The sequence below is a fragment of the Vombatus ursinus genome, unplaced genomic scaffold, assembly GCF_900497805.2.
Source record: "Vombatus ursinus unplaced genomic scaffold, bare-nosed wombat genome assembly UNPS02014813.1, whole genome shotgun sequence".
NCBI classification, from domain to species: domain Eukaryota; kingdom Metazoa; phylum Chordata; class Mammalia; order Diprotodontia; family Vombatidae; genus Vombatus; species Vombatus ursinus.
The window spans coordinates 10,754,552-10,898,730 of NW_020954591.1; the positions used below are offsets into that span (position 1 = coordinate 10,754,552).

At 36.7% G+C, this 144,179-nt stretch overlaps 1 protein-coding gene across 1 annotated transcript; it reads left to right on the forward strand.

The window, feature by feature from the left end:
• Positions 1-4,333: 4,333 nt before the first annotated feature.
• Positions 4,334-104,577, forward strand: UBL3 (ubiquitin like 3). Its single transcript, XM_027835169.1, has 5 exons — positions 4,334-5,036; positions 91,731-91,839; positions 100,322-100,408; positions 102,196-102,273; positions 102,815-104,577. The coding sequence occupies exons 1-5, from the start codon at positions 5,010-5,012 to the stop codon at positions 102,865-102,867; spliced, it is 354 nt and encodes a 117-aa protein (XP_027690970.1). The 5' UTR covers positions 4,334-5,009; the 3' UTR covers positions 102,868-104,577.
• The last annotated feature ends 39,602 nt before the right edge of the window (positions 104,578-144,179 follow it).

Here is a 144,179-nt window from a genome sequence, read left to right on the forward strand (position 1 = left end):
GGCCTCAGTTTCCTTCTCAATAAAATGAGAAGGTTGGATGAGATCTCCCCTAAGGTCTCCTCCAGTTTTAAATTTGTGTTTTTAAAACTCTGTTGAAGATGCAAAGAAGTAAATCATAGGGTCTGTGACCTCAAGGAGCTTACAGTCTATTTAGGGAAGCAAACAATGCTTCATGCAGCAATGCAAAATGTATTAAACGGTAGAATAAGATTAATTGCGAAAGAGATACAAGGAAAGAATATTGAATTAGGAGTCAGGAGACCTAGTTTCTAGTCACCATTCTGCCTCTAACTTTGTTGTAGACAAAGATATTTAACTATCCTTGCTTTCAGATTCTGTGAAAACAAAGGGGCTAGTCTAGATGTTACACAGATAATAACTGCTGATACTACAGAAGGTCAGTAGGAGAGATCACTATAGGCTTGACTAGTTAGAGGTATATTAAGGAGAAGGGAATTGAGCTGGGTATTAGAAGGATGAAAAAAGTTGACTTGGAAGACTTGGGTATGTTTTTGTAATCTATAAAATAGGAAGCTAGACCAGATAGCCTCTAAGGCAGAGGTTCTTAACTTACTTTTTGGTGTCATGGACCCCTTTGGTAGTCTGATGAAGACTTTGGACCCCTTTTCAGAATCATGTTTTTAAATGCATAAAACAAATTACATAGGATTACAAAGGAAGTCAATTATATTGAAATAATGATCTACTGTAATTTTTTTCCTCATCCAAGTCAATGGACTCCCTTGTGTGTGAATCACAGGTTAAGAACCCCTGCTCCAAGACTTCATCAAGCACTAAATTTTATGGTCCTAATGATGAGGATGGGATCTAGACCCCAAAAAGGAAGAATCCTGGACTTTCCCACATGGCCAAATCTCTGGCGTTTGTCTGAGGCTACAATACGTCAACTGGCCTTTTGTTATTGCTTAGATTCAACCTCCCAATTCTGTTACCCTTAACCTAGCCTCTCCCTCCATTGTCTTACCTCCCTATGGCCCCAGGCCACTTCCCACCCTTAATCCTGTCTAGGCTTTATTTTCCCTAGGCCTCATTGTCCTGGTCCCAGGAGTTCTATTACCTCATTAGACTACTTGGCCACTCCTAGATCCCCCCCCCCCATAGTCTTTCTGTATATAAGATCCATCTTGTCTCTATTAAGATGCTTAGATTCTTACAATCTAGCCAATAGCTCACTAACATTCAGACTCCTTGAGAGTCTGCCCAATAAGATGGATATTCTAATAAACCTTGTCTTTGGCTGAAAGAAGGCTTGGGTCGAATTCTTTCGGGCAGGACCCACGTGTTGTGATTTTGGGGTCCCAGCACCCCTAAACCTCATCACTATGTCAGCAAAAATACTTATAATAATACTTCACAATCAATGAATCAACAGACATTTTTTAAGCATTTATGTGCCAGGCACTGTTGTAGGTGCTAAAACTACAAAGACAAAAAAGAAATACTCTCCATTCCCAGGGAGCTTACACTAAAGTCATATTAATGTGGAACATCTTTCACTGGTGTAGAATGTAGTCCCTTCACGCATTTAGCCCCCTTGGGTGTCATTTTCAGTGGTCTATGCTGCTTTACATTAAAGATAAAAGAAGAATAATTCTACACACATTCATTCAACCCTGATCTTCCTCTCAGGTACAAAATTAAAGAGAGGCCTTTCCTTCTTGTGTGACTTCCTTCACTATCTCCCAGCTCCTCGTACCATCTCCTGTCTTGTTTCCCCTGGGATTATGATGACAGAGGAGAACCTTCCAGGTGGAGATGTAGCAGGAAAAAAGAAAGTGAAGGCCTATTTAGGAAACAGATAGGAACCTAGTTTTCCTGGGTGTGGCTATGTGCTACTTTTCATTTCTTCCTTCCTTTTCCCCTCCTACCCAAAGTATTAAGAGCAAGGACGAGATGGTAGAGATGCTTGTAACTATGATATTAACTTTGTATCATGTTGTAACAGCAGTATTAGGAAACAGACATTCTGTTCCATTCTGAACTGACACCACGGGATTGACTCCTTTGGATGTCATGATCTTATGTCAGGAGGACAGGAGAATGTGGGCATCTAAGGATGGCACAAGGACAATGGCAGGGGTGAGGGGGCATTAGATCATATAGCAAGTTGGTTGTGATGGCACTGTTTCTCTGTATAGACTGGTGGAAACTCCTTTTAGGGGAAGAATAGAATCATACTTTCATGGGTCCTGATATCCTATACCCCTTTCCACTCAATTTCCCCTTGGTCAGTGTGGTGAGGGTGACCACAGCCTTGGACTAAGTGGAAGGGTGGAGGTGGTCCTGTCAGTGAGAGCTTCACAAAATATATCCAAGAATTTCTTATGAATATATTGACAAACTGAACACTTCTTTAAATGGTCCTCAATACCTGGAGGGGGAAGGGATGGAAAGTAATGGGATTGGAAAGCTCACTGTGAGGAGGCTGGGGAGCTTGAGATCATGGTCTGGCTACATGCTCAGGAATATGCATGAGGCCTAGTAAACATACTTCCCTCCCTTTCTCACTCCTTTTTTTCCTCTGCCACTGGTTTTCTGTAGGAACTTGATCCATCTGCTTCCATTTCTGCCTCCACCCCATGGGAAGGTTTCTTGTATTCCTAGCCAATCTGTTAAAGCAGAAAGACTACTTACTCTAAGTAGGCTGATATTGTCTGTTCTAATCAGAAATAAACTGGACTGCATGATAAATTACTGTGAAGGAACATTGAGGAGCTTATTAAAAATTAGTGATTGCTTCTGATATTTAAAATGCAATAGATATGGATGATTAGTGGGGAAATGATTCACTGACTACAGAATGCTTTGAGATAAGGAGGCAATCCATTTTTCTTTTTAGACTATTTAGTACCACATGATCATAGATTTTGAGCTGGAAGGGACCTCAGAGATCACCTAAGTCCAACTCCCTTATCTATAGATTAAAAAGAAAAAAACAAAAAACTTCAGCAAAAGAAGTTAAATGACTTGCCCAGGCTCTCAAGGGAAATAATTAGCAGTCAGGATTCAAACTGATCTTTGGGTTCCATTTCTCTTCTAACTGGAACCTGCTACATTTTAACTGAATGTGTGTGTGCATTGCACATGAATGCTTCTCAGGGAAAAGCAGATTCTAGGAAATGCCACTTTTTAATAATGAAAACTTGTAATAACAGCATGAATTCCCCTAGGCTCACAACACCATGCCTTTTATAATGTTAGGTAGCATAGTGGATCAGGCTTGGAGCTGAACACCTTAGATCAAATTTGATCTCAGACACTTACTAGGTGTATGACCTTGGGAACTTCAGGTAGCCTCTGTCTGCCTCAGTTGCCACATCTGTAAAATGGAGATGATAATAGCACCTAGCTCTCAGGGTTCCAATGAGGATCAAATGAGATAATGAGCTTAGCACAGTGGCTGGCACATAGTAAGCATTATATAAATGTTGTTATTATTAAAGTGCTTTGCCAACCTTAAATGCTAGCTATTATTAGTGTTGTTTTAGTAACTCAGAAGTCACCCCAAAGTCCTAAGCAAGCAAGCAGCTTCGCAGCATCAGAAGCAGGGAGCTTCTTCGTCCTAGCAACCATTGCTAAGGTCAGGTGTGGCTTGAGTCCAGAGGAAGGCTCGTCAAGTGCGCCCCCTCTGGAGCGAGAACTACAATTCCCATGATGCTAGACGGTGGTCTCCGTAGTGACGCAGCCAGTGTTGGTGGTTGGGAGGGAGTGGGGCAGCGGGAGCCTGGGAGGGTGAGGGGAGGCGGAGTGGGGCGGCAGAACTCTTCTCGGTGTTCTCTACTCCAGACTCAGGCAGCCGCCGCCGCCGCCGCCACCGCCCGCCGGAGCCGCCATGTTGGTTTGAGAGGCGATGACAGGAGGTGGCTGCTGCGTCTCAGGCTGAAAAGTGGAGGCGCAGCAGCAGCAGCAGCAGTTGGGGGAGGAGAGAGGGCTGAAAAGAAACCGGAACCGGGCTGTGGAGAGGGGGAGAACTGCTGCTCCCGGCGGCGTCCGGCCCTGATCCGCCTGACTGACGGCTAGAGGGACGGGGGAGGAGGGGAGAGGAGACGAGAACGAAGGAGAGAGACGGGGGGAGAAGGAGAAGGAGAAGGAGAAGAAAAGAGTCCTGAGAAGCTGGAGACGATGACTCCCAAGACTCGACTTGGCTGCTGCTGCTACTGCTGCCGGTGGGCGACCCCGACGGCCGCCTGATCCTCTGGGGAGTGCGGGGATTTCCTGTCCCGCCCGGCCCGGCCCGGCCCGGCCCGGCCCCCTCCTCGCTCTCACCTCTTCCCCCCCCCCCCCCCCCCCCTCCCCCCGGTCTTTCGGTTCTGCCACTCACAAGTTACAGATTCTTTCTGGCCTTGTTTCTGAATCTCCCCCCCCCCCCCCCCCCCAGCCTCTGGAGTGAAAGTTGAGCTTCTGTGTCCCTCCCTCTCCCCCCGCCCGAGATATCGCAACCTCCCCCCTCCCCCTAGGGTTTTTCCATCTCCGTGTCTCCCAGTCCGGGAGTTGTGCGTGTTTCTGGGTGCACGGGGACTGGTCCGGCTCTCCTGCTATTTCTTACCCTGCATGTGTATCTACATAGCTATCTATGTACACATCGGGACATTTTTTCTCCTGCTTAATGAGGACTTGACTCGGGAGCTGCTGTGAATCATTCTCTGGGCTGGGAAAGGAGGAAGGAAGATTTAACCCCCTCCCACCCCACTTCATGTCCATGCCTCATTCGGTTTGGTCTACCTGGCACGGTGGGTACTGTTGCTGCTGCTGACAGGGATCTGCTGCCATCTCTGGAGTTTTGCTCTTGACACAGCTAAAGACAGTTCCTGTGGATTTTTCTTCTTCTTTTTTTTCATCAGAACCTCAACCAATCCAACAATCTTTTTCTTAAAACAAGTTTCTTTTAAAAGCACATAACTTAAGTCAAAATTGGTAGAGGAGCTGTTTCTGTGGCTTGAAGATCTCGTATTTTTGTTTGATCAGCAGGGTATAAATCAAACAGCAAGATGTCCAGCAATGTTCCGGCTGATATGGTAAGTGAAGGATGTATTGTTATTATTTGTTTAAGATGATATTTCAGTTTTATTTACTTAGGAAGGGTGTTGGGTGCAAAGGGGATATTTTATGGAAATAGTTCGGAAACCACACCGTCTGGTGATTTAGAGCACTAAAGTTGCAGCCTCTGATTTTTTTCCCCTTTTCTACCAGTGTTTTTGTTTGGAGAATCATACAGAATTGCAGAAGTAGGGAGCTTTAGTAGAAAAGAAATGAACTTCCTATTTCCTCTAGAACCAGATGTAAGAAACACTTCTACCTTAATGCTTCTGAAATTGTCAGTGACACCAGGTAGAGCCGGAGAATTGGTATTTCATGTACTGGATAGAAATTGATCATTAGGAAAAATAAAATCCCGCCTTTATAACACTATAAGATCATTAACGCAGTAGCCGCAAACTTGACATTTTTCCAAGGACAGTGAAGTATTACTCCTTCTTACTTAAAATTATATTATGGTCTGTATTACATTTGGAATTAGTTATCTTCCCCCACCTCCCAGTTTACCGGCTAATATGTGTCTGGACGAGAGGAATGTTAAGCTGTTAAGGAAATCTCACAAAATAGGACAGTCATAATGTTAGAAATTTACATCAGTTTTCCACGACTTCCTGTAACTGTATCAAATGTTTGATATTATTAACATCCTTAGACCTAAAAAACAGAGAAACCATACATTATTGAATTTCGCCTTATGTTTAGTATTTGAAACAAAACTCCTCTTGTTTGTCGACGCTTTTGTTTTTTAAAGGTTAAGGTTGTGACTTTATTGACTAACTAGAATGGCTGTGTAAGCTTACAATGTGGATTTTTGGTGTGAAATTACATGGCGTTTGCAATAATAAAGCCAAGTATGGTAAAAAGCCTAAAGATGAATAATCTCATTTAAAATAGATTTGTAGTTAATATAGATGAGATAACCTTGTTGTTTGAAATGTGGTAGTTTTTAGTTGTTTATTGTATTCCTATAGAAAATTGAAACCATTAAGAGACAAGAGATAAATGATTGCATAGCAGGAAACTGCATTGACCATTTTTTTTAAATAGAAAGAAAAATAACTTAGTACATGTAGAGATTTATTTTGCTCTTATCTTGACATGTGATGTGATGTATAAATACAGAATAAATGTAAGTTCCTGCTTATTTGGCCTCAGATGGAAACCTTTCCTTCCCAAGCTTCCTTGCATTCTCCTTTAATTTCTTTACCGCCACCATGCACACATCCTAAACTCAACACATGACAAAAGCCTTTTTCTTTGATTAAGGATGCCAGGACATGTTATCTTTCACTCTCCTGAAGTTGACTAAAGGGGTCTCTAGGTAGTGCTGTTTAGTGCTTTTTCTCTTGTTTGGTGGTGAGTAGTCTGTTGGTCTGGGGAGCATTGGAACTCCAGCAAAAGGTTTTGTCTTTAAAATTACCATTAAAATTTTTTTTTGCATTGAAAAGCTCCAGGTTTTCTTTATTCTGTCACAAAAGCCATATTGAAATAAACATGCAGTTAAGATAATGTTACTATTATCTAGGCCTGGTGATTGCAGTTGGAGAAAAACTGGAATGTGCGTAGCATCATGTATAATATTGTCCCTGTTACAGATGACTTGGGAATATTGTTTTCTGGTCAGAGATAGGGAATGGAAGCTGCAGGTCAAATACAGGGATTTGGAAGGAAGGCTATAGGATTTAATTTACTTTTCTGCTGTTTTGCTACATCAGTTTTTACTTTTGTAAATTAAACTTAGTACAATTTATCTTTTTTAGATTGACATTGTCGTAAGGCCTTGGTGTTCTCTAGTGCTTTGAGATCCTTTGATTGAAGGGGATATGCAACAAGGGCAAATCAATGTTATGTAATATTCATATAACACCTTAATGTAGATGTTTCTGAATAGGCAGTATGGTCCAGCCCAAATTAACTTGTTCCAAAGTTTGTTTTTCTAATTGTTTTAGGGGGTCTTGAGATTTTTATCATGTCATTTAAAGCTGTTAAGATTCTATTGGTTGTTAGAAACATAGGAAATTACTTAAATGTATTCTTTAATTTCTTTTTCCTGTATTCTTTAATTTAACATTACTCCAAGATTCACAACCCAAGTTACTTTATGAAATCACGTAAAATATTGGTTAGAAGTTGTAGATTGATTACTTACAGATTTGCTAGACTTGTTGGATGTGAATAATTTACTCTGTTTATATTTACATTGATTATTCAAAACCAGTGGAAGCTAATTTCACACATTTATTTTAGACTGAAATTAAAAGCTAAAACTATACCTCTGAAACTAAGTTGTGTATTATTACAACAAAATTCCTAAATTGATTAGCATGTATATGTTACATTCCAATAAGCTTTTAAGCATGGATTACACTGGTCAATTAGCACACTTCAGTTTCATTGGACCAAATTTCAAGAATTCCAAATCTGCAAAATTTTAATATTAGAGTAAGAATACTATTTAGAAGTTAACTTTATTATTCTCTTAACATTGGTGTAGTGAATGCTTGGTATCTGAGAAAATACTCTTTTGGGGACAGAGTGGAGCTGTGGAGCTTTATATTTCATCAATTGATAATTCATTCTTAAAGTTCAGTAGTCATTAAATCTACTGATCTTTCAAAAGCATCTTTTTTAAGAAAAAGCTTACGGTTTTGACTGTGAGACTTAAAAATACATTTAGTCTTGGTTTTGTATTTTTGTAAATTTTGTGACTTAGCTATTTTTAAATAAAATCTAATTTTGCTTACCACATGGCATACTCGTTTTTCCAGCATGAACTGAAGTCTTGCCTAGCCCTAGATCTGTGATCCTATGGGTAAGGTGGTTTTTTTTTTTTTTTATCACTTTCTATTGTGGTTTTGGCACTTTTAAAATTATTAGTACTAATTGTTTTATCTTAGTACTGCATAAGATCTTTCAGGTCATTTATCTCATTTGACCCTTTGTAAAATGTGCTAATACTATTATTCCCGTTTTACATATCCAGATACTCATACTTGGAGTTTAAGATAGACTAATTTTATCAGTATTACTTTTACTTAGTTTTATCAGTATTTATTTACTTAAAATGTTTTTAGGTACTGAGTCCCTTGACTAAGGAAGTTCTAGCACTTTAATTTTAAATTAAATGCTGAAAACTCGGTTAAGCAACTTATTTTTTTTTTAAAGAAATTTGAATTAAACATAAAAATCAGTATGATAATTTAGAAGTGTATCATAAAAGTATTCCTCATTTTAACTTAATTCACAGCATACAGTTCTTAGTAGGGGAATTTAATACTTCGCTCTGGTTGTTCTTAATGATAGCTTGAATTACTTTGATGGCTGTAGGTCAAGTCAGCATAAGACTATTTACTGTCTGTCAGAAAGAACGTCAGTGGTGTAGACAGGAATGTAATTCATCTTTTTGGAGTGGTGGGAGGAGTTCTCTAGCAAAAAAATTATTTGTATTTTCAAACAGAAGTTTTTGTATGCTGGTTTTGGATTACTGGGTGAATCAGTGGACTACAATCCTATTTTTTTGCTTTTGGAATTAGATTTGATGCAAGTCCGTCCTTTTAAAGATACTTCTGTGAACTAACACCTGTCTGCCTATAAGAGGAGCTGGGTATTAATGAAAGAATTCCGATAAAGTATTTTTATATCTTTGAAGAAAAGTTCCATATAAAGTGTCATTTTTGTTACTAATAGGGGCTAGCCAGATGTAACAAAATTCTATTTTCCATGTTAGCTCTGGGGTGACATAATATGAACTTAATTTGAATTTGTAGTATTATTTGGGGGTTTGGACTTCATTTTTTAAAATTGTCATTTTGGTTATATTTCTGTTTCGTATATAGAAGAAATAATTGGAGCCCTCTGGTGGACAAAATGTTATAACTGTGTAAATGAGTAAACCTGAGAACCGTGTTATTTTTGGATAAAATACCTGCTTCGAAAAACTTTAGCTAAAACAGGATATTGCTAAGACATTAATCAAATTTCTTTTAATCTGGCCTTTTTAATCTCTTTTCTAAAGCTTAGTTAAACATAGCTGATTCAGAGTATACATGAAGAAAATGCCAGGTCATTCAAGGAAATTGATCTGTAGAAGAAATTTTTACATACCAAGTAGCCATGCTAATTAAGATACAGAACTAGAAGTTTTTACCTCTTTCTCTCCTCTCCCCATCTCAAGCTCTAAGGTTTTATAAAGGGTAGACTAAGTACTGCCTATAAATATAGGTGGTTTGATAAATAATACTAGCAAATAGTATTAGTTTAATATAATTGCTTATAGTTTTACATCTTTTTGTAATGTTTAGGGTTTTAAAAACATTTTACATGTATAACAATCTATATTTTGGATTGTTATTAATAAAAGAGATGGTAAATGTTCATTTCTCATTAACAGACTTAATTTAAGTGATTTGCTTATGGTGGCATGGCTGGTGAGTATTGCAGCTGGGAGTAGAACCTGTCTTCTAAGTTGAGTGCTCTGCCTATCACATCAGATTTACTACAGTTGTATGTAGTGGTTGCTGAAAAAATATCTGTTTTCCTTAAGATTAAAATATTTTCTTAGCTACTAATGAAAAAGATGAGCATTTTCCCCATTATAATCTTGCTTCACTATGGAGTGTAAAACTGTGTTCATGTGATCAGAATGTCATAAAGGAAACATTCTTTTTGGATCATAGGAACATAGACATGGACATGGAAAGAACCCCAGTGTTGCACAAATGAGGAAACAGAAGCACATACAGGTTAATGGTCTGATCAAGTTACGCAGGGAGAGAAAGTATCAGAGTCTGGATTTGAACTCAGGACTTTTGACTCCAAATTCCCATTCTTAACATTTAGAACTTGAAGCATAACTGAAAACTTTAAATGGATTTTAAGAGACTGGAGTATGCTCTTTTGATTCTTTAAAATAATTTTCTTCCTGAGCAAGAAAAAGACAGAAATTGTGTATGTATTAAAATCTCAACTATCTGAAACCCTTCGAATTCCAGTCATTCTAAATAACTGAGTTATTCGGAGAACTGAAGACTTATCTCTTTTAAATACCCAAACTTTAAAAAATCCCAACATTTTTCATGGAAATCTTTCTTTCTTTTTTTTTCTTTTTTTTTTGGTTAGGCAGTGGGGTTAAGTGACTTGCCCAGGGTCACACAGCTAGAAAGTGTTATGTGTCTGAGGCCGGATTTCAACTGCTCTAACCACTGCGCCACTTAGCTGCCCCTTATGGAAATCTTTCTAAAAGTTATACTGAACATCATTTCTTGATGATTCAGGGTTATTATAATTAGGAATATATATTATTGTAGTGAGCTGTTAGATATATTACATGATACACCTTTAGGGCTGTTGAGGTGGATAGGACTGTTTATCCCTATGCTAAATGGTTTCAGAACATGCTTTTTGAAATCACGAATCTTCTTTTTATAATTTTTCTTTCTCCCCCGCTTTGTATCCATTATGACTTCTACTGCTTGTTAGTATGTTTGTCTGTAGTAGCAGCTCTCATATCCAATTTGTTGCTTCATAAGTCTTCTGTGGACTTTGAATTATAACTGTTTGTATCAAATTGTATCAAAACTAAGAAGTGGGTTTTGAGCTCCTGTAAGTATATGAAGATTAATGTATAGATTTAAAAATACATGTATTTTAGATTCTGAGGATTTATCATCATCATCATCATCATCATCATCATCATTATTGGAGGGATTTTTTGTTGTGTGTTAGCGGAATTTTAGATAGTAAGGTGGTGCTATGTATAATTTGTGTTTTGGTGGAAAAAGAGGTTGATTTTTATTAAAAATTGGTTTCTTTTTTTTTTAATCAGAGATTTAAGTTATGGGAACATTGGATTCCTTTCATCTTGCATCTCTCAGTACTTCAATGACTTGGTATTTAATCAGTATGTGTATTCCTTCCACCTATGCAGATCATAGCCCTTCTATAATTGAATAAAAGATCTTTGAGAGTTGCTGAAGCTGACTTGGTTATGAGCCTTTCCAGGCTTAATTTGACTGGTATTCCAATGTCCAAATACTGGGTTTATTTTTTAATCTTTCTCTACATCTGTAGCTATATCTATAATGTAGAAGTAGTTCTGAATGACTGTTCTAGAGTAATTTTTGACATAGGAACTCCTTTTGCTGTAGGGAGTTGGGATTTCCCTCCCTCATAACTCTTCCATTGACTGGATTACTTTTTAAAATTCCTGCTTAGTGTCTGATTCTTACCTTGTTGGGATAGAGTTTATAGTGACATAACTGGTAGCAGGAATTGGAGGGAGGAGGTAAGGATAAACTCCACAGGAAATCTTTCTTCATCCCAAAATATGTTGGCTTACTTAAACTGAAAGATCATTGTTTTTAGTTTTTGGTCCAATATTTCATCATGTATCCATGTATCGTGTATCCAGTCCTATCTTAATCTTTAACTCAGAACCATTATTCCTATCTGTAATTACACCGAAGAAATGTACAGAATAGCCTGATTTTCCCCCTGAAATTTAGATAAATCTTAATTTAGTATTTTTTTGGATAGAGACCTATACGAATTAAATATCTTTGACTTTCTTTTTCCACACAGGGTCTAAGTAGAAAAAAAACAAAAATAGATGTCGTGAGTGGAAGAGTAGGGGAATAAGTAGTCCTTGGCAGGAGGGACCATGGGAGAGAATGTTTTAATTCTTGTTCCCTTTTTGTTACAAGATGCTAACCCCACCCCCCAAAAAACCCCCCAAAAACCCAAAACAAAAAACCTCAAAAAAGCTGTGTGGGAGATAGCATTTTGTTCTGTGGTAGTCTAGAAGAGAAACCTTGGTCAGAAGCAGCAGTTGGTCTCAGTAAAAAGAGAAGTTGGCAAGCTGGTCACAGAGGCTGGGGCAAGAAAAGAAAGGAAGTGACTGGGCAGTTTGCCCAAATTAAAAAGTATTCCTAGTTTGTGTAAATAGAAACCTGTAAACTTCTATGAGTTTTTATTATAACTCTGTACAGGCCTATTCCAGAACATGGGGTTCATAAAATCATAGAATGTGTTTTAGACATAGGGGAAGTTGAGAATTGGGGAAATCTCCAATTTACTCCGTAGCTGAATGATGATGAAGGAGATTAATCAATCAAGCATCAATCTCCAAGCCTTTTAGGCATTTCTGTACTAAGTGACTGCTATAAAGAAAGGCAGAAACATAGTCCTGACTCTTAAGGAGCTCACACTCTAATGGCAGAGACAATATGCAAAAAACTATGTACATAGGAGATATAATATGTATGTATGTGTATGTATATCTGTAAATGTATTTGTGTGTATATATATCTATATCTATATATCAGATTGGAGCATTTATTAAGCTCCTAATATGTACCAGGCAGGCTTTATATCTTGGGTCTTCCACTTTGTAATTATGTAGTCATTTTCCAGTAAAAGACATTGTTCACTTCCACAAACATTTACAAAGTGCCTAGTATGTGCAGAGGTAAAAGTTCTTTACTAAACTGGGTTGATCCTCTTGGAAGAATTTATGGAAAAACTTGCAAAAATGGTTTGAGATGGGAAAGTATGGGTAGGTTGTAATTTTGCAGTGAGTACATTGATGAGATTTGTGGGAGGGGGAAAATTTTCAAAGATTAAATAAGACAATCTTTATTCTCATATAATTCATCTTTTTCTTTTCAAAAAAAAGTTTTATTTTAGTTTTCAGCATTCATTTTTATAAGATTTTTAAATCTAAAATTTTCTCCCTTCTCTCCCTCCCTCCCTCCCTCCCTCCTCAAGATGGCATGCAATCTAATATAGGCTATACATGTACAATCATATTAAACTTATTTCCACATTAGTCATGTTGTGAAAGAAGAATCAGAGCAAAAGGGGAAAACCACAAGAAAGAAAAACAAAAAAACAAAAAAAGAAAATAGTGTGCTTTGATCTGCATTCAGACTCCATAATTCTTTCTCTGGATGTTGATAGCATTTTCCGTCATGGATCTTTTGGAATAGCCTTAGATAACTGTATTGCTGGGAAGAGCTAAGTCTATCAAAGTGGTCATCACACAACGTTGCTGTTACTGTGTAGAATGTTCTCTTGGCTCTGCTCACTTCACTTAGCATCAGTTCATGCAAGCCTTCCCAGGTTTTTCTGAAATCCACTTGCTTACCATTTCTTATGGAACAATAGTATTCCATTATATTCATAAAGCACAACTTGTTGAGCCATTTCCCACTTGATGGGCATTCTCTCAATTTCCAATTCTTTTCCATCACAAAAAGAGCTGCTGTAAATGTTTTTGCACATGTGGGTCCTTTCCCCTTTTTTATGATCTCTTTGGGGTACAGGCCTAGTAGTGGTATTGCTGGATCAAAGGGTAGGGCATGAGCTCTTAACCTTTTTTTTTTTTTTGGCTATCATGGATCCTTTCTTAGAATCTTTGTTTTTAAATGATTGACTGAAATGCTAAATTTCAATTAGAAGTTAGTAAAAATGAAGATGTAATTTTTTTTCCCCATCTAAGTTCAAAGATTCCTTGAAATCTATCCTAGGAACCCTTAGTAGTAGTGGAATGGGAATTATAACATGTTTAATTTCTGTATAAGGTTTTGGGAGGTAGGAAAGGAGAATGAGGGAAGATCCTTATTAACTGGATGGGAAAAGGAAAGACTTAATTGAAAACATAAATTATTGAGTTAGGTTGTAGAAGATGAATAGGATTTCCAGCGGCTAAGTGGTGCATTGGGTATAATGTCAGTCCTGGAGTCAGGAAGACTCATCTTCCTGAGATTAAATCCAGCCTCAGACATTTATTAGCTGTGTGACCCTGGGCAAGTCACTGAACCCTGTTTGCCTCAGTTTCTTCATCTGTAAAATAAGCTGGAGAAGGAAATGGCAAACCAGTATCTTTGCCAAGGAAACCCCAAATGACAGAGTTGGATGTGATTGAAAAATGACTGAACAATAACAAGGATTTTTAAGGAAATAATGTATTACAGGTATAGAAAATAGTATGAGCAAAGATGGCACAAAGTGGAATGTGTGTGGGAATAGTGGGTGGATAGCATAGTTTAACTAGAATGTAGCCCACATGGAGGGGGAGTAGTGTGAGATAAGACTTGGTAGTGTTAGGATGAGAGGGAGGGTGGTGTTAGTGAAGAGCCTTGAATGCCAGGCTTCATGATCAGGTTTGTGCATAGGGAAATTAATCTAATAGCAGTATAAAGGATGAATTGGAGGGCAAATAAAACAAGAGGGAGAGAAGGAGGAGAGCTGTTAGGAGAGTTCGTAACAGAGTTTACAATTTAGAGTAACACTTTACCTAAGTTACGTTCTGGGTTAAATAGACTTTTGGGGGTTGATTTCTAAAACCTAACTACTATATATAACATTGTTTCTGTGGGAAAATGTATTCAGAGTATCAACCACTGACTTAGGTCCAAACTTAATAGAATATAACCTATTTTTAAATTGGGAACTACTACTGATAGGATATCAACTCTACTATGTCTGACTTAATAAATGTAAAAACTGTTACTAAGTACAATACCAGTACTTGGTAATTTATATACATAATAATTAACTAATGAAAGATTAGCAATGGGTTTCCATGAAATTTTAGTTATCTCTAATCTTTACAATATAATGTTGTATGGTTTTTGTTTTGTTTTGTTTTGTTTTGGGTTTTTGGTGAGGCAACCGGAGTTGTGACTTGCTCAGGGTCACAGCTAGTAAGTGTCAAGTGTCTGAGGCTGAATTTGAATTCAGGTCCTCCTGACTCCAAGTCCAGTGCTCTATCCACTGTGCCACCTAGCTGCCCCCGGTTTTTTTTTTAACATAAATTTTTTTACATAAATTTATTTTAACTTTGTACCTTTTAAGGTAATTCAAGTAAAATTGACATATGGGCATTTTTCTAGGACTACACTGTAGGAAGAAAATGTTCCTTTTGTTAAAGAAAAGCTTCAAAGTTGGGTAGTGCAGTGTGTCTTTTCTCTGTATAGTTAAATTCACCTGGCAGTTCATTTTGGGCTGATAGAATCTTAACTCATGTTATATAAATTATTTTTTACTTTCCTGCCAAAATGTTATTTTTGGTATCAGTATAGCCATTTGGTTATTCTTACCTTAGAAAGAAGGATGAGCACTTGGCATCCTGAACAATATAAAATCAGACAAGAAACTAACTTCCTGCCTGAGACTGCTGTTCAAGGTTCTCTTCAGATTTCTCAGGGTTAGGCATTTCTTTTTAGTCCCTGCAAATTATGTTGGGGCAACTGCCATGACATTAAACTTTTTTTTTGTTTGTTTGGTTTTTGGTTTGTTTGTTTTTTTTTTTAAGTGAGGCAGTCGGGGTTAAGTGACTTGCCCAAGGTCACACAGCTAGTATGTGTCAAGTGTTTGGTCTGAGGTCGGATTTGAACTCAGGTCCTCCTGACTTCAGGGCTGGTGCTCTATCCACTGCGCCACCTAGCTGCCCCATTTGTTTGTTTTTTTTAGTACAATTGTGACTCCCCAATGTGATAGTCCTTTGGCAGGTAGGCTTTCATATTCATTTTAAGAAATTGGCTATCTAATTTTTGGATAAGTACAAATGATTTAAGCTTTTTGAAGGCTTTGATACTAAATTATATCATTCAGTGTCTAGAAGATAGCTATTTAATATATAATTATCCTTCTAAGATTTACCGGCTCAAACATTTAAACTGCGCTATGATCCTTTCTTGTACTTACATAATAATTTTTATCTTTATTTCACTTTCATGTTCTACATTTTGTCATAGGCATTTTTTTGTTATTTTTTTCTACTGTAACCTCCATGAGGAAAGAAGCTACGTTTTCTTTTTTTCTATACACTTCAACACCTAGCCCAATATCTTTCACAATATTATATGTTCCATAATTTTTAATCGATCTAATTTAAAAATCGATTAATTTCTTAACAAAGTACATATTCCAAAAAAATGCCATTCTATCTTGCACATTGCCATTGGATTAAGGTAAACAAAGTACTGTTTCCATTATGGTATTTCCCTACTTCTTGTTGTTTAGTTGTTTTTTAGTCAAGTCCAACTCTTTGTGACTCCCATTTGGAGTTTTCTTGGAAGAGATACTGGAGTGATTTGCCATTTTCTTTTTCAGCTCATTTTACAAATGAGGAAATTAATGCAGACAGGGTTATGTGACTTGCCCAGGGTCACTCAGCTACCAAGGATCAGAGAGACTGGATTTGAACTCATGAAGATGAGTCTTTCTGATCCCAAGCCCAATGTTCTATACATTGCTTATCTAGCTACCCTATTTCCCTACTTAAGATCACCCAATGGTTGTTTATTAATAATGGAATAAAATATAACTTAGCATTCAGGGCTCTCCTTCAAATACCTGTCCAGCTTAGCTTTTTCTTCTCCCTAATACAAATCCTCCATTTCATTCAAGCCAATAGCTATCATTCTGCCTGCCTCCTAACTCTGTTTTCCCATTAGGTTAAATTAAATTATTTTTCCTCCTCTTTTAGAATGATCTCTTGATTCTCACAGAAATGTTCAACTTCGTTTTTTTTTTTTTTGTTTGTTTGGCTTTTTGGTGAGGCAGTCAGGGTTAAGTGACTTGCCCGGGGTCACTCAGCTAGTAAGTATCAAGTGTCTGAGGTTGGACTTGAAATCAGGTCCTTATGACTCCAAGGCCGGAGCTCTATCCACTGTGCTACCTAGCTGCCCCTCATCTTCCTTCAAAAAGAAACTGAAGATTCACTTCCTCCAATAAACCTCTCCTAACTATCCTTTGAAGGTAGCTACATGGCTTAGTGGGTAGAGTGCTGGGTCTGTGGACAGGAAAGACCTGAGTTCAAATGCGATACTTATTAGCAGTGGGATCCTGGGCAAGTCACTTAATCTCTGTTTACCTTAATACACTGGAGAAGAAAATAGCAAACCATTCCAATATCTTTGCCAAGAAAACCCCATGGACAGTATGGTCCATGAGGTCAGGAAGAATTGGACGCAACTGAACAATAGCTGTCCCTGCCAGATAGTGATCCTTAAAAAAAAAAATCCTTCATTATAATTTGTATCACATAATCTAGCTCTTGATTTTGTTACCTTCTGTTCTTTAATTGTTTCACATCTGTAAATCTCAGTGTGTAAAATTCTGAAGATTAAGAGCTGTAATCTTGAGCTAGATTTTCTATTTCTTTTGTGTCTTCTATACTGTCTTGCAGAGTGGGCACAAAATAGGAGTTAATTTGTACTTATTGATATTCATATGTTACTGAACACTTTTTATTTCATAGCAACTTTGCTTGTAAACACTTGTGGCTTTTTTATATTGAAAATATTTGATCAAATGTATATTTACTCATGTTCTTTTTATCTCAACTCACCAATTCACCCAAAGTTAATCAGATTTTCTGTTAACGGTATAATATTTGAAATGAGTGATACAGCATTTTCTTTTTTTTTCTAGATGGGTTGAATACCAGAATTTCATTCATGCTTTTAATAGCGAAGTGATGTGTTCTTTGTCATGATTAGCATAATAAATCTAATGGCAATGAATTATCTAAGTAAATTTAAAGATGAGGTAACTAGTACAGTTATCCCTTCCACATCTTGACTTTACCCATCACAGTTTCGATATATTGCTGGTCAGCATCAAAAATTAAAATGAGAATCTGTGGAAGCTGTAGATGACACAGAAAAAGTTTAGAAACTCAGAAATGCATAAAATATATGTATAGTAATGTATAATATCAACCCAAATTTTATAATAAGGTTCTATAAACACTTCATAAAAGAAAAAAGAAAAAAATCAGACTTTTCTGGTATAAAGGGAGGGCTAAAAATTTTTACATGGATTTTTCCAAATCTTGGAGTGTTATGCCCATAACCCCTTCGATGTGGAAGGGATAACTATATCGGTATTATAGCCATCTAATTGACAAGCACATGTATGTGACTGTCATCCTGAGGTTTGGATGTGGAATTTAAATACATTTGTATAAAATTTATAGTGAGTTTTGTCCTCTTTAAAAATGTTACTTATGTAACAACTTAAAAAATTACTAGGCTGTAAGCTCTTATGGGGGGATTGTGGTTTATCTAAATTTTGTAACTCTCCCAGTATCTGGAATAGTACTCTACATGTTGTTGTTGTTATTGTTGTTGAGTTGTTTCAGTTGTGTCCAACTCTTTGTGACCCCAATTAGGATTTTCTTGGCAAAGATACTGGAGTAGTTTGCTATTTCCTTCTCATTTTACAGATGAGGAAACTGAGCCCAACAGCATTGCTTAGGGTCACATAGGTAGTAAGTGTCTGAGGCCAGATGTGAGCTCAGGAAGGTGATTGTTCCTGACACACTCTATCTACTGTACCACCTAGTTACCCTGTAGAGGCTAAATGATGTGTTTCAATTCACACAGTGAGTAATCAACAGATACGGGACTCAAATCGCATTCCAATGCAGGCGTGGAATACCAGACTCAAAAGAATTAAAATTGTAGGTTCCATGACTGCATCACCAGAAAAATATTGAAGTTAAAAACTGGACATCTATTTCAGAGAGAAACTGAAGTGTGATACCTTTAAAAAGAAAAAAAAATTATATATTGTATACTGAGGAATAATATTGGCAACAGACCACAGTGACAAGCCTGATTTAGGAAAAATCACATAACTTTTATTTGCACCTATGTGGTATGTGTATTTAATGTATAATTCTTTTCTCAGCTTTGGTTTCCTTACCTGTAAAATAAGGAAAATACTTGCATTACCCACCCTAGAGAATAGTAGGGAAACTATTCCATAAACCTTAAAGTGCTATGCAAATGTATGTAGTTGTTATTATTGGTTATGTACTATTCTTTTGTATAAATCATAGAAGAAATGCCTGATATACTTTATGTTAATGTTTTGTGGACACACAAAAATTGTGGTGCTAAAAAAGACAAGAAAATAATATTTTACATAGTTTTACATGCATGAAAATTCATGCATGTCTTAATGAAAATGGTGTTATTTTAAAGTCACACTGTAAAAAAAAGCCATATATTAATTTTTATGCATATAAAACAAAGTAAAAATTTTAAAAATAAGTATTTAATACCTGTAAATGTACAAAGATGAAAAAATCTCTGTTTTCAAGGAGCTTACAGTCTAGTAGGAACGAATCTAACATGTGCAAAGTAAGACTTTGATAGGAGAAAGGGAGTACTGTAGTACTATAGTGTGGCTCTTCTGAATCTTTTCATCCCTTCTCGAATCTCTCATGGCTCCGTTTCCCTCACTCTCTCAGCTGAGAACCTTGTTGCCTCATATTTTAGAAAAAAAATTGAGGCCATTCATCGTTTGCTCTCTTTTATTCCCTTTTCCACATCTCATATCACTAATATGCCTTCTGCCACTATCTCTTCTTTACATGAAGGGCTGGCCTTATTCCTTACTAAGGCTAACTCCTCTGCTTCTTCAAGTGATCCCATTCCATTGTCTCTCCTCCAACAGTTTGCCCCCTATTTCATCCCTAATCTTTCACTTATTTTCAATTTCTCCCTTTCTACTAGCCCAATCCCTATTGCCTGCAAACATGCCCATGTCTTCCCCTGTGCTGAAAAAAGCATTGCTTGAGTCTTTCATAGCTGCTATCATCCTATATCTTTTCTGTCCTTTGTAGCTAAACACCTTGAAAAGGCCTTCTGCAATAGCTGCCTCCATATTCTCTTCTCACTCTCTTCTCAACCTCTAACAAGCCAGACAAAAATGGCTAACTCCAAAGTTACTAATGAACTTTTAGTTGTCAAATCCAATGGACTTTTCTCAGTCCTTGACCTCTCCCATAGCTTTTGACCCTGTTGGTCACTTTCTCCTCCTTGACACTTTTTTCTGTAGGTTTTCAGAATACCACTCCCAGTTCTTCTCCTACCTATCTAATTACTGTCTCCTTTGCTAGATCCTCCTGATCCTCTAACCTTAAGTGTCCTTCAGGGTTTGATCCAGGGACATTAAATGAGTTGAAATAAGTTGTAAATGTGATTTCAAAACCAATGTCTCTAATCTTTGTAAAATTTTTTAAAAAGAAAAATGTTATTATTTTTATGTAGATTTCTTTAAATTTCCTGGATCTTATCCATCTGTAAATTCTGTACTTAAAAAATGTTAAGTAAACTTTAAATATTGGGCAGGGGAGAAAAATTTACTTTTTGTCCAAACGGTTTCAGATTTTGTGGTTCTGGTAAGTACTATACAGAGGATCACCATAGCTTCAGGTTAAATTTGGTTTAGAAAGTTCCCTAAAATTTTTATTGGTATTAGACTGTAAGTGCCAAGAAATCAAGAACTGTGTCTTATCTACATTTGTTTTCCCTTAGCACCTAAAAGAAGGTAATAAATGTTTGTTGACTTGCTGTTTATATTGAGTTTTGTGTACAGTTTGTTAAAACTTTGATAAAAACATTTAATTTTGCAAAGATAAACTTTGGATTCTTATTTTAAAAAAAGATAATTTAACTCTAAAATACTGGAATGTTAGGGCTTGAATAGATTTAAGATACTATCTATCTAGCTCAGTTTCTTTATTTTACTGACAAGTGAACCAAGATCCTGAGAGGTTATCTACAATGAGTAAGGGCAGAGCCAGGACTAGAACACAGGTGTCCAGATTACTAGTCATTTCTGTTGCTCTCTTCAAATCATTTCACTTAGCCATTGTTCCAGAAATGATCTGTTTCAACCTATATTTTACTGCTTCATCTCTCAATTTTTGCATATATATACATAAATCTATGGAAATTCAATGTTAATATTTTGTTTCTTTTGTATTCACTGTAGTTTTGATTAAGATGAAAACTCAATGCCTAAATTATTTGTGTTAGTTTTTAATGAATAAAAAACAGTTGGGTGATTTTTAAAATTAGAAATGTTGGTATTAAATTTGTTTTTCAGAATTAATTTGACATGCAATATCTTTTAAAATATCACTTAAGGGATACTATAATAAAACAAATTATTCATTATTTCTTTGCTTTATTTGATTTTACCGTGAAGGAAGCTGGCTTCTTTTTTCTTGTGAAGTTGGCTTTAATGAGAATAAATAATGATCTCTTGCTAAAGTGCTAACAGATTTTGTTCAGAGTTTAATTTCTTTTGTGAAGTTAAAATCTACCTCATATTTCTAATCTGCAGTAGACATAAAATTCCAGAGTTAGGTATGTTTTGATCTTTGAAAGTCAGTTGTACCATATATAATGATTTATGATAGAAAACACCAAACTAGTTTCTTTTATATTTTTCTAATTTTAAGATTGTAGTATTCTTACATTCAGTGCTAGATTATTGGTAAGATATAATCACCATTTAATACTATCTATTGGCTTGATCATCTATATATACACATGTGTTATGTGAAGATTAATATTATATACTGTAGACAATTGATGGATTTGAAATGTTAGTGATTTTCAGAAGGGATCTGTTTAGAGAGATTATAGAATTGTAGTTAGTTCCTAGGAAATGTAGCAATGACATTATAAGAATCAAGGTATTGAATACCTTGATTAGGAATAAAGAGAAGCTTGTTATCTTGTAATTAAAAAAAAGCATAAACAATATTTTAAAAATAACATTTCTTTGTTTACAGATTTAGAGCTTTTAGACAGTTTAGCTTTTGTGATAATTTTAAAGGAAGAAAAGAAAGACTATATCTACACATCTGTGTCTTGTTTAAATGAGTTTCTGAATGTTTTATATACTACCTTAAAGTGCTAATGAGACTGAGGTTGCTCAGTATACATTTAGCTTAGCACCACACAACCATAGCCACAGATTGTACTCCTAATTCTAGTCAGCTCTTTCTTAAATGGGTGCTGGTAGTTGGACCAGGTGGAAATTGGCAGATAGTGCCATCACCAAGTCAGCAAACATTTATTAAGCCCTTACTATGTGCCAGGCATTGTGCAAAGTGCTGAGACCATAAAAAAAGCCAAAAACAGCGTCAGCCCTCAAGGACTTCATGCTCTAATGGGTGAGACAACAGGTAAATAACTACTTACAAGATACACACAAGCTAAAGTAATCTCCTAGGGAAGACACAAACATTAAAGCCCACAGGGGAGGGCTTCTTGTGGATGGTGCTATTTTAGCCACAGAGGGAAACCAGGAGGCAGAAACAGGAGGGAGAGCATCCCAGGCATGGGGCATAGCCAGCCAGTGAAAATGTATGGAGCGTCAGAGGAAAAGAAGCCAGTGTCTCTGGATTTTGAGGTATGTACAAAGGATTAAAGTGTAAGAAGACTGGAAAGAGAGGAAGGGTAGGTTATACATGACTTTAAAAGCCAGAGGAGTTTATGTTTGATTTTAGAAGTAATAGGGAGCCACTGGAATTTATTGAGTAGGGAGATGAGGTGATCAGACCTGCACTTTAGGAAGATTACTCAGGCAGCTGAGTGAAGGATATACTGAGAAGGCTGTTGCAATTTTCCAGGTGTGATGAAGGCTTGCACCAGGTTGGTGTCAGTGTCAGAGTGTGTTGCAAAGGTAGAATCATCAGGACTTGGCAAAAGATTGGATATAAGGGGAGATAAAAGAGTGGAGGATTACTTGTTGCTTTTGACAGCAATAGAGTAGTTAGGAAGAGGTGAGCAAATTCTCACCTCAAATGCTTAGGGGGAATGATGATGAGTTCAGTTTTGGACATGTTGACTTTTAAGTTTATGAAGCATCCAGTTTAAGATATCTAATAGGCAAATGAAGATGTGAAACTGGCAGTCAGGAGAAAGGTTATCTGGATAAACAGATCTAAGAATCATTAGCATATAAATGATACTTGAATCCATGAAGGCTGATGAGATCATCAAGTGCTATAATCTCGAGGAAGAAAAGAAGAGGGCCCAAGACAGAGCTTTGAAGTACTCCCATCACAACCTTGATGACACTCCAGCAAGGAGACTATAAAGGAATAGTCAGATAGATAAAGAAGAGCCAAGAGAGAGCAGTGTCACAAAAACCTAGAGAGAAGAAAGTATCAAAGAAAAGAGAGTGATGATAGTGTCAGAGGCTGCAGAGAGATCAAGAAAGATTATGATTGAGAAAAGGCCAGTAGATTTGGTTATTAAGAAATCATTAATATCTTTGAAGAGAGCAGTTTCAGTTGAATGATGAGGTCAGAATCCAGACTGCAGAGATTAAAAAGAGAGTAAGAAGAAAGGAAGTAAAGACAGAAATCACAGGCCACTTTCTGAAGGATATTAGCCCTGAAAGAGAAGAGATAGAGGATGACAGGTAAGGGGCATGGATAGATCAAGATTTTTTTTTTTTTAATGAATGAGAGGGAGTCATGGGTATGTTTGTAGGCAAAAGCAGGCAGCTAGTAGGTTGGGAGAGGGTGAAGGTAAATCAGTCAATATTTATTAATTGCCTAGTATGTGCCAGGCACTATGCTAAATTCTGGGGATACAAATAGAAAAAAAAACAAAAAATAATCCCTGCTCACAACGCACTTAGAATCTAATTGGGGAAGTCAATACATAAAAGGAGCTGAAAAAGGTTAGGGGAGCCTGGGGAAGTAGGGACGTGGTGGAAAAACTCCGATGTTCCAAAGTACTGCAGCTAAGTGAAAAATGAGGAGAGGTTTCTGAACTGAGCTCTCTCCTTAAATGGAGGTTTTGGTAGCTAGCGATGAGGTGGCTGGTGGGCTCTGGCTGGATGAAGAGCTTTTCCTGGGGCTTGATGGAAAAGTCAGAGAAGTCCCAAAGTAGTGTAGCCAGATGAGAAATGAGGAAATGGGAAGTGAGGGAAAGCAGGGTGGAGGAGACCAGGGGAATGAAATGGAATCGCGTGCAGGCAGAGATTTGCCTTGGCATTAAGAAGGACTAGCTCTTCATGGGAAGCAGGAACAAAGGAGGTCAAAATGACAGGGACCTCAGAGATTCCAGAGTATGAGTGTCTTTCTTGACCTTGCTTCTTCACTATTGCAGAGTAAAAATGACCCTCATTTGGCCCATGCTGCACTTCCCAACCTCATACAACCAATTTCATTACTTTAGTGTCTTATAGGTCACTGCATTGGTAAGTACATACTTAACAGGCAAGAATTTATTAGATTGTACTGCTTGGAAAGCATAAAATAGAAATCTGTTGTGTTTAAAGGTCTGACAGTTTTACAGATTATTTTAATTCTGAATTATTTTAATTCAATTTTTAAAAATCAGCAAAGGAAAAGATTCTCCAAACTGCTTTACTTACATTTTTATTCTGTATTTTTATCTCAGGCCATTCTTTGAATTTCGTTGTGGTTAATCAATCACCCAGTGTCAGGTGGAGAATGAAGTAGAAGTTCCAAGTTAGTTTTTGAGATCCACTAGGCTGGTCCTGCATGTCAAGAAACTGAGACAAAGTTCTTGTGCTTAAGATCAAGCACAGTAGATAGAGCACTAGCCTTGGAGTCAGGAGGACCTGAGTTCAAATGCAGCGTCACACACATAACACTTACTAGCTGTGTGACTCTGGGCAAGTCACTTAACCCCATTGCCTACCCAAAATAAATAAATAAATAAATAGATAATATTACTGCAAACCCTTTTATGGAAAAATAATACAGAAGATATTTAGGCCATCTGTTTCCTTGTCTTTGGCTGCTTTGGATATCTGTTCAGTTTTGCACAACTATGTCAGTTAAATACAAGTAAGGAGAAACGTACATTTGTATTGGTATACCATATTTTTTGATGTCATTCCACAAAATGAATCCACCACTCATGTTTGATTTCTGCTGCTGACATATTCTTGATTTTCCTTCTATGTGTCATTGGGAAGGAGCAGTTATCAGTATTAGCAGATAATTGAAGTGTCTTCCTCTAAGTGATATTTTTTATCTTTTTAAAATGGATATTTTTTTTTTTTTTGGTGAGGCAGTTGGGGTTAAGTGACTTGCCCAGAGTCACACAGCTAGTAAATGTTATGTGTCTGAGGCTGGGTTTTGAACTCAGGTCCTCCTGACTCCAGGGCGGGTGCTCTTTTCATTGCACCACCTAGCTGCCCTGATGGATATGTTTTCTAAAAATGTTTTATGTTTGTCTGACTTGTTAATGACCATAAACTGAAAGTAGTTTAATCTTTTCTTGATGGCAGAGTGTCATAAATAGTTATTATACTGTTCTGTAATATAGCGATCTCACCAAATGGTCCCAGAACTCAAATTCTTGAGTTCTTGTGCCTATTTTTCTTCTCTTTCCCTATAGTTGTTACTTATCACTACTTGTTGCTGCCAGTATGTTTTTCTCTGTTTCCCCTCTAAGATCACTAGGTATATTTAGAACTGTGGCTGAGATAAGAGATGATGGACTCTAAGTGAAGGTCTAAAGGACTCTTGAGTAAATCGAGTAGACTTTAGTTCATGAGACTTGTGACATTTTTTAGGTTTACTAAACTAAAATAGTTTTACTGATAGTTTTGCTAGTTTTACCGACCAGATGTTTTTTTTTCTCCCTTGTTCTCTGCTATGCTCTAAATATCTGATTATGTTGGATAAACAATATGTACAAGAATATACATTTTACCCAAACATAATTTTCTTATCCTCTTAATATAAGGTTTAGATTTTAATCATCTGGTTGGTGCCTTGGGAATTCCTTCCTTCCTTCTTTCCTTGTGTATTGTGATAGTTGTTAAGGATAACCATTGGTGCAGTTGTAGGTAAAGTATTGATCATAGCAGTATACCTTGACACTGAAGAAGTGTGGCTTGTTTTAAGAGATGTGTTCTTCAAATATTTTACAGGGATAGATTAATGAGGGAGTATTTTTTTTTATAAAATTACTCCATGAAAGGATTCTCTAGCAGGAGATATCTTTTCTAATTTGAAAATTAATGTCTTGTTTTTATATCATTAATTTACAAATAAATTCCTTCCTCTACCCAACAAGCCATCTCTTATAACAAATATTAAAAAAAGAAAAAGAGGGAAATAGTTCAGAAAAACCAGCCTAATATAATAATCATGTTTGACATTGTATGCAATATTCCAAACCTCCCACTTCTTCATTGAAGCATTTTCTCAGTTCTTCTCTGGGGTCAAAGTTGGTCATTATAATTATATAGTATTCAGGGTCTCCACCTGTCTTCTTTATTTACATTGTTGTCATTGCTTGTATTTTTCTTATCTTACTCTATATGCATTTGTATAAGTCTTCTCAAGTTTCTCTGAATTCTTCATATTCATTGTTTCCTTAAGTATAGCAGTATTTCATTACACTCAGGTACCACATTTTTTTTATCAGTTTCCTGGTCAGTGGGCTTTCTTCCCAGTTCTTTGCTATGACAAAAGTGTTACCATGAATATTTTGGTGTGTGTGGGATTTTCCTTTATGTCTTTGATTTCCATGGCATACATACCTAGAAGTAGAATCTCTCAATCAAAAGATTTGAACGTATTAGTCACTTTTTAAACATTTAAATTGCTTTTCAGAGCATTTAGACCAATTCAGAGATCCAGCAACAGTGTATTAGTATGCCTGTCTTCCTGTAATCCAGGAGGGTTTTCTTTTAAAAGGCAGTTCCCTATAGTGTATTTTAGTGTTGATTTACAGAGCATTTAGTTGACAAATATGTATAAGGTAGGAGACGGGAAGTTAATTGTGAAGAAGTTTTGAATCTGAGCTAATTGAAGATCAAGGAATATAAAACATCGTTAAAATAATTGGAAAAATATGCTGTTTACAAAATTGTATGCACATACTTTTTTAACTTTCTAAACTTTTTGTTGGTCAGTACCAAAAGTGAACATTTTCATATACAAAGAACAGATAAAGAAACTACAAATCTTAACTGTGTATCGCTTGCCTTTTCAAAAACTGTATAACCATATCATTGGTTTATTTCAAAGCTTTCTCTCACTTTTCTTTGTTTTCCTCTAAACCTTGGAATCTCATCTGTACATATAAAAAAATTGTTTTATTGCATTTTCTTTCAACAATGAAATGCTTCATTGATACTTTTTTTTTTGCATCACTCTTCTAATTCACCAGCCCCCACAAAACTTCTCTTTATACACACTTTTCAAGAATAGATCAGCCTTTTGGGAGTACTTAGACATCACCCTTGTGATATCGTTGGTCTTCTTTGAGAATGAAGGACAAACAACAACATTCTGTAAAGGAGTGACTGGCCTTTAAAATTCTCTCAATAAGTTTTCATCAGGCAGAAACATTCACTGAGGCAAAATTTGCTCCTTGGGTTATGTGGGTAGTTTTGTGAAAGTTGAGCATCCAGCCCAACCTGTTTGTCATAAATGCTGAAGGGGAAGCAGATTGCCATTGCCAGAAGCCAGATTGCCACTCAAGGATAAAACAAAGGATCCCAAAAGTAGTGCTAAAACAGTTTAAGATCTTCTGGAAAAAAACTTTTATCTAACTAGGCTATCTATCAGAATTCTTTGAGCTGATATTTGTTGGTAAATGTGTTTTTGAGCCTAAACGCAATTTGATGTATTAGATTTTGACCACTTTGTAGGTTCAGTATTTTTTTAAGAACTAACAATAACTCTGAAGTCTTATATCTCTTAGATCAGGGAAATCAGTTGAAGATTTTCATTGGCATTACTAAATTGAAATTTATCGGTATGCTAAGGATGATGTTGTTCAATGATACATTTTTTTAAAAAATGCAGTTTTATTTTCAGTTCCAGATTTTCTCCCTCCTTCATTCATTGAGAATGCAAGGAATACAAAACTCATTGTATATATGAAGTAATAAAAACAAATTCCTTCATTCGCTACCTTTCAAAAGGAAAGGAAGGAAAAAGAAAGAGAAAAAAATATGCTTCAATCAGCATTCTGAGTCGATGAGTTTTCTGTTTGAAGGTGGCTAACATTTTTCATCATAAGCCCTTTGGTAATTGTGGCGGGTCATTGTGTTGTTACCAAATCTTTCAGAGTTGATTTATCTTTATAGTACTGATCTTATTGTGTAAATTGTTCTCCTGGTTCTGCTCACTTCACATTGTATCGGTTTGTATAAGTCTTCCCGGGTTTTTCTGAAACCATTCCCTTCTTCATTTCTTATAGTACAATAATATTCTATCACATTCATACACTATAACTTGTTCAGCCTTTCTTTAATTGATGGGCATCACTCAGTTTACAATTCTTTGCTGCCACAAAAAGAGCTACCATAAATATTTTTGTACATGTGAGTCCCTTTCCTTTTTCTGTGCTTTACCTTTTTTCCCTTTTCTATTATCTTAGCCAATTGGATGGGTTTGAGATGGTATCTCAGAGTTGCTTTAATTTGCATTTCTCTAATTATTAGTGATTTACAGCATATTTTCACATGACTATTAATAGTTTTCATTTCTTCCTCTGAAAATTGCTTGTTCATTACCCTAGACCATTTTTATGATTGCGAATTGACTCTTATTCTTAAACATTTGGCTCAGTTCCCTGTATATTTGAAAAATGAGATTTTATCAGAGAAACTTGCTATAAAGATTATTTTCCCCCAGTTTCCTGCTTTTTTCTGATTTTAGCTGCATTGGTTTTGTTTATGTTAAAACTTTTAAATTTTATATAATTATGTAATCAAAGTTACCTGTTTTAACAGATCCCCTTCACAATCTCAACTTGGTATCCCTTAGACTCTCAAACTCAAGATATCCAAAACGGAACTCATTATAATATTTCCCCTTAAATCTTCCCCAATTCCAAACTTCCTTATTAGTGTTGAAGGCGCCACCATCCACTCAAGCTTAAAACCTCAGTCATTGTCCCCATCACACATATAATCCTTGCCAAATAGTGTTGTTTCTACCTTCACAGTATCTTATATGTCCCCTTCACTCAGTTACTTACCTGGTGCAGTTAGTCAAATCAGCCCATCAAATGTTTATTAAGCACCTGGTATGTAGCTAAGCACTGGGGACACAAAGAAAAGCAAAAGACAGTCCCTGCTCTCCAGGAACTCAATTCTTATGGGGGAGACAACATGGAACCAAAGAGGGCAAATTGGAGATAATATCAAAGAGAAGATACTAAGATTAAGGGATATTAGTAAAAGTTTCCTGTTGAAGGTGAGATTTTAGCTGGTACTTCAGGGAGGCTAGGAGGCAGAGATGAGGAAAGAGGGAGAGAAATTAAGGTTTGAGGGACAACCAGTGTGAAAATACCTAGGGTCAGGAAATGGAGTATCATGTTTGATAAACAACAAGGAGGTCAGTGTCACTGAATTTCACAGTACATGAGGGTGGGATGTAAAGTGTCCAATTATGAAAAGTGATTATAGGACAGGTCATAAAGGCCTTGTGCCAAACACTTCACCCTTGTAATAACCTGGTTAGTCTCCCTGCCTCAAGTCTTTGCTCACTCCAGTCCATCTTCTAGTCAGCTGCCAGTGATGATCTTCCTAAAGTCACTCTCTCTCTCAGTAAACTCTAGTGGTTCCCTATTGCCCCCAGGATCAAATATTAAATTCTGAACCTTTTAAAGTCCTTCACAAATTAGTCCCTCCTACCTTTCCAGTCTTCTTAACACTTTATTCCCCTTCATGTACTCTACAATCAAGGACACTGGCTTCTTGCTATTCCTCCTACATAGTACTTTATCTCAGGATGTCGTGCCTTTTTAATAGTCTGACTAACCCCTATACCTAAAATGCTCTCCCTCTTCATCTCAGCCTTTTGCCTTCTCTGGCTTCCTTCAAGACTCAGTTCAAATCTCTTCAGGAATTTTTTCCTAGTCTCTCCCCTGATCATTAGTGCCTTCTCTCTGAGATTATCTTTCTACACTGTATATATCTTATATATACAGTTTTGTTTGTGTCTTCCCCTTTAGAATATGAACTTCTTGAGGACAAGAACAGTGTTTTTGCATTTCTTTTTATCTCCAGCACTTAGTATAATGCCTATCACATAATAAGCCTTTAAAACATGCTATTATTGACTAAAACTTTATACCAAACTTTTGTTTTAATAGCAAGTGTAAAGATGATCAGCCTTACTCTAGTAATGTGACATAGCTGTGAAAATCTAGGAAAATAATAATGGGAAATTGAAGAAATTGGTATGTAATAATTAGAACTGAATGTTGTATATGTAAGCTATCACTTAACAGACTTGTACAGTGAAAAGGCAAAGCACTGAAGAAATCAAAAGATGATTTAAATATCTTCATTGTATATTATAGAAAGACTTACTCCTGAGAAATCAATCTGTTATTTATATCCTAATATATGAATCATGTGCTGTCAGTAGTATAATTTTGTTGTCATTTTTTTCAGTTGTATCTGACTCTTTGTGACCCCATTTAGTGTTTTCTTGGCAAAGATATTGGAGTAGTTTGCCATTTCCTTCTCTGGGTCATTTTACAGATGAGGAAACTGAGGCAAAGAGGGTTAAGTGACTTGCCCAGGGTCACACAGCTAGTAAGTGTCTAAGGCAGAATTTGAACTCAGGTGTTCCTGACTCCAGGTCTGGCACTGTTCATTGCACTACCTAGCTGCCTACAGCCGTGTAATACCTAGATTTAAAAAACAGTATAAGCTGGGTATATCTCTAGCCCCTTAATGTTGAATATGAATGTTTTGTGATGCTATTAGCTTGCAGAATATCCTAATTCTCCTACCATCTAATCATGTAGTTGTATGTCTGATTTTTTCTTGATATTCCATATTAAATATGATGTTTTGTTTTCTTGGTGACTTTAATTGTCTCCATTAAAGTATTGTTTCAATGACTTATGTGGTTTGGTGGTGATCCTGCTTATTTCATGCCTATGTTAGTGTGGTGCAGGTTCTGGCAGGTTCTATCAGTATGGAAATGCTTCAGGTATGGTCCAGCAACAGGCTATATCACATCTCAGGACCAACCTATTTGTTTAAAAAGGCTTCTCATTAGTTCGGCGGTATATTGACAAAATTTTTTGTTCTTCTTCCAAGCTATAAAGGGATTGAAAATGCATATGGTAACATAATGAAGGATCCATAAGGTATTGAAATTAGTTAACTTATTATTTATAACTTTTGCTAAGAAAATATTTCTTCATGTAACTCATACAAGTATGTATGTTACACATACACACATGCAGATAAGTGCATATATATATATGTGTATGGTACATGTACTAAAATTCCTTATCATTGAAATGAATGTACAGTTAAGGAATATTAGTCTTTGAAGCATTGCAGTTGAGGATCAAATCACCCAAAGGTCACTGAAGTATTAGGCGGGTGTGAACAGAATACAGTACATTATAAACAAAGACTTATATTTGTGAATCAGTATAAAGGCTGTCATCCAAGAAAATGCATGATTATGAAAAAGGTGGACCAGCCATGTAATCAGTGGATAGTCTGTGTACTCCATTGGCATCCTTTTGATGTCAAACATGTTCGATGTACCAACATGGAGAACTGATAGGAGGACATGGACAATAGTTTCTTAAAGATAGGCAGAGATAGATTGCAATCTGTATAATTGAATGGATCACCACATCCATATGATATATGAGAATATATGTGATCTATCTGGAATATTAAGAATCTGTTTTTAATGTTATAAAATGAAGTACTGGAAAAATCTATGGAATTAGATGTTGACTGGATCAAATTTGTTATAATTTTAGAGTATTTTAATAACATTTTCTTAAATGATATGCTGTAAGTAGTATTCTATATAACTAGTCAAGAAAATTGCTACATGTTATGTGTTGCTTTAGAGTATCTCAACTGTTCAGTTAAATTATTGTTAGAATTGTAGTCTAAATCTAGACATACTTTGCATGTGATATTATATTAAAATTTTGGAATGTCTAATTTTTGGTTCCTTGAATTTTGTTATGGTTTTATTTAACTTTCCCTTTATTTCCAACAGTCCCCTACCTTAACATTGAAGAGTGAGGCAGGTACATTTTTTTTTCAGCTTTTCTCTAGGGCCAAGCTTAGTCATTATAATCACACAATATTCAGTTACAACTTTTTGTTCTTATAATCAAACTGTTTTAGTCATTGTATATGTTGCTTTCCTTGTTTTGTGTACTTTACTGTTTCACTTCAAAAGTCTTTCCATGCTTCTTTGAATTCTTTGTATTCATCATTTCTTACTGCACACTGATACTCCATTACATTTTGTTTAGCTGTTCTACAATTGATGGACACATTCTTCAAGGTTTTTGCTGCCACAAATATGCTGCTGTGAATATTTTGGTATATACGGAACTTATCTTTTCCTTTATTGTTAATGACTGCAGTTTAAAATAATTTTAAATTATAAGAGATTAATTTGGAGACTCTGTGTTCATCATCTTCTGTTCTAAAACCTTTTCTACTTCCTTCCAAACAGCATTTGGTTTAAAGTACACACATACTTTTGCTGAGAAAATAGTTACATGAGTATCAAAAGAAATTTTTGTAAAGTGGTGCCTTCCTGGACTTAGGGAACAGGATTAAAATGAGACTGTTATGTTTCAGAATGTTTATATGGCATTTCTTTTGTGTACACCTTCGTGTAAAAGTGAAGCACCTGTACGAGAATGTGATTCATGTTCCAGAGGGGGAACACATCTATTACTCACTCTTCTTTCCTCCTTCCATTCCTTTGTTTTTCCTATTCTTTTTTTAAAAATTTAGTATTTTATTTTCTCCCAGTTACATGCAAAAAAACAATTTTCAACATTTATTTTTAAAACTTTGAGTTCCAAATTCTTTTCCTTCCTTCCTCCCTCCCTACCCCCTCATTGAGAAGGCAAGCATTTTGATATAGGTTGTACATGTGTAGTCATGCAAAACATATTTCCATATTAGTCATGTTGTAAAAGAAAACATAGACCAAAAAAAAAAACCCTCAAGAAAAATAAGATTAAAAAAAGTATGTTTCAATCTGTATTCAGACACCATCAATTCTTTCTTTGGGGATGGATACCATTTTTCATCATAAGTCCTTCAGCATTGTCTGGGATCATTGTTATTGCCAAGAATAGTTAAGTAATTCACAGCTGATCATCTTACTATATTGCTGTTACTTTGTACACAGTACATTTCACTTTGCATCCGCTCATGTAAGTCTTTCCAGGTTTTTGTGAGAGTATCCTGCTCATCATTTCTTTTTTTTTCTTTTTCTTTTTATTAATTTCTTTTGATTTGTCAGCAATCACTTCCATAAGCTTTTGAGTTTTAAATTTTTCTCCCCCTCTGTCCCCCCTTCTCTCCCCAAGACGGCCCGCAATCTGATATAGGCTATACATACACATTCCTATTAAACATATTTTCATATTAGTGGTGTTGTAAGGAAGAATTAGAACCAATAAGAGGAACCACAAGAAAGAGAAAACAAAACAAAACAGAAGAAAAATATAGCAAATAGTATGCTTCGATCTGTATTCAAACTCCATAGTTCTTTTTTTGGATGTGGATAACGTTTTCCATCCTGAGACCTTTGGAGATATCTTATTGCTGAGAAGGGCTAAGTCTATCAATATTAGTCATTGTACAACGTGGCTGTTACTGTGTACAATGTTCTCCTGGTTCTGCTCACTTCACCTAGCATCAGTCCATACAAGTCTTTCCAGGTTTTTCTGAAGTCTGCTTGCTCATCTTTTCTTATAGCACAATAGTATTCCATCATAATCACATAGCACACAGCCATTCCCCAATTGATGGGCATCCCCTCAATTTCCAGTTCTTTGCCACCAGAAAAGTGCTGCTGTAAATATTTTTGTCCCTTTCCTTTTTGTTTTTTCATCTCTTTTTGGATACAGACCTAGTAGTGGCATTGCTAAGTCAAAGGGTATGCATGGATTTTTTGGGCATAGTTCCAAATTGCTCTAAAGAATGGTTGAATCAGTTCACAACTCTACCAACATTCATTAATGCCCCATTTTCCCCATATCCCCTCCAATATTTGTCATTTTCCTTTTCTGTCCTATTAGCCAATCTAATAGTTATGAGGTAGTACCTCAGAATTATTTTAATTTACATTTCTCCAATCAATAGTGATTTAGAGCATCTTTTCGTATGGTTATAGATAGCTTTAATTACTTCATCTGAATACTGTTCATAACTTTTGATCATTTATCAATTGGGGAATGGCTCTTATTTTTATAAATTTGACTCAGTTCTCTATATATTTGAGAAATGAGGCCTTTATCAGAGAAACTTGCTTCAAAATTTTTTTCACAGTTACGATTGCTAAATGTATTTCCCTCCATCCTATTCCTCTCCCCTTCCTGTTTATTCTATTCTCTCTCTCCTTTCTGTTTTTTCCTCTTCTTAAAGTAGGTCATTTATGTTTGTTCTTTGGAAGTAATCAGTTTTAATGTAGTTTGATTTTTCTTGTAGAAATTTCTTCCCTATTTTTGATATGATGCTGCAAAATAAAACACTCTCAAGACATTTGTGTAATGAGATTTCAAATATAGGAACAAAGAACTAAAAGTATTTTTTAGGATTTCAGGGTATTAGGGATAGTCTAAACCTTTCATTTGAATATGCATTGTCTACATTCACTTAAACTTAATGATCAGTGAGACAGATCCCCAGCTTATTTTTCTTTCCAGGATCTCTAACATATTGAGATCACTAAGGAGCTTGCTATTATGCTTTTCTTTCATAGAAGAAATGAAATCAGATATTGCTATGAAAGCCTTACAATTTAGAATCATACATTAGTATCTACCAAACAATATATATCAGTAACAATATTATATATGATACCTTTTCCATTTTAAGTGATTGAAAAATTATTTGATAGACATACTTTTATTTGAGCTGTGTGAAACTTCATGAGGGGCAAAGTATGGATTATTGTCTTTGTCATCATTGTGATAGAAATATCAGGTATTTCAATCAGTTATTCTTTGCCAAAATTTTTGACACTAATAAGTGCTGCTCATTAATGATTCTTTTTGTTACTGGCCATAATTTTTAAATTCAAATAATATTTTAAAATTTATTATAAATTAATCAAGAGGTATTTATTAATCACCTAATATGTTCCAGACGCTGTTAGGCACTAAATAAACCTGGCTCAAAAGTAGCTTATATTTAATTGGAAATAAATACAAAATAAGTATGTTACTTAAGGAGGGAGAATATTAACAATAAGGAGGGAAGCAAGATGAGCATCAGAAAAGGCTTTCATAGAAGAAGCTGTGCTTGACTTGTGTTTCGAAGGTAAAAATTCTATGAGGTGGTGGTGAGGAGAAGGTCCATTCTAAGGTTGAGAGATAGCCATTGCAAAGAGAAGGGGATAAGAAGAGGAGGTGTTGAGACAGGAGTGGCCTGTGTGAAGAACAGAGAGAAGCCAATTTGACTGGACATTAAAAGTAGAAAGGAGAGTGAAATATAATGAGATTGGAAAATTAGTTTGGGGCCAGTTGTAAAGGGCTTTAAAATCCAGAGTTTATATTCTATATTAGCAATAGGGAGCCACTGGAGTTTATTATAATAGTAGGAGTGATGTTAGTCAGATATGTGCTTAAGGAGAATCACTTCAGCACTTGTGTGGAAGGAGAATATATTGGGGAGGGGCTTGAGGGAAGGAGACTAATTAGGAAGCCATTAAAGTTGTCTAGGTGAGAGGTGATGAAGGCCTTGAAGATACCTGTGTCAATAGATAGAAAGGGTCAAATGGGTAAGATCTGGTGGAGATACAAATAACAGAATTTTGTAACTGATTGGATGGAAATGTCCTTTCCTCCACCCTAACCATGCAAGTTAGGCTAGTTTTTCTATAAAAGGTATTGAAATGCTCCTTGACATTTGATTGGTACAGACTCTGGCCTTTGACATAGCTTCCTGATAACCTGAAGACAACATCCAGAGCTAGAGAGGCAACAGTCCCTTCTTAAGTCTTCACACCATAGACCAGGAGCACAAACTATCCTGGAAATCTATGCTCAACTGAATTGGTGTTTTATTCTGGATAAACATCCCTTCCCTGTTCTGAGTATAACTCCTTTGTTATGACTAAGTCAACTTTTTATTTGTTGTCAAATGGATTATGTGAGTCTTAGTCTAATTTTTGATCTAAATTGCTGGGGGACTGGCCCTGAGTAGGTCTCAGTTCCATTCATGGTGAGAAGGTGTAAGGTGTCTTAAGATAAAGCTGAGGTTAAGAGCCATGTAAAATGGTAGTGCTTTCAGCAGAAATAGAGAAGTTCTGGAATGCCTGTTCTGTAAGCAACATTCTTTCCTTTATCTGAAATCTTTTCTTCTCCCACTCTTATCTTCCAGCTGTCTCTGAAACCTGCTTCCCCTCCCTCCCCACCCCCCATGACACAGCCTACCTGGTTACCCTTTCTAGTACTGGCTGAACTCACTGAACTCATTCCACTCTGCTCACTGGTCTAAGCAGGGCAATTAGGATATTCCTTTCTCATCATTGCCACTTTCAGGTTCTGCTCTTAATCCATCTCTTACACCATCCATTTACTCCATCACTCCTCCTTTGAAGTCCATGTTATTCACATCTACCACCCAATCAAAATCCTGGTGGTTGTTTTTACAGACCTCCAGGTCACTCCCCCTACTTCCTTAACAAAGAGGTCGGTACTTGGCTCACAATCTCTCTCCTCCCCAACTTCTACTGTCTCGCACTAGGGAACTTAAGCATATATATTGACTTACCACTCACCCCTTCAACCTACTCACTTCCCATTATTTACTCCTCCTTTCCACCTCATCTCTGCCACACACAAAAATGATCATACCCTGATTTTGTCATTATTCATAAATGTATCACCTCCATGTTCAAGAATTTTGAAATCCCCATATCTGACTATAATCTATTGACTTTCCACCTTTCCCTCTGCCTTCCCTTACCAAATCGTATTCTTCATTCACATTGCAACCTTCAGTTCCTTGTTCCCTCAGTGTTCCCCAGGCTATCTCCCCTGCATTAGCAATTCTTGTTTTCTTTTCCCAATGTTGACTCTGGTGAACCAGTTCAATTCTACACTCATCTTCTCTTGAGTTTCTGTCCTTATCATGTTGCCATTTTTTTGTTGTTGTTGAGTTGTTTCAGTTGTGTTCAACTCTTCATGACCCTGTTTGCGGTTTTCTTGGCAAAGATACTGGAGTGGTTTACTATTTTCTTCTCCAGCTCATTTGACTTGCCAAGAGTCATGCAGCTAGTAAGTATTTGGCCAGATTTGAACTCAGGTCTTCCTGACTCCAAGCCTGGTGCTCTACCCACTGTGTCATCCAGATCTTCTTATTGCCAGTTGCACCCTGCCAAGCTGCAGCCTTGGATGATTCCTACCATCCACTGCCTTCTGTTCTACATATGTGCTGCTGAACATAGGTGGTGAAAATCATGCAGCCATTCTGACTGAGTTCACTGCAGATTTACATTATACAACCTCAACTGGGCCCTCACTGCCACTTGGCAATCCTTATGAACCTCCCTTGTTAATTCACTATTCCACTTTCCACAGTAACTCTTCCAAACTTTTTCATTCTTTCTCAAATCTTCCATGATTTCTCTCTCTGACCCTCTCAGCTGAGAACCTTGCCTCACACTTTACAGAAAAAGTTGAGACCATTCGTCATTGGAGGAAACAGGAGAGAATGGAGAATGATGTAAAGGGGTTTTGAGAATGTGGGAAGAGGATACTCACTCCTTAAGTTATATATTTATATACAAGCTAAATGGCACAGCATGTAGAGCACCAGACCTGAGGTCAAGAAGACGAGTTTAGATCTGGCTTGAAGCACTTAACTAGCTGTGTGACCCTGGGCAGGTTACTTAATAAGTCTGCCTCAGCTTCCACATCTATAAAATGGGGATCATAATAGCACCTACCTCCCATGGTTGTTGTGAAGATCAAATGAGATAATAATCATAAAGCATGTAGCACAGTACTTGGCACATAGTAAGTGCTATATAAATGTTTGCTATGATTATGATTATTATACCACTCTACTTCTCCAGCTATTATGCTTATGTAATTATTCCTCATTGTGTTCATCAGATACTATGATGTTAAGAGCCAAATGAGGTGGCTATACTGTCATTGATGGAGAAGACAGTTTGATATTAAAAATGTGGAAAAATCTCCATTTTTCATGTTTGTTCCTGGCAAAACCCCTAATAGTATTATCTAAATCCATACAACATTCAAGCCTTGAGAACATTTCATCTTTTTTTCTCACACTTCCTACTCTTCATCTGTCATTCTCAAAGCCCAAAACATCAATTTTATGTAAGTTTTGATTCAGAGAGATTCTTAGAGACCTGAATGAAGTGTCATTTTTCTACAGTTTTGTAAAAAGATCTGGCATAAAATCTGAGCTAAGACAAGCACTTAAAAAGATTTAGAATTAAAGGATTTGGGGATGACATGGACAGGAAAGTTGCACAGCTTGAGAACATGTCAAATGGGTTGTGATCTCTATCTTTGGAGGATTCCGAATACCCATATCAGTGAAATTATGGGCCCATTAAAGTATTAAAAGTACAAATGTATTCTCGTTTATGAAAATTTAAAAAGTGCATACTATAAATTCTTTTGGAATTAAATGTTCTGTATTCATCCTGGTCTGATTGGTAGAAGGAATTTCTTCACTACGAACTCACTACACTTAGGAATGACATCCCCCAACCTTGAAAAACAATGTACGGGGCCCTGTGTTAGATATTGGGAATACAAAGGCAAACCCCCACATCATTCAATCAACAAAATATTTAAGATTTCTTTTTTTCTTTAATGACTATACTTTGGAAGAAGGAATAGAATTTACAAACTGTTACTCTTGGCCATTAATTAGTATCAGATGCGTGCTCCTGTATGTAAATAACTACACTTGTAACAGTTGTTCAATATGGTGTAGATATAGGAATTTGTATGATTAAGATGATAAATATTTTGAAAATGGTATGAAATATGCCTCAAGATTTAGAAACAATTCTTGCCTGTGCCTTCGGGTTGTTGTAATGACTATAATATGAGAAATAATTAGGCTTCTTCTACCTTCCTTTTTATTGAGCTTTTAAAAGATAATACTTTTTTTGTGACTGGTCATCTGACCTAGACAGTTTGCTCCCTTTTTCCTTTCCTCTGTTAGAGATTAGTAGTTATTTAAATAATTGATGTTAAGTGTCTCTGAATTCCTGTGGTGTGAGGGCCTTGCAGATCTTATTAACTGCCTCTTCCTGACTAATGAGGATGTTTGTGCTAGGCTTTTGGCTTCCTTAGTCAATATAAACTTAAATTTCTTGATCATGAATTAGAAAGCTTGTAAGTATATCTGTGAACTGGAGACCTCTGGCCTTTAACATGACCATTTTTCTTTTGTCTCTCCAGTGTACACCATCTTTTCTCTCATTTTTCTTCCCCTTCCCTTCAAAAGAAATGTGACAGTGATCAAGCCAAGCATGTCTCTTGCTGGGTTGAAAGAGTTTTGGCACTGTTGTTCATAGCTGTAAATTGAACGTAAGAATCCACATGCTATCTGATTCTCTGGATACCATGGGAAGGGTGGTCGGCCTAAGGGGCCTCTTAGTGTATATCCCAGCTCTGCTTTTAATTCCTTTCTCTCTCTTATGGGCCTCCCTACACTGGTGCCCTGTTTGCTATTTTTCATCAGCTATTAACCTGCTCTTCCACTTCAGTAGACATTTATTAAGTGCCTATTATATGTATAAAATGAGAAACTTCATTGTGCAGTAGATAGAGGGTACACCTTAGAGTCAGGGCACCCTGGTTTCGGTTCCAGCCTCTGACTCTTACTGGCTTGGTGACCCCAGGCTGGTCACTTAATTTCTCAGGGCCTCACAGAATTCTCAAAGGCTATAGTTGTGGAACATTTGCAGATTTACATGATTAGAGAGAATTTCTTTACTAGGAACTTCCTTTATGGATAAATTTGTATGCCCCAGCCATTAAAAAAAAAAAAGGACAAGGCATTGTACTACATCTTAGGGACAGTCCGAAATTAAAATCAGCAAACAGATATTTACTAAGGACCTACTATGGTATCAGGCACTCTGTAATAAGCACTGAGGATACAAAGAAAGAACAAACTGTTCTTGCCCTTGGGTTTACATTCTAATGGGGGGACACGATGTATATAAATCAGCGCATACAAGATAGATACAAAACCAGTCTCTGACTTCAGAAGAGCTTCTTACATTTTATTTTTCTCCTTCCAGGTACACTGAAATACAGACAGTCTCACTACTTTTCCCTTACGGTTCCAAGAGCAAGTTTAAAGCCCTTTTAAGGTGGTTTTTTATTTGCTTTTTTTTTTTGGCTGTTAGTAACTTGAAAATAAAGAGATAAGGAAAAATAAGCATGAGAAAATTATGGTGGGGACCAAAAGTCTTAAAAACAAAGTCTCGCTGTGATTGTTTTTTACTGGAATGTAAATAGATTTCAGCCTGATCTTTGTCATCTTCTACCTTGGCTTCTACACCAGTTAACTTTTCCTTCTTGTCTTGAGTCAATTACATAAAACTCTCAACTACCCCATTCCTTCAATTAAATGTTTGATGAAATGAATTGAAGTGCTCTTTTAATCCTGGAGCTGGTGCTCTGGAACCTCCCTGTTAGGGCTCTCTCTACTTTCTTGTACATATGCATTGGGGAGGAAGGGACAAAAGTATCTTTAGGAGCTAATGGCAGATTAACAAAGGATTCAAGTGAGGTTAGTTCTTTTTTTTCTTCTGTCTGTTCAGCTTCACTTTCACCTTAGAATCATAGAATAGCTGGAAGGAAACAGAAACCATTTAGTTCATATTCTTCATCTTACAGCTGAGGAAATTTGAGACCCAGTGAGATTAAGTGATTTTCCCATAGTTATATAAGTAGTAAATAGCAGGGCCAGAATTCTGACCCAAGTGTCCTACTTAGATTCTATGCTGTCTCAATAACACTGTGCTGCCTCTTGTCTTAACATATTGTGTGTGTGTGTGTGTGTGTTTGTGTGTGTGTGTGTGTGTGTGTGTGTTCTCCCAGTGGCTTTGTGATCTTTGAGTAGGGAGAATTCAAACAAAACACCTGATCCGTCTGGATCCTTTGTAATTTTAATTTAAAGCACTTGCATTTGGGTTCTCGCTCTTTCAGTTTCTGTTTCTGTCTCTGTCTCTCTCTCTGAAAAAGAAACCCTAGATATTCTACCTGTGGTGCAGCATTCAGAAATGATGGCTTTTAAAAGGAAAACATCAATCAGTTTTTAAAATTTACTCATTAGGAAACAATAACTTGTTAAAACTTACTCTTTAGCTACCACCTAATCCAAAAAAACCCAGAAAGCTGTGTAAGTAAAATCATACATAGGCTAGATATATTTCATAATTTTTAAACTTTAAAAAATATATATTAGTCCAACAGTATATTTAATAATAACATACTAAAAGTATATTAAAAATTAAATATGCCCTAAATGTATTTACTTTGTTACAGAGAAGCTGTAGTAGTTCCATTTAAAATGAACTATTTATCTTTAATTAAAATGGAAAAGCCCTGAAAATATTTTGTCATCTCTAATTTCTCTGAATTCTTATATCACTTTATTTTAAACCTTTCTCATCCACTTATCACAATGTTTTGCATTACATTTATTTGTATACATGTCTCTCTTTTACTAGAGAATGAATTTTATATGGGCAGGGACCTATTCTTATTCAACTTTGAATTCCCTTCAGCACCTAGGACAGTATCTTGCCCATATTAGGTGTTGGATAAATGTTGAAATGAGTAAGTTGTATTAATTATCTGCTTTGTTTGAAGCTTTAGTGGGAGATGAAGTAGAAGAACATGCTTGCATTTAGAGGATAAAAATAGATTCTTGTAATTTGTTTAGTATATCAATATAAGCATCTGAAACTCATCTAAATACCTAAATAGTTTAAGAAATTATATCTTTTTAACTTAAGCAATACTATGGGACATTTTCCTCATTCAAGGGCCATTAATCCAGAAGCAAAATCATTTGCAGACCACACTCAGATAAAAAGCACTTTCATATATAAAATATCTTACTAAATTATTTATAAAAGAATGGGATACTTAGAACTATATAGAATAAATGTAACAAATTTAAAAAACAATGCTTCCTAGTTATATCTGGTTGATAAAAGAGAAAAGGGAAAAGGGATAAAAAGTGGGGAGGTTAATAGTTTCAAGGATAATGTAGAAGAGACAAAACTGTTTTATGTGTATGTTTTGGACCGTCTGGGCCTTTCCAACTCTCATTTGTTTTCTTCCCCAGTTAGAGTGTGAACTCCTTGAGAGTAGCAGCTGGCTTGATTGTTCTCTTTTTATCTTCAGGGTGTTAGCATTATGCTTGGCTCATAGTAAGTGCTTAATAAATACTTTTTATTTATTTATTTGATATTAATTTAAACCTTGATATTCCATATTGCTGAAGGTACAAATTAAGTTACTGCCTGCTACCACTATCCTATGAAGTTCTTACTAGTCCTTCAGCCGAATGCAATGTCCTTTCTGCATCTAAAATAGCTTGTTTGCTTTTATTTTTAAATTTTTTAAAAGTTGTTTTTGAAAAATAGGTTTATTTCTGAAAGTTTCACACATGAATCAATAATATTATGCACAAAATAGGAATTTGACAAACTTTTTTTTTTAACAAATTTACTTTGGAACTTTAGTCTTAATTTTACTATTTTGTTCTTTGACATTTAAAAAAAATTCTCAAATTGAATTGTCTTCTTTGAAAGATTAGAACTGACTCATTTGACTTAAACTGGACTGGTTCTAATATAATTATCTCCAGATAATTTCTTCGGTCTGAGTCTTTTAATGCATCAAATTCAGGGAGTGGATATATTTTTGGCTCAGTTCAGGGAGGGAGCTATTGGCATTTTCTTTAGAAAGGAAAGGCTTCATTGGGTCCTAGTATTGAGATAGACACTTGTGATAAGAAGCAAAATGAATCCACTAAAAGCAATAGAGGGACAAGGGTCTTTAACAATTAGGTGTTTTGACCACTGTTTTCAGTCAACCAATATTTTAACACCTATTATGTGCCAGCATTGTGTTAGGTATTGTGGATACAGATACAAAGAATGAAACAATCTTTCTGGGAAGCATATTCATAACTCTTTAACTGCTCTTACCACATCGAGTTTCTTCTGGATAGACTTAGTATCTGGATCTGGGCCAAGGTCTCTATTTCTGCATTGAATCTTTTGTTTTATTTTGATAGAATCTTTTTTAGAAATAAGCATATAATTTATAGCTTTTTAAAAAACTTTTAAAAGAATACCTTGGGGTTTTATGACATTTTAGTTTATTTTCCCCTCTTTGGCTAAATTTGGGACATGGAAGGAATGTGGCTGAGATTACTTGCATTTTAATAAAATTTTAATAACAAGTATGGAATTTACTAAAAAGGGTAGTTCTTCCATGGAATGCTTTTAACGTATGTCATCTTTATTTCATTCATACCTACAGCCTATTTATGCTACTTATTGATTACATAAGGAGAATTAGACCTCATTCACAACTTAGTATAGCCTAGTTTGATTTTTCCTACTGGAGTAGGATGTCTGGAGTAGGTGGAGGACTTTGGGCAACCAAAGGGCATAAGATAGTAAGTGGGAGGGTGAGAAAGGCATACTTGCTAGTCCTAAAGGGCAGTTTTCCATAAGATCCTGGGAGGGTGGTGGAATAGATGGATGGACAGCCATAATCATTGTGCTACTGAAATCACTTAGACTCCGTTTTTACGGAGTCTCCTCTTTCTCAACACCTACCCTGCTGGCACACAGTAGGTTAGATATTGGGACTAGTGTGAAAGATTGAAAAGTAGTAGTTTACCTCAGTTTATCTTAGTTTCACCTGGTTGGAAAGCAGCTAGGTAGCTAGTAGATAGAATACTGGACATAGAGTCATCAAGACTTGAGTTCAAATCCAGCCTGAAACACTTAGTAGCTGTGTGACCCTGGGCAAATCACTTAACCTCTGTCTGCCTCAGTTTCCTCAACTGTAAAATGGGAGTAATAATAATACCTACCTCCCAGAGTGGTTGTGAGGATCAAATGAATACTATTTGTAAAGTACTTCCTAAAGTACCTGGTGTGCAGTAGGTGCTTAATAAATGTTTGCTTCCTTCCTTCACAGGTTAAATTAGTCAAGCCTTTCCAGTTTATCCATCAGAGTAGGTATTGAGGAAGAGGAGCACTTGTGAGGTAATTCAGGGAGCTTAAACTAATAACCCACGTGGTTGGTGAATGGAGTCCTTTCTAGAAGTATAAGCTCATAGAGAACACTTTTTGGTTCCAAGCTAGCTCCCTAATTACTATATTCTTATTTTTTTTTCCCCCACTCTTTGGCCCCCCAGGGATTAATGAGTCTGATTTTTTTATTTTTCATTTTTTTTCCATTCATTTTTCTAGCACACATTTCTTTTTAGCCTCCAGTTTTTTTCTTCCTGAAGCCCTGGTGGATTGGGGGTATAGTTTCAGTTTCTTCTTACACGCCTGGACCTGCAGAAAGCATATGGTTCTTTTGAGGTTTTCCAGTTTTTTTTTATTTACTGATAGTAATATCTGAGTAACAACACAAGGAATGCTTCCTTTTCTGCCCTATTACCTTCTTTTCTTTTTTTTATTGTTGCTTTTTTTTTTCCATTTAGATCCTGTAGGGAATGAAAGATTTGCACATAGATTCTAAGGTTCGATTTTGAGTGGTTTGTAAAGCATCATCGATTTTAGAGTTATTGCTTAAAGGGACCTCAAACCATTTAGTTCAACCTCTTCCTTTTACAGGTGAGAAGACTTAGTCGTCAGAAAGTTAATCGATTTGCCCAATGGGGAGAGGCATAAAGATGATCTTCACTAGGTGCACCATACTTTTCTTATAGGAACATTGTTTCAAGGCAAAATTGGGTCCCTGGCTAAGGATTTGAAATTAACTAAATTGCTGCTAAGAACAGCAATATGTCTTAAAAATAACGACCTATAAATTCTCCTCTCTGAACCCCTGTATTGTGTGAATTCTGTAATTTTTAAATAGTAAAATTGTGCCTCAAATCTCACAGAATCGACATAAATTTATAATACACATTGATTATTTGAACATTAATCATGAAATTTACATAACACTTTAAGAGTTGTACTTCAGCAATATGGGTATTTCCTCCAAAAAGACTTCTGTGCCCTAGATAGCTTTCTTGAGCGACTTTGGCTGAAAACAACCTGCTGGTCAGTCATCTAGTAATAATATACTTACAACACAAAAATTACAACTTTAACCTATAACACGTTTAATATAGTTTAAGATGCTAACTATAATGCAATTTTGTTTATACAGCAAATTAAAAATAATTTTGCTTTCCATCTTAGAATATAGGAACACTTAGATGTTGGTTTGAATTGTTCAAATCTCATGAAAGTTTGCAAGGCAGTCTATGTTAATACCTTTTGTTTTTATCATTGCCTCCCCCCAAAAATCATTATCTAGTAGTTAGTCTTTTAGTCCTAGTCCTAGTTAGTCCATTTTAACTTGGTAGAACCCACTAGAGTTTGCAATATGCTACCATACCCTTTGAGACCCCAGGGTTATCACCACTCCATAGTAAAGCATTAGAGTTAGTGTCCCAGTTTTTCGACATCTTCTCCACCATTTGAGCTGAGGAAACCAGGAAGAAAGGAGAGTTTTCCAGGTATGGGGCACAGCTGTGAAAAATGGGAGTGAGAGAGTATCTTTTTTGAGCAATGGGAAAAAAAACCAATGTCCCTTGATCATAGAATACTTGGAAGAGAATAAACTGTCAGAAGACTTGGAAAGATAGGAAGGGGCTAGGTTGTGAAGATTTTTAACCACCAGATAGAAGATTTTGTATTTTGATTGTGTTTTTTACTTGCATATATAATGAACCAGAGGAAGGCCTCCATTGCATTGGGTGTTTCATTTGAGGATAATTTATGGAAAGGTATGGATAGGAATTGTACTGGACATAAGAGAAAGGAAGAGTTTTGTTCTGTACTGGTGGCAATTTCTGGTATCCATCTAAATTTCATTTTAGCAAGCATAGGTATCCAAGATGATTTTTATTAACCTTAAAATTTTCTCGAAACACTATAATGTACACAGATTGCCTGTTTGTTACAGGTAATGTGAATTAGTATTTTTTTTAAAAGGAAGGGTTTTCCACCCTCTATTCACTCTCTCATACTTTCTCAGTTTATTCATAGCTACAAGTTCAACCACTTAGCATCAGACAAATAAAAGCCTTGGGCAATTTCCCTATTTGGTGTCAGATTGACAGTTAATAGAGTACTTTACATTTTTCTCTTTTTTTGTGAGGCAATTAGGGTTAAATGACTTGCCCAGGGTCACACAACTAGTAAGTGTCAACTGTCTGAGGCAGCATTTGAACTCAGGTCCTCCTGACTCCAAGGCTGGACACTGTGTTACCTAGTTGCAATACTTTATATTATGTGGAAAATAGTTTTGTTAGCCTAGATCATTAACGTAGAGTTTTTTAGAAAGAGTTTCCAAAAGTCTGACAAAATTGCTAAAAACTAGTCCAAGTTAGGTGCTGTATCATTCTTTTGTTTGGACATTGGTGGAACTGATGAATAGGTACAAACAGACAAGGCCTTGTCATCTCAAAAATTACTTAGATGCCTTCTGCCACTTTCTCCTCTTTTGCCGGTTTTACATGAGGAGGTGGCGTGTTTCCTTGCCAAGGCAAAGCCTCCTCTTGCACATACAAGTAATCTCATTCCATACCACCATCTCCAGCAATTTGTCACCTCTATCATGATCTCCATTGTCTTACTTATCTTTCCTTAACTACTTTCTGATTCTCTACTGCCCACAGATAGTCTACCCCATCCTCACAAACCCCTCACTTGGTCCATCTTTCCCTGCTAGTTATGAAGCTATGTTTTCCCTCCTGTTTATGGCTGATGTCCTTGAGAAAGTGGTCTGTAATTACTGTCTTCACTTCCTTTTCTCTTACTCTTTTTATGTCTCTGAAGACTGGATTCTGACCTCATCATTTAACTGAAACTTCTCTCTCCAAAGTTACCAGTAATCTTTTAATTACCCAATCTAATGACAAGAAGTGGCTTACAATACCCTGTTAACACACACACACACACACATCAAAAAATTCATAGCATCATTTTTTGTGGTAGTAACTGGAAAAAAAAGTGGGTGCCAGTCAATTGGGGAATGTATGAATAAGTTGTAATGGAATACTATTATGTTGTTAAGAGTGAATATGAGGATTGCAGAGAAGCATGGAAAGACCTATATGAATTGTTGAAGAATAAGCGAACCAGAAAACAGTTTATAGAATGAGTACAAAAATGCAAATAAAGACAAGAGTGGAGAGATTAATTTTAATGGCCAATCTTGGTCCAAGAGAACAAATTATGTAATAGGCTTCTCTGCTTTCTCTCCTTTGAACTGTTATCTCCTTAAGCATATGTCATAGTATTGTATATTTTTATTCTACATATGGGAAATATCTTATTTGAGGATAGGCTTCAAGATTGCATTTTGTTCTACTGAGTCAAATGCTTTTAAAAAATCAATAATTAATAAATGCAGCAGGATATTATAGTCCCTGTACTTTCAGTCAGTTGAGTGTGACTAATAAAGATGTGGTCTGCCATGGAAATATACTATGCTACTGTAAAAGCTATTAGAGTAATCAATCCCCATGTATCAAGGGATGTAAGCTGATTACCATCTGGAATAAAGAAGAAATTTCTCCATAATCATTATGGTACAGAATTCTGTAATCATGTGAATAGCTTCACACCTTTATATGAGGAGAGTATAATGTGTTTATTGTAGTACGGCAGATACTCTACCCTTGTTTTTCCAGGTTATCCAAATTCAATTGTGGAATTATATGTAAGATTTTGTTTTAATAGATGCCAAATGTTTGATTTTTATTGCTAGATAATTTCATGAAAAGTGCATGATACTACCATTTCAACCATTTACAAAATATGTAGATGAAGAATTTATAATTTTGAAATGAAATAATATTCTGTGAATATATCTGGTGATTGTGCTAAAAAAAAATGTAAGTACTTTGACCAGAATTAGAATTATATTTTTTAAAAAACACATGAAGAAACTGTATAAGTTGTTATGTAAAATTTAAGAATTTTTCTTTCAGAAAAGCATGGTTCTAAGATGAGAGTTGTTGTGGAAAAAATATTTTCTTTTCCATTGTCCTCATAAAATGACAAACATTCTTGTTTTGATATTTAGAACTTATGTTCTACGTAAAATTTTAGTACTACTGTTTCAGAGATGTTAAATACCTTTTAATTTCATCTTTTCATAGATGTTTTTGCTTGTTTGATCTAATTGAATTGGCCTCATGATTTGGTTCCAGATGGCAGTTTTGATATTTAAATTTCTGGTTCTTTCAAGTAGGTTAAGGAATCTATCATTTCTACAGCAGAAGAATATAAACATTATAAACCAGTCTCCCTGCCTAGAGTCTTTCCTTCAGCCTCACCTATACACTACTGCCCTATTAATCTTTGTTAAGTAGAGCTCTGATCTTGTCACTGTAGTACTTAGAAACCCTTTGGAGAATTATGCTCCATGTCTGGAGCATTGAGTTCAGTCCTGGGTACCATTTTAGGATCACCATTAACAAAGTAGAGCTGTGTCCCAAGGAGGGCAATTCCAGTTGGTGAGAGTACTGAGGAATATGCCATAGGCTCAATGTGAGGAAATGCTACCTTACTATTAAAATGGGGAGTATCCCATCAACAGAAATCTTCCCAAGGAGTCTGTGTTATTACACGGTAGGGGTACATTCTGAAGATTCTTACTCAGGTATGGATTTGACTAGAATGATCTCTGGGGTCCCTTTTCAATCAGATATTGTATAATTCTGTGAATTCTGTTTGTCCCATGGCTCCTATTGTGTAACAGAAAATTTGTCGCTAGGGGGAAAAATCCCTAGGTTGAAGATGATGAGAATGGAGATTGGATAACAGTCTGCTGTAAAGCATATTAGGCATGTATGTTTGGTAGGAATTATAATTCTCATGAAGAAGTAATTGTTTTCCTTGGTGTACTATTAATTTAAGAGTTGGATAAAGGAATTGTTGATGATCCAGCTTTCACATTTTAGATATATATAAGGAAACTAGTACGGAGAAATTAAGTGACTTTCCCAAGGTCACAAAGCTAGTTTGTGACAGATCTGTACAATCATGATTCAGATATTTCTACCTTTATTAGCCAATTTACTCTCAAACTCAACCTAAGGAATTGCTTACATTCCTAGGAATTTCCCCACTCCATATTCAGTTTTCTTCCAATGCTACCACCACAGGGCCAGTCCTTATTACCAGTAACCTAGATTATTGTAGCTGTCATAATTGGGGTTAAGTGACTTGCCCAGGGTCACACAGCTAGTAAGTGTCAAGTGTTTGGTCTGAGGCCGCATTTGAACTCAGGTCCTCTTCACTTCAGGGCCGGTGCTCTATCCACTGTGCCACCTAGCTGCCCCATGTAGCTGTCTTCTAAAGAGTCTTCCCACCACCATTTGCTCCACCCTTATATTTTTCATACTATAGTTAGTCTAATCTCTCACACACATAGATCTGGCCTTGTCCTTTCTAAGCTCAGAAATTTTCAGTATCTCCCTAGTGTCTACATAGGAAAGTTCAAGCTTCTTTGACTAGCATTTAAGCCTTTATTCAGTGACTTGAGATGGCTAGAGCATACAGTGCATAAGAGACAGTAATATGAAATAGAACAGGAAGGATCACAGTATTTAGATCTGAAAGGAAGCATAAATGGTGGCACTAAACTCTTTCCACATCCTCCATAAAGCCTTTTTTGATTCCTTCAAGCCAATAAATAACCTCCCCTTTTCTAGACTTCACATAGCATTTTCTTTTGAACTTCTCCAGTGCATCATGGCATGGCAAGATTGTACAACCTGGATTTAGAAGACTTGAGTGTTTATGTCCCAGTTATGACACTTAATAGTAGCACAATGTTGTGCAAATTCTTTCCTGAGCCTTCTTAATTTTTATATCTATGAAAATGGGTATAAGTCATTTCAACAAGCATTTATTAAGCGCCTATTGTGTGTAAGTGCTGGGGTTACGAAACAAAAATGAAGCACTCTCTGTCCTCAGGGAATTTAAGTTCTGTTAGGGAGAGAATCTATACCCAAATTGTAAGTACAATATAACTTAAGGAAGGAGAAGATACTAACAAATGAAAGAGTCTAGAAAGACTTTGCATTGGAGATAGCACCTGGGCTGAATTTTGCCTTCAAATTATCTCCATTTATAGGTGGCATAACTGAGACTCAAAGAGGTAAATACTGCTCTTAAGGATTCTAAGATAATGTCACTAACATTGCCGGCCTCACGGGGTTGTGAGAAAATAGTGACGAGTAGTTATTATTTCTATTATTATGTATGATAATTATTTGTAAATGTCCATTATCTCTGTACTACATTATAAACTCTGTGTGGATAGGGATTACGTCTTATCTAAACTTTGCATTTCTCTAGTGTCTAATACAGTGCTCTGTTCAAAAGTACTCAATAAATGTTATACTGATTGAAATTATCTAATTTAATTTTTTATGCTTTTTAATTGTTGCTCAGTCCTGTTTGACTCCTTGTGATTCTATTTGGGATTTTCTTGGCAAAGATACTGGAGTGGTTTGTCATTTCCTTCTGTAGCTTATTTTATAGATGAGGAACTGAAGCAGACAAGGGTTAAGTGACTTACCCAGGGACACACAGCTAGTTAGTGTCTGAGGCCAGATTTTAATTCAGGAATATGAGTCTTCCTGATTCCAGGCCCAACACTCTGTACACTGTGTTGCTTAGCTGTCCACATACTATTCAATAGTAGTGGACTATAATAGAGACCCTTGTCAGAAAAGGTTGTTACAAGCTAATACTCTGCTCTGAACATTCATGAAATGTACAGATTTGTTTTTGTGAAATGAATTCTTTCCCTGAATTATGAATTGCATAATTTTGAAATTTTGTGTATCAGATTTGTTTAGAATAAGATTTTATTGTGTATTAAAACCTGGCTCTGAGACTTGCCACCATAGAGTGGAATTCTGTCGATATAATGCAGGTCTTTTTTGGACTCAATCCAAGCAAGTTTAGTCATTGAAATACCAAAGGGATCTCATTATAAAGTGTTATCTTCATGTTGATCCCATGGGAAGGATTGTTTAAAAAAAAGTGATAGAGTTAAACTCCACTAGGTTGCCACATTCTTAGGAAATACAAAAAGTAATACAAGTAGATGAAATCGTTTTCTGTGAGTTGGGCGCAATACATTTTTATCATGTCTAAATGCAAGGAGCCATAATCAACTTCTGAGTGATCTTGCGCCAATATCTAATTTATTTATTTTCCAGCCCTTTCTTGTTTCCCTGACTTTGGGCCATCATAACCTATAAGCTTATCCATTTTGAGTTAGAGATGGTTTAAACAAGAGTTGAAGCTCAGTCCAGTCAGTTCTTGTACTCTGTTAGTGTTTCTTATTTAGTGGAAGCTATTGGTTCAAAAAAGGGGGTTGGATTAGCTGGGAATTTTAACTTTTCACTCTAATGCTGTAGCTCAGAGGTGTCAAATACTGGGCCTGCAAAACTCCCAAGTGCTGCCTGAACCAGTTTAAAATGCAGTTGGGAAATATTTAACAAAATAAAATTTAAAATACAACAGTATATAGTTAATAAGTGGTTTTCTAAGTCCACATGTGGCTACAGGGACACACATACACACACACGCGCGCGCGCGCACACACACACACACGTTAGAGACTGGGCCCTAGAGTCAGAAAAACCTCAGTGCAGTTGTGGCCGAAGACATTTATTAGTTGTGTGATCCTGGGCAGGTCACTTAACCCTGTTTGCCTCAGTTTCCTCATCTGTAAAATGAGCTGGAGAAGGAAAAGGCAGTATCTTTACCAAGAAAACCCCATGGGGTCATGAAGAGTCAGATATGACTCCACTAAACAACAGAAATCAATCTTTCTCTCTCTTTGTGTATGTATATATGTATGTGTATATATAGTGTGTGTGTATGTATGTGTGTGTGTGTACATATATATTGTAGTCCTTCACTGTAAGTTGACACTGGAATGTTCAAAGGATTCAAGAATTTATATCAGTGGTGCTTGGGGATCTTGATTTCTTATATATATATATATATATATATATACATACACAAAGCATGAAAAAATGCAACTCGATTTTAAATAGAAAAATTTTATGCTAGAATTTATATATCTAGATGCATGAGTCCCCTTCAGAATAGTTACTTTACTAGTGATATACTTATTCTAATGATGCCACCATTTCTCAAAACTTTTTTTTAAACTTTTTTTTGGAATTAGAAACTTCTGGCTTTTTTTTTTTTTAATATTCTCAGTGTAGGCAAATCTTTATCACTTGAAGGTGGATGTTCCCCATTCCTGAAATTGTCTTCTTAAGGAGAAAATTCTGTCTCTGCCTCCTGGTTCTTTCAAGTCCTAGCTAAAATGACCCTGCCTACGAGAAGCCTTTCTCCATCCTCCTTAATACCTTAAATGTCTTTCCTCAATTGATTATTTCCAACTTATTATTCTCTGTGTATAAATATATATGTATATATACTTTTGGCCTGTGCAAACATGGTTGTTTGCATGTTGTCTCCACCAATAGACTGTGAGGTCCTTTACAGCAGGAATGGTTTTTTCCTTTTTTTTTTCTTCCCCCCTTTCTTTGTATCCCTGTTGTAGAGCAGTTGCTTATAAATAAATGTTGATTTGACTGGATTTGATAAGTCAAAAGCCATTCAGAACAAAGTCTTAAGAAATTTAAGCTATAAGCTTAAAGCTGTATATATTTTCTTATAAGAAATGATAGCTATAATATTTTACATCAAAATCTGTTAGCTTAAATCATGTACAGAGTTACTAAACTAACTTTAAAGGCAGTTCCAAAACAAGTTCTAAAAATGTTTTGAGCAATACTTGCAATATTGGCGATATTGGAATACTTTGAAGGATAACACTCATTTGGATGTATAAATGCTAGTATTTCTTAAACTGGGTGCATCATGTTAAAAATCAGTAAATGACATAGGAAAGCATAATTTATAAAACTTGAATACTATTTAAATTTGGGGAATTAATAAAAATAATAGTTTTTATTACATTTTTCAGATAGTTGAAGAATTCTCTAATAGAGGAATGGTTTTAAATAATCCAAATATTTTTCTTTAAAAATTGGGACTTTGAAAAGGATCCATCACATTAATTGATGCAAAATTTGATTATAATTTTACTTTGAACTAAAATTTTAAACCCACCTCTATTTTCTTTGCCTTATGGATTAAAAAAAAAAATCCACTGCATCGATTAAAGCAGCTTGGTTCTTTGAGGTATTTAAAATTCTGGTCCTTCTAGTGTTAAAAAATATTGATTTTCATTATTCACATGCAGAATTACCAAAGTGTTAACATTTCACAAGGATGTACAGGTGCTGTTATTATTATTTTGCTGCTAGCTATCCTTGAGAAAATTACGCTTTCTAGCTGCCTGATAACTATCTCTTAGTAAGACTACATGCAAATTTATTTTCCTTTCTTCTCTGCTTTATTTTCTAGTAATATACATGATAGGTCACTCTTTAAAGATATATAATATCATTGTAGTAGAATAATGAGTAAAATACTTTAGTTTGAAAGGTTCTTTTGAGACATTAGAAAGTCATAAAATAATTGCTAAACTTTAGAGAGAGGTTTTTGTCTTTTTGGCCTTTTGGTCTAAATAACATGTCCTGTGTACTAATTCATCTTTCTAGGGACATTTCTTCTGTACCTACTGTGATTTGTGAGAGACTGCATCAGGTAATCATGGTAATGTTCTCTTCCTCTGTAGAGTGAATAGCCCCCTGATGATTTTATTGACGCACTTTGGGAGGAAGGTGAAGATGATCAGCTGGTTCAGTACTTGTAGAAAGATCTCATTAAAGGTTTAAATAATGCTCTAACTAAAGCACAATCTAAAGTGGTCTGAAGTATCTCAGGTTTTGCACTCCATGTCTGTACTACTATTCTGGTATCACGTTCATATGTTAATGTGTTTTGAATATGGCTTAATGTCCAAGTCATCAGACTTTTTTCATGGATGAATTCAGTTTTTGCCCAGAAAGCTTTTTTAATAATGATGAAAATTTCTCTAGAGTTGTATCAGCTTTTTAAAAGCTACAGAGTAGTAGTGACTTAGTTGTATGGGTGAAGGTTGACCATAAAGAGAAGCTTTCATAGCAGTACATACTTGAACAAAATGAGCCCTTCATACCAACATCTTTCTTGGATATTTCTCTCTGATCTCTTTGCAAGTTGTTTTGAATAGTATTTTAGCTTTTTTTCTTTGTTATGTTTCTTCACCTCCTAATGCCTTTCTTTCTGCGGCTTATTCTTTGGTGAATTCATAAACCTCAGGTGCCTTGTAACATCTGCATTGCTTTGAAAAAATATTTCAGATCACATGTGAAGCATTACACTTTCACTACTGCAGGATCCAAAGCAAAGAAGGTGGCCAAGGACAAAACTACAACCTTTTGATAATTAGTTTACCTTCTACTACTTTTGGGGGGGGGGATAAAGGGAACACTTTTAAAAAAATTCATTACTGAATGACCTCTCAGTCATTCAACATGAGATAATCCCATTCTTTTATGTAACATTTAAAGTAATGAAATATTTGATTCACATGAAATTGATCAAAATAGGTTAACAAATAGGAATTTCCTAAATTTCTCTTTGTCCCTTTGTGATGGTGTTATTGTATAGTGGAAAGAGTTGAACTCAGTGACTGAAGTCCTGGATTCAAGTCCTACCTCCTCCATTTAGTAACTTTATTTATGCCTTTGGTCAAGCTACTACCCTGAGCCTCAGTTTGCTCATCTTGACCTCATTTTGTTGGAAAGTTCAAATGGAAAAATGAATATGAAGTAGCTATGTGAATTGCAGAATGTAACATTGTTATACTACCTACTTCATAGGATTAATATAATAGAATCATAGATTTAGAGCTACAAGGAGCATCTAGTCCATGCCTTTATTTTATTGTGGATGAAATTATTGTTGTCATGACTTGCAAGTGAATTGGATCTAAATGAGAGAGGGCTGTGTGAAGTCACTGGACCCAGATGGCTCCGGAGGAGAAAGTGAAAGTGGATGAAATTAAGTGGGAAAGGTAAGGTGATTTTCCCAAGACAACGCAGGGGAAAGAACCTGGAGGTGGACCCAGGTTTCTGGAATACAAGTCCAGTGCTCCTTAAACCTTGAAAAACCATATTGATTTGAGATGTTGTTCCATGTATTGCAGAATGATGCTTGCTTCTGATTCCTTAAGCTGCCTTCTTAGTACTTTATGAAAGCTACTGCCCCTAAAATGAACAGGTTGGCTTCGATTCTGTGAATAACTTCAGCTGAGAAACCACTTTAAAGCGAAGTTAAAAAATAAGTTTTGGAGAAAGGGACATTTTCTGAAATATAACTGAGAGGAGGATCTGAAAATTTTCTAACTATAGATCTTTAGGAAATAGATGGCATTAATTTCCTACTTTTATCTTTTAAAATTTTTTTTGGATTGGACCCTTGATTTCATTAGTATAGATAATCCCCAATGAGGAAACTCAGTCTACCAATACAAATCAGTACTTGCTCAGCAGTTTATAGTCTTAGTTGCCTGGGGGTTAAATGACTTGCCCAGGGTCACAGTGCCATGTGTATCAGAGATGGGGTTTTAACCCGGATCTTCCAGACTTAAAAAGGCTGGCTCATTCATTATACCATGCTGTTTTTTGGTATTTTTAAAATTATGCATGGGGGGAGGGAAGGGAATAAGCATTCACGTAGTACATAGGGGAGGGAATAATTCTGGTGAGTTCAACCTACTTTGTTATATATCTTCAAGGGTTTGAGTCCTAACTGTCATTTATTGATGTATCTTTGGGCCTTAGTTTCTTCATCTGTAAAATGAGAGGGTTGAACTAGTTGATCTGCAAGGTCTCTTCCAGTTCTGAATTTAAAATCTAAGAAATATTTTATTTTGGGAACGTGAACAAAATATTTTCAACTTTATATTGCAGAAATAAGGAATATACTACATTTACAGATGTAATAAGTGATAAAGGCAGAGTCCATGTCTTTCTAACTGCAAATCTGGTATTCTCTCTACTATATCACTTTGCATTCTTAGTTATTGACTGTCCCACATGCATTTAAGTGAATTTTCACATTCCACAAGTATTTGGCCATCTTGAGTTATATTAATACAACTTTAATATCCAGATCATGGGAAGCTGTTCAGTTGTAGTCTATTAGACCATATCTGAAATAACAATTCAGTTTCTGGGTTCCTTATTTTAGGGGGGCATAGGCAAAATAAAGTACATTTAGAGAAATGATCAAGAGTGTCATTTGAGAAATAGTTGAAGGGACTTTGTGAGTGTAGTTGGAAAAGAGAAAACTGCTACATGTGATAGTTATCTTCAAATATTTCAAGGTCTTTTATGTAGAAGAATTCAGATTTATTTTTTGCAACAGAAGTCAAAGTGGGAACTAGTGGATAAGAATTATAAGGAAGTAGATTTTGTTTCAGTATAATTCCATGTAATAATTGAATGGACAACATTAACAGATGAATCAGTTCCCTGTCACTGTATGTTTTTGGAGCATGGATTACCACTTGTTAGAGATACCATAGAAGGAATTTTTGCCTTAAAGTCAGTCAGTCAACAAGCACTTTTTATCTACCGAGCTCTGTGCTAAGCAGTGGGAATACAAATGAAACCCAAAAGAAAGACAGCTTGCCTTCAAGGAGTTTACATTCCAACGGGGGAGTGGGAGACAGAACACAAAAGGAAGCTGAAAGAGGGTGAAGGAAGCAACCATTGTGGGTCCTGGTTTTCAGCCTAGTGAGAAATGAAGAAATGACTGGCTCAGATGCCATCCTCAAATAGAGATTTTGGTATGATCCAGTCAGAGGCAGGGCATACAGGTTTAAGTTGTGTGGGAGTTTGAAGTAAGTAATAAGCTTAGAGAGGGGAAAATCATGAAGTTTGTGATTCTCTGAGTACCTGCTCTATGCTTAATACTATGCTAGGCTCCATAAAGAATCCAAAAGAAGATCATAATGATGTGGACCCTTGCCTTCAAGGAGGTTACAGATTTAGGAAAGCAAGACTTACCCACCCTTAACAACTGGAGAATAATGTGAATAACAATTGTAATTGAAATATCAGCAGGGGTTAAAGTAAAAATACACTTTGTAAATTATGTACTCTTTGGGAAGCTACTATCTTGTGCAGTTTTCTTAATTCTAAAGTGTGACACCATTGAGGAATGACAACTGAATATGAAGTACCACATTGTGGTGAGAGGTCAAAAAGATTCATGCCTTCAGCCTTTCAGCACATAGCTGCATTTTCATTATTAATTTTAATTGCCATCTGCTGCACTATCTCCAGAAGTCTCTCTTCCTTTGCTATGACTTTTTAAAATGTTCAGTCTAATAAGTTCTCTCTTCTTTGCTCCTACCATAATGATTCAGTGGCATAACTGAATAATCTAAAATTCCAATTACAGTAGCATAGTAAGCAAAAATATTAAATCATTTCTCTTGATAAAATGGAGTACATGTCTCCAATTTTATTTTTAAATTATTTTCTCTGTTATCTTTGCATTGCTTTTTCATTTTGGTTCAGCTGGTGGTGCTGGTGGAGGAAAACCCTGTTTCAAGGTTACTGAATCAGTTCACAAAGAAATTAAGTACCTGGGGCAAGACAGTATATGGTAGAACAGGCTAGGTAGATCACCATGAAGCAGTTATCAAGGCAAAAGCCAAGATCCAAAAAGTAGTGTCTCAAAGAGTCAGAATTTAGGACTCTAAATCCTTAGGAATTTTAGGTATTATCTAGTCCAGTGGTTCTCAAAGTGTGATCTGGTACCCCCAGGATCCCCTTTAGGGGATTTGTGATATCAAAACTATATGCAAAATAGCATTAAGACATTAAAAATTTTAATACAATAAATATCAATAGATATCCACATAGACAAAAACTCTTTGGAGGAGGTCCTTCATTAATAATTTTAAAGTGTTAAAGGGATCCTGAGACCAAAAAGTTTGACAACTGCTGATTCTAGACTAACACCTATATTTTATAGATAATTGAACTGAGATCCTGAGAAGTTATGTGAATTATCCAACGTCGTACAGTTAGTTCATCACAGAGCTGGGAATGGAAACCAGGTCTCTTGACTCCAGGGTTCTTTCCATGACACCATATTTCTGGTCTTTAGTGTTTAAATACAGTTGCAGGAGTTGCATTAATGGTGGCCAGAAGACATCAATTTCCTTTTAAACTATAGCAGCTTAGTTCTGCCCTACCTGGACCTGTCCTGCTTGGTCAGACTTTTTATAGAGCATTGACTAGTCTCTGATCAGGTTTCCTCATTGTTAACATATTTTAACTGGTGCATTTTCTCATGGGTGATCAGGAGTGGAAAACAAGTCCATATAGGAATCTAATTGTAGAAGCTCAGATCACAGGGGACCCTCTTATTACTTTTGTGTAGTGTCTAACAGGATGCATAAACACAAGGACACCTAATAAATTGTATTTGCCTAGGTGATGAGATGAAACTAACCACCTTCAGAAGGATCTTAAAAGAAGCTGGCAAGTCATTTGAGGTAAAGCCATGATGTACCCTTCAAAAGTTGAATGTTCACTCAGTTTGGCTGAAATTATGGTCTTTATTCTAGCTGAGTGATTTGGTTGTTTGCATTTTTTAAAAAGATACTTTCATCCCTGAATAATTTAAGACAACCACAAAGTAGCACTTTAGATTTTATACACAAAGCAGTGTTCTGAGAGTACAGCTGACTGATATTATTGCAGTACTTATTTATTTGATTTCTGTAGAACCTACACTATCTAAATATGATATTTTAAAAATATGAAACCTAGAATTCAGACATCTAATATGAAAGACTTTGAGTTGCTAACCGAAAGGATAACAGTTAGTATGATAAATTTTGAAAGAACATTGTAGCTAGCATAGGTCTTTTCAGAGTTGGTTTGGGAGAAATAATTTATTGAGAATGGGAGAATTGTGACTTCTGACTCTGAAATCTATGTATCAAGTCCTAATCTCTCTTAGTTCCACGCCCTCATCACCAACTGTTTTCTGGATATCGCTCCCTTAATTCCCCAGAGGCATCTTGAACTCAGTTATATTCAAATTGGGATTCATTATTTTCCTTCATAAATCTACCTTTGCTCCAAACTTGCCCTTTTCTATTGAGGATAGCACCATCTCACCCAGGGTCCCAACTCGAGTCATCGTCAGATTTTCTCTCTCCCTCATTTCCCATATCTAATAACTTGACAAGTCTTGTCAATTCTGTCTCAACAGCATCTCTTGTAGCCAACCTCTTCTTTTCACTCCTATGCTACTTCTCCCCCTTCACCCTAGTTTACTTTTTGCCTAGATTATTGCAATAGTTTACTAATTTATCTTCTGTTTTCCAATCTCTTCTTTCTAATCTAGCCTTCACATGGTATGAAAGTAATCTAATATTCTTTCCTTGGTATTTAAAGTCCTCTGAAATCTGACTTCTGCTTACCTTTCCAGAGTAAGAATCACAAAAGGTCATAGTTTTAGTGATTGAAGAGACCTGAAAGGCCATCTAGACCAGCCCAGCATTTTACTGATGAGGAAACTGAAGTGCCCAAAATGGTTATTTTACGTTACTTTTCACATTCTCTGTTCCAGCCAAACTTGTCTATTTGCTGTCTCCCAAACGTGACATTCCATTTCCCACTTCCGTGACGTTTCCCCTTCATCCATTATACCATGTTTTCTTTCAGTTTCCATTCTTGGAAGCCAAGTCTTTATTAAAGTATCGCTTGGGTGCCTCATGGTGTTATGGAGGTGACTAGTTCTTAAAAGTATATTTTAGGAGCCCAAGCTCTGATAGGTCTTGCTGAGCTGGCAGAGCTCCAGGTATAGTTCTGCCAATATGAAGACATTATTACCTAACTATGGAAGCACTTGTTACCAGAGGGTTGGCCACCAAGGTATTTGATTTTTTTTCATCCACAACTTTGAATGTTTTGTGATCTTCTTTAGTAGAGAGAATGGCTATGTATTTGAATTCCCAGATCTTTCTAAGTCTCAAAGTAAATGTGTGCCTAAGTGTCCTGAAGTTTCTAAATATAATCTTTCTACATCATGGTCAAAACCTGTCAGTAAACATGTCTGATATGACTATTAGGGCCTCTGTGCAACCACATTCATAGATATCATGATAAGTTTTTAATAAGCATCAAAAGAGAAGAGTTCGTGGGATCATAGTTTTAGAGCTGGAGGAGACCTTAGAAGTATTATAGGCTAACCCCTTTATTTACAGATTGAAAGCTTAAGTATAGGTAGTATGCAACAGCTGGTATTTCATCCAAGGCAGTGATCTCTAAATTTCTTTTATGTGCATACCTCACAGTACAAAAAAAGTTTTCAGAACACTCTCAGTATTTTATTTGTAAATGTATATACATATTATGGGCATTATAAAACACAAGACATTTTAAAATAAGATAGATTAAATAATGTTTTTAAATAAATTTAAATTCAGATAATTTTTATGAATGGTACCAAAACCCTTTTTGGTCTTACTAAAAATTAATAATTTTTAGTTGAGTAATATGATTGAATATCTTTGATTTTTTTTTTAATCTTGATTTAAAAGTTTGCAATATAGCAACTTGAATGCTTGGTTCTAAGTACAGTTTATTTTGATACATGGTTTTAACCATAGCTGATAAATATACCTGATGAAGATAAATAGAAACAAATGGAAGAAATGTGTGTCATTGACTGTGTTTGCTAAATTATGGTACTCATTTCTCAATCGTATTCACCAATTACATGAAAGTTTTTGTTTAATTTTGACCATTAAATGTTCATCTTCCCTGAAGACAGTCAGTTGTTGCTGCAAACTAAACAGAAGGTGTTACGTTTAAAAAAAATTAACACATGGAGTTCAAGTCCCACTGAAGCGCTTCATTTGGGGGATTTTTAAATAAGTTAGAAAATTTTGTTTCCAAGAAAATTTTGTTGTGTGTCCCCCTCCCCCCTTTCACAGGGTAACACATGTAGTTTTCAACAACAAAGGTATTTTAAATGTCTTGATAATTATAATGACTTCATACTATCATTAGCTTATATTTTATGGCCTAATGTATACTTAGGATGAGGTTCATCATTAAAGTAGTTGATAGAAATCCATTATTTCAAATAATAGTCTCTAATTTTTAATTGAAGGGGTGTCTAACTTGTCAGTAAATCAACCAATCAATCAGTGTTTTAAGGTTTGCTGTGTACCAGGCACCAGTGCTAAGTACTGGGAGTACAAAGACAAAAAAAGTAAAGCAATCTCTGACCTCAAGAAGCTTACATTCTAATGGTGTAGACAACATGGATGCATTATGCAGAATATGTGTAAAATAGAACACTAGGTACTTTGGAGGGAAGGGAGTGCCCTAGAAGTGCCCTGGTGGAACCAGGAAAGTTCATGAAGAAGTTGATATTTTAGCTGTCAGTGAATCCAAGAGGTGGAGATAATGAAGGAGTTCATTGCAAGCATGAGGGACAGCCAGTGAAAGGCACAGGAGGAGGAGGAGGAGGAGGAGGAGGAGGAGGAAACATTCATTAAACTCTTACTATGTACTAGGCATTGTGCTAACCCTGTGAGGTAGGTACTATTATTATCCCCATTTTACAATTAAGGAAACTGAGGCAGACAGATTAAGTGATTTTTCCCAGGGTCACACAGCTAATAAGTGGCTGCATACAAGAGATGGAACTCTGTGGGTATGGAACAGCAAGGAACCAATCAGTATTCCCAGGACACAGAACTCAAAGGGGGAGTAAAGTGTAAGAAGACAGTAAAAGTAGAATGGCCCAAGTCATGAAAAGCTTTAAATACCAAACAAAAAGTTTATAGTCAGTCCTTGAGAAAATAGTGAGCCTTGTTGCATAGGGATAGTGATGGGATTAGACCTAGCTATTGACAAAAATCACTTTGGCAGTTCTGTGGAGTATGGAGTAGTGTGGGGAGAAAATCAGGAGCTAGGGAGACCAAGAACAAAGCTTCTCTCAACAAACATCACATCTACCCCTGTCTATTGTGATCACCTCTTAATTTGGTCTCTCAGAGTCTCTTGACTCTTCCATGTCCAATTCATCTTCCACAGTGCAGCCATAAGCTACCTCAGATGCACAAGGGTGATAATGGTAATGGTTTTTAGCATGAGTAGCTTCAAAAGTTGTAGGCAGGATGAATCTTAATGAGAGCACACGTTTTATATGTAAAGTTTTTCAGAGTTTGTAGAGAAGATCATACATATATGTATTTCTGAACCTATGGAATAGTTTAAATCAGATATTTGATTATTAAATGTATGTTTGCAGTAAAAAGATAATTCATATAAATTAGGCTCTCTAGCAGCTACAAATATAAAAATTATTTTAAAGAGTGAAGTGCACTGTTTTCAAAAGAAAACATTTTTATTTTTTTGTAATTCTGTTTTTACCCCATAGAGGTTTTTAAAAGAAGTGTAGCATAACATTTGGCAGCCAGGTGGTACAATGGATAGAGCACTGGGTCTGGTGTCAAGAAGGCTTATCTCCCTGAGTTCAAATCCAGCCTCAGACATGTTACTTAAACCCTGTTTACCTCCATTTCCTCCACTATAAAATGAGCTGGAAAAGGAAATGGCAAACCATGCCAGTATCTTCCCCAAGAAAAACCCAAATGGGGTCACCAGGAGTAGGATACAACTGAAATGGCAGAACAACAAGAACAACAACAAATAAGAGCATAACATTTAATAATTTACCATAATTACATTTGGAAAGATCTCTAAAGGAAGAAGGTCAACAATAAAACTTTCCTGGTGAATTGCAAATTCAAGTTATATTGAATTAGAAGGGAAAATGATGAGACAGTGGAAAGAATACTAAATCTGTAGTCAATGGGACCTGGATTTGAATTCTTGAATTTGAATACTATTTTATACATGCATAATAACCCTGGGAATATATGGATCTGTTGCTCTAAATGTTTTGATCATACTGTGGTATGTAAGTGGGAAAGGACTTTTAAACAGTTGGGGTAAATCGAGTGCTCACTCAGGTTTTCTAGACAATGCCCCCTCACCCCATTCCTATATAAGCCTGTGACAGCTGTGCTCCAGACAAGGGGTTTTCTTAACCCACATCACAGTTATGTACCAGACACTGTGCTTAGTGCAGGGAGTACAAAGAAAGGCAAAAGACAGACCCTGTTCTTAAGGAGCTCATAATCTAATAGGGGAGACAACATGCAAACAATAGCACAAACTAATTATGTTTAGGATAATTTGGAAGTAATCAACAGAGGTAAAACAATAGAAATAAAAGTTCATTGAAAAGTTCATTGAGAAAAGCTTCCTGTAGAATATGGGAATGTAGCTGGGACTTGAAGGAAGCCATGAAAGAAGCCAGGATATGGACATGAGGAGGGAGAGCATTCCAGGCATGGGGGACAGCTAATGAAAGTGCAAAGAGTCTGAGATGGATTGTCTTAAGGAACAGTAAGGAGGTCATTGTCATTGGATCACTGAGTACATGGAGGAAGTAGTGTCAGAATATTGGAAAGGTGGTGGTAGGAAGGCTGTAAAAGGAGGAGGGAGGCAAAGTGTAAGAAGTCTGGGCACGTGGGAGTGGGGAACAGATTATGAAGGGTTTTTGTATTTGAACTAGGAGGCGATAGGGAGCCACATGGAGTTTATTGAGTGACTTCCTTCACTTTAGGAAGATTACTTTAGCTTGAGGGGACTATGGATTGGAGTGAGGAGAGACTTGAGTCCTTGGCCAATGGTGCCACCTAGTGGCTACCACAAGAAGTTGCTGCAAGGTCATCTCTTTACTACTCTTTTCTCTCCCCATTGTGGGGTGGTGCACAGAGTGTTTAATTCCTTTTTACAGATGTTTTTAAAGTTTAAAGCTGGTGTTTTTAAAGTTGTTTTTTTAAAAATCTAATTCTGGAATAGAAGAATCTTACTATTCTTTCTAGATTTTGACTTCTTGGCACCTCGCAAGTTACTCTAAAGTGAAGATATTCAAATGGAATGACTGTCAAATTTATTAAATGCAGAATTCAAAAACAGTTGACTTGTTACAATTTAAAGTGATTTTGAAAGATTATACAAAATCCAGTGTGCTCTATAATGTTAATTTGGGGAAAGGCATATATGTTGACATTGGTGAAAAGAAAATGCTTTCTTTGCTATAGTAGAGAGAGTGAGCAAAATGTTCTTAATCAATAGGCAAATCTTTATTGTTCTTCTACATGCAAGAAGCTCTGCTATTCACTGGAATGATTTAAAGAAACATAAGCAAATTCTCTTCCTCCAAAGAATTTATAGTGTGGCCACACACACACACACACACACACACACACACACACACACACAAGCACGAGAAAAGATAACAAAGGTACTGGGCCATGAATGATAAATTACCAAAGTGATAATGAAAACTAATATAACAATTGAGTGCTATAGAATGTTTTTTGGGGCAGGGAGTTATCTCTGTGGGTTGGTTTTAGTCTGATAAGTCTTCACCAAGGTGGAATTTGAACTATGCCTTTAAGGATAACTGTAGGATTTGAATGGGTGGTTAGGGGAAGATGGAATTGTCTATGGGAGAGGTAGAATTACAATACCTAAGTGAGGGCAGGGTGTCTGAAAGTAAGGCAGTTGGGGGTGGAGGAGTGAGTAATCACATATTTTTATAGGGAAATAATAGAGTTAAGGTCTGAAAGTTACATTATTTCCAGTTTGTCAGGAAGCACTTATTAAGTATTTACTATGTACTAAACACTCGTAATACAAACACATACATAACTAGCTCCTGCCCTCTGGGAGCTCACGTTCTAGTTGGGGGAAGACCATAGATAAAAGAGAGCTGCAAAGCTGTTGGGGAGATTAGGGGCAGGGGAAGTAAGAGCAAGTACTGCTAGCAGAGTCATAGAGGAGTCTGGAGTAGAGTGAGCATGGCTGGTCTAGCTGCTTCTTCAGTGTAGAGGCTCTGGGAGGAATGCTTCAATTAGAGGGGGAGGCAACAGGGAATGGAAGTCAATGTGTGATTTCCAGGGCTGGAATGAGCTTTCTGAGCTCTGGAGTATAGCAGTTCCTGGTAGAAAGAGACCCTTTTCTCCCATTTGTTTAGGGGTATTTATGAAGTTCTGCTTGGGCATGATACGGCTTTTGCTGGGCTTATTGTAGAGTCCTGAAGTGGGTCTCATTTGCAGTATATAGTTTGTCTTTGGTTCCTGGTGCAGACAGTGTCTTCAGTCACTGCTGTACTAGAGATGTTACTGGGGTGCTGATTAGTACAAATTCTAACTTTCCCAACTTCTCAAGGTCCTCCTCTGTGTAAGGACTTGAGGGGGAGGAGAGAAACCTAGGGGAGCAGATAAGCCTTGGCCTTGTCTTTCTTTTGTGCCATTCAGGGCTTGGCTGGCATAATCTCTTCTTATGCTCTAAACACTCAAACTAGTATTGTAGAGAACCTTTAATTGTCTATTAACACTAGAACATTGCCTGTAGGCATTGAATAGTGATCCATTTGAATGCTTTATACCAGTGAAGAATTTTAGACCATCACTTTTGGTTTTAGTAGAACAGTGGTTCAGTAAAAAGAGCACTGGTTTACAGTCCGAGAATCAGGGTTCAAATCCTGTCTCTATCCGTTATTACAGGTGTGAATTTAGGTAAATCATTGAATGTCACTGGGCCTAGGTTTCCTCATTAGTAAAATAAGAAGGCCATACTAGGTGACCTTAGGTTCTCACTTTTCACCAAAATAAATGCCTGATCTGCAATGGTAACACTGGGAATAAAAAATAAGGGCTTATATATGAGAGATATTATAAAGGAATAATAACCAGGATCCTAGTGACCAGATAGATGGAATCTATAGCAGACAAAGAATGGTCAGTAATCCTGTACAGTTTCAGTGATTAGAAGTATATGGGTAAGTATTCTCCGTTGAAGAATACATGTTTCTCTTAACTTTGCTCTCTAGCTTCTAGCATCATTATTATGATGTTATCTGATGGAACCTCAGCCAATTAATTGACCATGTATATTAACTGTGCCAGGCTAAGAAAGCATGTCTTTATTTTTCTTGTGTTCTGGTTTTGCTTTTTAAAAATGTACTTTTGGATTGTGGTATAGTCAATAAATCACTAATTGATCTTGGAGTCATAAGACCTGTTTTCAAGTATTTCGCTTTTCTGGACATCAGACTTTGTGACCTTGGACAAATCATTTAATCTCTCAGAGCCATGGTTTCCTTATCTGTAAACTGGGAGTAATATTATTTGTACTACCGATTTTACCCAATTATTATAAATAAAAATAAATAAAAATTCATAAATCTTAGTGTTAACATAAATGTGAAGTATTATTATCCTTCTTTTTGAAAACAAGTGAAAAAGAGAACTCTGTGATATATATTCTCCATGATACAGTTTGAAGCATATCATGAGAATAAGGCATTAGGGGTCTATAGTGTTCAACGAATAATCTCTTGAATATACTGAAAAATAAAAGGAATGAATTAATGAATAAATGAAAAGACATTTGTTAAGCTCTTCTTCCAGACCAGGTAGGCACCATTCTTGGGGGTGGGGTGTATTTTAATTGTTCAAATGCTGAAAGACAACACATAGGGGAGAGTGGTAGCCAGGAAGGGGCCTTTGGGGCCAAAAAGTCACATGGATGATGAGTGGAACCAAAGAATGATTGATTGTCGTGTCCTTTCTAGGAATATTAGATTTGATTACTTTTCCCAGAGCTAGAGGACAAAAGGTGGCAGCACTATGAGGAATGCTGACTATGACCTTGGAACAATGTAGTGGATCTAGGTTGATCAGTTAACGGAGAACTTTTAACAATTGTTAAATCAGGACAGGAGCTGGAGTGCCCGGTTAAGTGTGGAAGATGACTAAAAGAATCAGGAAAAGTGGCATAAAGATGGTTGGAGATCCATATTTCAGGTCTGAGTTCTGGGTTGGGCAGATATGGAGAATTCTCACGAAACTGAGGCTTAGAGCCCCAGCGCAGGATTCTGAGGTTGGAGGGGTAGCCAGGAGGCCAGGCATAAAGAGGGGAATGGAAAGCTTTGCCTAAGAGAAAAAAATGCTGCAGCCAGAATTCTAAGGGGCAGTCAGGTGGTAGAGTGGATAGAGCTGTGGGCCTGGAGTCATGAAGACATCAACTCAAATCTGGCCTCAGAAACTTACTGGCTGTGAGACCCTGGGCAAGTCACTTAATCTCTTCCTGCCTCAGTTTCCGCAACTGTAAATCGAAGATTTACCTCACAGGGTTGTTGTGAGTATCAGCTGGCATAGTATATGTAAAGTGCTCAACACAGGGCCTGGCACATAAGAGTAGGTGCTTAATAAAATGCTTATTCCCTTCTTTCACTTCCAAAGGGCTCATTAAATATCTTTGAGAGAATTATTTTTTATATCTGTTTTATGGTATTGGTTATTCTGAATATTATAGTTTAACAACTTCTTTTTGAGCATTGCCTGTGTTCTTACAGATGACACTTACAGGATATATAGTAAGAGGCTATCTGGATTAGAGCTAATAGAATATCACTGGGATTATAGACTAGGCTGAGGGTTAGACTTGAATCAGTCTAATTCTCATTTTAAAATAGCTTTCATTTATTTGTTTTGTAACCTTGGAAACTTATTTAAGAACTCTTGGCCTTCCTTTCTGTGTTTGTAAAGAGAGACTGCCTGGCATAAAGAGTAGAGTCCTGGCCTTGGCATGAAGAAGACCTGTAGTAGAATTCCTCCTCTGATAATTTACCAGCTTTGTGACTTTGGGCAAAACACTTCACCCTTCTGGTCTTCTTTCTCACCTGGAAAATAGGCATAATAGTACCAGGAGTCCCTGTTTTGTAGGGAAGATTATAGGAGATGCAAACTTTAAAGTGCTATAAATGTCAACTTTTATCATTACTCTTTTCTGACTAAACATCTATACTAAACATCTTTTGGTTACAATTTTGTTTCTCTGACAAATAAATATTCTATTTTTTCATAGTGCTTTGCACATAGAAAGCATTTAACAATTTGATTGCTGAATTGAAGTTCGTTCCCCTCTGTATGATTTCCTAACGTGGTCAAAATAATATTTATATTATGAATAATCTCTCTTTTCTGTTAACCACAACTTTTCTCATTTGGGTTCTCTTATTCAATAAAGGTTACTATAATTATTATATTTTTTCAATTTTTAATTTATACCATTGTATTATTCAGCTCTACTCTGTATTTACCTTCTAACGTAGCTACTGACATTTGCTTTGCTTTCTTTGTTATCATGCTAAATTGTTTCATTGATGCTATACTTAAGGCATCTTATTTTTTCAGAGGTTTTATAAAAGATATGTTGTAGGATGTTTTTATCTCTAATGATTAGCACCTGTACAGTGATGTAGGTTAACAGAGCTGTGATGATATCCTTAACTCGGAGAATATATATTGATGCAAGATTTTGTCATTATGACCGATGTTTTAGTAATAGAAAAGCTAGATAGTAGCTTTTATACTGTGTATATCTTATTCACCTAGCTCTCTTCTTGATATATAATTCTTTGTAGCCTCTATAGTTTGCCACATTCATTCCTTATATATTGATAGGTTATTTATTAAGACTTAGCAACCTTGTCTGTGAAGAAATCAATGAAACACAACTGTATCTATATTCATTAGTATTCCAAAAGCATGCATTTACAAATAATGCAAATATTTAAAAAGATGATGTCATAGCTGTCTGTGGCACCACTAAGTGACAGTGTCTTCTAGTTTTAGGTTGATGCAAAATGTCTATTTGCAGCTGAATAGAATATGGGGAGTTTGAAACAATTGTTTTCTTGATAAAAAGATAGAATGTACTCTTCTTAACTAGGAGATCTTGCTATCATCTTTGCACAATGAATTATCTGACAAACATGGGAAAGAATAGGATGATTTTAAACTCTGTTCTCTTTCTCTTCCCTAAGGCAACTGTTTGTCATAGTCAGTGTGGTATGCCTCGTCCCTTTATGGCATGGCATTTGGAATGAATATGGTCATTTGTTGCAGAACTGCATTTTTCCATAGCATTCTCTAAAAACAATATTTCTTTTTAAGTATTTTTTAGATAACTGTTGGCAAGTCAATTTCCCTTCTGCATTTGAAGTATCTTGGTATGTGTACAAGAAGGTAGAACTTAAAAAATTTTAGAAATATTGTCTACAGAGTCTGGAATATAGCAGCTCAGTTCACTTTTATACAGTGCTGGGGCAGCTAGGTGGCGCAGTGGATAGAGCACCAGCCCTGAAGTCAGGAGTACCTGAGTTCGAATTTTGCCTCAGACCAAACACTTGACACTTACTAGCTGTGTGACCCTGGGCAAGTCACTTAACCCCAATTGCCTTACAGACAAACAAACAAACAAACACTTTTATACAGTGCTTTAAGAATTATGAAGTACTTTACTTATGATAACACTGTGAGGTAGGTAGTGTATAAGTATTATCTCCTTTTCAAATGAAGAAAGCAAAGCTCAGAAAGTTCAGTGGCTTCCCCAGAGTCACACAAGGCTTTTATACCTATCAAGGGTTGGGTTGTTTGTATTAAATACTTTGGAATGTATACATCATCATGGATCATAATATTATAGATTTAAAGCTGGAAGGGACCTCAGGTCATCTAGTCTGGCCCTTTCTTTTTACTGGCAAGGAACCTGAGGCCCAGAGTGGTTAAGTGCTTTTCTTATAATCAAAGAGGGGGGTAAATAAAACTAGGATTCAAGCCCAGTTTTTTGACCCAAGAAAGTAGTACTCTTTCTACTGCATTATTCTTCTCCTTCAGTATGCTTCACTGTTTTTGAAAGAAGTATATACTAGTCCTGTTAGTAGTATAAGCAGTATAAATAAGCATACTAGCTCAGAACAACAATAATACTAAATGATCCTGAGGTATACTGGAGAGAGGGCTGTCTTTGGAGTAAGGAACATTTGCATTTAAGTCTTGCCTTTGATCTAGACTAGCTGTGCAGTCAAACAGCTAGGTGGTGCAAAGGATAGAGCCAGTCCTGGAGACAGGAAGACTTATCTTCCAGAGTTCACATCAGGTCTCTGACACTTCCTAGCGATGTGACCCTGGGTAAGTCATTTCACTCAGCCTCAATTTCCTCACCTGTAAAATGAGCTAGAGAAGGAACTGGCAAACCACTCTATCTGTGCCACAATGGGGGTCAATGAGAGTTGGACATAACTGAAACAACTGAACAAGCAAGAGCTGTGTAATCATGGGCAGGTCACTTAATTCCTTAATTCTCTAGGCTCTCTCTGTCTGAGTTATGTATAAAAGTTGCCCATTGGTCTCAGTGGGAGGGGTTTCTATACTTACAGTACCCTAAAACCATGAAATCACTTGTCCAAACCAAAAACCAAAATAAAATAACAATATAATCATCAAATAAAGTCAGCTCCAAAGAATGTGAGAAAATGAAGTAGACCCTTGCTTCAGATAATTTTGAATAAAAATACTATATTTGGCTTTAGAATGCATTGTCGACTTAAATTTTAATACATTTACGTTATAGGAATCCCCATTTCAAATTTTAAAAAGGCTTTGCTCAGAATTTGCTTAGTTTTTACGTTCTTTATTTTTCCTAGTGCTCACTGTGGGGAATGGATACCACCACTTCTAATATGCTGTACTAGTCTAAGCCACGTTATTCTTTATCAGAAAGAGTTGTCGCGAGGGAGGCAATTAAATTGATTTAAGAGCCCTTTGCTAGTAGTTAAGCCTGAGTGTGGGATTGCAACTTGCTGTGCTGTGTTACATTTTGGAGTCATACTAAAAAGAGGTAGTGAGTAATCTAGTACAGGTAGCACAATGCATGATGAATTCATAGGATAGGATAATAGATAATTTCCTCTTGGTAGTCCAGTTACCCACTGTCAGAGCCCTATACCAAACGAGCAATTTTTGTACACTTTCTTCTCCTCCCTATCAGAACCTAATGCCCTTATTTTGACCCTCTTGCTTTATCAGTTCAACAAAGAGAAGTAATTTCTACTAAGTAATTTGTACTGAGAAATGACCAACAGATAGTGCTAGGGGAGGCAGGAGAATATACATTTAAAATGAGAAGCACCTGAATGAAATGCTAATTTGTGAAATAAATAGTATTTTTGATCAAAGAAGCTTCTCTTCTACCCTCTTCTTACACACACACAGCATTATTTATGAAACTGTTGCTATCACTTAATGTTAGTTTGAAAAAATGATGACAAACTACTAATTCTGCTAGTAGAGAAAGAAACTTTTATATAGGACTTCAGAAGGCTAAGCTCAGGGAAAATAAAGATGAAAAAAAAAAAACAGCCCCTGGCCACAAGGAGCTTACCTTCTATTGGGTAGGGTCAACAATAAAATAGAAAGTAAATACAGAATAATGGCAGAAGCATACTGGTAACTGGAAGGAATCTGGAAAAGTCTCAGGTAAGAAGCTTTGAAGGAAGCTCGTAATTCTAAATTATAGAAGTGAGGAGGATATCCAGAGATATGGACAGCTTGTGCAAAGGGTGTTTCTGTAATGTTTTATGAGGGGGATTAGGGTTTAAACTTACTGTACTGATCCATGGCAAAGCTCTATACAATAATGTAAGACTGGGTTTCATATTTATTAAAATCTTGATTAAAAGACACTGGTACCTAGCAAACTGTGGTATATAGCAAACTAATGTGGTTTTAAAAGTAAGGAAATAGAATAGCTATAACTTAAATCTATTTCATATCCTGAAAAACTTTCAGAGTGAATGTACAATGTAAAATCAATTTAAACAAACATTTATCAAGCAGCTACCATGTGCAGTAGGCCCTATACTAGGTTTTGAGGATACAGAGATGAAAATGACATAAATCAGTATAATGCAGAGTAGAATATGGTAGAAGAAATGAAAGATCCAGACAAAAGTGCTTTAGGAAAAATTTGAGAAGGGAACAATAACTTTCAGATGAGGATATCCTGAAGGCTTCATAAATGTGTGGTGGGCCTGGAAGGAAGAGAAGGATTTCAGTAAATGGAGAAGAGGAATGAGTGAACCAGTCAATGTGAGTAACCTGTCTACATCTGAACAGAAGTGATCATTGAAGCCTTGGGAAGTGGTTGATATTGCAAAAGAAGTGAATGTAGAGAGACAAGTGAGCTAAAGACAGAGCAGAACATATAAAAGGTGCTAGGTTGAATCCTGGTGTCTTAAAATCCTGTTTGTAAAATTAAAAAAAAAATAATGCAAAGGCTGATGCAGAGAAAGTTTAGGGTTACTATAGTAAAAATTATCAATTATCTCAGGATGGAATGGGCTGACTTGGAAAGTAGTGGGTTCCTGATCACTAGAAGTCTAGCACAGGCTATGTGACCAATTGGCAGGTTGTAGAGGAATGGATTGGACTAGATGAGGGTCTTTGAATCCTTTCCAATTCTGAGATTATGTGATTCAGTAAAGTTTTATTTCATTTAGTTTTATTCTTAGACAATCTGTAGATATATGAGCTATTTCAAATGTAATGGTTTGGATCAGAGTTTCCCAAACTTATTTGCCTTACCACCCCCTTTAAAAAAATACTCAGCACCCCTCTGGGGTTAGGTCCCTGACATAGTAGTGGAGTCTCTAATGGAGTAAAGTAGTCCCTAACATAGTAATGGATTATATTTCAAAAATTCAAGTCACTTTATGAAATTAAGAATTCATTCTCCCATAGAAGCTCTGTAACATTCCCAAGAAGTATATTACAAAGTGCAGTTAAGGTTCTTAGGCCCTCCCACCAAAGTCTTTTCAACCTATAGTGTAACTTAGTACTAGTAGTACTGTAAAACATAACTATTTTAAACATTTAAACATGTCAAATCCCAATTTGTGATGACAGGAATATGTTTCCTCCTATCCTGTCAACTGCAGCAGCAGGGTCTCCCTAGCTCCTGGGATATTCATGGTGAGGCTTGGTGTGACTTTGGTGATTGCTCAAGCCCCTTCTGCATAGTCTGTCCTACAACTCTCAGTGCAGAAGCCTTAAAGCTTCCATCATAGTGAGGAAAACTAATATTATACTACTATATTAATAACTAGTTATTAATTAGTGACCCATCTGTTTGTCCCCTATTTTAGTCAAGACCTCATTCTTGAAAAGGCTAGTCAGTCTTTGAAGGACATGACTGCAGGCATGGGTGTGCCCTGTGGGGCCCCCCCCCCCCCCACAAGGCATCTACTCATTAACTAATTTGTGGTGGGCTGCACCCAAATAGAAGCCTGGATTTTTTGTTTACTCTGTAAACAGAGACCTAACTGAGCTGGTTGATGCTACCCAGAGAGATTTGTGTGTCCTTGTTCATGGAGAAATAAAACCAGAGAAAACCTGATCTGGGTGCCCAGATTGCTAGAGAGGGCTCAAAACTCACGACCTGACCTTGTTCTCAGCTGATCTCTCCTCTCTATGATGCGGTAATTGGGAGAGGCACACTTACTCAGTGTGGACACTTGTCTTTGTAGACAATTTATCCACCTTGTCAATGTGGACAATGTCTTTTTTTGGTCGGGGAGAGCCCAATTATATGCCCTCTGGAAGGGGGAGGAGGGACATTCAAGGTGATCCAAGATACAGTATCTTGGTCTTTGGTTGTGGAGAGAATCACTGACCATCAGTTTATTGATTGATTAGCTATCAGTTGATTAGCAATCAATTGATTGATATTTATTGCTTGCCTAACTAGTAAATTGATTTTTAATACCCAGAAACTTTGTGTTGGAATTTTATTCTCAACAATGGAATATCTCAGTGTTCCCTGGAGAATAGGAAACTGCTAAACGCCTTTAGGAGGAAGGAGTTCTGGGCTTGCTTCATTGAAGGACTTTATGGGTTAGAGAACTTTTTCTGGCAGAAATGCCAGGAGGCTCCATCAACAGGATCAAACATAGGCTCTCTAGAGGCTTCTGTAGGGGAGTAGTTTCAGTTATGGCTTAGTGGTGTTAACTAGTTCAGGGGTCTTGTTTATAGATATAGGATATTCTTAAGTACTGGACTCTCTTAATAGTTCTGTCATGAAGAGGCTTGACTTAGAGCCTGTCATTACCTCTGTTACCTCATATAAATGACTCACAAATTTATCTTCAGCCCAGACCCCTTTTCTAAGCTTCAACCCTATATCTATAACCACTTATTACTATTAGATAGTTGTGGTTGGTTACAATAATAATCAGAGCTGCCATTTACATAGCACCTTTAAGGTCTGCAAAGTACTTTACACACGTTGTCATTTTATTCTCACCAGTAACACTGTGAGGTAGATAGGAGTATTATTATCAGTTTTCACAAATGAGAAACTGAAGCTCAGAGGGGTTGTGATTGTCAGTGTTTACAATGGCAATAATTAACAGCAGTAGAATTTGAATTCAGGTCTCTCTTGATCCTAAGACCTTCATCACTCATGACCCTATATCACATTACAGCACTATGGCTGTACTTTGAAGTACACGTACGTAAAACTGATATCACTATCATCTCCCCAAATTTACCTCCTGCATGAATTTCTGAATTAACACGTACCAACATTCTCCCAGTCATTTTGGCTAGAAACCTTAGAACCATTTTTGATTCTCCCGTATCTTTTCCTTGACTTTCTCATCCTCAAACAAGTAACAAAATTCTGTTATTTTTTCATAATCTTTGTAATTTATACTTTAAGTTCCAGCTGCCACCATCCAAATTCAGACATTTAGTTCAACATCACTTCACACATGGACCATTTCCATAGTTTCCCAAATGATTCTGCCTATAGTCTCCCCCAACTCTGATCTATCATGCATACTACCCTCCTAAATCACTAACTTTATCATCCTCTGTTGAAAAATATGCATTTTATCCCCAGGACAAAGTTAAAATTACTTAGTTTGGTTTTTAGAGCTCTATCATCTGTTCCCAACTTATTTTTCCAACCTCATTTTCCACTACATGCCAGTAGTAGAAAGACAAGGAGAACCAGTCTTGTCTGCTTAGTGATCTCTGAATACAGCTTATTTACTCATCTTTGAACCTTTAGATTTCTGTACCTGAGTGCCTTCCTTTATTCTTCTGTATCTAAAATGTATTTATCCTTCAAGGTCTAGTTTAGATCCCACTTCTTTGATGATGCATTCCCTAGTCATCTTATCCCCGGAACTTGAATCTCTCTCATATAAGGAAGAATACCAGGAAGGCAATTAGAATATGGCATCTTTTTATTCATGTGTGCCTTAGTTATTTTCATGAGTATAACAAGAAAATTGACATTCATATCTAGCAATGTAATTAAATACTCATTTCAGTTATTTTAGATTAGCAGTAAGATCTTATATATGGCCTGTAATGCTTAATTATCATAGCTCAGTGATTTAGACTTCTGGCGTATTTCTGACATATCACTACAGAATAACTGGAGATCTAGAGCTGCTAATAAAACTTTACAATCTGTAGTTGTTCCATTGTAATGAGTTTGTCTACCATTCCTTCCTAATATGTCTCTTGATTTTCTCTGTTAAAGTAAATCCTACTGCTCAGTAATTCGCCATACATTATTGAGTGCCTACTAAGTTTGCTAACCGCTGTACTAGGCACTGGCAACACAGAGTAGAACATACAGTTTGTGCCTTCAGGAGCAAAATAATATTGAAATTGTTTTCATTTTCTTTCCTTATGCCATAGCTCATGTTAAAAAGTGAACTTTTAACTAGATGTTACCAATTAATTAATGTATGATAAGCACAGCCCCAGTTCGTATTGTAGAACATTTGTAACTAATCATTGAATAACCAAGATTTAAGACTCCATATGAGATAAATGTATCTCACATTTTGTTGTAAAAAGCTGATTAGGTGGTTATTTTTATATACTCAGCTCTACGTTGTGTTCATGATTGTATATTCTGTGTTGTTTTGGTTGTGTTCAGTCTTTTTGGGATACTTTTTGAGACTATAAGAATTAAATTTGAGTATTAGAAATAATTTGTTTATAGTAAATAGTTAAGGTTTCTAATAGAGTTTTGTCCATTTCAGCAAACCTATTTGTAAACAACAAAGAGAGACCTTGGTTCAAATATTTCTTTTGCCATATTCTAGCTCTGTAACCTTGGCAAGTCATTTAACTTCATAGGGTCCCAAGCAACTATCTTAAGACTGTAAGTTTCAGATTTGCATTGGTCAAGGAGCTTCCTCACCACAGTTTCTCCACAGCAATGAAATCACAGGTCAAGGTTAAAGTAACAACAACAACAGAAAACACAGATCTGACCATGTCACTTCCATGTGCAATGATATTAGGATTTTCAGTGTATTTTACCTTTGCGGCAATAAAGAACCAAATTCTTCAGCCTCAAATTAAAAGTACTCTATGATATAACTTTCATCTGCCTTTCCGTCTTTTCTGCACTTTATATTCCAGCCAAACTGTTGTCCTGACTATTCCTGAAATGCTACTTTTCATTGCCTTTCTCTGTGCCTTTGCATAGGCTGTGCCTTATTCCTGTAATGCCCTCTTTTCTCATCTGTGCCTCTTTTTAGGCTCAGCTCAGGTGCTTTTCTTGATCCCTCACAGTTGACATACTCTTTGCTTCCTCATATTACTTTGTATGTATTTATCTTTGTATGTATGAATGTTGTATCCTGCAGTAAAATGTAACTTCTTGTGAATGAAGACTGTTTAGTTTTTGTCTTGTTCCTCTAGTGTCTAATGTAATGCCTTGTATTTAGTAGTCCTTAATAAACATTAGACTTGAATTGAAAAAAAAATTCTTCATTCTTATCTGCTTTTTAAAACAAAAGCTCAAGTAGAGCCTTTATTAAGCAACAATTTGTTAAAAAGGTATACAAACATGAACTTGCAATGGAATCTTTTATTCTATAATCTATTACTTTGAAGGTGAGGCTCATTTAATTTCTAGTTCTTCAGACCAAAATTTTCACTGAGTTTCTGGATGGCTACCTTATTTTAGTATATGTTCTTAAGTATAATGTAGCAAAGCATAGTTATAAAACTAAAATTTTAATTAGTTTAAAAAAAAACTTCACTTATCAAAGGCTCCATGATTTTCTGTGTGGTCTTCCCTTCAGTGACCTTACTAAGATTCCAAATGCTCAGAATTAATCGTGTCATTCTTTTGTAGTTTTTCATTGTCTACTGAATAAAATATCCATGCCTTATCCTGGCATTCTGGGCTCTCCAAAATCTGCCCTCAGCCTGTATGTTCAGCCTAATTTAGCACTTCTCTCCTTCAGGCACCCTATGTTGAAGCCAACCTTGGCTATTGAACTATTCCCTAATTTTGCCCAACGTGGCCCCCTTTTTTTTTTTTGGTGAGGCAATTGGGGTTAAGTGACTTGCCCAGAATCACACAGCTAGTGGGTGTTATGTGTCTGAGCCCGGATTTGAACTCAAGTCCTCCTGACTTCAGGGCCAGTGATCTATCCACTATGCCACCTAACTAACCCTTTCCCAGCCCTTTCTTGACAAACTGCATTTCTATACCTGTTAACTCTTCTCTTCAAGGCAATTCATCCATTATCTCCTCATTTAGAACTGATCTTTTTTGACTTGAATGACTCATGCTAGTCTATTTGACCTCTCTTCGCATTTAATCATATTTTAACTTGCATTATAGTTGTCAGTTCAGTTCAGTTTGGCAGACGTGAAGGCAGAGAGAGATACAAAGTTAAGACATAATACCTGTAGTCTTTGAGTTTATAGTATGTTAGGGAAATAACATATTCAGTTAACTATAATATAAAATATATAAATGTGTGCAGAGTTCAGGAACAGTGTAATGTGAGATTCAAGGAAGACCAAGGAGATCAAGAACACCTCCTGGATGGCTGAAATTTGAAAGTAGTCAATAGAGTAAGAATTTATGAAACTGAGGAGAGTTAAGGAGAACATTCTAAACATGGGAAGTAGTGTATGGAATGGGGAAAGTATGTACTTAATGATGAGCAGTATGGTTTAACTGAATTGTGGAATATATAGTTGAAGGAAGGAAAGAAGCCTAAGAGAAGGTAAGGTTATTGTTGCTTACATTAATGTAGGCTAAGATTGTACTAGCTCTTTAAGGTAGTTTAAGAATGTTGATTTGTTTCATATTAAGCTTGTGGTCAGCCAAAACCCCTAGCCTTTTTCACATGAACTGCTGTTAAACTAGTCTTTTCATTTACATATGTGTAATTGATTTTAAAGTCCTAAATGCAAGACTTAAAATTTAACAGAGATAAATAGTATTTTATTGGTTTTAGTTTTTTATTCTAGCATGTGGACATAATTTTGAATCTTGTTTCTGTCATTCATCATCCTAGTGTTATGTAATCTTCAATTTTACAAGTATGACTGACTTCATCATAGGTGTTGTTGAGGAATGTTAAAGGGTTCCCTGAACTTGCCTTTTTTAGTTGCCATATTTTCCAGAAATACTAGAACTAGGGTATGCAGGAGGCCTTGAATGTGTCAAGGACAAAGCCCCTCCTCCTCCCTAAGTTGATATTATTTGTTGTTTGCATCCCAACTGGACCCCCTGTGTGTCCTTGGGAGTCAAAGTAGATGACAGTCTGCACTAGACTGGGGAATTGCTTGTGCAGTTGGGATCTTTGTAGATAAGCAGACCATCATCATATCTTCATGGTCTAGCAGTTCCCAAAGGAAAAGAATGCTGCTTTTGCCACCACCTTGTTCCTCCCCTTTGGGAGTGGTTTTATTGTTTTCCCACCTTTAATGCACTTTCCCCCCTCTCAAGCCATTCTCTTTTAGGTAAAGATTTATGTTTTTTCCTCCTTCCTTTGTCCTACTGTAATAAATAAGTAGATGTTTGTATAGGTTGTAAACTCTTTCCACATGCACATTCATTTCTCTCATCATAAACCTAGTTTTCATGTAAGTTTCATGAAGTTGTGACTCGACTCCCTGTTGACAGTATGCACTGAACATGATTGGTTGTGAACACTATGCATGCATATAATCTTCATCACTGTCCATGAAAATATTGAATACAATAAATCCATGGACAAAGAACTCAGTGGCCAGCTACTAAAGATTTCTTTCTAGATTAACATTAAAACATTAATCAAAACTCTTGATTGCCATTGTTACTCACCTATAGCTACATCTAGCTCTTGAAATTTCAGTCTGTACTTGTCCCTGAATATACGTCTTAATATAGACCTAGGAAGGTTTGGAATGACTAGGTCCAATACAAGGAAAGGTAGAGCAAACATCACAGTAAACTAAGCCAGCTTTATTGAAGGGACATACTTACAATATGAAGAGCAGTCAAGGAGGATGGTGGAAACAGATCAGAACTGCTGTGTCCCTGGGAATCCTGTGGGCATGCCTTCTCATTTCCTCCATTCCGCCCACAGTAAAGTTTCATGGGTTTTATAGAGTTCTTATCTGAGTTTAGCAGAATCAGGCATTAAGGATAGGGAGCCCAGAGCTTGTTGATCAAAGTTCAGCTTCCTTGGGGCTTCCTTGTTTACTGTATTTTTTACAACCTATTGATAGATTTTTTTTAAGCCATCTTACTGAACTCAAGTTAATTCTAAATCTTCAGAATTCCCCTTATCTGAATTTCTAGTTGCTCTATCAAAAAAGGGGAAAATAATGATAATTAGCATTTACATGGAGATTTAAGGTTTGCAGAGTCTTTTTACAAATATTATTTCATTTTGTCCTCACAACAACCCTAGCGGGGAGGTGCTATTATTCTCATTTTACAATTGAGGAAACTGAGGCTGACAAATTAGATACCTTGCATAGTGGTAGGCCAGATTTTGACTCAGCTGTTCCTGACTCCAGATCTTGTGCTGGATCTACTTCATCACTTGTCTACTTAAGCTAGATTAGTTTGCATGACTTGTTCTTGGTTAACCTAAGAATCACACTTTTCTAATTGTCCCCAAATTTCCATTCTAGAATTTTAAGCCTTACCTGGTTTCCCCCTTAATGCTAGTGCACAATTCTTTACATGTTGTCTACTATAGTAGATTGTGAGCCCCTGAATGGCAAGGATTGTTCTTGACTTTGTATCTCCATTGCTTAGCACAGTGCCTGGAATATAGTAGGCACCTAATAAATTCTTGTTAACTTGACTTTCTCAGAGATTGACTGTAAGCTATGAGTCAGTATTCTCCATTATTCATCTTTTTCCTAAAATTAAGACATTTGCCCACATCAGCATCTTAATCAAGGTCTATGAACTTGGATAGGAAAAAAAAATTACATGTTTATTTCAATATAAATTATTTCCTTTCTAATACTGTTTTTATTTTATGCATTTAAAAACATCATTCTGAGAAGAGATTCATAGGCTTTCCCCGACTGGGTTCCTTGACAGACACAAAAAGATTAAGAACCCATGTCTTAGACTCATTCTTCATAATTTCAGAAAAATTGTCAATATTTCTGTGACATCTGTAAGTTATTTTAATACCCTAGAATGTAATTATTCTAAGCCTACAGACTTCTACTGTGCCCACAGGGGTCCCAGTGAGGTAATCTAATAACATGTGATACAAAACAACATAGATAACTACTTTGCCCTTAGATTTCATCAAACAGTGGTTGACTCCATTTCTTAACCCCCATCCATTTTAGTTAGCAAATGGAGGAGGTGGGCCCAAATCCTACCTCAGAAATTTATACTGCTGTGGTGGGCAAATCACTTAAACTCCCCAAAACTCAATTTCCTAATCCCTGAAATGGAGATGATACATGATACTTTTAGTTCTTGCATCATAGGGTTTTTATGAGGATCAAATGCAGGGAAAAATTTTGCATTTTAAAATGATATATAAATGCCAGTTGTTATGATCATTGATCTCTTTAGAAAAGGGGTTCTTAACCTTTTTTGTGTCCTGGACCCCTTTGACAGTTTTTGAAGCCTATAGGTCCCTTCTCAGAATAAGGTTTTTAAATGGATAAAATAAAATACATAGGGTTACAAAGGAAACAAATTATATTAAAATACCATTATCAAAAATATATTTTTTAAAGTTTACAGACCTCAGGTTAAGAACTCCTCCTTAAAATCATGTACAGAATTTTAGAGTTAGAAGGAACCAAAAGAGTTTCCCTGACTTGGGGGTATGTGATTTTTAGGAATAGAAATTTTTTTCCTGTTTTTATAACAAAAAATAACACAGAAGATATATTAATTCCAGACATCAAATCTGATTTTCCATTGTAATTTAAACAATTCTGAATAGAAGACATTTTTAGCTCTTAATGTCCTTTCCTAATTTTGAATTTTAAACGACTGAACTAATAGAGATCTAGTGTTATCATAGCAGACCTTCACAATGGTTTTATCTCCTAAATCACCAGTCTCCAAACTTTTGATTTTGTATCCCATAAATAAAAATTTGGGAGTATGTATCAGTATATACCCCCACATGTACTATTTATAGTACATACTTATTTATGTATGTCTTTGTAGATTTATTTATAGATTTAGTTTTTTATTTATAGATTTTATTTATAAATTGTTTATAGATTTATTTTATAAAGCATGTGCTATTATGCTAATAATTATATACATTATAAAACTCATAAAAATAGGAATTAAGAAGGATGAAATAAAAATGAAATAATATTTGATCCCTAAAAGTCAGTAGTAGCCCCTGGAGTTTATGGAGTAGCATCATGACATCATCAAACCAGTATTGTAGTAAGATCACTGTGAAAGCTATGGAGAAAGGCTTGAGACATGGGGATCAGTTAGGAGACTTGTACATTGGAGGCTGAGGGAAAGTGAGGAATCAAGATGACATGGAGGATGTAAGAAACTGGGTTACTAGAAGGATGGTGGTACATTGCATATTAGTAGATAAGTTAGAAGATAACTGGGTTTGGGTGGAAGCTAATGTAATGATATCTATGATCCTGATCACAATCCATCATGCCAGCTCACCCTGTGTGACTCACTCTGCCCTACCCAGACTCACAGGCCATTGTCTCCAAGAACAGAGCATGCTCTCTGTGGGGTGATCTAGAGGTCAGTGGGTGGGGATAGAGTTCTCTTATTGGAATCTGTGCAGATTAGTTTAGGTTTTGACTACTCTGGTGGCCAGTGCCAGTTTCAGAGGATAGGAGCTTGCATGGGAGGAAGAGGAAAGGAGGAGTGGGGGATAAGGTTAGGTGTGGTTGTATTTATGACTAGTCTGGTAATTAGCTGTGCGGGAAGGGAAGATATAATCTGTCTTCCCACCCTGTGATTTATCACACACCCCTTTGTGTCAGGCCTTAGGCTCTGTAGGTGGCTTCTTGGTCTTCTGTGAAACTTTGGAGACCACTGTCCCATATGAAAAAGGTGACTATTTTTTCTCATTGCGTTAAAGAGAAACTGACTATTTGAAGGGGTGAGGAAATATTTGCATTAAATATCACTGATAAAAATCTGACATCCAGGATATGTGAAAAATTAATACCAATGAAACTAATACTAAATTTATGAGTAGATAAGGGGTAAAAGGAAATGAACCATTTTCAACAGGAGAATTTCAGACCACAAATGACCACACAGAAATGTGCTTCAAATCACTCATAATACACATTAAAATATTCCTGAGATCACAGAACTTATACTCTGCAAATTTATTTAATTTATACTCTGCAAATAATCGAAGTTGACCAAAAAAGATAAGAAAATGTTGGAGGGGACTGTGGGAGGACAGACACACTGGTCAGTGTGTCTGACTAGTCTGGAAAGGCATTTGGAATTATGAGAAAAGTGACTAAGTTGTTTATACTCTTTGACCTAGCTATCCTACTTCTGGGCATTTTCTCCAAGAAGGTAAAAAATAGAAAGAAAGGTCTAATGTATACTAAAAATGTCCACAGCAGCACTTTTAGTGGTAGTAAAATCCTGGAAACAAAGATGGGTGACTGTTGATTCCAGAAGGCTTGGTTTAAACCCAGCCTGACCATAATTTATAATTTTTCTTATGTATTGCTAATATTTCATTTAAAACTTTGACATCAATGTTTGTTTGGGGATATTGGTCTATAGTTTTCTTTCTCTGCTATGTCTCTCCCAGCTTCAGATATTAAGACCATAGTTGTGTCATAGAAAGATTGGATGAGTACCTTCTTTTCTTATATTAAAAAAGGCAGCTAATTAGCACAATAGATGGAGCCTTGGACCAGAGTCAGAAAGACCTGAGTTCACATCTAGCCTCAGGCACATCCTAGCTATGTGACCCTGGACAAGTCACTTGACTTCTGTCTGCTTCAGCTTCCTCATTCATAAAATTAGAATAATGTGAGCACCTGCTCTTCAGGATTGGTGCGAAGATAGAATGAGATAATATTTGTAAAATACTTTGCACTTAAATAAAGTACTTTGCAAACTTTGAAGTGCTATGTAAATGTCAATTTATTATTAATAGTTTATTTAGTATTGGAAATAATTATTCTTTAAATGTTTGAAAGAATTCATTTGTAGAATGCATCTGCTCTTGGGAATTTCCCTCCCCCCTTTGGGAGTTCGTTTATGGTATTTGTATCATCAATTAATTAGTATGCCTTTATTAAATACCTTCTTTGTGCTAGGCACTAGACAAAAGACAAAAGTGCTGCAGTACCTTCCTTCAAGCATTTTATGCTCAATCGGGGAAACAACTTTTAATATAAAGTATATACACAATAAATACATAAATGTAAAGGGATTTTGGTGGGAGAGGCACTAGCAAGCAGTTGGAGGGTGGGGATAAGCGCCACCTTACCTCTTGATATAATTCCATTCCCTAAAATAGAACAAAAAATCTCAGCTCAGAGTAATTCTGATACTGTTCCATGTTTTAGATTCAGTTTAACATCTTGGGTATTATTTTTTGGTGCCTACTGTTCGTTAGTCTTCAGACAGAAGAATATTCATTACCTATTGCCAAATATAGTGATGGTATCTCAAAGATAAAATTTTAATATAGGTGTAAATTTTGAAGGGTAATTTTATTTAGGCAATTGGGGTTTAGTGACTTGCCCAGGGTCACACAGCTAGTAAGTGTTAAGTGTTTGGTCTGAGGCCCGATTTGAACTCAGGTCCTCCTGACTTCAGGGCAGTGCTCTATCTACTGCGTCACCTAGCTGCCGGAAGGGTAGTTTTTTCTGGGGGGGGGAGAAGTCTTATGACTTATTTTTAGTGTTTGTCACTTTGCTATCATAAAAATTTGGAAGAATGTATCTTTAGAAGAAAAGAGTGTTTTAAAGTTGTTCAATTTAATTCTCTGACTCAGAGGCTCATGTGGCATAAAATCTGAGAGGTCTCAACAGTATTGAATTAAGATGAATCTCCTCTTTATCTAAAGTTCAGATCTCCTCCAGCACATAGTATAGTACTCTACCCACAATCATCACTTAATGTTTAATATTGTGGTGATGGCATTGGTTATTACTGCAGTGACAATGGCTTTATCTATAACTACTTGAACTCAAAATGCAAATCTGGGTGGTATAATCTGTTCTAATAATTTGCTATGGTCAAGGTTTATATAAATATATTGTTTTCTTTAAATCACAATAAAATTCCAAACTATTTGTCACCAAAGTCATAAGGGCACATTTCTTTTGCTCATTCACTGAAACAGAAGATTATAGGCAACTGTACTTCTAAAAATTTCTCAATGTATTAATTTAAATATAATTGTATTATAACAAAACATTTGTATACACTGCAACATTCTTGATACACTAATATGATTTTATGAAGTACCTTAAAAGGTACTTCAAATATTAATGTTGCATTTCATTTGTGTTATCTATTATCTAAACTCAGACTTGACTTTTCTTACTTTATGTCATACTAATGAATATGAAATTTGAAGTTTCTAACCAATATTGGCTGATTAGTAAAAATTATAAAGCAGTAAAGTTAAATGTTTCTATTTAACTTGAATAAGTTCATGTCAGAAACAGCTGGCAGGCATTTTAAAAGACAATTTTAGGACAAAAGTTGAAACATTTTTAACCATTTAGAAAACTAGGGTTAATATTATTCTTCTGGCTCTTGTAAGGTACAGCATTATACCTATTAAAGTTTATGTAAGGCCTCACAATCTTTTTTGTTTTATTGGTGATGGACACGGTAAAGTAAGATGGTGAGGAAAAGAAATTCTTATCAACCTCCAAGTACACCCAAAGAGAACATCTTAGCCCCACTGAGCACTCTTGATAGTCTGTAAGTGTGACAGCCTCAGCTCTGTAATGGCACTATTCATGTCCCGCAGTTGTGTGCACCACCCTTTCCAGAAATTTAACCCATTAAATACTTTCTTCATGTTTTCCCTATCCTTGTATTGACCTTTCAAGGAAGGCTTCACATCTGAAAGAAAGTATCCTGCAGAATTTGGTGAATTTGCATAAAACTCTAAAAATAAAGACAAATTTCTGTGGGATAGATGGTATACTACCTTCTTCAAACTCCATTTTGTCTTTCTGTGATTTAACTTCATAAGTAGATATGATGAATTCAGCCAATTAACTTCATAAGTAGATATGATGAATTCAGCCAATTAACTTCATAAGTAGATATGATGAATTCAGCCAATCAGTAACATTATTAAGTGCCTACTTTGTCCCAGGCCTAGTGCTAAGCACTGGAGATACAAAGAAAAGTAAGACAGTGCCTGCCCTCAAGGAGCTCACATCTAATAGGGAAATAACATGTAACCAACTATATATAAACAAATTATCTCTAAGATAATTTGTGCAGTGGGTAGAGCACCTCCCCTGAAGTCAGAAGGACCTGAGTTCAAATGCGGCCTCAGACCAAACAGTTGACACTTACTAGCTCTGTGACCCTGGGCAAGTCACTTAACCCCAATTGCCTAAAAATAAAATAAAAAAATTTTAAAAATAAGATAAATAGGCACAAGAATTAAGAGTGACTGGGAAAGGCTTCCTGTAGGAAGGTGGATTTTTAAGCTAGGACTTGAAGGAAGCCAGGATGCGGAAATGAGGAAGGAGAACGGCCAGTGAAAATGCCCAGAACTGGGTACTGGAGTGTCCTATGGGAGGACGCTGCTGTCACTGGGGAGGTGAGGAGGCTAGGTTATGCAGGGCTTTGAATGCCAGACAGAGGATTCAGTTAGAGTTGTTTTGTTCTGTTTTTTAATATTAATTTATTTTGATTTATCAGTAATCACTTCCATATGCTTTTGAGTTTAAAATTTTTCTCCCTCTTCCTCCCCATCACGCTCCCCAAGATGGCGCACAATCTGATATAGGCTATACATTTACATTCATATTAAACATATTTTCACATTAGTGATGTTAGAAGTAAAAATTAAAACCAATAGGAGGAACCATCAGAAAGAGGAAACAAAACTCAACAGAAGAGAAAAAAAAATAGCAATTCACTTTCCGTAGTTCTTTTTTTGGGTGTGAATAGCATTTTCCATCACAAGGCCTCTAGAGATGTCTTAGATCCTTGTATTGTGGGAAGGGTTAAGTTTATCAATATTGGTCATCACACAAGAGTTTTGTTTTTTTTAAACAGAATCATTGCATCCTAGATTTAGAAGCCATTTTATCTTGTTGAACCCCCTCATTTTACAGATGAAGAAAGTGAGGGTTCAGTGGGTAGCAGAGTTCTCTGACTCCAAATTCAACCAGCATTCTGTTCACTGAACCAAACATTGAAATTTTATATAACAAAAATGTTTTCATTATTTCATAAATTCTTAGAGAGTAAGGAACATGATATTCTATACCATGGGTGTCAAATGCAACTCTTGAGAGGTAGGAACTAGATTAAAATATAATGGGAACTGTTTAATAAAATAGATAAAAATACATTAACATATTGATAACATTACATTTTAAATCTTAAGTCAGTATGTGGCCACCGGGATGCATATGTATAGATTAATGGCCCCATTTCTGTTTGAGTTTGACACCACTATTCTACATCATTAACAGTTTTTGTTGCCTAAAACGTAGCTATAATTCAGAGGTTGGATTGTATAAATCACATCCCCTAGGGATTGTACAATATAGTGGGATCTGTAGTCCACATTTAAAAGCAAAAAGTCATCTCAAGTGTGTGTGGAACTTTTATTTTTAGACAAGCATGTATCCTAAATGTGTCACATACTAGGTTATAAATAATGTTCTCATATTTAACCCATTATTAAAGCAGCTGTCTTTTACACAAGCTGATATTCTCTTTGAAATCCTTGAATATTGAATTTGACTGAGGTCTAAAATAATGAAAACATCTATCATTAAATGGATATTTTAAATAACCAATGGATCATCTCAAAATCTCAGATTTGGAGAGGGCCTCAGAACCCATCTAGACCAGTCAATAAGCTGAACTTCTCTAAAATATCACCAAACATCATCATTGTACCTTTGCTTGAAATCCTCTTAGGAGGGAGAGAGTCCCTACCTCTTGGATCAGCCTATTCAACATTTGAGCAGCTCTGTTTATTAGGTGGTAGACTCATTAAGGGGGGACTGGTGGTGGTGGTGGTACCTGAGTGCATATATTCATTGTAGCATAGATTTTCTGGAAAGACTTTCTGATAACACAATTTATCCAAGCCTGAGAAGGTATTTATTAAAGTACCTTAAAAATGTAGCTATGACCAATAACAAGATAACCACCTAGCTGTTATAAATTTTCTATTATAAAAGCATTTGTTGCTCTTGATATTTTTTCCAGGTAAGTTTATCGTAACTCATTGTTTTGTTTTTACCACCACAATCTAGAATATAATTCTTGAAATACTGCGATAAGTTCATGTTTTGGGCCTAAAATCAAGGCAGCTTTATGAACGTACACATAGGACAAAGATTAGATCACTATGGTTTTGAATATAGCAATTTATTCACTCATTCTTTTCTTCATTTGGTTAGTTAGCACTAACCTACTTTTACTGTATAGATTGATTCATGTTACTTTCCAAAGCACTTTATAAATCCAACTAATTGACTCTCAGGAAAGAAAAAAAGCAAGAAAATGGGACTCTAGGCTTCTGGGTTTGGTTTGAAGTAAAGACTGAAGGACCAATAGCTATAAATGAGCTTGACCTTTTCTTCTCACAAGCCATGTAGCCACAAGTTGATATTCTTTATTACAGTTAAATTGCAAAGAACTCTCAACATTTGTTTGACTCTAGGTCTTCAGCTATGATTTTTCGTTGTGAAAGCTACAAGAAGAATGGCAAAGAACATAAGAGAAAAGTGTCTCTATTTTTAAAAGAACTACTCTCTCCATTCTCGAAACACATTTGGAGTTGCATTTTCAGATCAAAGAAGCTGAAAGAAATATTGCCTTGACATGTTTCAGGCAGCTGGTGCACAATCTGCATTCAGCAAGTTAGGATTTGTGTTTTATTTTAAATTGTAGGCTTGAAGTCTGCAGAAAATGCAGACTGAAAAAACCCTTCCACTTAGCTATTTTCAACTTAAAATAGCTCTAATGCTCATCAGAATGGCAAATTCTACCAGAAATTAATTTATTCCCCCTTCTCCTGGACCTATTTCTCACCCCCAAGTTGTAGCTTTTAAATAAGTAATTTTTAAAGCTTTTGCAAATGGTTACATCTTATTGTTTAGCCCAAAGCCACTTTTGAACTCCTGAACTGGTATGCCATCTGAATTGCTAGAATTTTATACTATGAAGAAAGAATGGACTATATAAAGCTTTTCTTTAGACCATTGATTTTGAAATGCGGAAGGGGAGGTGTCAAGCCAATTAAAGTCTATAAAACATATGATGGGGCGGTTTTGTTGCATAGAATGCTAAAAATTTTGCAGACATTTACTCAGATAATAAGAAACATTTCTATACTTAATTTTTTTAAGTTTGGAAGAGAAGATTGGCAACATCCTGGTTGTTTTCTTTTAGCCAGACTTCTAGAATATCTTCATATACCTTTGATTTCAGTAGAATTTTAAGATGTGAATTATTTTGTAAGGAGTAATGTCTTTTGAACTTAGAAATAAAACTAGGAGGCAAAAAGATCTGAAAATTTGATGGCAAGTGGGAAAATTGAACTTGTATTCCAATCAAATTTCCTTAATTTCTCAAACATTATTATGGACAGACGATCACATTAATGGATTCTTTTTTCATTCTTTATTTCAAATTCTATACACCTCGAACATCATGAAGCTTGTGTGTTAATTTTTATTTCTGGGTTCTTTATGCCACGTAAGTATTAGTCACATCTAAAAAGAAGATTTATCAGCAATCAAATTTAAGAAAAAGCACGCCAAAGGCACCTCAGAGTCAACATGTTTGATACTAAGATCATCATTCTTTCCCCCCAAACCCACCCCTTTTCCTGATTATCCTATTTATATGATGGGTACCATCATCCTTCCCTGAACCCAAGTTTTCACCATAGAGATCTTACTTAATTCTTCACTCTCATTTACTCTCCGTATCTAACCAATTGCCAAATATTGTTCTACCTGTACAACCCTTCACTCATTCACCCCTTTCTCTCCACTCACATCACAGTCACCCCAGCTTGGGCCCAAGTTAACTCTTTACTGAACTATTGTAAAACCTTCAAGGAACTCAAAACTACCTTATTAAAGTTTGGTGATTAATGCTAAGGGAGTTATATCCTCAGTACTGTCTAGGCATCTATGTTTTTAACTCAATGTAAGATGAATTCTAATCTTTCTAAGTTTTTATACAGATAGCATTTCTATATGTCAGGGTTTTGTGACAATCACTGTTAGATCTTTTCAGAGGTTTAAGATTAGTTTATATTAAGATCTCATTCAAATTATTCTATTTGTAAGAGAAAGTCATCTGCAAAATAGTTTCTTTCTATGTAGGGCATTATTTTCTAGACTTGTTTAGGGTAGGAGAAGCTCTAGGAAGGTCTTACTAATGTCTGTTATTAAAATTGAAAATAATTATACCTTAAGTTTACCCTGATTTTTTTTTTTGTAGCAAGTTGGACACTGAATAAAATACTGAGTCATTTTTCTATAGGCATTCCAGTTATTTAATAAATAATTTATAGGAAAACTATAACAGTGTAAGAATTTTACACATGAAATCATAGTTTAGGAAAGCATGAACCAGAAAGAAACTATTACATTTATATAAACATCCTAGGTATAAAACGGAGCAATTAAAATCAAAGAATTAAATCTCCAGACTGATAATTTCAAGCAGAATGCCTTTTTTTTTTGCTAGAATATTAATTGATGAGAAGCAGTGCTCCAGTAGTGAATAGAAAGTCAGTCCCAAAATAGGAAGACCTGGGGTTCAAGTCTAGTCTCTGAGACATACTTTCTGTGTGACCTAGGGAAAGAAATCACAGGTCCGATCCCTATTCCTTATTAAGGGATATGAATCACAGAATTTGAGAGTCAGGTGGGAACTAGTTCAATCCATATCCAAAAAGATACCCATCATAGCATACCTGAGGAGATACCAATCAAAAAGTATTTATTAGAGCCAATTGTGTTGGCTAATACAGATACTGTACTAGATGCTGGGTATACATATACAAATATAAAAATAAAATATTCCCTGTGCCCATAAGGAGCTTATATTAAATTAGATGGGGAAAACAGTATGTACAAGTTAACATGCAAGGCAATTGGAGGGAGGGCAGAAGGGAAGGAAGCATTAGCAGCTGAGGAGAATCATAGTCTTTGTTGCTCTCAAGGTGGAAGATGGTGCTTGAACCGAGAGAAATGAAAGATTCTAAAAGGTAGAGATGAGAAGGGAGTACTTTCCAGGCACAGGGGACAGCTTGTAGATAGGATCAGTGATAGGAGTTTGTAATACTATATGTGAAGGGCCAGGCCACAAGTAGCCCAGTTTAGATGGACCACTAAGAGTTAGAGGCAGGAATGTATGTGTCTGGAAAGCTGGACTGGAGTTAGATTGTTAAAGACTTTAAATGTGAAGTAGAAGCATTTGCATTTTTGTAGTGAAACTATTCAGAATTGTGATGCTTATAGAATCTATAATTGAATAATTCTTGGAACTTTTTTTAGCTATATCCAGTTGTATTAGTTGATCTCCAAATTTTATGTGTGTGTGTGTGCATCTGTGTATGTATATAAATGTATATAGCACTTTAGCAATCACAAATTTTCTTTCTAAAATGTAGTGTCAAGGTTGAGTTTCAGTCTTTATAGAATTTTTTATTATTCACTGATAATATAGGTAGAGTGACATCAAAAAATAAATCTTTTGGGAGGTAATTGTTTTTCTAAAAAGATTATAGAGGAATTTTAAAACAAAATATCAGTGTTTTCTTTTGGGGATATTTGAGAGAAATACAAACCTTTTAAAAAAGATTCTTTATGAAATAGATTTAAAACGAGTCTCATAAGACTACTACATTTTTACGTCTTTAAAAAAGGTCTTAAATGTCAAAATATTTGGGACACGTTTAAAATGAACAAAGTTGAACAGTTTTTTGCTTTTGGTAAATGAAAATTGTCATAATGGTTGTGACTAAATTTTATCACATGATTGAATGAAGACTTCATATGATTGCTTTTTACTGTAAAACAGCCTTTTTTTAAAAGATTTTTTTTCCCTTTCAGATAAATTTACGACTCATCTTAGTGAGTGGGAAAACTAAAGAATTCCTGTTTTCTCCTAATGATTCAGCAGCAGATATTGCAAAGCATGTATATGACAATTGGCCAATGGGTGAGTAGCCTTTTCTCATGATCAATGTTAGATTATGTATATTTTTTATAATTTAGAATAACTGGGATCATAAGACTTATGTTGGATGAGCTGATCTCTAAAGTTCTTTGCATCTCTAAATCATATGATTCTATGTCCATTTTCTTTTTTTTAATTTTTAGTTTTCAACATTTACTTCCACAAGATTTTGAGTTCCAAATTCTCACCCATCTCACCCCTCCCCCCACCCCAAGATGGCATGCACTCTGAATACCCCTTCCCCTAGTCTGCTTTCCCTGCTATCTCTCCCCCGCTTCCCCTTCTATTTTCTTGTAGGGCAGGATAGATTTCTGTACCCCATTTCCTGTATTTCTTATTTCCCAGTGGCATGTAAAAACATTTTTTTTTAAACATGTGTTTGTAAAACTTTGGGTTCCAAATTTTCTCCCTTCCTCCCTCCCCACCCACCCTCATTGAAAAGGCAAGGTATACATGTGCAGTTATAGTTCCATAGTAGATATGTGGTGAAAAACTAATTCTATTTCCCTTAATCCTATCCCACCCCACCCCCCATTTATTCTATTCTTTCTTTTGACCCTGTCCCTCCTCAGAAGTATTTGCTTCTGATTACCCCCTTTTCCAATCTGCCCTCTTCTCTATCATCCCTCTACTCTGTTGTCCACTTCCCTCCTATTTTCCTGTGGGGTAAGACAGATTTCCATACCCAATTGAGTGTGTATGTTATTCCCTCCTTAAGTCAAATCCTATGAGAATAAGATTCACTCATTCCCTCTCAACTTCCCCTGTTTCCCTTCCACAGTAAGAGCTTTTTCTTTTCTGTTTTTTGTGAGATAATTTACCCCGTTCTGCCTCTCCCTTTCTCCTTCTCCTAGTATAATTCTCTCTCACCCCTTAATTTTATTCTCCAGATATGACCCTTTCATCTTCAACTCACCCTGTGCCCTCTATCTATCTATCTATACATACATACATATAATTTTTTTCCCTCCAACTACCCTAATACTGACAAAGGTCTCATGAGTTACAAATATCATCTTTCCATGCAGGAATGTAAACAGTTCAACCTTAATAAGTCTCTTATGATTTCTCTTTCCTGTTTACCTCTTCATGTTCCACTTGAGTCTTATATTGGAAAGTCAAATTTTCTATTCAGTTCTGGTCTTTTCATCAAGAATGCTTGAAAGTCTTCTATTTCACTGAATGACCATTTTTTCCCCTGAAGAATTATGCTCAGTTTTGCTGGGTAGGTGATTCTTGGTTGTAATCCTGTTTCCTTTGCCTTCCGGAATATTATATTCCATGCCCTGTGGTCCCTTAATGTAGAAGCAGCTAAATCTTGTGTTATCCTGATTGTGTTTCCACAATACTTGAATTGTTTCTTTCTGGCTGCTTGTAATAGTTTCTCTTTGACCTGGTAGCTCTGGAATTTGGCTACAATATTCTTAGGAGTTTTGCTTTGGGGCTTTCAGGAGGAGATCAGTGGATTCTTTCAATTTCTATTTTGCCCTCTGGTTCTAAAATATTAGGGCAGTTTTCCTTGATCGTTTCTTGAAAGATGATGTCTAGGCTCTTTTTTTGATCATGACTTTCAGATAGTCCAATAATTTTTAAATTCTCTCTCCTGGATCTATTTTCCAGGTCAATTGTTTTTCCAATGAGATATTTCACATTGTTTTCTAATTTTTCATTCTTTTGGATTTGTTTTACGGTGTCTTGATTTCTCATAAAGTCACTAGCTTCTAATTGCGCTATTCTAATTTTTAAGGAAGTATTTTCTTCAGTAATCTTTTGGACTTCCTTTTCCATTTGGCCAATTTTGCTCTTTAGGGCATTCTTCTCTTCATTGGCTTTTTGGACCTCTTTTGCCATTTGGGTTAGGCTATTTTTTAAGGTGTTATTTTCTTCATTATATTTTTGGGTCTCCTTTAGCAAGCTGTTAACTTGCTTTTCATGATTTTCTTGCATCACTCTCATTTCTCTTCCCAGTTTTTCCTCTGCTTCTCTTACTTGCTTCTCAAAATCCCTTTTGAGCTCTTCCAAGGCCTGGGACTGATTCATATTTTTCTTGGAAGTTTTGGATGTAGGAGCTTTGACTTTGTTTTCTTCTTCTGGTTGTATGTTTTGATCTTCTTTGTCACCAAAGTAAGATAATATAGTCTGACTCTTTTTGCGCTGCTTGCTCATGATCCCAACCAATTACTTGAGTTTTAAACTCTTTGTTAAGGTAAGAGTCTGTTTCCAATGTGGAGAATGTACTGTCCCAAGTTTCCGGGGGGTTTGTACAGTTGTTTTCAGAGATACTTCTAGGGACCTGAAAAGTGTCGGTTGTTCCAAGGTGCTGTGATAAGGGGCGAGGTATTTCCTCTCCACCACCACAACAAGCTCCACCACTCCAGCGTTCCTCCTTGCCAGCGCTCTTCCTTGCCCCAGGACCGCCCCTCAGAACTGTGACTCAGATCCAAGCACGGGCAAAGCAAGGGATTTCTGCCTCAGCCCTGGCAAAGAGATCCTTGCAATCCCCCTCTGATCAGCTACTGGATTCCCTCTCAGTCTGTGGGCCGGAAGCTCAGACGCAGCTGCTGCCCTGAGGGCACGCTCTGGACTTGGGGCTGAGACCTAGCTTCTTCTCTCACCACGGTCACAGACTTTTCCCACTGACCTTCTAAGTTGTCTTTGGTGTTCGTGGGTTGAGAAGTCTGGAAACCACCACAGCTGCGCGTGATTCAGTCCTCTGTGGCCTGCTCCAGGGTCGCTGAGGCCTGCGTACCCACGCTGAACTGCGCTGCTCTCCCAGCCCAGCGTGATATACCTTTCCTATCAGCCATCCAGGTTGCCTTGGGCTGGAAATTTGTTTTACTCTGTTTTTTTGTGGGTTCTGCTGCTTTAGAATTTGTTTAGAGCCATTTTTTATAGGTAGTTGGAGGGGTTTGGGGGAGAGCTCCAGCAAGTCACTACTTTCCCTCTGCCATCTTGGCTCCGCCCCCCCTCTATGTCCATTTTCAAGGGTAGTGTCACATTAAGGGAACTGAAATAACAATGATGGCCATAAAATTCCTTTTTCTGACAAGCCCTCCTAAGAGCTTCACAACATAATTTGGTGTAAAAATGGCCTGATCTCATAACCTCCATTTGGAGTTCCCCTACCTTGATTATATCTGTAACTTTGCTTTATACTTAGAATTGGTGTTAGACTACAGCCTCTAGCCCAGAAACAGAGGTCCTAAATAACTAGCTAACCAAAGCCTGTGGCAGTCCCATCAATCTTTTTTTTTGGTTTTGTTTTTTTTGTTTTTTGTTTTTTTTTGTTGTTGTTGTTGTTTTTTGGAGGTTTGTTTTTTTTTTTTTTTTGGTGAGCCAGTCGGGGTTAAGTGACTCGCTCAGGTCACACAGCTAGTGAGTAGCGTGTGTCTGAGGTCGGATTTGAAAGTCCCATCAGTCTTTAGGAGTTGACGCAACTCCCAAAAGATCTTGTTAGAGCCTCTTTGAAGTTTGTCATTTTTCTATCCCACTTCGTATTGTTGATGCTGTTAGTTACGGTAGCACAACCAGAATGAGTAACAGTCTAGTTCAACCTTAGAACTAGAAACTGAGAAACCTTTCCTGTTCAATCTGTACTTTCTATGTACAGGAAAGATATTTATTAAGTCTCTCTTTTTGTACTTTTTTTTTATGAGAAGAAGAGTTTTCTTCTCTCCCTGTGGAAAATGGCTGTTGAGATAGTTGTCACTTTTTAAAAAATAAATACCAAAACATAGTAAAAAAGAAAAGAAAATTTAAATATAAGCAGAATACTTTTTAAAAAATTGGAGCAAATTGACCGTTTCTGTTACATACTATTCAAAACTATTTTTCGAAGGCCATTTGTAATTACAGGTTAATAAGACCTTTCCACTCTGCAGAGTCATGAGGTCAGGAAATCTGTTAGTTTCTCCTTTGTGTTTTTAAAGAGCCAGTTTGAAGCAGCCCACTTCTTAAAATAAAACTAAAACCTCTCTTTGGCACAAAATCTCCATTTTCTGTTAAATTTTTTTCTGTAGTAGATCTCTTCCCCCTCTGAGATTCTCTCTGCAATGTGTCTCTAATCTGACTAGCCTCTTTCTTCTGGACTTTTCTAAGCCATTTTTATATGAGAGACTGAGTAATATGACTTTTTTAGCTGATTTAATTTAGTTTCATGAGCAAAGCTAGACTTTGAAAAATGGGATTTTTAAGGGCAAAACTTTTAATGCAGAACCATGTCTGTATATAAAAATTAATCACTACTTCGTCCCTCTGCCTGTAATCTGTAGGTGTGTGTTGGTCCCAGAATTCAAGCAGTTTTATCTAAGACAGAATTTGCAACTCACTTAAACAACTTTAAGCATAGGGCTGTTGAAAGGCAGGGGCAGGAGAAATATATATGATTGGAAAGTAGGTGGAATTGGAGCCAAAGAGGTGTTGTATTTTTTGGGTGTGAGACAATCAGAGTTAAGTGACTTGCCCAGGATCACACAGATAATAAGTGTCAAGTGTCTGAAACCAGATTTGAATTTAGGTCCTTCTGACTCCAGGGCTGGTTCTCTATCCACTGTGCCACCTAGCTGCCCCTGGAGTCAATGAGGTTTTGAAGGAATGAGGCTGAGTGAAATTAAAAGAAAAATAATTGAAGAGAAATCATATGAAGTATGAAGAAGAGACTTAGGAAAATATTTTGTCATCTTTTTTGAAGTCTGCCCAGCCACTTGTCCAAGCAATTCTACACGGAACCCTTGTATTATGTGTATATAACTTATTCCTGGATGAATTTAAATATTTTCTTCAAAAACCTGCTTTTATCTTTTACTTTCCTTATTTCTGCTAATGTCAACACCATTTCTCCAAATCTTAACTTCTCCCTGATGCTGATATCCAAATTAACAGTCAAATTTGTCTGTTCTACCTTTGAAATGTTCTTCCAGTCCCTTCCTTTCCATTTCCTCAGTCACCAGCCTAGTTTGGGTCCTCATTTTACTTCTCTTCAGGTCTGTTGCACTGACTTGCTAACTGTCTCCTTTCCTCTAATTCATTCTGTACTTTGCTGCCAGAATAGTCTTACTAAAGTATAGCTGTGATCAAAGCATTGTCCTGTTATATACCTTCCCTGGCTCCACGTTGCCTAATACGATAAAATTCAAATATAGCCTGAAATTCAAAAGCTTCCACAGACTGGTCCTAAAACTGCCTTTCTGTCTTTAATTCCCAGTACTTTCTTTCAGCATCCTCTTCTCCAGACAGAGGAGCAGCTTTGAGGCTTTTCCTTTTGCTTAAAATGTCATCACCTTCTTCCTAAATCTCTCACAGTTGATAATTTTTAAGACCTATCTCAAGTTCTAGCTTCTCCATGAAGCTTTCTCTAATTCTGTTTCACCTCAGGCAAAAATCTCCACTTCAAAGAAAGAAAAGATTACTTCTGTTACCTGCCTGTCATGATTGATCATGTTGAGGACCTAAGTTTATAAATCATGAATTGTGCTATACAATTGTGAGCTGTTATTATTTTTTGGGTGGCTAGTGTCAGGCCTGGAGTCAGGAAGACTCATCTTTCTAGGTTCAGATCTGGCCTCAGACACTTAAACTTTGCTCATCTGTAAAATGAGTTGGAGAAGGAAATGGCAACCTTCCCTCCACCCCCTCCAAAAAAAGCCCCTAATGGTGTCATGAAGAGTCAGGCACGACTGAACGGCAAAAATTATTGCTTTTATTTGTATCCCTCTTTTGGCACTTGTCACATTCTTCCTTGTTTTCACATTTATTTGTGAACATATGTTATCTCCTTTTTTGGGGTGAGAGAAATAAATGCTTTATTCACCTAGTTTCTAGACGTTTGGTACAATGAGTATGTCCAAGACTTGCCTTTTTCCATATCAGAATTTGGATCAATGACCTTTTGATTTAGAATAATTTTGTTACTGATGGAAGCAGTAGACCTTCCATTTCATTGGGTCACATCATTTAAACAGATTGTGGCTAAGTCATTAGGGACCACAGTAGAGCTTTCAACATTTTTAGGAGTATTGGAGAGATTAACGTTTTGTTATAATTTCATGTAGCTTTCCTGTTCTTTTTAGTTATTAACAGTGATAAATCTTTATGAAAACCATTGGATAATAATGCCTTGTATTTGTATAATACATTGGATCTAGAAAGCATTTTCACATGCTAGCGTATGCACTGTGCTACTCCTTGGAGAGAGAGAGAGAGAGAGAGAGAGAGAAAGATAAATAAGATGCTTTCCCTGTTGAGATAGAGCTTATGGAGTCTTATATTCATATATATAAGTGACGATAGTGAAGAATAGAACAGCATGGGTGTAAGAAAGGTACCAAAAAGTGTTATGTAAAGTCCAAGGAAGAAAAGATCAAACAAGAAAAGGTAATCTCCATATTACTTGTCTTGAACTATATTGAGAGCAGAAAGGAGTAAATCTTTTTCATTAATAATTATCTTTGATCCAAGTAATATTAAAATTAGTTTGTTTGTTTTTTCCCAGCAATCCTTGACATGTGGCCAAGGAAGCTATTTTGAGAATTTGCTGCAAATAGTCTATAGAGTAGATAAACCACACATCAGTAAGTGAGAGTATTGATGCCACACCAAACTTTACAAAGTATTTGATTCCCATCCTTTCACTTTCACTCCCACCCACCAGGTGGAATCTGATACACACACACACACACACACACACACTCCACACACACGCACATACACACACACACAGATCAATATGAAGTAATTTCAGGAAGGAGAGAGCACTGACAACTGGAGGTGAGGAGAGGAATGGGAAACACCTTCCATGAGGAAGCCTTGAAGGAAAAGGAGGTTTCTATGAGGATAGGATAAGGAAGAAGCTCATCTTTTAGTTCTGTTAACTTGTATTCTGACCCAGTAACATACATAACAATAAGTACAAAAATAAGAATTAAAAAAAAAATCCAAATTCATATAATCCTATCTTGTCTAATATAAGAGATAGTTCATAATAGAATAATATATTCTCCTTAGTAGTTTGTGAATCAGTTATTGATATTAAAAATACTGTGATTTTTATCAGTGTACAAAAATTGGGATGGGATGTTCACAATAAAGTCAGTCCTACCACTTTAAAACAGTTTATAAGCCTACCATTATAGGGCAGCATCAGGACTTAAGCCAGAAGTAGAGTAACTTTTTTTCTATGAAGGGCTACTGAAAGAAATCCACCAAGATCCATATATACATAAAACAACAGCAACCACCAATTGTAGGTTTGTTGTTGAGTTGTCCACCCCATCCATTCTTCCCAGAGAAACATAAAATAATTCAACTTATTTCTTAGGTTAAGAACAGGGAACTTAGAGCACTGTACTGCTTAGTGGAGAGCAAGTTAAATAGTGAAACAGAAAGATGGCTTTAGAGAAAGACATTGAGTCAGAAGAGGAGGGACAGACATGAGCAGATGAGAGAGAGAGGCCATAGTCTTCTGGCAGCCCAGCTTCACCTTTACCTCATAGACCCAGGATGATCAAAATCTGTTTTCTGTGGGAAAATGGGCCTCGCTAGAATACCATGTTTAGCTCATCTCTGAGGGGCATTTATGCACTATCCGAGTGCTTTCTATGTTTTCTGAATCTGCTTATGAGCTCTAAAGTGCTGAGGGTTTTCTGTATTTGTCTATAGACTTCTTTGAGTCCTTTGCCTCTTCTGCATCATTCTTTATTGCTACCCAATGTAGTTGTAGTATCTTGAATACTTGTATAGGAGCTGGGAACCCCTTTTATCCATATATGTGAAAACCTAGACATGAGACATACCTAATTCATATTTGAAGATTTCCTAGAGTAAATCTATGTAGGGCAAAGAGCCAAAACAGAAACTGACTTTCTTGGGTCAAGCTCTAGGATCAGTCATTTTAAAATCTCAGAGCCATAGAGACACATTTTTTTTCCTTACAGTGCAATAATTTTTCCATTGCAATTCTGTGTCATGGTTTATTTACCTACCTTCTAATCAATGGATGGATACCTTCTTTATTTTTCTATCTTAGGAGGTGCTGTTGCTATGAAAATTTCAGTTTATAGTGGATTTTTTGCCCTCATGTCTTTGATTTCCTTGAGAGCCATACAATGTATTTACTTTTCTCATTGTTTTCCAGACTAGTTGGATCGATTCCCATTTTTATCATCAGTGTATTAGTTTGCCTGTCTTCCTGTAGCCCCTCTAGCCTTTAATTATTTCTGTCTTTTGTCATCTTTTTCCAATTTGCTAAGTGTAAGCTAAAACTTCAGAAATGTCTTAATATGTATTTCTCTTATTGTTAGTGATACACTGTGCATGACATTACACCCTCCCCATATCTATGCCTTTGCAAAAACTGCTAAGACTTTTCCTTGTTGCATCTTGCCAGTTTGAAACTGGGTCAGAAAAATACAATACTCCCTACCTATCTTTTGGAGTTCATATGACTAATTCTCTGGTTTCTTTTCAGACTGGGAAGAAGAACAGGTTAGCAGTCCAAACATTCTTCGACTTATTTATCAAGGACGATTTCTACATGGAAATGTGACACTAGGAGGTAATGACATCATTTTTTTAATAAGAATTAACCGTGAGTGGTAGGATTTGTTTGTGGGTTCTTTTAGGTTACTTTCTGTTTGTTTGTGGTATGGCTCTTAATATTTAATATTTTGCTAAACCTAAGTATTTAAACTCTTATGAATCAGATTCCTTTCTGTTTTAGTTAGAAGGCCGTATGGCGTAATTGGAAAGCTGTCGTTTGAGAGGCACACTAATTATATGTCAGGGCATCCTGATTTTGTTGAAGTATTTTTGGTAATTTGTTGGAATAATATTGTGGTCATGATATGATAAGAAACAACTTAAAAATCATAAGGAAAGGCCAGTCTGTCTCTAGGGTAGAGTTCTTGTGAGGAGCAAAAATAAATAGGTTTTTGCAAATGTTTGTAGAGATATAGCTTAAGGGTGCCACCTTGTGGTTCACTTTTGACCTATTCTCTCCACTCACATAGCTTCAACCACAGTTTACATCCTTATCACCTCTCACCTAGATTATTGAGACAGCCTTTAAATTGGTCTTCCTGACTCTGGTTACTCCAGTTCATCTTACACATTATTGCCGCAATCATTTTCCTTAAATATGGGTCTGACCTTGTGACTTCCCACTCAGGCAAGTCCAACAGCTCCCTGTTGCCTCGATGGTAGAAGGTAAAACTCATTTTTGCCTTTTAGAGCCTTTTACAACCTAGTTTTATTACTGAATGATGATCTTAACCTCATTCATAGATAGTGAAGAGAAATCAGAAACTGAAAAATGGCCATAGAACTAAATGAGCATTATGATTGTTGGAAACACCAATGCAGAAAGCCAGATTTACTCCATATTTGTGATATTATCCACAGAATAGCGAAGTAATTTACTGTGAAAACTTGAAGAACCTGCAAAACTTTTTAGGAGCAGTGCCAGGACAGTGATTCTTTTAACTACCCGCTTAGAAAAATGGTAGTAAGGGAAGAAAGATTAAAATGAAATTTCTTCATCATTTACTTTATTTTGGTTTATAGAAATCGGTTTGGTCCAGTGATTGTTTGGATTTTTAGCTTGTAATCAGAGAAACAAATGTATCCCAATTATAATGCCTAACATTTTTCCTAATTTAGGGAAAAAATGTTCTCAGTTGTTGCTTTCCCCTTTAAAAACAAGTATATGGCTAAACTTATCTGACATGAGCCAAATCAAATGAGGTAATATGTATGAAATAAGTAGCTTTAAAAAGTGTAAAGCATTATATAAATGTAGAGGATGTCGATTTTTTTTTTAAAGAAAAAGCTATGAATTCTACCTTTAATTTCCATGGTTTTATAATTCTAATAAATAAAAACTTATTTTCTCACAAGATTAACCAATAGTTGTCAAAAGATAGGTATCACTTAGGTATTGTAGTTTGAAAGTCAAGCATGGAACGGTTAACATGTGAGACTGTTGTTCAGCACCTTCTGGTTTTCAAAATAATTAGATGTTACCTTTTAAATAATAGACTATAAGCTCCACAAGAAAAAGGAAAACATCCACACAATGCTAGCACAGTGGCTTATATATATTAGATGTTAAGTAAATATTTATTAAGAATGAGTGAGTGAGATAATTTTTCTTGTTTGTTGGTCATGAGACTATATTTCATTTTTAAATTGTCATCTTTTAAAGATTTGAAATTCTATTGTGTGGAAGTACAATCATCTTATTAAAGCTCAGTAAAAGGCATTAATCTAATTAAAAAGATAGTTTCAATTCTCTTTAGCCAAAAAACAAATTTACTTTTAACAAATTACTCTGTTTTCACACAGCATTAAAACTTCCTTTTGGCAAAACAACAGTGATGCATTTGGTGGCTAGAGAGACATTGCCAGAACCAAATTCTCAAGGTAAGCTGTGAGCTATGTTTTAGAGAAGGGTCTAACTATAGTCACATGGGCAAGCATTCAAAAATATCATGGTTTTCCTTGGACTTTCCAAGGGAAAGATAGGAAATCTTCAGTTTATGAATAGTTTTTGTCAAGCTAATAATCAAATGTTCTGGGACATGCTAGTATTTTTTAAAAAGCATTTATTATAGTTCTTTAGTACATATAAATTGTTGTTCAGTTGTTTTCAGTCAATGTCCAACTCGTCGTGATCCTGTTTGGGGTTTTCTTAGCAAAGATACTGGAGTGATTTGCCATTTTCTTCTCCATTTCATTTTACAAATGAGGAAACTGAGGCTTGATTTGAACTCATAACAATGAGTCTTCCTGACTCCAGGCCTGACACTCTAGCTACTGTGCCATGGAGTTGCCCAATACGTATAAATACAGAATTTAAAAGTTGTGTTAGGTTGATCACTATTATGTACCTTGGATGAGGTATTTTTTTTTTTTTGAAACCAGTTTCTAGCTTGTAAATAGGTCTTCCGTTCATTTTCCACAGGTCAGAGGAACCGTGAAAAGACTGGAGAAAGCAATTGTTGTGTGATCCTGTAAACACTGATGTTTCTGCTAAGTGTGGTGTAATATATAAGTCTTTGTCTTTCATGCTGCTGGGATAGAAGAGATCCAACATTGCTTCAGACATGCTTAGGAACAGTCTGTAAATCCATGGAACTGAAATATTACATGAACACTGTTGTTGCATTCTCTCTTGCAAGAAGAGATTCAAGAACATTTTCACTATGATTTTTTATTTCTAGTTATTTTTATGTTGAGCAATCTTATAATTCATTGGTTTTTGAATGCAGTCAATCCAGGAAAACAAAAAGTTAACGTGTTACCTTCCAGAGCAGAAACCATTTTGCTGCCATAAAAAATCTTCATCCAGAGAACTAATAAATCAAGCGTTCCAAATGCAATTTGCACTAAAAATGGTTGACATTATTTCGTTATTTTCATCAATAGAATTTGTAACTCTGTCCATGACACCTAGAAATAATCTACTATAAATTTCATACTGGAAAAACACTCAGCAATTAATAATGTTTGTTAATGGCCAACTTTTTCTTTCTTTTTAACGGAAAAGGGGCAGGAGAAAAATGGAAAATAAACTTAACTGTTCAGTGAATTCTACCAAAGTTAACCTTGGTGGTAACACTGGCATAGGATACTAACTAAACTGAGTGTGACTCTGTTTTAACTGCAACAAATGAAAAAACAATGTGCCTGTTATTTAAAGCACTCTGTAGAGGGCTGTTTAATTGTTTTCATTATGATGTGCACTCTTTGGTCATGCAGTAGTCGAGTGCTTGTTCATACAGCACAAATAGGGCAAAGAGTGTGTTTCCTAGCCTTAATATGGGAGGGGTAATTTCCTGTAGTCCATAGGCTTTTATTATTGTGCATAACTATTAGAAAACCTCATCTACTGATCAATTTTATGTATTTGAATATCAGCAAATTGATGGTTTTTTTCCAGTAATCTTTTCTCATCTGTACCTTAGTGTCCAATGTCATGCTTACTCATTAGTCATTTCAAACAAATTCTTAATATTAAAAAAAAAAACAACCTTTTTGCCATAGTACTAGTTTTGTTTATGTAATCTGCATTTGGTATTAGTGCTTGCAATTGTATTAAAATCAAAAGCTGATTTTTAAGGCATACATGATTTAAAGTGATGCCATCCTTTTGTTTCATACCAATAATTTAAAAGTTGATATGCTCAAGAAATTTGCACAGCACTAAAGCATGAGCTAGTTTCATCTAAATCTGTAAAAATATAAAAGATTTTATATTTTTTCACTGGGAAGAAATTCTTCCTGGGTGAAATTACAAATATGTGTAGAATATATTTAATAAAAATCTTATAAAATACTTAACTATAGGATTTAAATATAGATTGGCGTGTAGTATAATAGAACAATATTCCATATAAATAGCTTTAGCCTTCACAGAAATTAAAGTCACAGGCTGACATTGTGTTCTGTATTAATAAGTGTCCACAGCCCTTAAACATACATGTAAACGTTTCCAGATGGTCAACATCATTTAAATGTAATCAGGTTATTTTATTCATTGTTATCGCTTTGATGAAAAGGCTTTATATGCAGTAGATCTACAAAAATATTGTTCATACTGATCAGAATTAAATTTGTATAGAGCAGAGTTTTAAAACAAATTGTAAATAGTACTAAACATTTTCTTTCTGCAACCTGTACTGATAAAATCCTTCTGTAAACTAAATAAAAGAATATTGTAGTGCATTTGGGTGGTAATTTTAGAGGTCCTTGATTAGATCAATAATTGGTTAAACAGTTCTCATCATGGTTAAAACTATGTTTTCTATTGGTATTTTCTTCTGAATCTTGTTTTTTAAATTACTTAATATAATATTATTTAGTTTGTGATGTGTTCCCAATGCATTTCTTTGGTATTTAATCTGATTTATTTCTGCACAGTGACTACAATGAAAAAGTTTATGTAGTCTGTGCTCTCATTAAAAATATTATATTCATAGATACTAAATATTTATACTTTTTTTTTTAACTGTAGCTTGCACAAGAATCCTATCAATGTGGCCTAACTTGGTTAGGCAAGTGTCCCATTCAGGACTTTTGTTGGACTATTGCAATAGTCTCCTAACAGGTCTTCTTGCCTCCATTCTCTCCCTACTATAATTTATACTTAATTGTATAGCTGATCTAATCTTTATTATAAATTATGTCCTGATAACTCCTCTTGTGTCTATACCTCCACCTCCTACTCTGTGTAATTCATTCTTAACACTGCACCTAATCTAATCTTCTTAATGTAAATGTAGACCTCCAAACAGTCTTCTGCGTTCTGTCTTCATTGTTTCCATATTGGTTGATCCTTTGCCTGGCATTTGAGGACTGCCATGGTCTGGCACCACCATACCATTACCGCTGAACATCAGATGCAGACCCTTTCACCTGCTTTACTCTCTGACCAAACTGGACTACTCATTGTCTCTCAGTCTGGCACTTTTCTGCCTCCGTACTTTTCTCAAGCTGTTCCCTAGGTCTGTAATGTCTTGTCTGTTCTTATTCAGCTTTTGAATTTCTGCCTGTCCTTTAAAGTCCAACTCAAATGCCACCTTCATGAAATTTGTTTCCCTACCCTCCCTCCTCTAGTCTTTAAAGCCATCCTCACAGAGCACTTTGTTTTGCTACCTCTCTAATGCACTTATGTTTTATTTTATATTATTTTTATCTGTATTTGTATATTTCTCCTCCCTCTCCTAAGACTAAGCTCCTTAAGGGCAAAATTTTGTATCTTCTTTAGCACTTGGAACAATGGTCTACCAACATTAGGCCCTTAATGTTTGTTGAATTGGAACTCACTAGTTATTTAGAAATTGGTGGGGCAGCTAGGTGGTGCAGTGGATAGAGCACTGGCACTGGTCAGGCACTGAGTTTAAATCTGGCCTCAGACCAAACACTCGACACTTACTAGCTGTGTGACCCTGGGCAAGTCACTTAACCCCAATTGCCCCCCCCTTCCCCCCAAAAAGGTTGCTAAATAGGAAAAAGAAATTAATCAATAGAGAAAGAATTAGCATACTGAGATTTAAATAATAGGTATGCTAAATGAGCAAATTTCCGTAGTTATTAAAGTACCCACTTTGTGCAGATCAGTGTTCTGAGAACGAGGAGAGATGTATTAGTTGAATAAGACATGGAGCCTGCCCTCACAGAGTTTACAATATTAATGGGAGGATGCAACACATACATAACTGCAACACAGAACTATGTTCCTCATTCCATTTCGTTTTCAAAAATAAATTCATAATCAATATTTAGGTTAAAATGCAAACACCAAAAAGTTTTCTTAATTTAACATACTGTAAGATTAGTACAAGTACCCCTTTAATATTTTGTGTTGCATCAAAGTTGAGGTATGATTGGATACAACTGTGGCCGCATTGCCAAAAATGGCACCTCAGTTGTCTAATGGTTTGAGTTTCACTGGAACCAAAGTAGTAACACCAGAGATTTATAGGCATTTAGTTTATCCAGTATGAGTACACATCCTTGAGCTTGGTGTTTCAATTATGCCTTATTGTCCTTGAATAGTTTTAGCCTCCTGTTGGAATAGATAAGGTTCCCAGAATGATAAGGATCTTGGTCTTCACAAAAATGTCAGTGTTCTTCTGGAGTCAATGTTAACTGTGTGGTTTCTGTTTAACAGAAATTGTATCTGCTCTTGACACCAAAAAGGCTAAAATCTAGCATTATCCTGCATATTAAATAAGGCTTACCCCTAACACTGAATTTTAGTTTTGATAGGATCACCTTGACCAAAGTTAATATTTTTCTGTTAGCTGAGTGTGGTGTGTAATGTTTAATGTGAAATGAGATTAAAATTTACCCCTCTGGAATAATTTCCACATACACTTTTGGTTTATTTTCTTCATCTTTTTCCACCTTCTATTATTTACCATTTTTCTTCCTTTTTGCAATTCTGCTAGTCAGCCCTTTAGAAAAATTCACCTTTGGTGCCAGTTTCCATTAACTCAGGAACTTTGATAATTGAACCCAATTAAAAAAAAAAAAGTAGAATTTTTCAATTCCCGCATTCTATTAACATCTTGACTAGTTAAGTGTATGATATAATATTGTTTGGCTCATGGGAGTTTGGGATTTAATCTGAGTTACCTGTTATGCAAAAAGAGATGTTTTTCTTTTGTGGGCTGTAAGTTTTTATATAGAAAGTGAACATACAAAGAGCTTGTCCATTTTGGTTCTACCTTTAAAATTCTTTAAGCTTATTCCATGTAGGTCTTCAACTCTTCCCATTATTACTATTGTTTGGTAACATGAAAGCCTAATTGATTAACCATAGTGGATAACATGGAAGATTTGGTTTGATATTCAAAACTACCGATAAAGTGGCAAGAACAGGAATGACTTAGAGGAGAAATCATGGACAAAACTAAGTGGAAGAATTCTTACATAAGTTAAAATAATACTAAAATATGGGAGTGACTTTGGGTTGTAAGGCAAATTGTTTTATGCTCTGACAGCCATACTTCTCAATTTCCTTGTTCATGTGGTTAAACATAAATTCACATACATATTCTAAATTAACACTGGAAAGAATTTTAAGTCAAAAATAGCAATAAAACTTTGGGACTTGCCAACAAGGCTCACTTAACTTCTCCAAATGGAAGAGCCAGCATCATAAAATTACAGAATCATAGAGGCAGAACTCCTGAATTTGGATCCTAACTCGGACAAAGTTTGTCCGAAAAAATTTGGATCCTAACTTGGATAAAGAGAATCAAGTCACTTAATCTTCCTGAGCCTCCTCAGCTTTATTATCTGCAAAACTGATACACCAGTATTTATGCAGTACTACCTATTTCATAGAGTCGTGAGAAAAGTGTTTTGTAAAACTCAGAGGCCTGTGTAAATGTGGGTTTTTATTGTTGTTGTCATTGGCTTAGGGATGGAGGGACCTCAGAAAGAGGTATTCTAGTCCTACTCGCTATTCAAACCGGTTATGTGGTCTATGACCTCTTCAACAAGTGGTCACACAGTGACTAGCTGGACAGAGATAGCCCATTCTGCTTCTGAAGAGTTGTAAATATCGGACACAAACACCAACACTTCCTAAGAAGTTTTCTTTGCTACCATTATTTAGCTGACCCTCTCTGATTGGCATGCCACTGCTTTTTTCAGTACCACTCAGGAGCAATTTTGTCCATTGGCTTTAATGGTTTTCCACTTTAATTGATATTATTTTTAAAATTTCTGTCAAAGGAATAATTGTGAACCTAAATGTCCCTAGCCTTGCCTTCCTCCTCACTTTTTCTGCCTTTCTTCTCTCTGCCTTCTCAGAGTTAGTGTTATCTTCCCACTTTTCTTAAAATTCACAAATCTCTGCTTTGTCCTTTTGGTCAATTTCTTGGTTTTGCAACTCTTTTCCCCTGTGTGCTTTTTGACTGTTTAGTCTGAGCCCCATTTCCATAGTTTCTGGTACATAGGTAATGTCTAACTCCACTTCCACCCTGATTTGGTAATACTTTTGTCTTATCGTCAGACCATTATCATGGTACTCCTCAACTGTGCTTAAGAGACTGATGGGACTTGTATTCAACTGCAGTTGAAGGATCTTGCTATCTGCTGTTGCATCTTTGCTCTCTGGTGCTTGGATACAGTTTCTTCCCCATCTCCGAGTCTGCATATCTGCTATGATCAGATTTTTCTCTTTAAGAGTGTGACCCTTCAAACAGAAGTAGAAAAAACAAAAACTTTAAGGTTTCTCTATTCTTATTATTCCAATTTATTGAAGATTGAAATGTAAAGACTTCATTCTAAAGAAAAGCTCTAGATTTGTCATTTCCAACACTTTTTCACTAAGAAGTGTATCTTGTCTTTGAACTTTATTATCCCATAAATACATAAACTATGAATTATGAAATACAAAATATGAATTATGAAATAAATGAGTGTTAAGAATCCAGTTAACAGTGGTCAGCTACCATATTTTAATGAATTAGAACTAAAAATTAGTTCTAATTCTATACAGAGGAATTTTCATAAATCACAGTTTTATGTTTTTCTCATCTTCCTTCTCTCAAGTTCTAGTTTTATCTTTTTGTCAAAAATGTATATGGATCAGCTATTTGGATTTCATAGATGCTTCTTTCCCTTTAATTCATTTTAAGGATATTTTTGCTATCCTTATTCCTCTGTCTAATGCTAAGACCACATAACTGATAAATTTACATATACAGGGATATCTGCAAATTTGAGAATGTATATCTCTAACATTGATACTAGAATACATCTCATGTCTAGTGGTCCTTTAAGGAAAAAATGGAAGACTTACCCAGATCAAGGTAGGGAGAATGCATTGTTAGTGGGGAGCAGATGAGCCAGTGGCCCCTCTAATCAGTCTCTTTTTTTTCTAAATCCATTTTCTAACACCCAAAAAACACCATCAGTAAACCAGTTCCATTTCCTTTCCAAGCAGGCCTTATCTTGGACCACACCTATGCATACAACTTAACATACGTACACATCCATGTTTTAAAAATGTACCTATTTCAGAAATAGTTAAGTTCATAGTTTTTCAACAGTAGAAAGATCATCCCTGTCAGGGTTCTATTAAAAATCACAGAAATCTCAGTTTGAAGCAACCTCGGAGGTCATTTTTTATAAACTTTATAAACAGGAATGTCCTTGATAGCTTCTCCAACAAACATTCATCTAGCTTTGCTTCAAAAGCTCAGATAAAGCGGCACTACACTCTCATCCACACCAGCCTTTTCCATTTTGGTATGTTAGGAAATTTCTCCTTACAGTGAGCTGAAATCTTCCTCTCTGCAATGCTCATCTGATACTCTTAGCTTTACCATAGGCTCAGTTCCTTCAGCTAGTTCTTGTATGACAATCTTGAGGCTTCCTATCAATGTTTTTCACATCATCAGTTTCTCTCTTAATTTTGTGATGACCAAAATTTAGCATAATATTCTCATTTGTGGTTTGACCCAAGTAAAATGGAACCTTCTGTGTTTTGGACACTATTTTTCTTAATGTAGTCTTAAGATGGCTGTTTTCTTGACTACCACATCTCATTATTCATATACGTTGAGCTCATAGGCTACTAACCCTACCCCATCCCTCAGATCTTTTAAATATGAACTGCTATTATACTAGAAATGGGAATGGAAGGGGGATTTGCAACTACAAAGAAATCACCATTAATAGGGAAAAGAAAGTTGAGGAAGCAGTGTAATATACGAAGGCTGCTGGAAATCCAAAGGAAAAATGTAGATTGGAGTAGGAACTTAAGTCATACCAGGACTTCTTAAACTTCTTCCATTTGTGACCCCTTCAGCACTTCTTAAAGTGTGGGTTGTGACCCTATATTATATATTATGCCTTTTTCACTGTGAGCCCTGGGCTCAAATGAGATGGGAAATCCTCCCCACACCTTGCCCTTCTGTTTAATATTTTTAGACAACAAAAGGCAGATAACCCTCATAGGATTATCTTACATATCCAAGAAAAGCAAACTCTTCACTAAGGAGTGCAGGGGTGGAAAGTGGCTTAAGAGTCCCAGATCATAGCAACAGTATTAGACCCAGACTGGAAGGGTCAAGGTCTGAGGTTTCCAGATTTACCCTTTACATACAAGTCAGAAAATCTCTTAACACCACAACTCTCTTCCCTTTACTCTGACTTTTTGGGAGTGGAGATGGAGGTAGGGCTTATGCCTTCCTCAATTAAGATAGATTGTAATTGGCAGGAGCTATAGTATCATCCATACCAAAATCAGATTTAACTCAGGCCCTTCCTTTTCTGGGGTTAAAAAAAAAAGACCTACTGAATAACCCAGCCTTCTTGTTATCCTAAATCTGATGGCTGTAAATCTTCCTAATCTAGGTAATCTTAAGTATCTAATAAATACCAGAGAAAACCTCCTTTGTTAACCAATTTGAAATAAAAACAATTGAGCTTTTCCAAATATTCTTGGAAAAACCATGAGAAAAGGGCTCTCCAATGTTTGATCATTTAGCCACTCAACTGTATCTCCAAGGAACATTTATTCACTTCCTCCCACCAAGCTTTGATGTCACATACTAAATAGCAGACCTTGGATGAGGGCATTAAACTTAACTAGAGTAAGCAATGGAACAGCCAACTTCCTAATCCACCTAACCACGACCCATCTGGTAGATGCTGAACAGTAGATGGTGGCTAGTGCTTCCAGAAATTGTAAGTGCCAGAAATAGATTCCACTTCTGAAAGGCAATTTGTATTGGACAGAGCACTGGCTTTGGAGTAAAAAAAAAAAAAAAAAAACAACAGAACACCAAGATGGATTCAGATCCTACATTTGCTACTTAGTAGCTATATGACCTTGGACAAATCAAGTCTCTGGTAAGTCTTCAGTTTCCTCATTTATAAAATAAAGGGACTGGACTAGATCAGAGGTTCCTTAACCAGGAGTCCATGAATTTTTTTTTTTAAACAATGTAACCCAAGAGCCCTTGGATTATTGGAGGATCTAAGCTCCCTTATAAATCCACTCTAAATTCTATGATCCAGTGAAATACAGGCAGCCCTAAAACTACCTGAGATAGCTTCAGAAAAATAATCATTCAGTCCTAGGCTCATAAAATCTGAGAAGTAGAAGGCATCTTTCCATGTCGTCTAATTAAACCTGTACCTAAACAAGAATCCTTCCAAAAATGCCCTAGATAAATGATGATTCAGCTTCAGCACATAGCTCTTTAGCTACAGGGAACTCATAATATGTCCCAAGACACCATTTTCCATTTTGGGAACTTCTCTTAGCAAGGTTTTCTTTAAATCAAATTTGACTCTTTTAAGCCTCCTCCCATTCTTCCTGGTTCTGCCTATTTTTAGCCAACCAAAACTGATCTATCCCAATTCCACATAACAGTTCTTCAAATACTTGAAGACAATGACCATTTCCCCCCAGCTCTTTTCTTCTGCAAGTTAAACATCTTCAGTTCCTTAAACCTAGTGGCATCTCTTCCAATCCGCTTACCATCTTTCTTGTCCTCCTTGGGACTTACTCCACTTTGTCAATGTCCTGCTGAAAATGGGATTCCCAGAACTCAACACAATTTCCCAGGTCTGACCAGAGCAGAGTATGTAGAAGGACTACTTTTGTTTGTTTTTTGGACTCTATCATTCTATTTATTAAGACTAAGGTCTCATTAGTCTTCATTAGTGGCTACTTCAAATTATTATTCAGAGGCAGCTAGAAGGCTCAGAGTCTGCAAAACCAGAATTCAAATGTGGCCTCAGGCACTGACTAGTTGTGTGACCCTGGGCAAGTCACAAACCATTGTCTGCCTCAGTTTCCTCATCTATTAATTGGTGATAACAACACCTACCTCTTAGGGTAATTATGAGGATAAAATGAAATCATATTTCCAGTACTTAGCACAGTGCCTGGCACATAGTAGGCAGTTAATAAATGTTGATTGCTTGATTGTAAAAGCACTTTACAAACCTTAAATCTATGTGACTTGATTGAGCCTTCTGGCCACTAAAATTCCCTAACCTTTTCCATAGGAGCTGTTGATTAGCTATACCACTCCTGTCTTGTGATTGTGCAACTAATTTGTTGAGCCCGATGTAAATCCATTTCTCTCTATTAAAATCTAGTTTATTAGATTAAGGCCATCATTTTGGTTTTTTAAAACTTTTTCCTAATCATGAATCTGTTATCTAATTTGTTGACTATTTTCTCCCAGCTTTGTGTCATTTAGCACATTTCAGATTTCAGGTACTATACGTATTCACAGCAGAGCTCATTATCTTTGCCCCCAAATCTATCCCTCTTACGTATTTCCCTATTTCTTTTGAGAGTACCATTGTGTTTCTAATCACCGGGGTTTATATCCACAGAGTCATACTTGATTCCTCACTTTCTTTCATGGCACAAATCCAATCAATTGCCAAGTTTTGTCAATTCCACTTCCATAAATCACACTCTTCTGTTTATTCACTTACCCACTCTAGTTCAATCTGTCAACCTTACTTGCCTGCACTATTGCAATAGCTTTCTAATTGGCCTTCCCGTATCCAGTTTCTCCCTTTCCATTATCTTCCACATAACTTGACAAATTGATAGTCCTAAAGCACAGGTCTAACCATATCAATGCCTGATTCAATAAACTCCAGTGCCTCCCTATTACTTCTAGGACCAAATAAAAACTTCTCTGTTTGGCATTTAAATGCCTTCAACCTACCTTTACCAGCCCTTTTAGTCATTATTCCCCTTCACACACTCTATTGTCCTGCCAAATTGCCTTCTTGCTGTTCCTTGCACGTGGCACTCTATCTCCCATTCCTGTCCACCTGCCCAGACTGTCCACCATAACTGTCAAAGATTCCCTCCTCATCTATACCTCTTATGATCCCATTTCCTTTAAAGTCAGCTCTAATGCCACCTCCTACAAGAGTCATTATCTGATTCACTCAGATGAGGGTGCTCCCCCACCAAATATAACCTTGTAGTTATTTTGAATACATTTATATGTACATACAATGTTATCACCACAATAAAGTATAAACTCCTGTGGGCAGAGACTTCCATTTTTGCTTTTGTGTCCATAGTGAATAACATGTCATTAATAAATTTTTGATTATTGATTATCATTCTCAAGCTTGATAAACATCTCATCTATATCTAAACCATCTGAATCAGTGATCAAAACTTTGCATATCACAGCAAATCCCTAAGAAAATAGACTAGAGATGTTCCAGATTGATTTTAATCCATTAATGATTACCCTTCAGGTCCAGTCATTCAACTAGTTTGAAAGATGCATAATTGTTCTATCATCCAGTCTACATGTCTCTGCCTTGTCCTCAAAGGTATCATAGGAAAATTTGTGAAATACTTAGCTGGAATCTAGATAAACTTTGACTAAAGCATCTCTCTGATCTACCAACCTGTCACCCTATTATTGGTTGTCCTTTGTTCTCGAAGAGGACCAAAATGAAATCGCTGTGTTGGAGTCAAGTTACAACTGTGACTGATCAGACCAATATGAGCTTGGAATGCTCTACCATAGGTCAGGCACAAATAGTCCCTGTGAATATTTGGGGTGAATTCTCTAAATGTGCACATCTCGTGTTTCTTTTGAGTTACTTCAATTCTGCTTTGCTCATAAAGCACAGCACCTACTTTAAGGCACGTCATGCCGGGCAGTTCTGCGCCAGTGTCTACCATGTCACACAATCAATTCCAAACTTCTTAAGAGAGACCTTGAAAGTGTCCTTGTATTGCTTCTTCTGACTACCATGTGAGCACTTGCCCAGTGTTTATGGAGAACCTTGTCAAAAAAGGAAATGAAATTAGTGTGGAATGACCTGTTCTTGAAGAAGCAATGATGGATTTCAGTGATCGTCATTTCTCTTTCTTATTTCTCATATACTATACTTTTAATAATACATTCAAGAATTTTGCCAGGAATTAAGATCAAGGTGAGGATTTCTAGTTAATTTAATTTTTTTAATTTAATTTTTTTTTTTTGGTGAGGCAATTGGGGTTAAGTGACTTGCCCAAAGTCACACAGCTGGTAAGTATTATGTGTCTGAGGCAGGATTTGAACTCAGGTTCTCCGGACTCCAGGGTAGGTGCTCTATCCACTGTCTCACCTAGCTGCCCCTAGGATTTCTAGTTAAGATGACAATGCAAAAGGTTATAAAGAAGTCCAGCCCTCTCAAAATAACACTAGTAAATATCTGAGAAGAACCCCAGAAAGATCAGTGATAAAGAAAACTGAAGGAAAATAAAAAAAGGAAGTATACTTCATTATACCATTCAAAACTGCACAAAAAGATGTAGAGAGATGAGCAGAAGGGTCTCCACCAATGAGGCTGGCATAATTAAGAGGACATGTACCAGGGAAGTGGAGGCCAGAAGAGCCAGGGAGATTAGCGCCCCCAGGGAACCCCACTGTAAGTATCCTCAAACAAACCTGAAGCCAACTAGTATTCTGAGAGGGGAGTGTAAGCCATTGTGAATTCTAGTAATTGGGGTCCTATAGCCAGATCGTAATCTTGGCATGTCAGAATAGAAGCCCAGTTGGAGCTAGTCTCCATAAATCACTACATAAAGAGACAAGGCTCATCCATGGACTCCTCAGAGTATAGCAGGAGACAGGACCAACTTAGTGTCTGGGTGCCAGTACTAGGAGAACTGAGCAGGAGCTTTGAGACCAGCATCCCACTGGGGCTAATCAGGGCCACATCAAGGGATGGAACCAACTTCCAATTAGGGGTCATACAAGAAGACAGATTCCATCTAAGGCCAGAACTTACAAAGGATCGCTAAGGGACTGAGATAGAAGCCAAGGTGGAACTCAGTGCTAGTCACACTATATTAATTGGCAATGACATGCAGGCTATAGTGGGCACAGACCCAAATTAGGCCTATCCAAACCATTGCTGAGGTCAAGGACTGGCCTGAGAACAACCCCCAAACCAAGAACTGAGGATAGAAATAGCAATAAATAGGAAAATCACGTCAAATACATAGGAAAAATACTATCTTCATTGTTAAGAGAAATTCACAAGTAAACTGAGAAGATGAAAGTGGATTTATAATAACTACAACTAAGAGCCTTGGCAGAAAAAAATGGCTTATTTACAAAGACTACAAAAGTAGAGAGAAGAAATGATGCAAAAGAGAAAAAAAGGAAATTACAAATAAAATGAGCATTCAATAGGAAAAAAAATTGAAAGCAGAATAAATAACTTAGGACAGAAGGTGAACTATCTAGCCCAGATAGTGGACTCCTTGAAACATAGAATGAAGCAAATAGGACTCAGTGTCTCCGAGGGTCCAGCTATTCTCCAATAATAACAAAAGGTATTAGAACAGAGTCGCAGGATTGAAATGATAGAAGAAAATGTAGTTTCTACTATCAAAAACAACTGACTTGGAAAACATGTCAAGGGAAGATAATTAAAGAATCATTTGACTCTCTGAAAACCATGACCCCCCTCTCCCCCCCCCCAAAAAACTAAACATCCTATTTCCAGAAAGAAAAATTGCCCGTATCTATTAGGACCAAGAAGCAAAGTCAAAACAGAATGAATCAATAAGTTATTTTCTGAAAAAATTCCCAAACTGAAAATACTCAGGGTGTTCATAGCCTAAAACGAGAGTTTTCAAGTCAAAGAAAGTATGCTACAAGTAGCCAAAAAGGAAGTACGAAAGTTTCAATACTAACACAAAACTATAGAAAATATTATAAAAGAGAGAAAAATCTTGTGACACATTACAAAAGGCAAAAGAAACAGTCTTACAACTAAGAACAACTTACTCTGAAAAAATAAGTATAATCCTTGGGGATGTGGGGGCTGGGGGAGGGGTTCAGAAATGGATCTTTGAAACAATAGAAGACTTTCAAACATTCTCGATCAATGCTTGTGTGTTTGCATTAACATGCAAACACATAACTTAGAGAAAACTAGAAAGGTAAATACAGTTGAACAATTGGAAGTGACAATACAATGATAATGTAAATATATTCTAGCCAAGGGAGAAGAGACAATTGTCCCTACAGAATCTTAATATCTTCAAGGGTCACAATGGGAGGTAAATTAGTCAAATAACACTGAGGGCGGCTTTCTTCTGCTATCTTGGTTTTTGAGAGGAAAGAAAAAAGAGTTGAAAAGTAATACACTAGAGCAGATATGAGAAAGAAGAGGGAGATGGGTACTATTTCACTTGAATGGGGTACTAGAGAAGAAGGGTATACAAACATGGAGGAAGGTTGAAGGGGAGTAAGCATTTCAGGACCGCATACTTACCTGAATTGAATAAAGAAGGGTTGAGCATACTGACATTCACAAAAAAAGTAATGTAAAAATACATGAAACTCAACAGAGATTTGTCAGGGACCAAAAGAAAGAAGTATAAGAGGGATAGTAGAGTCAGGATGGGAACAGTCACAAGTCAAACACATTTCAGTTTTGGAGAGTTATTTGTAAAAAGGATGATTAAAAAGAGAGAAAGTATTGTATAAAAAGTAGAGATCAGGCTGGGTCTAGAAGAGGGGTGAAGAAGTAGGAAAAGACACTTCACTTGCAGATTTCTTCTACTAATCAGATTCCTTCTTTTGCTCTACCCCCTTCTATGTAAGGGGGGAGGGCAGGAGAAAAAAAAAGAGAATATGGTGGAGGGAAACATAAAATTAGGAATTATAACTACAGACATGAATGGGATGAAATCATCCATAAAATGGAGAAGTGTAACATTAGATTAGATTAGAAAGCAAAACTCAATGTATTTCTTAAATAGAAGTGTATTTGAAACATAAAGATTCATACCAAGTTAAACTTAGGCACATAGTAGGAACTTAATATTATGTTTCAGGCAACCTAAAAAAAGACAGGGGGAAAAAGAAAGCAATCATGATTTCAGACAAAGCAACAGTAAAAATAGACATGGTTAAAAGAAATTAGCAAGGAAACTACAATGGATGTAAATGAACCACAGATAATGAAATATTAATATTTAATATGTACACTAATGGCATCTAAGTATTGAAGGAAAAGTTAATCAAATTGCAAGAAGACAGATAGGAAAACTCCAATTGTTGGAGGCAAATAAAAATTATAAATAACAAAGAAGTTAAGGACTACTTAGAATTTTATAAAAGATATGATAGATTTATGGTAATTGTCAAGTAGGAATTGAGAAGAATATACACATTTCTCAGGTGTGCATGGTGTCTTTACAAAAACTGATGGAAGCTAGGTCATAAAAACCTCATAAACAAACGTAGAAAACCAGAAATGTTAAACACATCTTTTACTAACCACAACACAGCAAAAATCATAATCAATTAAAGGCCTTTAAATAAAATGATTCAAACTTAAAAGGAGACTAAATAAATTAATCCAAAAGAATTGGTGAGGGAAGGAGAAAAAATACTATAGATAATTTCATAAGTAAAATAACAAAAAGACAAAATACCAAAATTTGGGGGATTTAGCCAAAAAAATCCTGAGGGGCAAATTTATATTTCTAAATACTTGATCAATAAAGGAGAAAAAGAACATATCAATGAATTGGACATATAGCTAAAAAACTAGAGAAACAACAAATAAAAAAATCCTAAATAAATACAGAAATAGAAATTATTAAAATCAAAGAAGAGATAAACATTAAAAAAAAACCAGATTCATAAATAAAACTAGGACCCACCTAATTTGATTTTTTTAAAAACCCAATAAAATAATAGAACCATTCTTCGCTAGTCCAATTTTAAAAGACAGGAAAACAAAAGTGCCAATAAAAAAATGGAGAAAGGAAAATTCATAACAAATGTGAAAGAAGTCAAGTTAATTATTAGAACCATTTTGCCCAGCTATATGCCCAAAAAGCTGATGATAAAAGAAATGGATGGATATTTACAACATATATATATGTGTATATATATATATATATATATATATATATATATGAAACACTTAAGTTATCAGAACAACAAATGGGAGGTCTAAATAATCCAGATTCAGAAAAATAGATCAATAAATGGTCAGAGGATATGAATTGGCATTTCTCAAGGAAAAAATACAAGCTATCAACAAGCACATGGGGAAAATGCATCAAACCTTTAATAATAAAAAATGCTAATTAAAGCAACTCTAAAGTTCCACCTCATACTCATTAGATTACCAAAAATTATTTTTAAAAAATAGAAAATGGCAATTGTTGAAGTAGCTCCAGGAGGACAGGCATACTAAGGAACTGGAGATGAACTGTGAATTACTCAAACCACTCTAGGAAGCAATTTGAAAATGTCCCAAAAGTCACTAAACTGTTCATATCCTCTGACTCTGTGAAAACGCTACTAAATTTATAGCCCCAAAGAAATCAAAGCAAGAGGAAAAGAACCTATATAAACAAAAATATTTATAGCAACTCTCCTTGTTTTGGAAACAAGTTGATGCCCATCAGCTGGGGAATGGATAAACAAATTATGGAGCACGAATGTGATTGAATATTATTGTGCCATAAGAAATAAAAAAAGGGATAGATTTGAAGTAACCACAAAGGACTTGTATGAATTGTTGAAGAGTAAAGTAAGGACAACCAGAAGAACAATTTATAGAATGACTGTAATATTGTAAAGTAAAACAATTTATGGATGATTTAAGAACTATGATTAATACAAGGACTAACTGGAACTTGAGAAAATTAATGATGAAGCAGATATGGACAAGCAGGACAATGTTGGAACTACCATGTTAAATCTAAATGTAAAAATATGACAAATGGTATGTATTGGGAAAAAATGGCCACACGACTAACAGAAGCTCGTAGTTTCCAATACAATCTTTTTTTTAACGTACATGAACCACACACATATATACTGCTGATGATTGTCTTTTGTTCTCAAAGAGGACCAAAATGACATCACTGTGTTGGGGTTAAGGCACAATGTGTCCTACTATGGCTATCCTACCAACAAGCTTGGGAAGCTCTACCACAGGTTGGGCACAAATTGTCCATCTGAACGTTTGGGATGGAGATGTCTCTACATTTGCATATATCACATTTCTTCTGAGCTACTTCAATTCTGTTTTGCTCACAGAGCACAGTAACTTCTTTGATGCAAGCATCCCATGCTGGGCAGTCCTCTACCAGTGTCTCCTATGTCTCCCAACTGATTCCTGAGTTCTTCAGAGAGACCTAGGGAGTGTCTTTGTATTGCTTCTTCTGACCTCTTGTCAGTGCTTGACTTGTGTGAGTTCTCCTTAAGATAGTCTTTTAGGCAAATGTATGTTTGGCATTGGAAAAATGTGACCAGTCCATCAGAGTTGTACTCTCTGCAATGAAGTTTAAATACTTGATAGTTCAGCTTGAGAAAGATCCTCAGTGTCTGGTATCTTATCCTGCCGGGCTATCTTCAGAATCTTCCCAAGACAATTCAAATGGAAGCGATTCAGTTTCCTGTCATGGTGCTGGTAGACTGTCCAGGTTTTACAGGCATACAACAATGAGGTCAGCACAATGGGTCTGTAGACCTTAAGTTTAGTAGGCAGTCTAATACCTTTTCTTTCCCACACTTTTCTTCAGCACCTCCCAGACACTGAGCTAGTTCTGTCAGTACATACATCAACCTTATCATCTATCTGTATATCCCTGGAAAGCATACTATTAAGGTAAGTGAACTTATTCACAGCATTCAAAATTTCTCCATTTGCTACAACTGATGGTTTCACATATGGATGGCGTGGTGCTGGCTAGTGGGGAACCTCTGTTTTCTTGATGTTAACTATTAGGCCAAAATTAGCATAAACAGCAGAGAATCAATCATACTTTGTTGCATCTCAGCTTCAAAGGCTGAGACACAATCATCTGCAAACAAAAAATCACACACCAACTCTCCCTCCACTTTAGTCTTGGCTTGTAGTCTTTTCAGATTCAATAATTTACCATCAATGCAGTAGCTGACCTTGATGCTGTTTTCATCGTCATTGAAGGTGTCTGACAACATCACTGAAAACATCATGCTAAAAAGCGTGGGAGCAAGTACACAACTCTGTTTTACTCCATTGGTGACTGGGAAAGCACAAGAGCATCATCCATGATCCAGAACCTGGGCAAGCATGCCATCATGAAATTGACACAATACTGATGGATTTCTCTGGGCAACCAAATTTTGCCATGATTTTCCGCAAGCCCCCACAACCAACATTATCAAAGGCCTGGTTCAGAACAATGAACGTTGCGTACAGCCCTCTGTTCTGCTCCTGGAATTTCTCCTGTAGTTGTCAGGCAGCAAACACCACATCAACCATTCCTGGGCCCTTTCTGAAGCCACACTGGCTCTCAGGTAGATGACCAACCCATTAAGGAGGACTCTGGAAAGAATCTTGCCAGCAATGACTAAGAGAGAGAACCTCGTCCCACCCCTGTGATTGTCACAGGACAATCCATTTCCATTTCCTTTATAGAGATGGACAATGGAGGCATCCCTGAACTCCCAGGGGGGATAACCTCCTCTTGCCATATAATCTGGAAAATTCCCATCAGCTTTTGTATGAGCAGAGGTGGAATCAGCACCAGGCACTTTGACACATGAGAGGAACCTAATGGCATTCAAGACCTCTTCTTCAGTTGGAAGCTCAGCTAGAGAGGGATTGACTTCAACCTGGGGTAAATGGTTAATGGCTTCAGCATTGATTGATGATGGCCTGTTGAGAACACTATGGAAATGTTCAGCCCATCTCTCCAGGATTATGTCCTTATCCCTAATCAATGTGGCTCCATCAACACTGGGTAGTTGAGATGCACCATAGGTCTTTGGCACACAAATAGCCTGCAGGGCATCATAAAAGCACTTTGGATTGTCACTATCAATGTAAAGCTGAATTTCATCTGCCTTCTTACTGAGCCAAGACTCCTGCATCTCTCTAACCTTTGCTTGTACTTCACTTTTGATGGAATTAAATGCTGTCTCCTTAGAGATGGATGAACTATCCTGTTGGTAAATCCTGTAGAGTTCTCATTTTTTGTTTAGCAGCTTTGGAATTTCCCCATCATTTTCGTCAAACTAGTCTTGATATTTGTGGGTATTCTGTCCCAGAAGAGTAAATGTGGTGCTATACACCAAATCTCTGAAAGCTTCCCACTCCTTTTCTGCTCCACTATTGCCAACCATGTGTTGGCTCAGTCTTCCCTCCAAGTTAGTAACAAACTGTTCATGGCAAGGAGAAGCATGCTAATCTGTTGACTTCAAGTCTTCTGGTAGTCATTTTGCCTTGGGGGCTGCTACTTTTGTCGAATGTGAATGTTTATCTTAGAGAGGATAAGTCTATGATCAGTCCAGCACTCTGCATCACACATCACCTTTGTCACTCACATCCTGTCTTTCTCATCTCCTTACAATCACATAGTCTGTTAAATGCCAATGTTTGCTGTGAGGGTGCATCCTTGAAGTTTTATTGTGTTTAGGTAAGTGGAAGACAGTGTTGGTGATGAGAAGGTCATGAAACACAAAAATCTTCAGTAGTAAGTGACCATTGCTGTTGCTGTTTCCAACTCTATTCCTTCCAAGGACTCCCTGCCATGTCTGGTAGTCTTAAAGTCATCCCGAATTGCAAGCTTTTCCTCTTTTGGCACATTGATGATGAGGGTCCCCAGGTTTTCATAAAATTTTTCTTTGACCTCATCAGGGTTTGTCATGTTGGGAGCATAGACACTGATGATGGAGGCATGGCATTTTCCTATGTGTGGCAATCACATTCTCATTGTCAATCACTCCTTTTGGGAGGCATACGAGCTTATTGACTAGATTAGTTTTGATTGTGAAATCTATGCCAGCTTCACAGTGCTCCCCTTCACTGCAGCCACTCTAGAAAAATGTGTATCCAACTCTGACTTCAGGAGACTGGTCTTCATGTGCGAGCCTTGTTTCACTCGGGACTGCTATTTGGCTATGATACCTGCTGAGTTCTCTCACAGCAAGAGCTGTTCATCTTTCAGATCTACTGGATTCCACGTTGTCCATAAACGTGTACATATTTCATGTACCGATGTTGTGTGGAATCATCTTCACAAAAGTTTTTATACTTGTGTGTGTGTATGTGTGTGTGTGTGTGTGTTTTCACCATAGGGTAGGATACCCACTTACTGCAGTAAGCAGAGGAGAGTTGGGTGAAGCAGACAATTTTTAGGGCACCTTTTCTAGCCCCTTCCTCACACCAGGATGTGAACAGTGCAGTCCTTCAAAAAGGCAGCTCAGATACCCAAGGGGCTACCAAATCTCACTGTTGCTTCAGCCCAGTGAGAAGATGATCCTGTGGTCTGGGCCACCTGTGTTCAGGGTTGTGACTACAGCTCCCAGTGTATCTCCACCTGTTGCTTCATCACTTGCCTCTCATCATAGGACTTTGAGGTAGGTGAAAGATGGTAAAGTTGTACAGGTAGTGTCTTTTGACTTGTATGTAAATTGGATTTAAGTGAGGCAGAATTGTGTAAAGTTGTCAGCCTCACTCTCTTCTAGAGTCATAGAAGTCCATTGGCAGGATAAAAGTCAAGACAACTGGTGATGGCTCAGGATGCAGTGGATGACCTTGGTCCTTAGACGTCTAATGAAGCTCTAAGTGCTTCACAGAGCCTGCTTCAGCCACCTTAATTGCAGTTGGAATAAATTGTTCTCATCTACACATTCTGCTGAAGGAAGTCTTCACATACTTGGGGTAGACAGCCCCCAATTAACTGATGGGTTTGAGACCCCTTGGTTACCCTCAACCTGGTTTAGCCCATCTGCTGAAATGATTTACCAGGGTGTGGCTGCTGTGCATGCTACAGCTTCTTGGAGCACAGGTGAGCACTGGGTTAATCAGGCAGACCCCAAAGGTGGTCGAGCAGCCCAGAATTGGGCTTGGCAGCCTTTACACCAGAGGTACTAGTTTTTTCTGAACACTCTAAAGTCCAAATATACTGCTGAACCACATATATTATCTATACATATATGCTCATAAACATACATATATATGCGCATATGTATGTGTGTGTTTGTGTGTGTGCAAAGCAGGGTTTATTTGTTTGCTATCATCTTTTTTTGTTATTTCTCTTGCTGATAGTTTTTATTGGTGGTGTTGGAGGGCAATTTTTATGGTTCTTTTTTTCCTTTTGTCTCAGAGAAAAGCTCAAAATATGCTTGACCCCTTTCTGACTTCCTTTCCTCAGAGCTCTTTTATTTTTTTTTCTGAAGACTAAGAATTTCAGAAACTCTCTTGCTTTTTCTTCTAAACTAGATAATGTAATATATTTCAGGAAGAATGGTTAAACAAGACCCTAGAAAAGGTAATTATTGCTCTGTCCTATCTTCCTAGAGGCTATTTTCAGTGAAAATTGAAGGCTCCACATCTATTCCTAATACTCTGTGTGTGTGTGTGTGTGTGTGTGTGTGTGTGTGTGTGTGTGTGTTTTCTCTCATAAACCTTAGCCCTTCTGGGTATGTGTGTTCTCTGTCTAACCGTGGCCTGTGTGATTTACTATTATCATTTGTTAAAGCAAAGTTCCTAATGGAGTTACCTGATTGTAATAATTCTTATTTTGATAAATAACAATTCATATGCTTGTCTGTGTGCTAAATTTTTCCCAGGATGATTAATGTATATGTTAATTCTCTATACTTATTAAATTTGCATTCTTGTTTTCAAGGAAGATCTTTGGGAGTGAGTTTTTGAATGCGATCTACCAAAATACACTGTTGTAAAACTAAAAGCTCCCAAGTTCAGGAGACTAGTAAAAGTATGTAAAGGAAGCGTATATTTATGAGAGGCTTCCAATACCATAGAGATTGGAACTATGATTACATTGGTAATGTACCAAGGTACACTCTTTCCCAGAAGGTATTTGACCAATGCAGGCCAGCACCCTTTTTGCAACTTAGACTTAGAGAGTTGCCTAGGGCACTGAGAAGTTAAGTGTTCACACAGCCAATATGTGTCAGAGGCAGGACTTGAACACAGGTCTTCCTGCTCAGCTTTATATCAACTATGCCACAATTCCTCTTTCAATAACATAGTGAATATAAATTTGGCTTTGCAATCCAGAACCAGCTCTTCTCAGCTCCTTTAGCTCTAGCTAGCAGGGTCTGACTTTGGCCTGCAGGGACAACCCTTTCTATCTCCAGCAAAGTAAGTTAGTTTGTTGTAAGTAAGTTAGTTGGTAATAAGGCAGTTGATCCAAAAGTATATTACTTTCATAAGCTATTTCAGGTTCTCTTTCTCTTTCCCATTAGAAAAATCTACACTATATCCCCTTTGACATGTTTTTTGCTGGTCTACAAGTGATACAGGAAAAAATGGAGGTAGCATGACAAACAAGATGGAGGATCAGACTTTTTTTTTCCAGTACCCACTAACTCTCAAAAAAAAAATTAGAAAGGGGCAGTAATAATTTGCCAGAGATAGAGTTTCCAGAAGTCAAAAATGTAAGAAGCCCAACAAGGCAGCAGCCTTATGAATTAACATAATAGAATGCCAATACTTGACTATCTCACTCAACATACCTTTCCTACTAGCCTCTGTACTCTGAAAAGTCACACAAACTGACCCACTAACTTGTGCCTTGGAACCTACTCGGAAGTTTCCTTCCTGCAAGCATCATGACTGCCCTTACACTAGCATTCTCTTGGAAAAAAGCAGCAGATCTTAATTCTGCCCAGTGTGGAGTACTGAGAGGAGCAGGATGATAGGACCATACTCTGCCCCAGGTAGTGGCTACGATAGATAACAACAAGTATGCCCAGAATACACACTCTACATGCCCCCAACCAAGCTTGCAAGAAAAGTAGCAGACTTAGTCTAGCTAGAGAAGTAAAGAATGGAGGGAATTGGAGCAGGGTGCCATCATGCAGGGCTAAACCAGGTCTGAACGAAAGGAGATTGGTATTCGTTTGAGGCCAGTCCTATCCACTCAGAAGTTCTTGGGGCAGGGACAGAGGCCAGTGAAAAGTGAATTCTCCAATGTGTGAAGAGACTGAGACTGCTTTAGACTGAAACTGCTTTGAGGTCCATACACAGGGGTAAACCCACCATCAAAGGGGAAGGGTCAGAAAGTGAGTGATGGAGGAATATAGGAGAAAAAGACTAAAATCACCAAAGATCTTGGGAAGAAGAAAATTCAATGAAAAGCCTATGGCATAAACAGATGAATCAACAAAAATTAGAAGAGAAGAATGCCATAAGATACCTAAAAGATTGCAAATAGATCTAAATAAAGATTGCAAAGCATAGGAAACTGAAACAATACCTGAAGAACCCTATAGATTCTCAAGAGATCATGGAACTGCTCTAAGAAGTATTTGGAAGGAAACAAATGACAGAGTTTATGATCTTCCCAGCAGAAATCATAGAATAACAGAAAAAGTCAAATGGCAAGTCTCTCCAAAGATGCAAAAGAGGAAACTACAGACTGAGAATTGAAATGTAATGATGTGAATGACTATCTGGAAGACGAGAACCAACAAAGTAATAATTTTAAAAGAGCACGTGACGTATCTAGACAAGCAAAACATATTAATCTCGAAGACAGGCGACATAGAGACAACATAAGGATCATAGGCTTTCCAGAAGAACATTTGAACTCAGGTCTTCCTGCCTCCACTCCTCTATCCACTGCACCACCTAGCTGACCCTGGGAAGAACATAACAAAGAAAAACAAAAACAAAAACAAAAACTTCAACACCATAATACAAGGAATAATACAAGAAAACTACCCAAAACTTTTGAATACAGAAAATAAAATATCAATCCAAAAGAATCCACAGATTACCTACAGAAAAATTCTTCTATCAAACTCCAAAACGCAAAATGGTGAAATTTAACAATTCTAATGACAAATACTGAATTTCTTAAGTGACTGGGAGAAAGACCTTCAAAAAAGACGTAAAAAGGACATTGAAATAAGGCAACTATTCTGTACCCACCAGAAAATGCAGAAGGGAATGGAATAATACGTTCCTAGAAGAAAAGGACCTCAATACTGTTAATGTAGTGGAAATAATTTTTGTTTGTTGTACTTCTGATAACTATGTTGTAATGAGAAAAAGAGAGTTCCAATCTTTATATCCAATGACTGCAACAATGTTAACGAAAAGAACAAAAACCACAAGACAATTAAAAAATGAATGTTATAAAATTTTAAGGGAAAAAATGTGTCCCCAAAGAAGAGATATGAGAAGATACCTACTTCCACACTTTTGCAGAGGTTGGGGGTATGATAGGGTAGGTGGTCCATGGGTAGAGAACATTGAATATATTGTCTTCCTTTTTGGATGTATTGGGATTCTTTGCTGATTTTTTTTCTATTCCTATTTTTCTCTCTTCTTTCATTTTGTTTTTGTTTTTGTTTTTTAGTTATATGGGATGCCTCTTTGGTAGGAGGGAGAGGTAGAAATACAGTGGGGAATGTAGGTAATGCAAAAACAAAAGATCAATAAAATTTATTTAAAAAAGAAAAAAAATGGAGAATTCTCACTTGCCTGTCCCTAACAAAGATCACAATAGAATACATACTTCACCTAGGAAATTATGTAGTTGGTGACATGTGGGGTAAAGCTGCCTGGTAATAAGTTCAACATATCAGCTGCAAAGAACAACATATCTTTTAAGAAGCTGTTTTATATTAGGTTCTTTTTTCTTTCCCTATCCTGATCATTTTTTATTTATTTTTTATTTTTATTAACTTTTGTACTTTGATGGGTTTTTTCTTTTTTTGTATTAGATTAGCAGATGCAGTCAATTCAATTCAATCAACATCAGAAAATTATTAGAAAAGTACGGAGGAGCTCCAAAAATAAATAACATAAATCTTATCAAAACAGCCAAGTTCAAGTGCTCTCCAGTACTCTAAACAAATAATTCTTATCAAATGACTTTTTTATAAGCACATTTTATCATATGTGGCTCATTCTGCTTCATCTACCATATACAATCTACGGTCAATTGAAAAGTCTTGTAGATTTGTCCTTTAAAGTATCTCTTCTGTTCACAGAAGATTGGAAAGAATCTTCCATATAAATCCTTTCTGCAGCATCCCTAACCATCTGGCCTTTTCTTGAAGAATTCTAGTCACATGGCACTTGCTACTCCAAAGATAGCCGGCTCCAGGTTGGAGCTGCTGTACTTGCTGGTAATTCCTCCACGTAGTAAGCAAAAACAGACCTTTAATATCCACTCATCGGTTCTATTTCTGCCCTAAGGAGCCAAGAAAAACCAAAGCTATGCCTTTTTATTCCCATTGGTAACATGCCAATTATATTAATATCATGCTAATTATTTCCTATCTTAGCTACTGCAATGCCTTCAAGCTAACCTTTCCTACTCCAGGATTTCTCCTAGATAATCATCTGATCGTCCTTAAATATTGTGTTCATCATCACATCCCTTTTTTTTCCCCTCAATAGTAGTCAGTGGCTTTGTGTTTCTTGTTACATCACAACTAAATTCTTTTGCCTTGTTTTCAAGTTCTTCCTAATCTATCCTCGCCTTAAAGAGACGACCTCATTTTCCATTACTTCCAAACGTGTATTTTCCACTAGTTTCATCAATCTTCCCACTCTCCCTCAACCATGTCATATCATTTCCCCTGCCTGGAAAGTTCTCACCTTTCCCTTTTCCCTATCCAAATCCTACCTATCTGTCAGGCCTTCCCTAACTATACGAGGTTTCATTGCATTATAATTTTTTATTAATAATTATAAATATAAATATAATTTACATATACATAATTAACAATTCACCTTTCTATCACATTTTGTAGTTTGCAAAGCATTCTCATAAGTAGTGGAACTATTATTGTGCCCATCTGATTGATGAGAAAATTGAGTTTCCAAATTCTAATAGTCATTAAGTACCTAAGTCTAGATTTGTACCTTGATCCAGGGAATCCAAGTTGAGTAGTCTTTCCACAATACACTGTCACATAGTAGAAAAAACTATGAATTGGAGAGACTTAGGAGACCTGGTTCAAAGTAAAGAGTCTTCCATTACCTCATTATATAAGCTTAAACAAATAATATCTTCTTTAACTTTTCATCTATGAAATGAAAGGATTGTACTAGATTATCTCAATGGCTCCTTCAGAACTAAAATTCTGTGATTCTATGATAAGCCACTTCTTGATTCAAGATTGAACCATCGTGCTCATGAATGTATATTTATTTTAGATTCTATAACACCTCCATTTCCTAGCACCTTTCTCTCAAGGTTGACTGGGCACACATAGAATTGTTTATTTGAACTGCTAGGAACTAAGTCTCTATAGCTGGCATAGTCAGGAATTGAATGATTAAGAACAGAATTTTTTTCTCTAATATGATAATTCTCCTCAGAGAGAGGTCATTTCTTTATGGATGAAATAAACAACTTGCATGTGTTCAATTACCCAGAGTACCCATTGGGACCTTCCTTTGGAGAGCTAACAGTACTCCTACTGAACCAGTCCTAGTCTGATTGGTGACACTCCAAACCCAGTTTTCTGCACACATTCCAAAGGAGGCTGATTACCAAGCCCAGAAGAAACCACACACAAACTATACTGGCAAACCCCCCACTAAGAAACAATTGCCTTTTGAAACTTTGAGGGAAACATTTTTTTTGGCAGAACCATTAAGCTATTGGGTAAACAGCTCTTTTATTTCAATATGTTGATAATTTAATGACTCTGTGATCTCATCAATGTGGGCACTCCATCCCCCAGGTCAGTTTGAAACTCATCCACAGTTCCTCATCTCTTGGAATTCTTGTCCACCTTCTTTCTTACACACTCTGTGTCCAACACCAGGGGGTAATGTGGGCAGCCAAGCCAAGTTGCTTATTCCTTTCTATTAGGATATCAGAGCAGCTGGTCACCTTTCACCCCTAGGTTCCATCCCTTCATGGTTGGTGCTGAATTCTTAATTCTGAGTCAAGAGGTCTCTTTGGATGTGTCCACTAATCAAATCACTCATTTGTCCCCATTCACATGCAATTCCTATTCCATTATGTTCCTTGTCCCAGTTTGAATCACTGGTATTCAGTGTTGTTACTTTTATAAATGTATTTAATAAAAATGGTAAAATAAACACAAGGATGTTAGTATCAACACATTGGCCGTATGCATCATAAACTGAGACTTCCATTCAGTACTATTCCAACCTACTCAAACAGCAGGGAGGGCAAAAGCCCATAAATTAACTCACAAATGGGAGCTTAGCCAAAAGGTTCCCACTTGTGAAATGGGCGATCATGGGAGACTACACATAATGAATGCAGAAACCATAGGGGAAACTGGTGTGTATCTCAAAATAGGAATGCACTGGTATGAATGGGGAGGCAATGGGAGTATATTTCACTTTCCCCACCACTTTTTGCCATTTTCCCATTTCTCTGAATTAGTCACCTCCATCCTTTCCTCCCTCTCTTTCAAAAGCCCAAGGCCCTAGCATTGATCTATCTCCTTCACTAGAAAACAATGCCCAGTGCTTAAAGGCACTTAGGTCAGGGAAATCAGCAAGCCTACCATCATTCTTCCTCTTTCTGTTCCTCCACGTACAAAAGTCTGCTTCCTTGGAGGCACCACCACAGTCACCTTGGCCCTACAAGTCCTTCAACATGGAAGAAATGTAACTACACCACTGAGACATTCACCCCCATGTCCCTACACATTATATAGGGTATACTTGAATATTGATGAGCATATAACATAATCACCATCATTTAGCATGTAATATAGCCACAGGTAATTCTCCCAGTTTCATGACACAGTGGACATGAATATACCCAATACTGTGAACTGCCATCTTTAGCTCTGTTAGTCTATGTGAGAGATGATCTCTGAGAATCTCTCAGGAATGAAGCCTTCTCAGGGAGTTAATCAATTCTCATTCTGTTGAAGCACTTGCAGCCGGTTGACCTCGTAAAGAAACATGCTTTTCAACACATCTTGTACTTTATTAGACCTCCTCCTCCCTTTCTAAAACTATTTACTCTAAAAAGAAAAAGAAAACCTCCCTCTGTCCTTGTCTCCAGGCAAGTTGTGAAAGTGTCTTTTGTTCTTTGTTGCTGGGGTAGATTGCCACAAATAGATTGTACCCTCAGAGCTTGCATTAATGAGCCCTGAGGAGGGGGCTGGGGGGGGATAGCCTGTTGATCTGAACACACCTCTGCTGTCTGGTCGGTGCCATTTTTTTTGGTGCTCTGAGGGAGCCCTTTCTCGAGAAAGCCAATAAATGAAATTTTCTTTTTGGTAATATCGCTGAGTCTCTGATTTATTATAAGGGTTTCTGTACCCCACACAGTTTGGGAGCTCATCTCTGGGATTGCACCCCCTTGGGAACCCCCCCAGCCTAAATTCGGGGGCAGGTGCCGCACCAGACATTTCTGATAGCCTCTAGGTCCTGGCTGGTTTGGGACTCTCCCCTGAGGAGGGGATAGCCTGAAGGGAAATCTCACAGTAGCAAAAAGAAAATTCTGCAGCACCAGTAATCAGAAGACCACCGCGACCACCCATGTGAAGTGAAGGAAATTTTTGGTCACGTAAGTTTGTGCATACAGACCCAGATAAGCAAGACCCATGAGTCCTTTGTGGGCCTCCCCCCCACCCCAAAGCAGTTCGAGTCTGTAAGGCACAGGGTTGGGTGGAAAGGGAAGCTCTAAGCAGTTCAAGTCTGTAAGAGCAGTCCCACGTTTTCCAGACAGCCTAAGCTGTTTGAGTCCGTAAGGCATGGGGAAAATAAATTCTAAAGCTCAGGGTGGCAGAGCTCAGGATCCTTTACCAAATATTCTGGAAGATGGCCCCTTAAGGGCTAGGTTTAGCAATTGGGATGAATTACTGAAAATATAGGGAACAGATTGAGTAATTGAGTGCATTATCAAAACATAAAAGGACAAGAAAATATAAACAGGATTTGTTTCATGACTTTGTTTCTGTCTGTCATTTGTCTGTGTAAGTAAGTGTCTGTGTAATCTGAAACCCTGTAAAGTATAAGAATGCAGCTGGATTTATTGCTTGGAAAAATGTTTTCTTTCTTTCTCTTCTCCTCTCCCTCCCTGATTACAGCAGCCTCAGAGGAGCAGGTGGATGGGAGAGAGAAAGAGAGACAAATACTTTATTATTTAGGTTGATTGGTAAAAGGCAAGTCGAGAAGGATCCTTGAAGTGTCAGGTCAGAATCAGAAAGAAATAAGATATGTGCAGTTTTAAAGGTCCTTTAATTAAAGTCCATCAGAAGGAAAGGCAAGAAAGTTTAAGCATGTAGGAATGAAAGGAGTCTGAGTAGAAAGAAAAGTATAAGCTATTTGCACAAACAGTGTGAACAGAGGGCTTGAGAGTAAAAGGTTTGGAAGCTTTTGGAAAATTGTTGGGAAAAAAAAATTCTCTCTCTCTCTCCTTACATTCTAACTCTGGCCAAGTTTCAAATGTGAAGGGAAAGACAAAAAAAAGTGGGGAACTTTTTCCCCTCAGATCAACAAGAGATGTAACACTTAATCTTTCCTGCCTCACATAAAAGAGAAAAGTTTTTGTGAACCAGAACACAACTAAAAGGTAATTTAATTCATTCTGGTAGTATTTTAAATGAAATGTGATGCTCTTAATTTAATGCTTAAGTCAGAATTGAATTTATTATACTGTTTGGCACTAAAGTCTAAATTTATATGTGAATGATAAGAGAGAGGCCTCTCAAGAAGAAAAAGGTTATGCTGGTTGTTGGAGCCCAGGGGCTATAGCCCCGACAGCAGTGGGTATATTCTTAAGTCAAGTAAAAAACAAACAAACAAACCAAAAAACCTTGGAACCCATTCAAAGGGGACCGTGGGGCAAAATGAGTTTCTTTCGACTGGTCAAGGTTAGAATTAAGAGTTGTGCGCACATTGTCTGTCTGTCTGTCTGTCTGTTGGATGTTTTGTGTCTGCCAGAAAAATTTTTGGGTAATTTTTGAGGTTTGAGATTGGAAAAGTAACAGTGGGAAAGAGCTCCCCTCAGGCTTTCTGGGGGACATTGAGATTAGAATGAAAAAAAGGCAGAGACAATCTCAGAAGTTAGTGGAAGACCTTTACTGATAAGGATTTATCCCTCCTGCCAATGTGTCTGGTATAGGGGCAAAGTGTTTAACATTATTTGGGGAAAATGGGGAGAGTGCTTTTCTCTGGATTTGCAATTCTTATGTCCCTTCAGAGTTCAAAGCTGCCCCAGCCTTGGTGAGTGTAATTTGGGTGGTGGAAGGGTGTTTTGAGGTAAACCACCCTTGGATATTGGTTCTGGGTGACTTCAAGGGGTTTTAAAAATGTGAGGAAGTTTGACTCTGCTTTGGGTAGAAGAATTGAAAATGAAAATTTTGCAGCTCATTGTGATTGGAGATTGTTACATAAACTGGGCTGTTCAATTACTTATTGGAACTCTAGAGGCTTTCTGCCTAGGGGGAGAAAATTGATTACTTCCAGTTAACATTGATTCAGATTGCTGAAGCCTGAGATTCTCAATTGGGTGGCTCTATCTGATAAGCTGCTAAAAAAGACTGGAGACTTTTTCTTTGCTCCCTTAAGGAAGTGGGAAAGAAAAAGGGAGATAACTGTTTAGAGTAGGAATTATTTACACATATCTTTTTAAGGGGATATATAAATTTGTGGAAAATATTTCTTTTAAAGAGTCAAGAGCTTTGGATTTAAAACAAATATTTTTAAATATTTATCATTAGTGATTATAAATTACGATCTGATTGGATTTAAGTTTACTATTCTATAAAGAAAATAAAAATAATGGTTATTATGGGAAAAAAAGAATGATGATTGCAGAATACTTACGGCATATGTTAAAAGTGGCACTATTTATTATTTAATGTAATTGTTAAAAGTGCTAAGAGTAATAAGAGTGATAATTTCTATATGTGATAATATGGAAATGCAACTGATGTTCAACTGAAATTGGGAAAAGGTATGGATCTGAAATTTGTTAACTGGGTGACATTAAGCAAGTTACCTCAGTTTATCTCACATGATTGGAAGGTGCCTAACACAATGCCTAGCAAAGGGCAGACACTATGAATGTTAATTATTACTATTAGTTCCTTAATTAGATGTGACCAGTATACAATGCCAATAGTGAAGAGATGCCCGATTTTCTATGTAAGGAAATTTGGAAATGCATTCAACAGAATTGGAGTCACCCGATTGGTAATGTGTTTGTTTCAAATTTTAAACACCTAGTATTGTTTCAAATTGGTAAACTTTTGTATCAGTTATGTCAATCATCTTTTAACAATTTGGATATTATTAAAGTGTGAACTGGAAGAAACTAAAGGATGGTGGAAAAATTGTATAAAACCAGTTACATTACTTTATCAGCCCTGCTAGCCTTGTCTTATGATACTTTATAACTGCCATTTGGAAAATCGGGTATTTCCACCTTTACCTATAATTAATGAAGGGGTTATAGCTAAAACAATTTGTCTTATCACTTATAAAAGTTATAAGATTGTTAACTAAGTTATTTGAAGTTACTGTCTTAATGTTAAAACCTAGAATTGTTAATTGATTACTGTGTGTGAAAAGGAGGGGATTGGGTAAAAGCCTTATCCAGATTGGCCCATTCAAAACAGTCCTCCTTGGGATATGAGGGTCGGCAGGCAGGGGCACCAGGATCAGCCCTTCCCTGGGGTCCATAGCAATTCCCCTTATTTTGTAAACTTGCCAAGGTCCCTGGAAACCATCTGTGTGGGCAAAGTCATCTGCCCTGAGAAAAGAACTTGTTTGGAGTTCCTAAACAATGAACTTGGCTTGCTGAGAAGTTGCAAGTTTATGTACAATAGATAGAAATGATTTCTAATGATTGACTTTTACACCAGGACAAGTTTAAATTTGAGAAGGAAAGATGTTAAGTGAAATCTCTTATGCATGTGAGTCCTGGTAAATCTTTATTATTTACTGCAACTCCATGAGAGCAAAATTAACTGTATCTGGCTCTAAGCTATGATTAGTGAAACTTGCTGTTTGAGGTAAAAGGCTCTTGGGACTATAATTAATTTTGTTTTGAGTTTGAATTAGGGTATAGTTGTCTACATTAAATCAGTGTCTGAGAGAAATGCCACAAGCTACTCAGAGGGAATGTTAATAGGTGGAGGTCTGCATCTGGGGAAAAGCCGTGAGGACAATCTTAGTCTCAATCTAGGATGGGATCCTCCTGGCTCAGTTTCCCCATTATGTTCCTTTGAGAAGTAATGTTTCCCACCTGACTATTCCTGAGTCTGGCTATGATGTGGAATTGATACTGCATTATTGGAGAACTATGACTCTTATCTGAATTCATACAGAGCTAAGGATGTTTTATCTTGTCATATTTGGCATGTCACACGTCCCTGCCTTTTCCTTCTATAGCAGATTTCTATGATCAGAGCAAGTAGTCAGTAAAAGACATGAGGACAATGTAAGTATGCGAGATCTTGCTGTTTTGATCTGAATCTGTAGTCATCCCATGGCCTAAGTAAGAGTAAAATCAGTGTTTGAATTTATCATATGTAAAAAATTCAATTTCTGAAGTATAATTAGAAAAGGATAAACAAGTTTGTGGAACAAGATTGTGCATCTATTTAGTTGTGAGGTTAAAGTTAGGAACCTCTTTTGTTTAAGGCAGTTTCTGCAAGAAACCCCCTCCCTAATGTAACCACTTCACCCCTTTTGTACTGGCCACTCCTTTATGGGAAAATTTTTCTATCACAACACCCTGTTTCTCAATGGGGAACTATTCCCTTGCTTGGGAGACAAGTTCTACGGCTACTGTACAGGTAAAGACCCCTGTCAGGGGAGGGATTTTAAATGTCTCTGCTGGTCTCTTGACTTGTACCACCTGTAAGGATGCCTACAGTGAAGAGTGTCCCCAGAACTTTACCTCTCCCAGCTGTACCACCGGTTCTGAGGGAACACTCCCTACTTTCACCTATGACCAAATTCCTCCTGCCACTCTCCTGGTAGGCTTTCCCTATTTAACCTCTTCTCAGTTGACACACAATGCCACAGCCCCTTCTAGCTATAGCACTCTTGTTGATCTTTTGAAAGTTTCTCTATTACTTGGAATATTAGCATGTAATTGTACTGATCCATGAGGCATCCATGCTCAGTACCTTTTATAAACAGGTCCCATCTGTACCCCTAAGGAATACTCCTTCCTTTGTGGGATGGGTGGGCCAGGTGGTGAGGATTCTGGGGAAGAAGTAAAGCAAAATGCCACTACTTGGCAGGACCCCAGGACTGTTGTTCTAGCCACCCAGTGTTTAACACCTTATAAGGATTTTGGTATGTGCTCCCTTGGATTTTTGGCACCTCCTGTGACCATTTTCAATATTACTACATTTAGTCCCTCTGGACTGGATTCTGGGACAATGTTCTCTGGTACTTTAAAAAGGGAACAGAGTATCTCATTCAAACCTAACAGGCACCATTCACCAATTGGCAAATGACCCAGCTTATAGTCTCCAGGACATTCAGCAACCTCTGGATTCCCTGGCAAACGTGGTCCTGGATGATCAGATAGTTTTGGATTATCTACTTGCTTAGTAGAGGTGTCTGTGCTCTGGTCAACACCTCCTGCTGTATGTATATTAACGACTCTCAATAGGTGGAGCTCAATAGGACTAGAGAATCACCTGAATGTGAGACATCTATGAAAACCTCAGTACACCAGGGTCATCCTCTTCTTGAGGATCTTGGCTTCTCTCTATGTTAACTACTATTCTTGTCCCACTCCTGATTATATTCCTTTTACTTCTTTTTTGCCCTTGTCTGCTTAATCTCCTTGCCAGATTTGTCTCCTCTAGGCTTAGTGCCCTCCACTTCCAGATGACGGCTCAGGCTGCATATCAACCTCTGTCTGAGACCACAAAGCATTACCCCTTGGACCTGGAATTGGCCAAGTTCCAGACACTGGCTAAAGCACCAACCCCTTGAATGGAGGGACCCTGCAAAACTGGAACAGCTCTACACCCATTTACCAACAGATTGGACAGGGAATTGTTATATCGGGCTTGTCCTAACAAAGCTTTTCTTTTTGTCAGGGCAGATGAGAGGTTTCTTAGGAGAAAAGTTTTGGACAGAAGTAAGAGTATTGATACCTCCTTGACCAGTGCAGGTGATAGTAATGGATGGGGAGACACTTGGCCCCCTGAAAGAATAATTAAGACATCTGGTCCAGCTACTTGGGCCCAGGGTGGTAGTTGGAGGTATAGGACCCCCATATATATCCTCAACAGATTAATTAGATTATTTGCTGGCTGAAGAAGGTGGAGTTTGTGGGAAATTGAATCTCTCCACGTGTTGTATGAAGATAGATGATAATGGCCACATTGTGAAAAATATAGCGGACAATATCAGGAAGATTGCTCGTGTCCCTGTCCAAACTTGGTCCTCCCCCTTTAATACTTCTTGGTGGTCTTGGTTTGGAGGAAGTTGGTAGAAACAAATTCTGTGGTTTGTGCTAATTGGCATTAGTAGCATAATATTACTCCCTGTGTGCCTCCCCTGCATGATGCAGCTAATTACCCGAACTGTTCAAGAAGCCCTAAGATGATCAGATTAGAAGGGAAGGTGGAGGGGTCAGTACACTGATGATTTTAAAAGGTCAGGGGTTTACCCCAGTCAACCCTGGAGGTCAAAATGAGCCTGAGGGTGGAGAAGACAATTTGATGGAAGAGGCATATCAAGAATGGTGTGAGGAGGCTTCAAAGAGTAAAAGAGAAGAGGAGGGATTGTGAGAGATGATCTCTGAGAATCTCTCAGGAATGAAGCCTCCTCAAGGAAAGTGTCTTTTGTTCTTTGTTGCTGGGGTAGATTGCCACAAATAGATTGTAGCCTCAGAGCTTGCATTAAAGAGCCCTGAGGAGGGGGCTGGGGAGGGGATAGCCTGTTGATCCAAACACACCTCTGCTGTCTGGTCGGCGCCATTTTTTTGGTGCTCTGAGGGAGTCCTTTCTCGAGAAAGCCAATCAATGAAATTTTCTTTTGGCTAATATCGCTGAGTCTCCGATTCATTGATAAGGGTTTCTGTACCCCACACAGTCTACTTGTATCTAGTGCGTGGGCTCCTCTTCATGGATCCCACTTGGCTGATTCTCCATTTCTCTTTTCCCTCATTCACGAGAAAGTTTGATTGACTCCCTAAAGGGCAATAGATGATTGTGATGCATTGTTTTTATATTTCCCTGACCACTCTCTGGAGTGATTTTGTATACTGGCAAGTCGTTCCATCTTTCAATTACTTGGGATAGAATAGCTTGCCATTGGGCCACTGCACTGAATGTTCCCAGCACAAGACACTGTCCCACCATAGTTCTTGACATTGAACTTGAACACTATGTCATTGGTTGTTTTTATCACAGCTTTTCTGAGATGGGGCCAGGAGCCTGTTCTAATTGGTTCAGAAGAGGTGATTGTTAGATGTTCAATGTGAACTTTGATAACTTGGAAATCAGCAAATGCTACAGATCAGGTTGTGGTTTATTGTTTTGCTGATTATCCAGACCAGGAGAGAGCAAGTTCTAGCCCTAGGGGCAAATTCAGTCCACATCTTATTTCTGTATGTCCCTTGAGCTTAGAATAATTTTTACATCTTAAAATAAATTTTATTGTATTTAAAAACATAAAAGTCATTCTTGGCTATTGGGCTTAATAATTCAGGTTAAACTTAAAAATGTGTCTTTTTCCCTCCAGAGAGATGTTTGTTAAATATTTACTAGCACACCCTTGATTGAGGCATTACCTGGATAATAGACCTTCAGAGCCAACTTCAGTCTTGAGATGTACTGGCCGAGTCTCTATGATTTTTCCATCTTCTAAGTCTTCAAAGCACAAATCAATAGGTAACTGTGGTTCGTGCCTAAACATCAGCAAATATGGAGGCCAAACCTGTAGGTTCATTCTTAGTAGTATCATATGCATGCATTAAGAATGTCAATCAATCAATAATCAACAAGAATTTATTAAGTGCCTACTATGGGTCAGGCACTGTGCTAAATGCTGAGAATACAAAGAAAGACAAAAACACAGTCCTTTAACAAGCAAGTAACTATGTACATCCAAGATATGAGTACAGAATAGATGGAGGGCCATATTAGAGGGGGCAAATTAATGGTGACTGGGAGTGGTTGGAGTGGGAATGGGCTCTTGCAGAAGGTGGGATTTGAGCTGAGTGTTGAAGGAAGCCAAGGAATATTTAATGTTGATTTCCTGAATCTTCTGCTCAGATCTCAGTTTCTCCAATAAGTCTTTGAAATGTGGCAAGTGCCTCAGAGCTTCCATGGGCCACACACTTAAATTGACTGAATACTATTAGACAGATAAAGACCCTCTTCTCATAGATTGTCAGGTGTGTGGCTATTGAGGCCCAGGTCACTGCCCACAGTAGTTCTGCCAGTATTGAGAACAGACCCAATCAGTGCTGACAGGCCAGAACCACAGTGTCAGGTCAATCAAGGAGCAGTTACTAAGCTTCTGTTGGATACCAAGCACTGTGCTGAGTGCCGAGGATACAAATAAAGTTAAAAAAAAAATAGTCCTCACTCTTCAGGAGCTCATATTCTAATGAGGGAGACTATGGTGCAAATGACCATGTACAAACAAAATGATCACCCAAGGGAAGGCATTAGCATTAAGGGAGAGGGAGATTTTGGTTAGGATTTGAAGGAACCTGGGGATGTCATGAAACGGAGATGAAGAATGGGAGAATTCAAGGCATAAATGAAACCATTGAAAATACACAGAATGGCTTGTATGGAGGAACAGTCAGAAGGCCAGTATCACTGGATCACAGAGTATGTGGTGGGTGAGAAAGATATAAGGAGATTGGAAAGGTAGGAGGAGGTCAGATTGCAAAGGGCTTTAAAAATGAAATGGTATTTTTTTCAGGGTTCCCAAATTTTTATTTTTATTTTTAAATAATATTTTTGTTTTCCCCAATTACATGTAAAAACAATGTTTAGTATTTGTTGTTTTAGTTTTTTAAGTTTTGAGTTCCAAATTCTGTGCCTACCTCTGGCCCATCCCCCAATTCACTGACATGGTAAGCAATCTGGTCTAGGTTATACATGTGCAATCATGTGAAACATTTTAATATTTTGTGTGCTGACATCCATGACTTCCTTATGGAACTTCAAGCCCTCACTGATAAAGGCCCAGAATAGACAGGCCTCAAGCAGCCCATAGAAACCTAATAACTTGGGCTACAGAGGTAAGGTTTGAGGATGTTTCTCAGAATGACCAGAATACTTTTGTTGCTTGAAATCTGCTGTCCAGTCAGGCACAACACTCTCCCTCCACAATCCTCGTAATTACTGCTGCACATAATCTATGAGTCCAGAGAGGAAAGACCCAGATAAGGTTTCAGTCTGGAGTCAGGGACAGGTCCTGTCCTCATTTCCTGAAGCCAGTCTGGTCCCATTTAGCTTGCCATAAATTAACACCTGGTTCTCCTCTTGAGTAGTGATTTTGAATAGAATTTCTCTTTCTACCCTCTCCTGCTGGGTTTTGTTAGTAATATAGAAAAAAGGCTGATGATTTTTGTGAGTTCATTTGTAGCTTAATAATGTTTTGATTCTTCTGGGGTTGAATTCCTGGGATTCTGTAAGTAAATTATGAGGTCATCCACAAAAAAGCATTTTCCTCCTCCTTCTGGCTTCTTTTTTCTTTTATTATTGCTATAGCTATTATTTCTAGTGCTATATTAAATGAGACGTAGACCATGGACATCCTGCCTTTATCCTTGATCTTTTTGGGAAAGTGACCAGTAGAGGTTCTTAACCTAGGATCTGTGAGCTTAAAAAAAATTATATTTCAGTAGAATTGACTTCCTCCGTAAACCTATAAGCAACTAGGTGACTCAGTGGATAGAGCACTAGGTTTGGAGTCAGGAAGACTTGAGTTCAAATCCAGCCTAAAAAATTTGCTAGTGGTGTAACTGTGGAGAAGTCACTTAAGCTCTATCCACCTCAGTTTCTCCAACTATAAAATGAGAATGATAATAGTACATACCTTGCAGTGTTGTTGTGAGGATAAAGAGAGATGATATTTGTAAAGTACTTACCGAAGTGTCTGGCACATAGTAGGTGCTTAATAGATGCTTCTTCCAGATAAGCATTTTATTTTCTACATCTAAAAACAATATTCTGAGAAGGGATCTACGGGATTCATGAAGCTTCAGGGATTCATGACAAACAAAAAAAGGTTAAGGACTCCATTAAGCAACTAACTCTTGGCTTAGATGTGTACTTTTTATCATGTTAAAGAAAAGTTCTTTTATTCCAATGCTTTTAGTACTTTTAATAGAAGTATTGTATTTTGTTGAGTGTTTTTTCTGTGTCTGTTAATATAACCATGTGTTTAAAAATAATTTTATTATTAATATATTCTATCATTTATAGTTATCCTAGTGTTGAATCATCCATTCATTTCTTTTACAAATCTAATGTAATGACAATGAGTCATTTTTAACCAGAGCTTTTTTGTTAGTATTTTATTTAGCATAGTCACATGAATATACATAAGAGATAATGGTCACCACTTTTCTTTTAATGCTTTCTCTCTTCCAGTTTGATCAGGGACATTGAAAACAACTTATAGTGCTTAGTTTTGTTTATTATCTCAACAGTCTTTTTTGCTTTCAGTCTTGTTTATCTCTTCTTTGATCTCCAAGATTATTATTTTTATGTATTTTGAAGCGTTATTAACATTTTAGTTTTCTTTGGTTACATGCACAATTCATTGATCTTTTCTTTTTTTAAGTATTAAAATATTTTATTATGAACTAGAAACATTACCAACAAACATGAATGTTTCCATACACGAAGAAGCCAAGAAAAATAATTTTATAGCTTGTATATGTTCAATTTAATGGGGTAATACCACTGTTGCCCTGCTTGTCTCTTACTTCTGCTATCTTTTGCATATTTTTAAATGTTTCATTGATTCATATTTTTCTTTTTTTCATCATTAACGCTAACCCCCCAGCCACTCTCAAATAAAAGCCCTCCCTTCAAGCAAAGCAAATTTGCATTAAACTGATTGTTGTTTTCTCTCTGTGTGTCTCTCTCTGTGCCTGACACTCTATCTCTATCTCTCTCTCGTTAGGGCTCCTTATCCCAGCCAGGGTAGAAATACCAAGGCCCGCTCATGGGCCTGATCCTAATGATAATTGGTATGTAAGCTTTATTAAATCTGTTCTGTTTTTCCCACCTGGGCTGTTCCTCTTTTGGCAGCCTGGTGGCCCTCTGCTGCCAGGAGCGTACCAGATTCAGTGCCAGATGCAGTATACATGCCCAATATGCTGTTTTTTCTTACTGTAACCCAGAATCCCAAACTTAAGTGATCCACCAGCCTTACCCTCTCCCTGTAGTTGGGATTACAGGCATGCATCACCATGCCTAGCTATATCTCATTCTGTACTTACAATCTATCATCTCTCTACCAAAAGGCAGGAGGCGTACTTGCTTCATCATTAGCTGCCTAGAGTCATAACTGGTCATTTCATTGGTCAGAATACTCAAGTCTTTCCATTTTTTCCTTTATAATATTGTTCTTACATAAATACATAAATAGTTCTTACATAAATGGTTCTCTTGATTCTGCTTACTTCATTCTGGATGAAGGCAAACAAGTCTTTCCGGGTGTCTCTGAATCCATTCTTTTTGTTATTTCTTAGGACACAATACAATTCCATTATATAACTAGACCTTAATTTGTTCATCCATTCCCTAACTGATGGTCACTATCTCTGTTTCCAGTTTTTTTTTACTATAATGAAAAGTGCTACTATAAATACTTTCATACATAAGGGTCTTCTGCCTCTGCCTCTTACATCTTTAGGGTATATGACTAGTAGTGGCATTACCAAGTTAAAGGTTAGAAATGATTTAGTGACTATTCAGGTATAGTTCTAAACTGCTTTCCAGAATAGTTGGACCAGTTTATAGAAATGGCAGCTAATTAGTATGTTTGCCTTCCAATAGTTCTTTCAACCATGATCAATTTCCAATCTCTTATCATTGCCACGTGAGTATGTGGTAGATAAATATAAGGTAGAAACATTATTTTATTTGCATTTCTTATTATTAGTTAAGTAGAGTGCTTTTTCTTATGGTTATTGATAGCTTAATTTTTTGGGGGGGATGAGGCAATTGGGTTTAAGTGACTTGCCCAGGGTCACACAGCTAGTAAATATCGCATCTGAAGCTGGATTTGAACTCATGTCCTCCTGACTCCAAGGCCAGAGCTCTATCCACTGCACCATCTAGCTGCCCCCAATTTTTTTTCTTCTGAGATCTGCTTGGTTCTCAAATCTACCTATCCTTCCTCAAATCTCTCTCAGCTAACCTCCAATCTCACATCTTCAGCTGCCTTTCAGACATCTGGAACTGGATGTCCAGGAGACATCTTAAACTCAACATGTGTAAAACCAAACTTGTTATTTTTATCTTCAAATTTTCCCCACCCCCTCCCATCTTCATTATTACTATAGAGGGCAACACCATCCTTCAGGCTCCCAACCTGAGTGTCATCCTGATCTCTTCATTATCTCTCATCCTCTTCCCCATCCAATTTATTACGAAGGCCTGTGGATTTCACCTTTGCAGCATCTCTTGAATACATCCCCTTCTCTTCTCTGTCGCTGCCACCCACCTTGTGCTGGCCCTCATCACCTCATCATTCAGGTCTGCCTGCCTGAAAGTCTCCCTCCACTCCAATCCACCCACCATTGAGTCACCAAAGTGATTTTCCTAAAGCACAGGTCTGACTATGTCAAACCCTACTCAGTAAACTCCAATGGCTCCCTATTAGCCCTAGAATCAAATACAATATCCTCTCTTTGGCATTTAAAGCACTTCGTAACCCACCCTCTTCTAATTCTCTACTCTTCTTACACCTTACTGCCTGCCACATACTCTTGGATCTGGTGACCCTGGCCACTTTGCTGTCCCATGAATGAGACTCTCCATCTCTCAGCTCTGGGTATTTTCTCCGGCTGACCCCCATGCCAGGAATGCTCTTCTGGTACACCCATAGTTAGGGAAAATGATTTGAAAAGGCAGCAAAAGAGACTGAGGAGCAGTAAAACAGGTAAGAGGAGAACCAGGAGACAATAAGAGAGAATCCAGAAAGTGAATGTGAGGACTAAGAAAAGACCAACAGATTTGGCAATTAAGAGACCATTAGTAACTTCAGAGACAGAGAGAGAGAGAGAAAGAGAGAGAGAGAGAGCAGTTTCATTTGAGGTTAAAGAGGGCTGAGAAGTGAATGAGAGGAGAGGAAGAAGTAGAAGAAATGAGTGCAGACAACTTTTTAAAAAAAAATTATTTTTTTCCAATTGCATATAAAAATGATTTTTAAAAAATTAATTTAAAAATTAATTAATTTTAAAAATTAATTTAGATTTATCAACAATCACTTCATAAGCTTCTGAGTTTTAAATTTTTCTCCTCTTCCCTCCCCACCTCCCTCCCCAAGGTGGCGCGCAATTTGATATAGGCTATACATATACATTCCTATTAAACATATTTTCACATTAGTGATGTGGTAAGGAAGAATTAGAACCAGTAGGAAGAACCACCAGAAAGAGGAAACAAAACACAACAAGAAAAAAAATAGCAAACAGTATGCTTCGATCTGTATTCGAACTCCATAGTTCTTTCTTTGGTTGTGGATAGCATTTTCCATCATGAGGCCTTTGGAGATATCTTAGATCTTTGTCCTGCTGAGAAGGGTTAAGTCTATCAGTATGTAACAATGTGGCTGTTACTGTGTACAACGTTCTCCTGGTTTTGCTCACTTCACTCAACATCAGTCCATACGAG

Bases quoted from the DNA above. Each gene is read 5' to 3' on its own strand.
- UBL3 (XM_027835169.1), top strand. From the start codon at position 5,010: ATGTCCAGCAATGTTCCGGCTGATATG. The intron at 5,037-91,730 runs GTAAGTGAAGGA...TTTCCCTTTCAG, and splicing joins GCAATGTTCCGGCTGATATG to ATAAATTTACGACTCATCTT. The intron at 102,274-102,814 runs GTAAGCTGTGAG...CATTTTCCACAG, and splicing joins GCCAGAACCAAATTCTCAAG to GTCAGAGGAACCGTGAAAAG.